General features: G+C 40.6%; 6 protein-coding genes and 1 pseudogene across 14 annotated transcripts in view; 2 read left to right on the top strand and 5 right to left on the bottom strand.

The window, feature by feature from the left end:
• The first annotated feature begins 11,878 nt into the window (after window positions 1–11,878).
• On the top strand, window positions 11,879–17,963 carry UBP27 (ubiquitin-specific protease 27). Of its 2 annotated transcripts, XM_021959720.2 has the most exons (11): window positions 11,879–12,001; window positions 12,134–12,454; window positions 12,988–13,114; window positions 13,298–13,398; window positions 13,474–13,704; window positions 14,096–14,164; window positions 14,317–14,445; window positions 15,170–15,307; window positions 16,519–16,581; window positions 16,839–17,177; window positions 17,313–17,963. In XM_021959720.2, exons 2-11 carry the CDS (start codon window positions 12,170–12,172, stop codon window positions 17,568–17,570), a joined length of 1,740 nt encoding a protein of 579 aa, XP_021815412.2. In that variant the 5' UTR covers window positions 11,879–12,001; window positions 12,134–12,169; the 3' UTR covers window positions 17,571–17,963. The 2 variants fall into 2 exon arrangements, with proteins under 2 accessions (XP_021815412.2, XP_021816826.2); XM_021961134.2 differs by lacking the exon at window positions 13,474–13,704.
• A 1,587-nt stretch (window positions 17,964–19,550) lies between these two features.
• Window positions 19,551–20,339, bottom strand: RGF9 (root meristem growth factor). Its single transcript, XM_088255439.1, has 2 exons — window positions 20,141–20,339; window positions 19,551–20,020 (listed from the first exon to the last, which is right to left on the bottom strand). The coding sequence occupies exons 1-2, from the start codon at window positions 20,214–20,216 to the stop codon at window positions 19,842–19,844; spliced, it is 255 nt and encodes an 84-aa protein (XP_088111565.1). The 5' UTR covers window positions 20,217–20,339; the 3' UTR covers window positions 19,551–19,841.
• A 6,184-nt stretch (window positions 20,340–26,523) lies between these two features.
• LOC110749828 (pentatricopeptide repeat-containing protein At2g36980, mitochondrial-like) lies at window positions 26,524–89,289 on the bottom strand (annotated as a pseudogene).
• Window positions 89,290–90,359: 1,070 nt separating this feature from the next.
• LOC110754506 (bifunctional 3-dehydroquinate dehydratase/shikimate dehydrogenase, chloroplastic) lies at window positions 90,360–95,003 on the bottom strand. 5 transcript variants are annotated; one of them, XM_021957261.2, is made up of 13 exons: window positions 94,905–95,003; window positions 94,355–94,602; window positions 94,130–94,235; window positions 93,816–94,034; window positions 93,693–93,743; window positions 93,217–93,563; window positions 93,071–93,134; window positions 92,849–92,957; window positions 92,615–92,767; window positions 91,386–91,534; window positions 91,008–91,170; window positions 90,859–90,903; window positions 90,360–90,745 (listed from the first exon to the last, which is right to left on the bottom strand). In XM_021957261.2, the coding sequence occupies exons 1-12, from the start codon at window positions 94,905–94,907 to the stop codon at window positions 90,860–90,862; spliced, it is 1,656 nt and encodes a 551-aa protein (XP_021812953.1). In that variant the 5' UTR covers window positions 94,908–95,003; the 3' UTR covers window positions 90,360–90,745; window position 90,859. The 5 variants fall into 5 exon arrangements, with proteins under 5 accessions (XP_021812953.1, XP_021811599.1, XP_021812258.1 ...); XM_021955907.2 differs by having other exon boundaries at window positions 90,360–90,736; XM_021956566.2 differs by having other exon boundaries at window positions 90,360–90,701.
• A 10,519-nt stretch (window positions 95,004–105,522) lies between these two features.
• LOC110761430 (uncharacterized) lies at window positions 105,523–108,024 on the bottom strand. 3 transcript variants are annotated; one of them, XR_015836828.1, is made up of 8 exons: window positions 107,817–108,021; window positions 107,519–107,598; window positions 107,154–107,251; window positions 106,951–107,019; window positions 106,647–106,745; window positions 106,428–106,557; window positions 106,202–106,319; window positions 105,523–105,726 (listed from the first exon to the last, which is right to left on the bottom strand). XR_015836828.1 is itself a non-coding variant. In XM_088255792.1 (8 exons), the coding sequence occupies exons 1-7, from the start codon at window positions 107,847–107,849 to the stop codon at window positions 106,249–106,251; spliced, it is 540 nt and encodes a 179-aa protein (XP_088111918.1). In that variant the 5' UTR covers window positions 107,850–108,022; the 3' UTR covers window positions 105,523–105,726; window positions 106,202–106,248. The 3 variants fall into 3 exon arrangements, 2 of the variants coding, with proteins under 2 accessions (XP_088111918.1, XP_088111919.1); XM_088255792.1 differs by having other exon boundaries at window positions 106,202–106,279; window positions 107,817–108,022; XM_088255793.1 differs by lacking the exon at window positions 106,647–106,745 and having other exon boundaries at window positions 106,202–106,279; window positions 107,817–108,024.
• A 6,093-nt stretch (window positions 108,025–114,117) lies between these two features.
• LOC110748946 (ruBisCO large subunit-binding protein subunit beta, chloroplastic-like) lies at window positions 114,118–115,229 on the top strand. Its single transcript, XM_088254604.1, has 5 exons — window positions 114,118–114,227; window positions 114,431–114,674; window positions 114,782–114,859; window positions 114,950–115,021; window positions 115,140–115,229. Exons 1-5 carry the CDS (start codon window positions 114,118–114,120, stop codon window positions 115,227–115,229), a joined length of 594 nt encoding a protein of 197 aa, XP_088110730.1.
• Window positions 115,230–115,775: 546 nt separating this feature from the next.
• The window catches only part of LOC110751590 (bifunctional 3-dehydroquinate dehydratase/shikimate dehydrogenase, chloroplastic), a 10,544-nt gene continuing 4,671 nt past the window's right edge, over window positions 115,776–121,648 (bottom strand). The window contains exons 9-13 of one of the 2 annotated variants that reach the window (XM_088255791.1): window positions 121,577–121,648; window positions 120,099–120,247; window positions 116,496–116,658; window positions 116,335–116,379; window positions 115,776–116,213 (exon numbers count right to left, since the gene is read on the bottom strand). The exon at window positions 121,577–121,648 is cut by the window's right edge and continues 72 nt beyond it. In XM_088255791.1, coding sequence (XP_088111917.1) covers window positions 116,336–116,379; window positions 116,496–116,658; window positions 120,099–120,247; window positions 121,577–121,648 — 428 coding nt within the window. In that variant the 3' untranslated portion in view covers window positions 115,776–116,213; window position 116,335. The remainder of the gene's footprint in view (window positions 116,214–116,334; window positions 116,380–116,495; window positions 116,659–120,098; window positions 120,248–121,576) is intronic. The other variant, XM_021953120.2, reaches the window with a different exon arrangement.

Here is a 121,648-nt window from a genome sequence, read left to right as displayed (position 1 = left end):
TTTCCATCTCAAGACACCCATTCCATTGTTTGTTTCAAAGAGCTTGTTTCCTTTTCACTAGGCTCTTTTTTTTTTGAAGTCTTAACAATTATCTTTGGTTTGGGAGCATTTGAAGTTAGGACTTCTTCACCTTTTGAGGACGACGCACCACGAGGTGTTAGCTTCACTTGAATTATTCTTGAAGGTCTGGGTGCTTCTGCCTTATGTGATTTTCTTGCTTCGGGAGTCGCTCTTTTATTCTCCTTATCAACCTTTGATGGCTGCGTAAATGAGAGACCAGGTGAGCCGTAAAACTTCGCATCAAAGTAATTCACCTCTTCACCTCTAAATGGGTCTGTGTCAACTGAAACACTCTTGACTTCCCCATCCACCAAGTATTTGAAGCACTGGTGAAGTGTAGTAGGGACTACACCATATGTATCGAGCTATGGGCGTCCTAGCATGACGTTATATGTGTCAACATCGATCATATAGAATAGGGCATCTGAATATAAGTCCCCTATGACTTTTTGCCCAAGTTGGTTGAACCCTTGAATAGTCAGCATGAAGGGAGACAACTGTCAGGCACTCATCCCTATAGCATGGAGCGTCTTTAATGGGATAAGATTCATGGCTGAACCACAATCCAACGAGATTCGATTAATGGTCGTGCCTCCAACTTCACCAGTGATGTAGAAAGGTCGGTTATGGAATTTGGACCCAAGTAAATAGTCATCTTCACCAAAAGTAATTGTTGCCAGACACGATGCACAAACCTTCGAGGTTTCAGTTGTGCGGACATCCGCTGATTTGAAACATGACTTGTATAAATCCTGGCTCATTAAAGCCATTACAAGTGCTTCCTTAAGCTCTCTCGACATTTGTAAAGCATCATAGACACAGGAGCGGGGATGCGCTTAAGATGAGCCAAAATATCATACTTAACTGCATGTGATTGTGATGACTCCTTGGTTTTATCGGTATCAGGTTTAGAGTCCTTTGCTTTTGAGGAGGACGGTGGAACTTCCCCTACAACAGTCTTTTTCAACAAGGAGACTTTTAATCTCTTTTGCCTTTGACTTCTTCTCGGTTTTAGAGGAATCAACTTCCTCATTTTGTTATGCTTTATCAGCAAATAGGATGCTTCAACCAGAGCAGAGGGTAATCTCATAAACCTCTAAGTCAGCCTCATATTGCTCCACAGAAACCATGTTGCATTGAATAACTTCTTCCTCAACTTAGCAGGTTTGTGAGTTACACAGGTATTTTAGCGGGTTGGCAGGTTACATTGGTATTTTAGCAGTTGGTGGGTTGACCGTCATGACCCGTTTTGTTAAATGGGTTACATAGGTATTTTAGCAGGTTGGCGGGTTGACATGAAACTCACCCGTTTATTAAACAGGTCATGGTGAGTTGACTTGAAATGACCTGAATTTTAATCGTGCCTATTTCGAGTCGTATAATAGGTCGTGCCCAAAATTGCCCCCCCTATCTTTCACCCCTTAGCAGATTCATCGGCCGAAGAATCTTCCCATATCTCTAAACTAGGTGTAGTCATGAGCTCATGAAGAGTGAGAATTTGAAGATCACTAAACCGTGGTGCATTTGGTATTCAACCAATCATTATTGAGTGCTTGGAAAGTCTTTAATTGCCTCGGATCCTTGATGACTTTGAAGAATTTAGCCTTTGTGGCATTTGTTGTAGCAGCTCCAAAGTGTTCAATTTGGACAAATTCACATCTAACAACCTTCTTTCTTGCATTTTGGGGTTGCCTTCCTAGATGGAGTTCTTGTGACTTGGGCATTAATAACCTTTGCGGTCGCCTTGCTAGCCATAACTCTGAAGTAGCTCTTGGAGGTAGCATTACTTGCGGTGCCCTTGTTTTGGTTTTAATAACCTGAGGCAAACACAAAGTAAATATGATTAGTCTATTTATGAATGGAGATGAAAAGGAAAATGGATCCCACTGGGCATGCTAAAAATTATGTTGAAGAAAAATGTGAACCTCCCAACATAATTTCACCACCACTATTTAAATAATGGGGTTTTATTATTTTAGATTTGACCCATTCCAGATGCAATGTCTCTTAATTACAATCTCTTGCTTCAAGGGAACACCTTTGATTTCATCATAAAGAAACAAAACATGTGTGTTTGGTTTTGCGGCTGCTCCCAAGTCCAACCTCAAGGTACCTACGTATCCCTCGCTGGAATCAAGCCACTCGTAGTTCAAAGAATTGCAATGAATAAATGACTCATTGCAAGGAAAATTTGATTGAAATTATATTGAGAAGTGTTTGAGAGAATTTAGCTGAATAAACCAGGGCTTCGATATGGAATTTTGTTTGGAGCGAATTTGGTTAAGAATAAACCAGAGATTCTGTTTGGATTTAAGATTTGGGCAGTTGCATCTAGATTGAGTCTCTAGATTGCCTACGTGCCTTTTCGAAGGGATCAAACCAACGTAGTTCAGAATTGTTTTATGTGGGAATTTGGTTAATGTAACTAGTAATTCAAATTTAGTTGCGGTTACGTCTATTGGGATGCCAGACTACGTACATACCCTTGATGGGATCAAACCGACGTAATTCGAAATTGAGAACTAATGGGTAGGTATAGCCCACTAATTTACAATTTTTGTTTGAGAGATTTGAATTTGATCTCATTATAATTTGTATGGTAGATGACCCATGAGAAAATTAGGAATGGTTTTGTACCTTTTTTTTTTAATTGTCAATATCAAAGAAAACTAATGGACAATTTTGATGAACCCACTAATTTAATTTGATCATTGACACATGCATTTGTATCCATGCATGATTTGGAGGATTTGAGATTAATGGGTTCTTGTGATTGGCAAAACCCGTTAATCCATCTTGATGATCCTTTAGTATTTTGGGAATGAGCTTGATGCTTGGAGCGTGACTTATCACTTATTTGGATTGGAGTCACAATTGTGGGAACCGAATTAAATCAAAACCCTAGGTCAAATAATTCCTTCCATTTGGGGATTATTTGACATAATTGGGAGTTACTCAATTTAATTAGGAGTTGCCTAATTAAATTGAGATTGATTTGATTCCTACCACAATTAGGGACTTGATTTAAATAAGATAAATCAAATCCCTAATTAATCAAATCTCGCCAAATCGGGGAGGAATAATTCCTTTCCATCTACGGAATTATCCCTCTGAAACCCTAGCCTCTGAGACCCCTATAAATAGATGGCTACACACAAGGGTTGAGGTGTCTAAATTCCTACTGAAACTCTACAAAGATTATCCTTCACAAACCCTAGCCGCCATATGTTGTTAATATTATGTTAACTCACAATTGTACAGGGCAATTAGTAGTATAGCAAGACAAGTACAAGGTCGTACCCACGAAGACTGAGAAGTTAAAGCTAGTTATGTACTTAGATTACCAAATTCAAGAAAGTAGGAGGTTATGTCTAAAACAGAATTTAAAACAAGAGTGGTTGTGATTGTTGAACAAAAGAAGCAAAATGAAATTGCAAACAAAAGCAACGTAAGTAAGTGTAACAAAGAGTGGTTTTAAGAGCTGGAAAACAGATTTGGAGACTAGGGCATTCGAATCATCATAACAATTCAATTCTGGGTTACAAGGAGTCAAGTAACAAGTCTAATTCATATTCAAAGATTGATTCTAGCTAAAGTATGATTAGGCCATGGTGTCTGGTTCTAACCTTGTGTTCCTAATTCCCTAATTTGATCATCAGTTGTCTAACCTAAAATTAAGCATTAGGAACCCATTAAACATAGAAGAACAATTTAAACAACCAAGCATGTATCTAATCCCTGTTGTCGAATGTCCATACATACTCTTCCTATTCATAATTCAATTCGAATTCAAGCATGGTGTCTACTCTTAATTCAAACCATACAAGTTCTAATGGTGATCAATCATTCAAACAAGCATATTAACTGATAAGCATAACGAATAAGAACATGAATCAAGAATCCAACTTGAAACTCCAAACTTCAAACTTATAAACCCAGAATATTCATGTTAGGTTACATCGAAGCCCTAGTTATGAAATTAGCTGCTCATAATGGAAAAGAAACTTAGATAGAAATGAGAAAACATAAGGAATGCAATAAGAGTAGAAAAACCCCTTTTTTGAAGTTCTTGTGGTGTCCAAGACTTCTTCAAGTGCTTCTCCACGTCTAATGCTTCTCCAAGAGCTTCCCCATGTCTAGAATGATGTATGACAGCTAGTAGGTGATTTGGGATGAGTTTGGGTGAGTGGTGATGGCTAAAAAAGAGGAAATTCGTAGGGAAATGGAAGGGAGGCTTTCTGGAGCTGTTTTGGTGATTTGGGGCAGTTTAGAGTATTGGGTTGTACCTAGAGTGTATGGGGTTGATGGGAGCTGTTTTGAAGCTTGAAGACTTCTCTATTTATAGGGCTAAGAGGGAGGAACATCATGATGAATTCCAACACCATCATTCCTCTTTTAATACACTCTATAACTCTCACTTTATCTTGTCTATGTTAGTGTGGTTGGAATCAATTCCATCCCATACTTCTTTTGCTGCTGCACCTCAAGCTTTCTTCACATGGGTTTTCAAAGGTGTTCAATTGTGGCTGCCCTTTTGCTGCCAACACATGTGGTTTTCTTTTGGTTGCTGGGGTGAGGCACATGGCTTAAAGGAGGTGACAAGGCTTAACAGCTGGCAGCTGCAATCCTGAGCATGGTGTGCATTTTGATGGGTCCACGGATTGGGCTTGGCTTCATCAATTGATACGTTTGAGCAGTCCATCTTGCAGTTCAGAATCTCCTCTTTCCAACCACATATTAATTGGGCCAATACAAGTTGGGGGGAGGAAGTTAAGGCCGAAACAAATTGCTAACTCAGTCTGCTCGTTTTTGCACCATTTTGCATCTTTTCCTATCCAAAGCCACCATTGCTACCTAAGGCCCAATGAACTGAATGATAAACAGAAAAGGGATTAAAAGCACAAGTTTAACTCAATAACATAACCAAATCATAAGCTAGAGGGGTACAAAATGATATACAATTATGAACTGATCACCATACTCTCTCTCCCTTTTACACAAGGCTCCGGCCGCCACTCACGACTCCAGCCACCCGGTTTACACCTTACATATATATCTCCGTACCCTAGTTGGCTATTGTTTTCCCTAAATCAATTGATCTAACTTAGGCATCGGATGGTCTTTGGCCAACACCCCCCGGGTGTGGTCCTCTTATTCTATTTGTTTTGCAGGGAGAAAGAGGCGGCAAAGAAGAAAGGGGGATCTTTCAATCGAATATTTTTGTGGGAAGAAATTGCTCCCACAACAATCACAGCATGGTTGAGTCATTCGGCACTTTTTTCTGAATAGGTTCCTAGCCACTTCCCATATTTCCTACTGGGACTTTTGTTCTGCCTTGGGCTTTTATGCTTTTGGTGTCACCGACTGACTTCTTGTTTATTAGTTATGGAATTTAGCTTTCATGCTATTGGAGCCTTTATGGCTTAGTAACAAGTTCCGATCTTTGGATTTCCATTAAATAGTAAAACAACACAAAGAGAAAGTTGTCTTGTGAGCTTGTTTGTGATGCAAGCCTAAGACTCTCCTTGATCTGTTGTGTGATGAATGGTAAAAGCCAAAGCACAGAGACCTTCCTCTTCTTGGCTGTAATTTTATCTTGACGTCATCTAGTTTGTAGGCCATTTTTCACTCCATGTGGTCTTGACCGCAAAATGATCCAGGATTACCCTCTTACTTTGTTGCTAAGATAGTTTCTTTTATTTGCTTGTAGCAATGGTGTTTCAAAGGAGTGTCAGGAGCTGGGCACTCTTGCTTTGAGAAAGGGCTCGTAGACTCATCAATTTGGGACTATGCCACGAGTTGTCCTTCCTGGTTTTGTTCTCCAATTTGGGTTGGCTCTCAAAGCTGTTTGCATATAATGAAGAAGACTCAATTGCTCATTGTTTTGTTTCTTTTGCTAAACCTCCATTTTTCCTCCTGGTCTCATATGTATGACTTAATGGAGCAAATATGAATTTAGCAATACCAAAACTTGTTAGCAAAGTGGCGGACTTCCCTTTTTTTATTGTTTGCAGGAGCAATGATTAGTACTTGATATCTTGAGCTTTGTTTTAGAAAACTGGACCTTGTACAAAACACTCTCACCTTCTCCTTATTTGCATGGAGCATTTGTTATCTGATCAATTTTTATTTTAATGAATCAGCAAATAGAATTGGTAAGGCCTCGCCTCAATAGATTTTCTCTTGATTGCTGGCAGCAAGAACATAAAAATGCACAAGAGCATCATCCATAATATTTGGTAGTAACGAATGTCATCAATTGACTGTTGTTGGCCATGGGTAAATACCCAAGCTTCATTCTCATGGGTTAAATACCAAATATTTGATTCATAGGTTTTTCTCCCAATATTTTGTTTGTGGGTTTTGTACCCAAGACAGATTTATCATCAAATGGAAATTTATGGAGTTTCTCCCAAAATTGATTTATCATCCAAGTTTGCTCAGCAGAGCGTTGAGCGTTAAGGTTTGCTCGGCAGAGCGTTGAGCGTTGAGGTTTGCTTGGCAGAGCATTGAGGTTTGCTCAGTAGAGTGCTGAGGTTTGCTCGACAGAGCGTTGAGATTTGGTCGGCATAGCGTTAATGATTTATGGGTTGCAACCCAACATGGATTGCCATCCATTTGTTTGATTTGTGGGTTCTATACCCAAGCATGGAGGACTTCAAGAGATGAGCTTTGTTGCAGATGCAAAATGAATCTTTGATTGCTTTGAGCATAGCTGTGCTCCACTCTTCCCCAAGTCGTGTGACTTCTCCTTTTATTTTATTTTTTCGTATCTCACCAGCCTACCGGCCGATCCCCCCCCCACTTATTTTCTTGGGAGCTTCACTAATATACCCAAAATAGGGGCTGATATTATTTTTTAAAAACACCCCACATGTAATGCATTTTAGAAACACACTCAAAACCCATTTACTACATAAGAAATTGGTGTTGAAGTTCTTATAAATTATGTGACTGCCACTAATCAATTTAAAAGAAGCCCAACACCAAAAAAACTCAAAAAGCACCCAAAACAAGCCAAGCCCAATTTTAAGCCCAAACAATTCATTATAAACAAAATGTCTCGAAAATTGTAGTTGTCAATCTTCATTAACATGTCTTCTCTGCAAACCGCCTCTTCATTAACCCATCTTCATCAATGCGTCTTCTATGCAAATCAAAATCTCCATAACCACGAAGCTTCATCTTTTTTTCAAAAAAAAACCACAACACTTACCGCTAACCTCCACCTACAAAACCATGAAAAATACAGATAGAAATTAAGAATCATTCAACACAAAAAGGAGAAAAATTTCAAGCAGGAAAGGCTTCAAAGGTAAGACCTTTAAAAACCACACATTTACTGTCATGTTGATTAATGACTGTAATGTTCCAGTCTAGGGTAATAACACTACTAGCTTACTGTCATGTTGATTAATGGCTGTAGTGTTCCAGTCTAGGGGAATAACACTGCTAGTTTACTGTCGTGTTGATTAATGGCTGTAGTGTTTCAGTCTAGGGGAATAACACTGCTAGTTTTCTATGACATGCTATTTCTAATGCATGTCTACCCCAGTAATGTTCCAATCTAGGGTAATAACATTGCTAGTTTTCTATGACATGCTATTTCTAATGCATGTCTACTCCTGTAATGTTCCTTTAAATTACATGATTGCCATTGATTAACTTAAAAGAAGCCCAACACAAAAAACTAAAAAAAATTCAAAACAAGCCCAGTCTAGATGTTTTTTAAAAACCCAAACAATTTATTAACAAAACAATTTCGCGAAAACCAAGCAGGGGCTCTTCATTACCCGTCTGTCCCCATGACCCTTCCATTTTTGACACTCCACAAGACCTCTGCAAATCGAAAAGTACATTGTTAATACTATGTGATAGAAATACATTGTTAATACTATGTCATAAAAATACATTGTTAATACTCTATGATAAAACTATCTTGCTAATACTCTGTCATAGAACTATCTTGTGATTACTAACTCTACTTAACAAACACATAAATAGTACTCCAGATCAAGAGGATGATTAAGAAACAATAAGTAAATCTGTGCATGATGAAGGTGGCGAACAAGAAGTAGCCAAAAAACAACATGAAAGGGGAAAAAACAAAACATGAAGGAGATATGCAAAATCAAAAAAATAATGAAAAGAATAAAGATGTGCAGCAACGAAGAACAACAAGATGAAGACATCAATTCAACATTAAAATAGAATGGTAAGATTACCTAAACAATATATATATATATATACAAGGGCGGAGCCAAAAAATTCATCAAGGAGGGTCAACCTCAAATAATAAAATCATCGCAAAACAAGATAAATTTATCTAATAATACAAAGTCTTTAGTAATAACTCAAATATGTGATTTCAATATATTCACAATCGTTCATCTCTTGAAATATTTTCATAATCACTTCATTATCCATAATATCAAATTTCAGAATTCAAATAATAAAGAAATCATATAAACATAATGTTCTTCGTTTGAGATAATAAAGAAACCATAAATAAAAAAGTGGTTTTGGGTTAGTAATTCTTAAGTTATTAAAAAAGTAAAGAGAAAAAAAAAAAGGAGAATTATAACAGCTTGTTGTGCTTTAGTCAGAAGGGTCAGATTTTAAGAAAAAATTATAAACAAAGGGTAAATATAAACAAATGCAAGGTTATTTAGGGAACTTCAGAAGGGTCAGCTGACCCTTGTGGGCCTTCATTGGCTCCGCCTTTGTATATATATATATATATATATATATATATATATATATATATCTTTGATACCTCAATTACTACTATAATAAGCATAAAAAAAACCCTACTATAATAAAGTAAAATATTAAAGAATTTTAAGAAGAAAAAACACAAAAATGAAAGCAGGGACTGTAAAATGGAGTTTATTTTGGGTGTGTTTATAGTTTTTAAATAGTATAGTGTTTCTTTATAAGACTATGTCTAAGATTGGATATATAACTAAATTCCTATATTTTCTTCTATAGCTGTGCTTTTGTAGGCTATAAGTGAGAGATCTCTTTTGTGAAGGACTCTTCATTCAATAATCAGCTCCACCAAAACAGGAACCGCCAACCTCTCTTGAGAGTTTTAATTGGTTGGTCAAACTCCCCTATCTCAAGCCTTGTCATGCTAATTATCAGCTAGCTTTGAGGATAAAATAAACTCCAATTTGAAAAGCCCAACAGCCTTCTTCCCACAATTTATGATCCCTTCCTTTTCTTTAGGAACAAGATCAAAGCCAATTTGACTTCTTTGTTGTTTCAATGCATGTGGGTATCAAACCCACTCAAAGTTGTGGGACTTATCCAATTCCACGTGAATTTTTTTTTTTATTGAATTTTTTTAGTTCAACACAATGCTAATTAATATTAATATTAATATTAATATTAAATTATCATTATCTTCTTTCAAATCTTTTAATTAAGGATTAATTACTGTAGACGTCCTTGAACTATGGCCCCAGTTGCAATTGGGTCCGTGAACTAATTTTTGTGGCAATTACATCCTTTAATTAGATAATAAGGTGCAATTGGGTCATGCCGTAACAGAATTCGTCGAGTTTGACCATGTGAACGGGACGTGCTCTTGTTGTGAGGGGTATATTGGAGTTTTCACGATTGTCATCTCTGTGTCTTGTTGTAAACCTCACGATGGCCAGCTTCATTTGCAGATCGGATGGTGCGCAACCTCATAATAAACATTCATTTGCAGATTGGGGTTCTTTAACCTCCTTTTCTGATTAAAAAGAAAAAAAAAATCCAAAATTTGATTTTGACTAATGGATTTTGTTTTTTCTCACCAAAAAACCCAACAAAATCAGCTTGTTGTTCATCACATCCAGCAGCCTGTGGCAGCCCTCCGGGATGAATGCCTCCCTTCAATGGTTGTGTGACCCTATGATTGGCTGAAGGAGAAGGCTCTGTCTAAGGAAGAAGAAGCTGCCCAGTGCTTCTGTCTTTTTTTAAAAAAAAAACATGTTGGCCAAAACGGCGTCGTTTTGGCCCATCCTTTTTTTTTTTTTTTAAACACGCCGGCCAAAATGGCGTCGTTTTGGCGCAGCCCCAACATTTTTTTTTTTGTAAAAGACCTGGCCAAAACGATGTCGTTTTGGTCCAGGTTTTTTTAAAAAAAAATAGAACAGATTTCATTTAACCCTTCAAACCCAAATCCCCTCCCGACTTCAACCTTTCAAAAACCCCTATTCCTAAACCCTCAAACCTAAATCCCCAATCTCCACCCCCCCAAACCTTTAACCATCTTCCCCACTAAATCTTTAAGCCTCAGCTCCTCCATTGCCGCCACTTCCAGCAACGCCGCCGCCCCCAATCCCACATCCGCCACAAACAACCTCGGCTGGCATGCCAACACCATGCACAGCCCTAACGCCACCGCCTTGATCCGACCTGACACCGAGTCACACTTGGCTTGCAAAACTAGAAGCTTTGTGGTTGGGGACCTAAAACCCTCACATCACCACCGAAATCTCACCAACCCAAAACAATTTCACAGTCACTTACCTCATAAACTCATGTGGGTTGTAGCCATGCTGGGTGTATTTGATGTGGTTGAAAGTATAAAGTTTCAGCTATTTGGGGCTGAGATTTGATGTGGGTATTGAAATTTCAAGTTTGATGTTTGTTGGGTAATTGATTTTCTGGACGTTATAGATGAAGATTGGGATGGGTTTAGGAGGTGGGGGTTGGGTTGCGAGAGAGAGGGAGAGACAGAGCGAAAGAAAGAGGGATTCTTATTTTTATTTTTTATTTTTAAGTTTATTTTTTAATTTATTTATTTTTTCACTTTTTTCACTTTTTCTCTTCAGACTCGAAAGGATGCTTTTACCCCTCATTTTGAAGAACAAATTGACAGAGTTTGACGGCAGGACCCAATTGCAACTTATTATCTAATTAAAGGATGTAATTGCCACAAAAATTAGTTCACGGACCCAATTGCAACTGGGGCCATAGTTTAAGGACGTCTACAGTAATTACCCCTTTAATTAAATACAAACATAATTATGAGTGCTGCTATTTTGTACCACATTTACTAACCACCTTGCTGACCAAGTCTCTGATACTGGTAGGCTCACCTCTGTTAGATGAGAAATTATAGAATAATATGGTAGTATGGCCATATGATATATCTTGTACACATGTTATAACAAAGGTGGACAACATGGTTTATTTTCCTCTATTTTAGGTAATAGTACCCATAAATATTCATTTATATTATAACACATGCATAAGATGTATCACGTGACTGTATTACCGTACTATTCTATAATCACTTATATTAGAGAGGTGGTGAGTAAAATTGGTACAAATAGCATGATTGTTATTAGTTTAGTTTATAAAGATATTATTTGCTAACTCAAATATCGGGGCGGATGGGGGGCTTACAAATTGTAGTCTAGACCCTATCCTTTTTACAACAAGCCAGCCCATAATCCAAAAAATAGGGCCGAGTTTGGGCTAGCCCATCAGGCTGGGCCAAATAATAATATATGAACTTTTAATAAATATTATTGTAGGGAGCTGATTTTCCTACTTCTCTTTTGTTCCATGGGTAATGCTAGGCTTACCACATTTTTCATACCACATTCATACCATCTTTCTAATAGAGGTAGAGAGGTGGTATGAAAAATGTGGTAAGCCTAGCATTTTTCTTTGTCCACTTATACTCCATTTGTTAGAAATTGTATATTTTCACTTCTTTTTTGTCCACATACATTCCATTTGTTAGAAATTGTATATTCCCACTCCTTTTTGGGTCCACTTACACTCCCTTATTGTATGGTGAAGCATCCAATCACTTCCAAACAGGCCCCCCCTAGAGAACGTTCAGACACCAGTTGTTATAGAAACGCAAAGCATTTTGATATTGAAGGCAAACAAAGAGGTTTCTGGCAACCTCAAATTGTTATAGGGTTTCACGGTAAACCATTCTGTTTATCTACACATAGAAACTGATAAATGTTTCTGCAGAGAAATCTCTGTTTTCTTTTCCAGTTTTGCAATACTCTTGTTCCTCTCTTTAGTTCACTGTCTCTGCACTCTCTGTGTGTAGGTCCTCTAAATTCGGAGTACCAAAGATTGAGATAGAATGAGGTTTGAAAAAGAGGTAACTTTGAAGTCCTTGATTCGCCAATTCGAACATGGGTTTAAGGCTCTTTCTCGTTCGAACTTAATTTCATCTTCTGGGTTTCACATATCTGTGGCTGGTCTTCTGGGTATTGCTGGTATTGTTTTAGCTCTCAAAGACTCGAAATTGAGCAGGCTAAGCAGCTTAGACTGGCTGCCCAAGACTGACAATGGTTCTCCGAAGCTGCGCTTGGTACCTGGCTTGCAAAACCTTGGAAATAATTGTTTTCTTAATGTGATTTTACAGGTAACACTTGAGTATGTGGTTTCCCTTGGTTTTCTTGTAGCATGATTATCTTCCAAGAATACAGGGGGAAAGCAGAAAAACAAATACTTCAGTTTGATTGCGTTTGCTGTCTTATAAACTGCTTGGAAATGGAAATCGGTTAAATACACATACACACTCTACGTTAACACCACTGATCAGGTTAAATAATATGACATTGATCACACGCACGCAAACACAGCCCCACTATCAGGTTAAATTATGTCTGGAAACATAAAAGAGAACATTATGTGCATTCTTGCGCGTGTGCAGAAGTGTTTGTTGACTGATACGTGTTTGAGTCGATGGAAATCAATCACACACACAGAGACTATGTTGTCAGACTCTTGATTAATACCTTTGATTAGGTTAAATAATGTCTAAAAACGTAAAAGAGAAGATTATGTGCGTCTGTGTGTGTTTCTCATAGCAAATGCAAAATGAATGCAGTTCTGTAGATTATAATGATTGTGTGATTTATTGTTGGCTTTTTTTTTCCCTTGAAAATTTCTCAGGCTCTGGCTAGCTGTTCATACTTTCAACCCTTTCTTCAAAAGGTTTTAGAGGAATATGAGCTCTCAGAAGTTGAGGATGAGGTTTCTGGCTTTCCTCTTGCTATAGCATTGGCTGCTTTATTAGAAGGTTAGCTTCAAACCTATTAGAATCACTTGAATTTTGTTTAAGTGGAAATGTAAATGCCTTTTGGTATACTACTTTGTTTAGTAAGACATAAAATGACGTCATATATCATCATGTCTTAAAAATATAATAACTTTCTGGCTTTTCTATGAGGTGTACCGTATTAATTTTATAGTATTTCTGTAGATCTACGTGTAGTTGGTGGAGGAAGAGTTGTATTAAGTCCACGGAGAGTCATGCTTGCAATGGCACATTACATTCAGAATTTCGATCTAACAAGCCAGCAGGTGCTATTTTGCCTTCTATGCACAACTTGAGCAAATTAAAATTGAATGTCTAATACATAATACTTTTGCACGTAGGATGCAGCAGAAGCATTTCTTCATCTTCTGTCCTCTTTAAGAGAAGAATTTTCAGATTGTTATCTTCCAAATCAATGTTCTTTAGTAGAAGTATTTGCTTCTAATTGTAGGATTATTACTCCAAAGAGAATGGAGAACCAGAGTGAACAGGCAAGATGGCAACAACACTACCTTGGACCATTTGATGGAATTCTGGGTAGCATCCTAACATGTCGAAGTTGTTCATCGCAGGTTCACATGACTTTTAAAGGAACTTCATATTATGAAACACTTATTTGAGTTATACTTAATCTCATGTTTGTACATTTGCACAGTTTATTATTTGTAACTCTGGCATTGGTAGGTGTGCTACTGTTTCTGTTTCCAAAATCAAGTCCTTTGAACTTGAGCGAATTTCACATGCCTACTTTTCCTTAAATTGTTTCGAATTTTGCATCTTTCAGTCTTGGTCATCCTAGTAGGCTGTCTTCTTGTATTTTAGGTGTGAAATGTTAACAAATGAAGTTATATGATCACAATACTTTCACTTTCTACTGTTCAATTCTTCAGCCATGATTTATCTTTTTATTTAAGGCATCATTAAATTTTGTATCCTTCAGATCTCGCCTCTTTTATTTTGCAGATATCATTGAATTTGGAATCTTTTCACAGTTTGCCTCTTTCGCCAGTTCTTGATGGTGGTGACACAATTGTATGTGAACTGAAGTTTTCACTCTTTGATATTGTGTATGTTTGAGCCTATCACTTGACTTCTGTTCTTATGATTGTTCTCTTCTAAAACTAAATGTCACCTTTTTACAATTCTTTTTCTTCTTAATATAATTTATTTCTATATAATATTAGATGGTTGGATGTAACTTGGAGGATTGCCTGAAGCAGTTCACTGTTGCTGAAAGAGTTGAGAATTACCATTGTAACCATTGTTGGCATATTGCTGCGGTCAAGTATTTATTTGCTAGAGGAGTAAATGAGGTAATTTTATAGTCTTTATCCCCAATAAGAATATGTATGCAACTCAATGGCCTTATTTACCATATGATGAATGCAGCAGTATTATGGTTTTCGTTACTCCTTTATCTTTGTTTTCCTTTCCTTCTCCTTTTGTTTTCGTCTTTGTTGTAAAAAAGAAAGAAAGTCTTCTTACACATTATGTAAAGAAATGTTGATACTCAAACACCGTCAGATCCTAGATTTCTAAAGGTTTAATAGAGGGAAGCCTGATAGAATAGTTAGAAACTTGTGGCACCTCAAATTATTTTGAACCAGGTTGGTTGCTGCATGCAGACATAGTGGTCTGTGTCTTATATAATACACTATAGTTGACTCTTACTCGTTCCTAAACATGCTTCTAGAATTTCCAGAATACACTAGTAACAGCCTCTTTTGATATTTTTTAAGTAACATTTTAGTATTCCAACACCCTACTTCTTACATTATAAAAAACTAAAAACATTCCTTCACAATTTATTACATTCCATAAATGCTTTGCATCCCTGGGACACTTAAGTAACATCTTTCATGCTTAGATGTGTGACCAGACTGCTCTTTTAGGGACAATGCTAGTTTTGTTTTTTTAATTTATCCTATTTTGCCTTACACTAGCCTTAGTCTGGCTCTTGAGGTTCTTATCCCTTTCTTTCAGAGCTATTGACTGCTATAAATACTTAATTGTTGCTCGTGTGTGCTTGTTTTGCAGGCAGATATTGAAAAGATTAAGAGATGCACTGAGCAAGATTCTTGTGACTGTCGAAGACTTTTTCATCTAGATAAGCTACCGTGGTCAAATAAATTTTCATGTACTCTCAAGCAAATAAGTATTGCTCGTTGCCCAAAGGTTTGTTTTTTTGTTGTTTTATTATTTTCATAAGCTCTGAGGTACTTTCCAGGTGTCAACACTGAACAGTTCTTGTTCGCAAGAAAGATAAATGGGAATTGGGAACTGTTTGGCATGACATGGTAGTCATCTTGAAGACTTGGTTTTATTTGATCTATTATGTGGAATCCTTGCTGTGCACAAAACAAAAAATGTATAACACCCATAATGAGAATAACTTAGCTGCTTCATCCAATATTTCTTTTTTGCTTGAGGCATCATCTAAGATTGAATAAGGAAATTTGGCATGACATGGGTATCTAGAAGCTGTTGGAATCAGCTTATTATGGTTAAAAGAAAAAGGAAGGAAAATTCTGTAGGAAGAGATGTAGATATTTCCATAAGACAAAAGAAGCCCAATCTAACTAACAAATTATGGTCAATGTGTTTATTATCGTTCATTTTGGGGAAGCTACTGTAAATGTAACTATCAAATATGCGTGAACCCAAAGTGGATTGACTTGGCATGTTTGGTTCTTGAGGTTTAGTAACAGGATCTGACATTCCGTTATATTTTTTCTTTTCCTTATTGTCTTCATTTGGCTTGTAGAAAAAAGGTAAAAGAAGGTAAAAGAAAAACAAGGAATTTTCATTTCACTTTGTGACCGCACATCAAAGAGAGACTGGAATGTTTATTGATAGTTATGAAATTTTCTGATATCACGTGTCATCAGGTTTAAACATAAAATATTTAATATCACGGGTCATCATGTTTAAACATCTGATGAAAGTAGATTATTATTATTATTTTTTTTTATGAAAAGTAGATTATTTTTATATCAACAGAAGCTTCAAAATTATACAAAAGATACAATGCGTAGGATGGTTTAATTATGTTGGTAAAGCGCCTGAATTGGGAATTGAACCACATGGTTATGTGAAACTATGAATGAGAAGATTAGAGGAAAGCTAAAAACTTGACCAGAACAACCCAAACTAGTTTATATGATCTTGTTACCTATGACTTACATCAGTAACATAACCCTGTTTGCAAAAAGATACAGGTTTCTTGGAATTTCTTTCATAATTCGGGTACTTCGCTCTAGTTGTTTTCTCACTTTCTGTATTCTGTATTTTATTGAGGTATCCCGACATCTTCCTTTTCCTCTAAAGACCGTAGTTATGTACTTCAATCACTAAGAATATCCATTGGTCTGATTGTGTCCTTGCAGATTCTATGCATTCATCTTAAACGTGTTTCAATCAATGTATTTGGAGAACTTGTAAAACTACAGGTATTTTAAACTTTCTTGCTGTACTTTATTTGATCCATGAGAACATATGTACGCCAATGCATATAGCATTTGAAATAATTGGACACATGTCACCAATTTCTGTTCTCAGATTAAAATATATGTACTCCAATGTGTCATTGCCTTCCCTTTTTTTTCCTCTACTTTCTTGCCTATATTACCTGATAGCAAATATTCCTTGCTTGGGAATATGGTTTGAAAGATGTCATAGTAGTGGGCTGCTGTACTGGTGATTGTAGGGCCGTATTTCTTTTCCATTGGTTTTGGACCTTTCACAGTTCACAACAAGTGGGTCAGAAATAAACAGTTGGGAAGAAAACATGAGAAGAGGGCAAGCTCAGGGACAAAGTAGAAACCCAAGCACTCGTTCCAATCAGTTCACTATGCAATATGATCAGAGACAGCATAATAATGTCTATGGATTAACGAGAGGAGGAATATCAGAAGAATTAGCTTCAGATATATCTCGATTCGCTGCAAATGCACAAGATTTACCTGGAGAATCCAGCTTTCCCCAAACTGCAGGGTTTTCAAAAACCATGCCTACAGACATGTACATGCACTCAGGAGGAGATCAGGTAGTTTAAGTATGCTGTTTGCATCTAAACCCTGTATTTGCTTTTCACTTACAAAAATGTATTATATATTTTTTGTTGTGTTTGATGAATAACAAACTTTTAGGTTGAATATTAACATTTGTGTACTTAGTGCAGTGGTCTAAGAGTTGCGAAGATCCTTGTTTGTACCATCTTGTTGCTGTTGTTGAGCATTTTGGAAGAGCTGGAAGTGGGCATTACACTGTTTACAGAAGCGTGAGAGCTGATTTATGCGAGGAAGAACCTGATGATCAGTTTGAGGCTGCTGCTCCGTGCTGGTTTTCTATTTCAGATTCAGAAGTGTGTCGTGTTTCAAAGGAAGCTGTTCTTGCTGCAGAAGCTAGCTTGCTCTTCTATGAAAAAAATGAAGGCTGAAGAATGCACCTGCTGAAAATCGGTTATAATGTGTTCCGAGGATTCCAGTTTACTCCAGAAAGCTCAAATGCTGATACTTGAAATGCAGCTCAAGAAAAAAAGGCGGTTTAAGATAGCCAGGGTAATGTCCATAGGCTTCTGCAACTTGAGAGACCTAGAAATGTCTGAGTAGCAAGGCTAGTTTGACTACACAACCAATTTGAAATTTTCACAAAAGGAAAACTTGGAATGTGTACACTACCTCGGACGCTAATTCAACCTCAACAGTAGAATTCTTAGGTAGATACCGAAAATTTAAAAAAAGAAAAACAATAATGGAGTTGAGAAAAATCACATTTACATGTGACATCTTGTATTTTAGTCGAGTTATAATATTTGTGAATTTTAATGATATCTCATTGGTGTATCGTCTGCTGGTAGCATCCTCACAAATCTGTTGCAGTTTCTTGTGTATCCAAAAATGCTATTGCGAGTGCCAGCAGTAATTTTTCGATTGCCCTTTCTCTAAGTTGTGCTTCCCGCTTACTCGGGGTTATGCAAGTGGTGAGGGAGGGTAGAGAAACATGTTAGGATTATTATAATAGGCGAGTGCAGGCGCTTGCCCTCACTCCCTTTGAGGTCCACTCAATAAATTGCCTGCAAGATGTTCGACTAAATGCCCCAAAGAGGAGGCTGAGATAGGGGCAAATCCAACAGATTACACCTTGCATATTCAAGTATTTGGCTTATTGCTGCCCGCATGTTTGTCCATTAACGTGTTGCGCTCTTGCCAGCAAGAGATTATGGCTCAATTGCTTAGGTGTTAATGAGTTTGTTTGACATATTGGTGTGCTTAATATTATGCAATGCGGTTGTATAAAAGCTTTTATCGAAAACTAATATCATTATGAATGATATACTACATTTAGTTCTAGCTTTAAAAAAACAACATTGTAATTATTTGTACTAATGGATTAAGCTAGTGCTTTTAGTTTCAGTATCAACAGCTTGTGTAAAAAAACTAGTCGAAAACTTAATCAATATTTGATATCACCTCTGGAAAGAAAAAATCATGGATCCGCATTGACAGTGATACCATATTAGAATGTTAGTATCTAACCCAGAACTAATTGGCAATGAGTAGAAAAGCGCACGATCTTTTGAGGACAATTGCACAGCTTCCATCTTCCAATACGAGACACTCTCAACATACATATTTGTCTTCAAATTCTTTATAATCTAAGATGGAGTTCATAATTACAAGACCCGAATCCAATATGCAGTCATTAATTCTTAGCAAGGGTTATCCACACACATCGTCATTGGACTATGGCCTTTTCTCTTATCCAGAAGAAATTCGATGACATTATTCCCGTCACAGTGATCCAGTTCAAATATATAACATATTTAAATTTATTGCTTAATATTAATTTTTAAATATACCTGTCACTGTATGCTATCACACCACAAAAACACTTTCACACGACATAAACAACAACACGTAAGTTCTTTTTTTTCCGCCTTTCTTTATCCCCTCGAAACATTTGAATAGTTGACATGAACAACCAGTGAAGTATGAAGCCTAACATTATTAATGCACTCTTTTTTTTTTAGTACAACCAAGATGTGAAATATATGTAATGATCATTGATCAACAACCAGCAATGAAATATGCACTTGAACACACCTCTATGCAGCAGCTGATAAGACATATATATAACTTGATTAAACAATTAATCTCGAAAGAGTGGCTTAGTGCTGCTAATGATAGGCTTGATTTAAATATTGGTTAGGTTTGGAAAACTTGCCTTTTCCAAGTTGTCGTCTTTGAATTTAATATTGTTTTGGATTTGAAAAAGTTCCGTTCAGTTAGTGGTGGTCATGAATGCATATATAAAAATGCTTTGACGGGAGGGATAAAAGGACATTTTTCACCAATGAACTACTGGTGCATCATATTCCCCATGGATGGGGAGAAAGCAAGAACAGAAGACCTGTATAGAGCACCAACCGATAAGATAATAAATATTGTTGTTATAGCTTTACAATATTTTCTGGTAGCATGTATTTTTCAGCAGTTTTTCTCATATTTTGTGTAGAGGATTGAGGATATATATCTAGATTGAGACTAAGCTAACACTCTTTTGAGTTTTGGGCTAGCTAGGAAAGCAAAACTTAACTTGCTAGTACTGCTTGAACAAAACTGCTATATACCAAGGTTTTGAAAAGCGTTTTTGAGGCTCGCGAGAGTCTTGGGGAGGTGTTGTCGAATCGCCTCAAGGCGCAGCTTGTTTAGTTATGGATTGGAGGCTTTTTACTTGCTGGAGTGTAATCCATAGCCAGTAAATCATTGCTCTCATCTGGCAGCAACCCTTCATGATCCTCTTCTTTCTGTTTAGTGGGGTCATGAAGATCATGGCTCTTCTGATGACCATCATCAGCGCTCTTACTAACCACTCCCAAGCTTCGTCCTGCGACGAAACACAAACACAAGACATAAACCAAGTTTAATTAGTGCTAAGTAATTGGACTGTATTTGTGCAATTTGTATTATGTGTCAAAATAAGAAGAAATATAAATAAATAATTTACCTTCAGCTGTGATAGAGATGAAACAAAGCAAGATGAAGGCCACAAGGAGAAGGTGCTTGAACGGTATGGCGGCCATATCTTAATAATTAGACTTGGTTTTAGCTTGAGCTAGTCTAAGTAGTAGTGCAACATATAATATTGATCAAATCTCAAGTCTTCTCTATCTGCATATATAGAGAGTGCCTTGATGGTCAGGGTCTTTATAGATAGATGGATGAACAGTCTTCTGCTACCTAGATACTTAGACATGTGCTGCAATTGGACTGCGACCTAAATTTGTAGTAACTCTCTACGTGAGCAAGAAGGTCTTACAGAGTCAACATCAATGTCTCCTGCTGGTCTAGTGTGGAAAAGATGCTTGGACAAAACCCTCTTATTAATGACCAAAAATTCATTAATGCAGTTTTGTCATCTGCTTCAATTTGGCAACCAGCTACTTTAAAAGGGGTCTCGCTTTTGTTCGAACCAAGGTGCGGCTAACCTAGGCTATAGCCTATAGCCGAGGTGAATTTTATTATTTTAGAGGGATAAAAAAAAATATGAATAAAATTGATTCATGAACACAACCGTTTTTGTTTTATTTTAAAGGGATACTAGCCTCTTTGCACGCACTGCCACACTTGCAAGAGGCATTTTTTGATCATTCGCGCTACGCGTGTCTTAAAAAGACTTTTTATTTATTTATTTTTCCAATGTATTTTTCTAGATCGTCTTCTTAAAAGTTTTCCTTTTATCACCCGTATTTTTCTATATATTCGTCTCAATATAGTTTCTTTTTCCTTTTATTGTGCATAAACTCTTGAGACAGACATGTAGAAATACTGCATAATTGGATTTTGTGATAACCCTAGATCCCACATCTGTAATATATGCGTCGGGAGATCTTAGTTTTCATTTAGATGGAGGCATTTGAAAGAAAAATTCAATTACATTACATTCAATGTATTTGAAATAACTAGATGTAATAATACATTTACAAAATTTGGAATTACTATACACGGAGTCATTTGAAATCCATTTGTTTTCTTCATTTCGTTCTTATTCAAATCTTCGCATGCATTCAAATCCTTAGATTTGGAATCCTTGTATCCAGATGAACCCTAGGTTATTTAAGGAAGGCATAGGACCAAAGTTAACTTTAACTAGCACTTTTTGACGAGGCCTTGATCAGTAGCCTTGGATTAATTTGTGGTGAATAAAACTTCATTGACTTCCTCTTTCTCTTAGTTCCAATTATAAACCCAAATAGATCGACACAAACAGTAGTTATACGTGTGAATAGTTGAGTGTTATTGAGACCTCTTGGTAGTTATCTTTAATTTTGCAGCTTGCTCTGCTTCATTTTCTGGTTATGTTTAGACATTGCTTGTTCTGAGAAATAGAGACCAGGGAACACCTTATAACAAGCAAGATCTGTAGGCCATATATTGAACCGCGGTGGACGAAGTGGAAGCGAGAATGTCGGCACAGCTATTTCCCAGCCTAATAACCAGACCATGACAAGTTCTGTTAGGTAAACTTTCAAAATGAAAGGAAATGTTTATCGAGAGCGATTTCCCTTGAGCAAGAGGAATAATCCAACCTGTTTTATCACTAGTACCCAATTATTTTGATCAATTATAATCCTATCCTTTTTTATTTGTGGCTCAGTTTTTTATTGTTTGGGGTTTTGAAAACTACGTACAGTGAAACAATCTTTAAGCTGGACTTGAATATATGTTGAAGACAAATTTAATAGTGCCTGTGCTGGGCCTGGGAACAAACATAATGACGTGTCTTTCAAGCATTCTTGACCTCCTTCTCATATTTCATATCCCTAACTTAATTCCTTCCAAATATCAAGCGGAATTTTTTTTTTAATGCATAATATATAGTACAATAGTATGGTCATGTGTTATAACTTTTTTACATGTAATAATTGAAGTGAATATTTATTGATATTATTCCGTATTTTACTACCATTCTATAATATTTCCCTTTTGTGTTTTTAACGAATTATTTTTGCGTATGTGTCAAACTATGATTTATAAAAACGAACACAAGCCACTCTTTGACATTATTTAAAACTTGGTATAGATTCATGTAAACGGATATAAGAAAAAAAGAAAGAAGTGGAATTAGAGATACTTATATACATCAATACATGTATAATGTAGGTAGTTGATATTAATCATGGAAGAAACCATGCATTAATTAATGAAGGGAGAAAACCCAGCAATGGTGGGACTAGGATCGTTTTCAGATAAGGAGATGAACAATGTCATGTACGAAAATCACGTGGGATGCAGTGGTGTTATGTCTACTTGGTGGGCCTTTCTTGTCCTCAACAGCAACGTACACTAGACATGATCTGTTAGGTTATGCCAATCAAGGCTTCATTAAGATTGATTGAGAGATATTACTGCTCAGAATAACACAAGCAAATTTACAAATGGTACTCTCCAAATGTTAACATTTTTTGATTGGATAGAATATAAAGCTATTTTTGAAAAGCCTAAATATGTGTAAACATTTTATCCCTTTTAAACTTTTAATGTTAGATATATTAGTTACTTTAGCCTAGAACCTTCTGCTTGTCAAATCGGCTTCCCTTTGGATCCTTTGTTACATTTCTATTTCCTCTGTCTAGGATGTATATGGAGTGCGATCATTCCACGTAGAGCTGTAAAACTCTAATTCAGATAATGCGCATAGCTAGGAAAAGCTAGTGTTGTCAAATGTTGATGTTAGAAAATGGATTCAACTTAGAAGTGAGCTTGCCTTTGGTTGAGTGCGTCCTGCAGCAGGTGTAGAAGGGATCTGCAAGACGAGCAAAGGTGAAGACTTTAGGCACCATTGTGGTACTGGCCGAAGGCTCTCGAATGCGTAAGTTATCTTAAGGTCCAAGTGTGTAACATAATTGGACATAATAAGGGTACTAATACCGAATTACTATTACTTGGTGCTTTGGGGCGAGAGCCCTATTTATAGAGGAAAGAAGTGGAGCACTTTGGGTCATTACTTCGATGTGGGACTGTTGGCGTCACAAAAGGGGCTGCTACATGTCCCTAAATGGAAGTGGTACGGCAGGTACCTTCGTTCGACCGGATCAACATGTGAGATTTCCAAAGGCTAATCCTTATCGATGGTCTTTATGAGGCCTGGTGGTTGGGCTAGGACATATAGGCCTTTAATTTGGATCATATGTCCTATGTGTCCTAGTTGAGAGGGTCTGGTCAGATATGGCATAAACATGAAAATATACAACAACGTGAAACAGATTAATTCCAAACCAATTTTACTAACTCACAAGGTACAAATCTATTGCAATTCAGAAAGTAAGAACGAGGTCATACCCATACAGGTTGATTTTCAAATAACTTAGGGCCCATTTGGTATTCTACTTGGATCCAATTTTATAAACTCAAAAACAAATTTTAAGTCCAAAACTCAAAAAATCCCCCATTTTTAAAAACTAAAAAACACCCCCACTATTGAAAACAAAAAAGTGAGGTTTACAATTTTTTCTCTCTCTCGTCTGTCTCTCTCGCCTTTCTCTCCTCCCTTTCCCGTCTCTTTCTCTCACCTCCCTATCCCCCCCCCCCCTCTCTCTCTCTCTCTCTCTCTCTCTCCTTTTCTTTTGTTAATTTCAATTTTGAAATTAGGGTTTCTAATTTTAATTTCAATTTGGAAATTAGGGTTTCTTATTTTAATTTCAGTTTTTTTAGATCTTAAAAATAATTTGGAATTCAATACCAAATAAGTTTTTAGATTCTAAAATCAGTCTTTAAAAACCATATTTTAAAAAAACATGATTTTTGAGTTCATTTTTTTAGTAAAATACCAAATGGACCCTTAATTCTAACTAACTTAGATTGAAGAATGATTTTGAGATCTAATAACCTAAAAGTCACAAAAATAGGTAAACAAGAAAACAAGCCAGTTGGAACGGTTCTATCGCAGTGAATGGTTGTGAAATGTGTAGCAAAACAATTTTTTTGCATACCAAGAAGGCAATTTCATAAATTAAAGATTTAACAACATATGATTAAACACTCCTGTTTGTTAACCATTTCAAATTTTAATTTTCAATTTTTAGTTTTCATTTAAAAAAAACAGAAAATAGGAAACTTGTTTGGTAACCAAATTTGAGTTTTCAAAAAAATCAAAAACTGTTTAAAAATTGTTTTGGTAACTAATTTCGGTTCGTGGAACTTGCAAATGAAATTTTTTTGGGGATCAAATTATGACTTTAAGGTCATAGAATAAAAGTGCATGTTAGTAGTATTTTTTGGTGAATTTTTTGGAGTTAGGATTAATTTTTGGTGAATTGAAAAGCAGGAGATTCCGAGTCTCAAACTAGGTGAGCGCCCAAATGCAAGAGTCGAGCTGCCTGGTCCAAGTCGGGAGGTCCCAAATAACAAGTTTTGACAACTGGAGTGCATTGTATGTGTGGTGATGTAAAATTGGTGAATGATAAAGGAGGACAAATAAATGAAAACGAAAATTGAAAATTAAAAACACTTTCAAGTTGTTTTCAAAACTAAGGATCCTTATGAATGTGAAGTAAGTAAATATTTATGTTTATCATAGAGCTTCTATTTATAGATAAATTATACTTTTATCAGGTAATTTTGATAATTATTTTAAAAAAAACATATATATTTGATATAACAACGCGCATTGCTTGTTGTCAAAACATAAACAACAACGAGCACAGACATGTTGTCATAATATTATAAGACGACACGCTCGGCACGTTGTTGTCAATCGCTCCTACAACGTGTGCGTGTTGTGGTTAATGTTGTTCACAACGAGCGCCAAAATAAACGACGACGTTCAACGCGTGTTGTCGAAAGCCCTACACCTTTTAACGACATCGGCTTCAACAACGTGCGCCGCATGTTGTCAATATGTTTTCACAACGCACATTGCGCGTTGTGAAAGGACTTTTTTCTTGTAGTGGGATGATTTTGAAAACTAGTTTTTTTAAAAAGTGAAAATGAAATGGTTATCAAACGGACCCTTAAACGCATCTGAATCCACCACTAATACTATTACTCTTGACCAAATAAAAAACAAAAAATACTCTTACTCAAATTCTCAATAGCAAGTTAACAAATTTACAGATAATTGTTGACGGTTTTCACACACATGACCTTGGTCGAGTACATATGCCACAAGTTCTTCTAAGTATGAAATCTACCCTTTGTTCCGATAGGTTCAAATATTTCTACATACAAACCACAATATATTTGGGTATGCATCATGAATTCACAACTCTTACATCCAAAGAAGCATTCTAAATATGCAATATGATCAATCACATAATTGCGCATCAAATAGACTATAGATTTAAAACACTAATGGTGATCAAGCAAGAGAATTTCAAAACAATCACCAATTAAAACAATGATATTAAGACTTCAACAATAAAATTAGGAATGCATATAACTTAAACAATTAAAAATATAGAGTAATCATAATTAGGGCTTCATCCTACCCCCCCACAGCCACCCTAAAATTCACCAAAATATCAGTAAATTAAGGGACCAAAGTGAAACTGGATACACATTTAGGGACCATTAGCCTAATAAATCATTTTTTTTTTGTTTAAGATGAGAACTGAAGTTACTAATGACTCTTGAAATCAACAAAATTTTTGACAGAACGGTAAGAAAGAAAGTGAAACATGAGTAAAAATATTAGGGCTATAGAATTTAATAACAGAAAGAATATACCAAAGTGAAACACATGTACAAATTGAGGGATCATTACCGTAATTAACCCAAACTCTAAATCATTTATTTGCGAATTACCCTCTAGTTCGTGCTGTTTGGAGTTGTGTGCAGTCTACTCCTCCTCCATCTAGTGACCTAGTGCATTGGTTACAAAACTCTGTCCTAAATATTCAAATTGGTGGTGACAGTGAGCTTCTTCTAATCAAGTTGCTTCTCATTTGCTGGCAAGTTTGGGAGTTTAGGAATCAGAAGATTTTCAACCAAGAAAACCCTCATCGTGTTGGAGTGATACACAAGGTTGCTTCTATAGGAGCTAGTTTCTGGGAAGCTAGCGTCATTTTCACAAACCAGTTGCCCCCACCTCCAACCATCAAATGGAATCCTGCTGCTCCTAGCTATCTGAAGATCAACTTTTATGGCTCGGTTCGTTTCGATGGAAACTGTTCGGCGGGTTATGTTATGAGGGATTCAAATGGTTCCCCGCTATATGCTAGCACTCGTTCTTGTGGTATATATGTGCTTATTGCTGAAGGTCATGCTCTTTTGGACGGGATAATAATTGTGACATTGCTCTGTGCCTTGGAGACTTACAACCATAGTGGACAATAGCAAAGCACGGATTCCTCATTTCAAAATCAATGTGAACAAAGCATTTGAATTCTTTCAATTATCAATGTTAACAAAGCATGGATTTCTCATTTCAAAATCAATGAAATGTAATATTACATTGCTCATTCATATATGGATTAGAATGCTTCCCAGCTACAAAAGCTATTAGCTTGTTTCTCACTTCTATCCAACTCCAACCAGGCATTTTCTTCATCCCTTGATCAACCATCATCTTTGTGGGAGCGATTTTCGTCCCACAAGAATATTCGCCTAAGGATTCCTTTTTCCTCTTCACTTCTCTTTCTCCCTGCAAAACAAATCGGAGTAAAAAGACTACACCCGGGGAGTGTTGCCAAAGGTCCTCTGATGCTAAAGTTAGTTCGATTGATTAGTAAAGAAACAATAGTTAAAAAGGGTACGAAGCTCTCGTGGAGAGAACCAGGTGGCCGGAGCCGTATGTGGTGGCCGGAGCCTTGTGTGAGAGAGAGAAAGAGTTATGGTGGCTAGGGTTTGTGAGACAGAATTTCTGCAGAGTTTTAGATAGAAGTTTAGATGTACCTCAACCCTTGGTGTAGCCATGTATTTATAAGAGCCTCAGAGGCTAGGGTTTCAGAAAAATAATTCCACAAATGGAAAGGAATTATTCTTCCCCAATTTGGAGAGATTGATGTAGTTAGGAATTTGATTTAAATCAAATCCTAATTAAGGCAAGAAGCAAATAATTCTCAATTAGATCAAATAACTCTCAATTAGGTCAAATAATTCCCAAATTGATTGGCTTAATTATTTGACCTAGGATCTGAGATATTTGCTTCCACATCAGCTTCTGCATGGCACGTGGTGGCTAGGAGGAGGTGTGAATTAACTATTGGGCTGTCCAGCTGTAACTGGACTTCCTTCTGTGACTTGGGCTCCTGAGTGGAGGAGATCTTTGACTTGCTAATCTTTTGATAGTATGAGTCAAGGCGATCATGTGTGGCACACGAACGTGCTGGAAGTTATCGGCAGATGGGAAGGGGAGGTCGGTGACGGTTCGCTTGTTCCTCTCACCTGTTGTGATGGTAAGTTATACTCCTTTGATCTGCCATAGTCTTTCTGAAATTTTTGTGTGTATCTGACTGACTTCCGTCATCTGCTTGCAGAGAATGACATCTGCAAGAAGCTCGATCTCGGCTCGGACATGACCAAGGCTCAGCATGCTCTGAACATCCCTATCAGGTTCCGTGAATGGCGTTGGTTGTTGAACGAACATCGGAAGGAGGTTGGTGCTCTGCCCTCTGCCGAAGATGTTGGAAGATAGAAGCTGTATGGCTGGAACCTAGATGGTCTGCTAGTTGAGCTGGAGGAGTCCTCGACCGAACTTCCTCCTTCTCCCACAAGCAAGTCTTCATCAAGGGGGGTCTCGTGTGCTGAGAAGATCCCCATGGGAGTTGCTCCTTCTTCATCTGCCGGGATCAAGCACCTCATCAGCGTGAACAACAAAAAGGTCAATGGCATGCAGGAGGTTTGGGATATTCTACTCAAGTCTCCACCCGAACTGCCCAAAACCCATGATCTGCCTTGTAAAGAGGTCGCTGAGAAGCAAGGTTTGGGTCATTTGGGCCGATTCGGGGATTAAATTGAGAAGACTGTACCTCTAGCTAGCAACCATGACTCGTCTGCGAGGCCACAAGCAGTCAAGCACGGGGCTGACTCAATGTTGCAAGTTGTGGCCAAGAGTGCTAAAGAGTCGTCTGCTCGAGCAAAGAGTCCTTTAGTTGCACGAACTGTTGGTCCAGGAGTTGGTGATAGCACTGCTGGGGGTGAGCCTGTGTCTGATCTTCTCAAAATGGGATTTTTGTCAAGTCCATCTGCTTGTGCTAAGCTGGCTGACCACGTGTATCAAGCTGGCGACCTTGGCACTTTCTTGAGCCTTTCCTTCGATAAGCAAGAAGAAACTTCCATGTATCATATTCAAAAGGGGATGATTTTTGCTGTTGGGGCCATGCGGAACTCGCATGCTGTTGCTCCCTCTTCTTCCATGCTTGAAGAGCTGGTGAAGAAGAATGATGATCTGACTGACAAGCTCTCGAATGAGCGGATTCACCATGAGGCGAGGATTTCCGAGATGAAGGAGAGTATGTCTGCACTCAAGAGTTTTGTTGGCCAAAAAGATGGTGAGCTCAAGTCTCTCATGGCTACTCTGCTCAAACGCAAGGAAGCCTACTTTCACCTCGAACGTAAGCATGCTGCTCTGGCCCAGTATCGTGACAAGCTGCTAGTCAAGTTTGACACCCATTTGGAAGCCACGGAGGCGTCCAAGCATGAGATTGCTGCTAACATGTACATGATGGGATACTTGGATTGCTGGAATGGTGCTTCTCCTTGTTGTCCTCTCGAAGATGATGATGATGAGCAGCTCTGTCTTGACCTGCCCCTGCTCACAGTGAGCAAATCAATGTTGTGGACATAGAAGCAGTTGAAGAGCAGGTAGCAGATGAAGCTGCAACGGAGGAAGACAATGCCCAAGGTGGCGCAGCTGATGAGGTTAGGGTAGATGTGGAGGAGGAGGCAGTTGGGGCTACTGAGCAGATGGTGCCGGTTGAGTAGAATAAGGCTGTTGTTAGCGTAGTTGATCAGGAGGCAGCTGAGGATGTGATCAGTTAAGGGTCATCTGCCGAAGTCCCCTAGTAGATGTAGTTCATTTTTATTATTTTTGAAATTTTTTATTTTTTATTTCAATAAAAGGTCTTTAGTCGACCACCTTATTTCTTGTTAAACTTGGCTGTTTGGCCGCTTTACTATGGATTTTTAGTTGTCTTTCAAACTTCAATTTACATGATATCTTGTGAGTGGATGTCTGGAGATATAGCGCTCGAAAAAGGCTCCATTGAGTTTGTACTCGAGAAGTAGCTTGCCTACAATGGAGGTAAGGCTTGTCGCCTGCTGGCGTATGTCGGGGACATAATGCTCGAAAAAGACTCCATGAAATTTGTACTCAGAAAGTAGCTTGTCTTCAGTGGAGGTAAGGCTTGTCGCTTGCGGGCGTATGTCGGAGAAATAGCGCTCGAAAAAGGCTTTATTGAGTTTGTACTCGAGGAGTAGCTTTCTTGTAATTGAGGTAAGGCTTGTCCCCTACGAGCGTATGTCGGGGACATAGGACTCGAAAAAGACTCTGTGAAGTTTGTACTCGGGAAGTAGCTTGCCTTCAATGGAGATAAGGCTGGTCGCCTGCATGTGTATGTTTGTGGGACATAATGCTTGAAAAAAATACTTCATTGAAAAGCTTGCTCTTGTATTGATATTGGTGTGACTACGTCGCTTTATTGAATAAAATAAATGAACAACATAGATAACATCAAATGCAGTTTGTCTTCAATGGGAGTAAGGGAGGCTCATCGCCTGCTAAGAGCCCAACTGGTAAGCGAAGAGCTTCATGGATAGTACCTCCAAAGGAGGTGGGCATTCCATTGTCTCAGAATTTCTTTCCCTTCTAGAGTGTCGAGGGTGTAACTTCCTCTGCCCCCAGGTCGGCTGATCACGTAGGGGCCTTCCCAGTTGGGCTTCATTTTCTTCGACCCTTGCCTTGGTGCTATGATGAAAGTTTTTCTGAGCACAAGGTCCCCAGGTTGAAATTATCTTATCTTGGCCTTCTTATTGTAGTAGGACATCAGCTGCTGCTGGTAGGCTTCAACTTGAACAATGGTATTTTCTTGTTCTTCTTCGAGCAAATCAAGGTTGACTTTCATCTGCTTGCAATTTTGATTAAGACTGCCCACCTCAATGCTCATGGAAGGGACTGTGATGTGTGGGGGGATGATTGCTTTTGTTCCATAAGCCAGAGAAAATGGTGTCTCGCCGGTTGATCTCCTTTTGGTTGTGCGATAAGCCCATAGGACTTCTGCGCCTTCTAGTATTTTCTTCAGGCAATCCAGCATGATGTTGTTGGATGCCTCTGCTTGGCCATTGCCTTGCGGGTATATGGGAGTTGACATGTGTTGTTTGATGCCATACTTCGCAAGGAATGCGGTGATCTGCCTACCCACAAACTATGTACCATTGTCAATGACTATCGACTGTGGGCAATTGAATCGGCAGATGATGTTCTTCCAGAAAAACCGTTTGACGTCAGCTTCCTTGGCAGAGGATAAAGCCTCGGGCTCGATCCATTTGGTGAAGTAATCAGTGGCGACGATCATCATCTCCTTCTTGGCAGGTGCCGTTAGCATAGGTCCCACTAAGTCAACGACCCACTTCATGAATGGCCATGGACTATTCTACAGATAGTATTCCTCAGCTGGCAGGCTAGGGTTTGACTTATAGCGTTGGCAGCAATCACATCTTCGAGGAGCATGGTAGGCCAGAAATAGCCTATGTTGAGAGCCTTCTTGGCAAGCGATCTGCCCCAAGCATAATTTCCACATTCGCCGTCGTGTATTTTTTAGAGAACCTCGAGCGTTTGCGAGTACTTGATGCAAGTAAGGTGAGGGCCAGAGTATGATTTGCGAACAAGCATGTCACCTTCCATGTTTAATTTTCCTAGCCTCGGACTTGTCCTCGGGTAAATTTTCGTTAATGAGATAGTCAATGATGGGGTCTTGCCAACTAGGGTCCTCGTCGATCTGCATCAAGTCTGGCTGCTCTGCCTCTTCTATGCTTGGCTAGTCAAGGTGTTCGACCGAGATGGAGCATCCGAGCTGGGTATCCAGCGTTGATCCTAAGCTTGCCAATGCATCTGCATGCGCGTTCTCTGCTCGGGGCACTTGTTGAATGGTGAAGGTAGGAAAAGCCTTCAATAGCTCATGGACTTTGTCATGGTACAAGATCATCATATGGTGCTTCGCCATGTTTTCTCCTGAGGCTTGATTTGTGATCAGTCGGGAATCTGAGTAGATGACCAACTTCTTGATTGATAGCTCCTTTGCCAAGCGCAAGCCAACGAGCAATGCCTCGTATTCTGCCTCGTTGTTTGAGGTCGGGAAGCCAAGCGTGATAGCTTGCTCCAACAGGATTCCATCCGAGGTGATGATGACGATGCCTGCTCTAACTCCTTGTTGGTTCGACGCTCCATCTTCATCAGGAACTGGCTTTGAGAGTAGGGGAGGTGAAGTGAGGTAAGTCTTTAGATTCTGGAAAGCTACTTCGCACTCCTCATCCCATTTATCTTTTTGTCCCTTCTTCAAAGCTTCGAAGAATGGTCTGCACTTGTCGGTAGATCTCGAGAGGAATCGGTTGAGGGCCGCTGCTCTGCCCGTCAGACTTTGTATTTCCTTCGCTGTTGAAAATGACTTCATCTCGAGAAAGGCTTTGATTTAGCGAGGGTGTGCCTCGATACCTCGTTGGGTGACTAAGTGTCCTAGGAATTGGCTGGACGATACACCGAATGTGCATTTACTTGGATTCAGCTTCATGTGATACTGGCTGAGCAGGCTGAACACCTCAGTGAGGTTCTTGATGTGGTCTGCACGCTCAAGGGCTTTGACCAGCATGTCGTCCACATAAACTTCCATGGTTTTGCCGATCTGCTTCTTGAAAATTTTATTCACGAGCCTTTGGTAGGTTGCTCCGACGTTCTTCAACCCAAAGGGCATGACCTTGTAGCAGTACGTCCCCCTCTCGATGATGAAAGAAGTCTTCGTCTTGTCATCCTCGTGCATTAGGATTCAATTATAGTTGAAGTAGGCGTCCATGAAGCTGAGCAATCGATTGCCGGAAGTTGAATCCATGAGCTGATCGATTCTCGGCAATGGGAAGTTGTCTTTAGGGCATGCTTTGTTGAGGTCGGTGTAATCGACGCAAACTCTCCATTTGCTATTTTCTTGTTTCGCCACCAGAACAGTGTTGGCTAGCCACTCCAAGTAGGAGACCTCTTCGATGAAGCCGGCAGCTAGGAGCTTGTCGATCTTGGCTTCAATGATCGCGACTCGCTCGGGAGCAAAGTTGCGTCTCTTCTACGCCATTGGCTTGTTGGTGGGGTTGACATGGAGCTGGTGGCAGATGATGTTCGAGTCGATGCCAGGCATGTTAGATGACGACCATGCGAACAAGTCTTTGTTGTTCTGGAGAAAGGTGGTCAGCTCCGCCTTCTTGTCTAGGCTTAGGCGCGAGCTGATCTGCGCTTTTTTGTCTGGCTGGTCAAGATCGAGGGGTGTTGATCTCCGCAAATCTCATGGCCTGGTGTCCCGAGCCGAGGAGATCTGAGTCAACACGGGTAGTCCTTCTTTGGTTAGGTGCGTTTGTGCGCAAGTGTGCCAGCACGGTCTACCATGCATTCGAGGATGGTGAGGGTGGATGGGTAGATGAGTTGCGCGCTTGTTTGAGTTTAACTTCTAATTAGAGGGATTGTGGCTGAGAGAGGAACTGATCTCGGCTGTCGGGTTCACGGCCTAAGCTACAAGGCCGTTAATGGTGGTTGTTAGTGGTGGATTTTTAGGTGGTGCTCCGGCGCGTCGCTGTTTGTGCCTAATAAATCACGGCCATGAGCTGGCCGAAGGAACCCCTTTTCTCGGCCTTGGCACTTGCTCGTAAAACTGAAACGCAGCGTTTCAACAGGGTGCTTTGCCTTCCTGAAGACAAAAGAAAAATGCTAAGGCATGATCATCACGGCCTCGAGTGCAGGCCAAGGCCGAGGCCGAGCAAAATCACGGCCAAAGGCATTGAAGGCGAATCATCACGTGACAACAGGGTCCCAGGTTTCATTTAATGAAGTAGTGCCTCTGTTTATTGCAGCAAACCCACTGACCATAAATAAGCATTTAATGCACGAGCGAAGGTGGGAAGTGATTGAGGTCAGGATTTGGTGATGAGGATCAGAGTGATTAGACGTAGACATTCTCACAAGAATTCTGACAGCTTGAGATATTAGGTCACCAGCTATCAAGGCCATAAATGCGTCTCCACGCAGAGTCCATGATCGGGGCGGCGGCCGAGATTCGCCAGGATTTATGGGGTCACACCCCCATACTTCACGATCCCAAATGTCGATTGGACTACCCACTTGCTCTAATCAGGCTCCACCATGCAGATTTTCAGCCTCGATTACTCCTCCAGGAACTCTTCCTATAAATACAAGGCTCAAGCTACATTCAAATGGTTCAAACACCAAACCAAAGCCTCCCACAGAGCAACTTATTTTTTCCTGTAATGCACTTTCAATATCTTTACTTGCTTTCCTAGGAGTAGCGTTAGACTGTAAGGAAAATTCATTTATCAATATATCATACGACCCTTGATTTTCAAGGCGCCGGAGCACCATCCCTGTTGTTCGTTCACTCACCCCATATATCATACGACCATCGCTCATTGAGCGACGCGCCGGAGCACCGCCCAAAACCCACCACCAACACCATCACTCAACGGCCTTGTAGTTCAGGCCGTGAACCTAACAGCCGAGACTAGTTCCTCTCTCGGCTACAATCGTTTGATTAGAAGACGAGTTCAAACAGGCGCACCACTTATCCATCCTACACTCACCAACATCTCGACGCACGGTAGACCATGCTGGCACGCCCGCGCACAACCGCACCGCACCCAAAAGCAGGAAGCCGCGCGTCAACGCATATCCCCTCGGCCCGGAACTCCAGGCCGTGAGATTTGCGCGGCAGACACTTTTGGCACGCCCAGTGGGACACTTGTCAAAAACTTGTGGTGGAAACTAGGGCACAGGCAAAGCTAAAAAACAAAGCAGTCGAAATGACTTCTGAGACTCTTGAGTCCACCTCACCAATCACAATTACCGAGACCGAACATACGGTCGGGATCTCGGCTAGCATTCCAGTAACGACGGATCGTACGGCCGAGTCCATGTAGGAACAGGCAGTAGTGGAGGAGCTGATGTCCAAGCATGCCTATAGGATAGAAACATCCTTCATGGCCGCGATGGACAGGTTCTCCTCAGAACTGCGAATGCTTTTTCAGGAGAGGATGCCGGTAGCCTCGTTCGCGACACCTCCCAGAGCCGGACCGAGGAGCCAAGAATGCGAGAGAATTGAGCCTTACAGCGAAAGCAGCAGCCTCGGCGCACACCCAAGCATCAGGCTACGACCAGAATTCTTTGCCACCGATAAATAGCTAGGGGCAGTCCCAGCCCACGTGGGCAAATTCTGGACCAATCTATCCAGCAAAAACAGCATGCGACCCACTCCACGTTTTAGCCAAAGCATTAGGACGGAGTAGCCCTGCGGTGTCTACGGTTGAGAAATTTGGCCCAACCCATACCTCGACCGATCAGGCGCAGTACGACTAGAAGGACGTGACTGGGGAGTCACCACAACCATGCGATCAGAATGGCTGAACCGCTGCACTACTATTACAAATACACGATCCGGCCATTCCAACGACAACGCAAACGCACCGAGGTTCCCATTATGATGCAGATCAACGGAACCAGGTGACCATACCTCGATGGCCAGCGGACCGAGCTCATCTCGGCCAAACCCACGACGTTCCTCTGAAACTACCCGGCTCGGTCGAAATGACCGGGCCCCGTGCTCAAAAGACCCAGCAGGAAAGGCCGCGAAACGATGCGTGATAGGGCGAGCCTTTTCAAGGGTTTCAGATCGAAGACATCCGATCTGTCTTGAAAGACGTTTCAATACAGGGGGAGTCGGGGGCACCATGGTGCACAAAGCCGTGCCTATTAAGCAAGCCCATGGTTTGGCGCAATTTATTTCCTAAAGTTTTTTGGGCACGCCGCGTTTCAAAAAACTCGGCCGTGGGCACATCTACTTATGTCTCGGCCATTGGCCGAGACACTAATAAGCTATTAAGGTTGACGGTTCGATTTCTTCGAGATGTCAAGCAACACGGCATAAAGAAGGAGGACTACTCGCGAATGATGCCCAGGAGTTCAGAGAGTTCAAAACAGTTGAAACTCGACGCCTACAAGTCGGCGCAAGTTCAAAAGGAAATGGCGCCGAGGACCTACGACAAAAAGGTCAAGAAAAAAAAAAGGGGAAAGTAGGCAAACGGGCTAAAACGAAAAGGCGCGGCCAACGTATAGAGAAAGAAGGTATACATTTAGTCTTTTAGAAGAGAAGGCCCTTGCCTTACATTTAGATAAAAAGGTCTTTTCTTACAAAATAAAAGAAAGAACGGCCAGTCGCGGCCAAAGTAACATATACATATATCTGTATGTGGTCATGAACAAAAGAGAAAATATATATGTAGATAAAATAAAATGTATGTATATGGTTAATTATTACATCCCAAAAAGAGAAACAAGGAAAAAAAATAGTTAAAACAGCCGCTCATCGCCCGCCAAGACCCCTTCGCTGAACATCCCCCAGATCATGCAGGTGATCTTTCTCCAAGCAATGTCCCCGCCGTCGATGTCTGCCTGCCACCTCGCTCGGATCAGCTTCCGCTTGGCCAGGACCTTCTTCGTCTCGGTCGCTGCCTTGAGGATTTGCTTGGCCGAGGACTTCAGCTCATTCCCGGTCGCGACCGCGCCGTCTCGGCGTTGGAGTATAAGATCTCGGCGAGCCTGGAGCTCGGCAATTTGGGCCTCAACCTGCGCAAGCCCTTCATTCTCTCGTTGGACGATGAGATCATTCTCCTTCAATCGGGCCATTGCAGGTTGGACTTGTTCTTTGATCACCTCCAGATCCCGCTCGAGCGAGCTCCCTTCGGCCATCCTTGCGACGACTTCAGCATACCGGCCGATCATTTCCTCGCCTTCGGCCAGGCAGGCTTGCAATTCATCCAGCTGAGCCGAGTTTAACAGACCAATCACCATAGCCGTGTCCAAGCAGGACCTAAACTCCATAAGCGCCCCGGCGGCGGTCATTTGCTGAACTCCAAGGAGGAGGAACTCACGGAGCCGTTCAATGACGGTCTTGGAATCCTCGTCCAAGGGAGCTGAGGCCGAGCTCCCCCCTTCCTCATGGAGCCTGGCATATAGCTCCTCAAGATCATCAGAGGAGGTGGCCTCCTGAACATGAGAGGGAGTAGGGGTGAGAGATAACCAGCTAGGACACAAGGAGATAACAAAAAGAAGGGAATTGAATACTCACGGCGAGCGAGAGATCGGTCATGACCGCCGAAGTAGTCCGCAGGAGACTCGGCACACTCACGACCGTGGCTCCAGTTACCGCCGGCTCAGACACGACCGTTGAGTCTTGGGACGACGGCGCGAGGGGCATGGTCGCAACAACCGTGGACAGCGGCATCAACGGCTGGGGAGGCTGGAAGCAAAAATTTGGTCAAGAACATAGTGCGAAATTCTGAAAAGAAAAACAGTTAAGTCAGGCATAAGTAAAGCAGGCTCTTACCGAACGGAAGACAATGCCGCTTGGACGATGAGGGATGGACGGCGACGGCTCAACAGGCACGTTCGCAGTGGCCTCTTCGGTAACCTCCTCGGAGGCCTCTTCGGTAGCTTCCTCAGCGGCCTCTTCGATGTCCTCCTCGGCGCCCGCGTCGGCAGCCTCTTCGGTCGCCTCGGCGGTAGCCTCTTCAGTGGCCTCGTTGGCAATCCCTTCAACAGGTGGAACTTCTACAGACACAGTCTCAGCGTCCAGCATTTCAACCACCTTATCAGCGGCCTCCTCCTCAATCGCCATCTCGCCCGCGGCCTCCTCTTCGACTACCATCTCGGTAGCAGCTATTTATTCGACCGGCATCTCGGCCGTTGCTTCCTCCTCGACCACCACTTCATCCTAAGGAAAGAACCAAATTACCAAAGTGAATAAAGAAGGGTGGGGGTGACCTGGAGAATAGAGAAGAGAGGAAGAATCAAGAAATCCTTACGGTCACGGCGTGCTTGAGGCCTTAAATGCGCCGACTGGCCTGCGCATTTAATGCCCCAGTTGTCAATCACTTTAGAAAGAATGCAAAGGGTCCATCCCTTGGAATCCATTCGGCCCCTACCCATGCCGAGGCCGAAGAATCCAGGGATGTGGGGGCAATGTTTGTACCTAATAAATCACGGCCATGAGCTGGCCGAAGGAGCCCCTTTTCTCGGCCCTGGCACTTGCTCGTAAAACTGAAACGCAGCGTTTCAACAGGGTGCTTTGCCTTCCTGAAGACAAAAGAAAAATGCTAAGGCATGATCATCTCGGCCTCGAGTGCAGGCCGAGGCTGAGGTCGAGCAAAATCACGGCCAAAGGCATTAAAGGCAAATCATCACGTGACAACAAGGTCCCAGGCTTCATTTAATGAAGTAGTGCCTCTGTTTATTGCAGCAAACCCACTGACCACGAATAAGCATTTAATGCACGGGGGAAGGTGGGAAGTGATTGAGGTCAGGATTTGGTGATGAGGATCAGAGTGATTAGACATAGACATTCTCACAAGAATTCTGACAGCTTGAGATATTAGGTCACCAGCTATCAAGGCCATAAATGCGTCTCCACGGCCAGAAGCGCAGAGTCCATGATCGGGGCGGCGGCCGAGATTCGCCAGGATTTATGGGGTCACACCACCATACTTCACGATCCCAAATGTCGATTGGACTACCCACTTGCTCTAATCAGGCTCCACCATGCAGATTTTCAGCCTCGATTACTCCTCCAGGAACTCTTCCTATAAATACAAGGCTCAAGCTACATTCAAATGGTTCAAACACCAAACCAAAGCCTCCCACGGAGCAACTTATTTTTTCCTGTAATGCACTTTCAATATCTTTACTTGCTTTCCTAGGAGTAGTGTTAGACTGTAAGGAAAATTCATTCATCAATATATCATACGACCCTTGATTTTCAAGGCGCCGGAGCACCATCCCTGTTGTTCGTTCACTCACCCCATATATCATATGACCGTCGCTCCTTGAGCGACGCGCCGGAGCATCGCCCAAAACCCACCACCAACACCATCACTCAACGGCCTTGTAGTTCAGGCCGTGAACCTAACAGCCGAGACTAGTTCCTCTCTCGGCTACAATCGTTTGATTAGAAGACGAGTTCAAACAGGCGCACCACTTATCCATCCTACACTCATCAACATCTCGACGCACGGTAGACCGTGCTGGCACGCCCGCGCACAACCGCACCGCACCCAAAAGCAGGAAGCCGTGTGTCAACGCATATCTCCTCGGCCCGGAACTCCAGGCCGTGAGATTTGCGCAGCAGACAGTCGCTGGATTGCAACGGTCGTATGATATGTGGGATGAATGGAAAAATAATAAGGATGGTGCTCCGGTGCCTTGAAAACCAAGGGTCGATAATATATTGATGAATGGATTTTCCTACAAGTTGTCCCTACTCCTAAGAAATCAAGTAGTCGGGGGCGTTACTTCATTAAATGAAGCATGGGACCTTGATGCCACATGGCGACGTCACTTGATTTTTCCTATTTTGGCCGTGTATTTGTGGGGGTGTCATTTCCCTCGTTCAAGCTTGCCGAGGCCGTGATGGTTTCACCTTCACAGTTCACCTTTGTCTTTCGAGAAAAACCAACGGTCAACCCGCTGCGTTTCGACTTTTGGACAGGCACCATGGCCGAGGAGAAGCTCCTTCGGTCGGCTTTATTGGCCGAGATTTATTAGGCACAAACAAGGGGTACTAACTCAACGTTTTTCTCAAGCTTCCAACCTTCTTCAAGGGAGCCTTTCGGGTAGATTCCCTTGTCTCTATCCTTCTCGTTTGGATTCTAGCGCGAGCTGATCTGCTCTTCTTTGTCTGGCGGGCCAGGATCAAGGGATACTAACTCAACGTCATCCTTAGGCTTCCAACCTTTTTCAGGGGAGTCTTCCGAGCAGATTCCCTCACCTTGATCCTATCTCCTTAATTGCTATTGTGAGGCAGCAACTCCCTTCTGGTTCGGGCTTACTTGTCTGTTGGGAAGGCTTCCTGCCATGTCAACAACCTGCAATACTGGTGTGAACTGTAGCTGCTTGCTCTTCTTGAGCCCTTGGCATGTGCACCTCCTCGCCATGGCTTGGTCACTGTTGATCTATTAGATCCCCCCCCCCCCAGGGATGGCGTAGCGGATCTTCTGGTGTAGAGCATATGTCACAGCTTTGATCTTATTAATCCATGGTCGGCCCAAGATTCCGTTGTAGGGGGAGACCTTGTTCATTACCATGAAGGTCTGCGAGCAGACCACCGGGGGTGAGTGGATGTCAAGGTCAATCGTTCCCACAATGATTGTCGTGGCCCCATTAAAGCCGGTGAGCAATCTGGCAAGTTTGTTTATCTTGGGCTCTAATCCCATCTGTTGGATAACAGATAGTTGCAGGATGTTGGCTGCACTGCCCTTGTCCACGTGAATGCACTCGATCACAGCTTGTTGAATTTGGATGCTGATGACTAGGGTATCATTATGCGGCAGATCAAGCCAGATCAAGTCCTTCCTCTGAAAGTCGATGACAGGTGTGTCTTCAATGACTGGTTCGCTAGTTGTGGTTTTACTCTTCGTAAGTCTTGTATCAACCATGGTTGATTGGAAAAAGCTGTGGAAAATGGATTTGGAGCACGCTTTGAGTATTATTTCAAGCTCTCAATGAAAGCACCAATTTGTGGGAGCGATTTTCATCCCACAAGAATATTCGCCTAAGGATTCCTTCTTCCTCTTCGCTTCCCTTTCTCCCTGCAAAACAAATCGGAGTAAAAGGACCACACCCGAGAGGTGTTGACCAAAAGCCCTTCAATGCCTAAGTTAGTTCGATTGATTCATAGAGAAACAATAGCTAAAAAGGGTACAGAGCTCTCCTGGGGAGAATCGGGTGGTCGGAGCCTTGTGTGAGAGAGAGAAAGAGTTATGGTGGCTAGGGTTTGTGAGAGGGAATTTCTGCAGAGTTTCAGATAGAAGTTTAGACGTACCTCAACCCTTGGTGTAGCCATGTATTTATAGGAGCCTCAGAGGTTGGGGTTTCAGAAGAATAATTCCACATATTGAAAGGAATTATTCTTCCCCAATTTGGAGAGATTGATGTAATTAGGGATTTTATTTAAATCAAATCCTAATTAAGGCAAGAATCAATTAATTCCCAATTAGATCAAATAACTCCCAATTAGGTCAAATAATTCCCAAATTGATTGGCTTAATTATTTGACCTAAGATCTGAGATATTTTTCTTCCACAATCTTCCTAACCATTTCTGCTTCCTTCCATTGCCCACTTGCACAATACAAATTAGGAGGGTGTATTCAATTAAGGAGGGTGTATTCAATTAAGATTTTAATGGATTATTTTGAAGCTTAAAAGTACAGCAGTATTCAATTAGGATTTTTAAGTAAACAATAAAAGTCTGGTGGTATTCAATTAGGATTTTTAAATAATCAATACAAGTCCGGTGGTATTCAATTAGGACTTTTAATAGATAAGAAAATGTACTGTGGTATTCAAAAACTTACTGATTTTAATGTATTTCATTAAATGGTGTATTGTGTGAGACTTTTGAGTGTGTGATATATATACCAAATCACATAACAAATCACACCCTCCTATGCATGATTCTCATATGTGCTCTCATAATTTTTCTTCCCCATTATTTTTTCATGCCTTTTACTGTATATAAAAAAAAAATTCATAAGAGAGATGATAAAGGGTCCACATCACAGCACAGTCCCCCTTTTTCCTCCTTTCCCTCTTCCTTTTTTTTTTCCTTCTAATTTTTTCTTTCTTTCCTCCTCCCTCCCCTGACCCCTCTTTCTCCTTCGCACTCTCCTCTCTCCCTCAGTGTTTAGTAAACAACCACCAATTTTAGATGATGAAAGTTGCAAACCAATTTTGTAAAAGCTCTTCCGTTGGTTATTCAAATGGGAAGATCCAAGTAAAACGAAGGTCTTTATCTATTGAACAAAGCGCTACTACGTTCAAATTATGTGTAATGGCATGGACCGTTAAATATCATATTAGGTATGGAATAAAAAACTGATATATTTTGGTTCTAGTTTCTTTCAGCCGTTAGCCTTACAACATCATCTTATATCTGCAACACATAGCTCGTGTCTTTATGTGGTTCTACTATCTGTTGGTTCTCTTCTCCTGTCAAGTATTCTTTTCGCCCAATGTCGTAGTGGGCGTGCTCGAAAGAATACAGGAGCTGTTAGACCTACACCAATGCCCCGATTGTTTCCTTTTTGGCCCACGCAGATGCTATTTCAATATTCAACAAAATTGAAAGTTGAATCAGGTTGACAAGAAATCCAGCCCAGCCCTGTCTTGGGCCTAACTCCTGAAATTCTTCTGATTCATGGGTTCTGCTTTATAGGCGTGCCACTGTTGGGTATATGACCAGTCCAACAGACCTGGTATGATCGAGCGTGGTTGATATTTTGTGGAGTCTGCGCCTTCTTCCTGAACTTCTATTCAAGCCATTGTGCACCAAGTGGGGTACTGGCCTGGTTTGGTTCTTTTCTATGCCCCAGTTAAGAGGACTTCACAATTCTTTCTCTCGTGTGTATGTCGGCTATGGCTGGTGCGAGCAACACCTATCCAAGCAAGGGAAAAAGACAAAGTTCTTGGTCAGCAAACACCTCGCGCGGGTTTACGAACCTATGTCTGAATTAAAATTTTTATATATAATTTAACCACAATTTCGGGCCCAACTATATGACTTTCGGGCCCAATCGGTTTGTATCCCTCAAGCCTATGCGGCCCGATTCGGGCTAAAACCTTTCGTGATGTTATAGTTTAACTAAAAGAAAGCCGGAAATGGCTTAAATATCACATATATGAAAATGGAAGCAAACATAAGCAGAACAGAGTTCTTTATTGGGCTTGGGCCCTTGCCACATTCTTTTTTTTTTTTCTCTGGGGAAGTAACCAGTTTTGGTCCATTGACCAAAATTGGGTACAAACATTGCCCCCCGGTTTTAATGGGCTTGGGTCAAGTCTATTAAAACTGACCCCCAGCTTCCTACGATGTCCAATCGTACGAAAAGAGAATTTTTGAAAGTAACGCGCCAAGTTCGTGATAGCAACTGTCCTATCACGTCTGGCAATTAATTCGGCCTATCAAAAGAAAACTTCTCAGTTTCTTGCTTTTGAAACTGTTTACCCAATACTCACATTTCTTCCCAACTTGCTTTCGCGCTCACCATCCTTTCCTTTTCCTTCGAAGAAACCTAAACCAGAAAAAGAATTTTTCGCCATGGCTCCAAAGAAGTCAAAGGCTGCGAAAGTATCTACCGGGGTTCCTGAGTGGCTTTCCGAGCAAGCGGCAATGGAACATGCTGACGAGTTCCTCTCGACCCTGGCTCAAGAGCAGATGGATGTTCTGTCGCCGGTTTATTCTCCTTTCCCGATAACCTTGAGAGGCCCATTTCAGACGCCATTTCTGGGTCCTTATTATCTTCGAGCCAAACCCGAAGGTCTTCTTTCACTAGATACTGGATTTGTTCGTGCTCCATTCGCGTATGGCTTGGAGGACATCGATTGGAGCACCTGGGAAGCCAATCTGGAGCGGTTGGGCTCCAACCCTGACGTTTGGAAGCGGAATAGGATATTCTACGCCATTCTGCTGTCGAAACACCGGATTGATCTGAATCCCTCGCTGTTGGGGGCCGCTCTCTGTTTCTGGGACAGTACTTCGAACACATTCGCCTTCGGGCCTGGTCCTATGACCCCCACGATTTTGGACATGGCAGCCCTTTTTGGCTTCAGGCCCTAGGGCGGAAATATTGATGCACTAGGTGATTATGAGTTGGAGAATTGGCGGGTCAAGGTTCCGATGAAAGCGAGCAAAGCCGAGATTCTTCGCCTGAAAACCTATTCTGGTTTTATGATGTCTTTCCAGGGCATGGTTGACCGTGAACAGGAGCATATGATGTTCCTACTGTTCTGGCTTAATCGATTTGTCTTCCCTAATGTGGATGGCAGTGTTAGCCCAGAGTACATGCACCTGGCTGAAGCTCTTCACAATGAATCGGGTCTGGCTACGGCCCTTTTCATGCTGGCCTCACTTTACCACTGCCTCTATCAGATTACGGTCAATCCTCTCGACCTTACTGTGTGTGGACCTATCTGGATGGTCCAAATTTGGCTGGAATGGTATTTTCCTGAGCTTGGGACCGAAGATTTGGTGTATCTTGAAGACGACGTCCCTGCCATTGCTCTAGCCATCGCTCCGAAGAGATTGATCAGCACCGGGGAGTGTTTTGTCTTTTTCCGGGAGTGCAGAAGGCACCCCAGCGAAATTTGGTTTCGCTCCCTTGGCTGCGACCTTCCTTGGTTCACAGACGGCGGCCTTCATCAAGCTCCGAGTCAGTGGAGGGAACTGACCAATTTCCGGTCTCAGCTTCATGCTGACATGAGCCTCTCTTGCTTGGTTAGCAGGGACCTTTCCTTTGGAGGGGTCATGAATGATAAAAGGTGCGGCTATGGAGTTGAAGCTTACAACCCTCAGTTCGTCAGCCGGCAATTTGGGTTTGTCCAGCCTATCCCCGAATTGAGATACAGCTCTGCGAACAAGGGTAGCTCCTGGCGCAATTTGGCTCTGAGATCTGAAGCGATAAAATTAATACGGTCTTGGAAGAGCCGAACTGTTAGAGTCAGAGTGCCCCCGTATACTCCTTCCTCACTTTGCACCTCAAACTTCCACGAATTTTGGGAAGGGAGACTGTTCTCTTGGCTCCCTGAACCTGCCAAGCTCTTCCATACTTCTGCTTTTCAAGGTTGCCCTTTTGCCCGAGAGATGACGGATGACGAAGAAAAGTCCATGAGGAGGAGGTTGCTGCATCTCCAGGGTATAGCAGTAATAGGTGGGCGCCTGAGACTTTGGCTTTCTCTTTTAGTCTTGATTTGTTAATTTCTAACAATCTGGATTGTTTTTGGTGATTGACAGAGACGATTCAAGGCGAACCTCTTGTTCCAGAAACCACTGGTAAGACCCTGATTAGTCTTACTCTTTTGATTCTTCTTTCTTTATATGGGTTACTTTTTCTTACAGCAGCTCGGGTTGACGTTGCCTCTTCTGATAATGTTGCCTCAGAAGGAAGAGTGGAAGAGTTTTCTGTCCCTCCTCCTTCTTCTTACCCCTCTGGCCCTGGGCCATCAAGTGTAGATAAGGGAAAGGCCCCTCTGGTAGAGGAAGCAGGAAAAGAAGAAGAAGAAGAAGGAGAAGAAGAAGGGGATGAAGAAGGGGATCTGCCCCTTCAGAGAAAACGAAGGGCCCCATCCTCGCCGGGCTTTGAGAACGTCAATCCTGAAGGAGGTTCGAATTTCTCCTTTTTTTAAGTTCTTGCCCTTGATAAGCGGGTTTTCAAACAGAATTATTTATTTATGGTCCCAGGTGTTAGTGAAAAGAGGACGAGAATGGATTCCTCTTCTAGCGAAGGAGATGAACCAGAACTGGGTTCCATGCCAGTTCCTCAGGTTCGACTTTCGACCTTGCTCGAATTTTCCTCGATTTTCTTCAATACCTGTCTGAGATTGTTGTTTGCGATTGCAGCACCCAGGCAAAGAGAAGGTTACGGGCCCCTTTACAGACGATGGGCGCCCCCAAAAAATTACTCTGAAAGTGAGGACTATCAAGCTCGAGGAAGGAGTTGACCTCCCTCCTTATGATCCTCTACCCGCGCCAGATCCAGCCATGACCCATATGAGCCGCCCTATTTTCTCAAACCTTGGAGCATCTGGGGCTTTCGGACCTCAGTCCAGACGTGCTGACAATCTTACAAGTGCTAAGGGCGGGAAAGTCCTTCTGACCCTAAGCAAGCCGAATGTGGTGCTTGCTAATGCAGTGGAAGGGCTTAAGGCTCTGTGGAACTCGATTAGGGCTCCAACTTTTGACCCGGTGGCGGATCATGATACCCTTTCGAAGATTCAGCCTCTTCTCTGTCAGATTGCTGAAGTGAAGCCACATATTGCCCCTGCATGCAATCACCTGGACCGATGGCTAAGCAAAACACTGAAGCACATTTGCATAATCAAAAGTATCCTCCCTTATGCGGTAGATCCTGAAGAGATTCTGGAAGATCATTGTGATCGCAGAGAAGGATTTGTTGGCGCTGTTGAAGCGGCGGAGGAGGTTCTAGACAGGCTTGAGGCGTTGGAACAAGAGGAAGTCGCTCTGAAGGGTGAAATTTCTGCCGATCTCAAATTGAAAGCTGAACTGGAAGCCTAGATGGCGGATATTCGGGCCCGAATTGCGGCCAGTGAACCTGCTGTTCAAGATTTGACTTCCCGCACCTTTCGGGCCAGATTGGCTAGCAAGAAATTAGCCTCCACACTGCGGGCCCTCGATTTGGACATGGATAATCTGTCGGACTTAATTTCCACCATTTCAGAATTTATCGCTTAAATTCTAGTTATTTTGGCCTGTAGACATTATTATGGTTTAAACCATGCCATGGTATTTTCTCTCCTTTAATTTGTCTTTGACAGTTATTTTCGTTCAACCATTAACTGGCTCAATAACTGCGATTTTAGACAAATCGAATTTCAGGAGGGTGGCCATTTAATCCCAATGAGTACAAACCTTGTACCAATATTCGTTTTTACGGAATGAAAGTAACCAAGTCTGAGAAGCCCTTCCAAAGCTGTTTTTTTTTTTTTTTGGCCTATTCTCATAAAGTGGGCTTTTTGTCCGTTACGCGTCGTGTCCTCAAGGGCCGCTTCGTTGAGTGTCGCGCCTCGAAGTTCATCATGCCCTCTTTTCGAGCACGTGTCGTGCTGATGGAAACTTGTCAGGCGGCTGAATTGAAAGGTCGTGTCGAGTTTTAAATATCTGACATGAGCCTTCCCTCTTCTTCCGCCTTTCCATTTCCTATCTTTTCAAAATCGTGTCAAAAGGGTCCGTACTTTCCCCAGAGCGAAAATTTTCAACTTCCTTCTTCCTTTCAAACTTCTGACTATTCGTTCCCAGTGTTTTTTAGAAAAATGGCGCCTAAGAAATCCTCGACTTTCGCTCCTAATACCTCTTCTTCCGGTACCGCCTCTTCTGGACCATCATTTCTTTCCGGGACGGGAGTGAACAATTTCGCCGCCGTTTTCGATGCCTGGGTTGAAAGGTTTGCTGCTGGTCGTGCCCAGTTCTTTTTATGCAAAGATGCCATCAGCTTTGCGAATAACCACTGCATATTAGGCCCTCGGTATTTTGACCAGAAATCTGATCAGCTTTGGAACTACGAGGTGCATCTTGTTCGTGCTCCGACGCCGGCCTGTCGCAAAGGGGGTGTTGACTGGTCGAATTGGAGCAAAATGTGTCGAGTGTTGAACTTCGTTGGGCAGACTGGGTGAAAAGGATGGAGCCTCGATACAGGGATCGCTGGCTTGATAACGGTATTTATCAGGCCATTACTTGCTTAGTCGTTCAACCACAGGCCGATTCTCCTCTTCTAGGTTCGGCCCTAGTCTTTTGGAACAGCGCCTCCAACACTTTCGCCTTTGGGGTCGGGCCTATGTCGATTTCCATTCTTGATCTTGCAGTGATCTTTGGACTTCGACCTCATGGGCGGAGTGCTGACTGGTTGGGGGACTTTGAGGATGGCCCTTCTCAGGAGAAGGAGAGAAAGAAGAACCTTGAGGTTCTTATCAGTTTGATAGGTTCTAATCGGGCCTATGGGGCTTTCATGGGGACCTTCATGGATCAGGAGGTTGATTATCCAGACGGGGAGCATGTCGTGTTCTTGTTATACTGGTTGAATAGGTTCATCTTCCCCAGTGCTTCTAATTGTATCACCATGGAGTGGCTCCACTTGGCCGAAGGTTTGTCTTCCTACAGGGACATCGCCACTGGTCCCTTGATTCTGGCTTCCATTTACAAAGCTTTGAGGGAGGCGACAGTGGAACCTATCAATCTTAATGTAAAAGGACCCTTATGGATGGTTCAGGTCTGGCTTCAGTGGACTTTTCCTGAATTGCGGGCCCGAAAGCTGCGGGTTGCTTCCAACACCGTGCCTTTGAGGGAATTACTGCTGAGTACTGCTTCTGGTAAGACCACTGAAGAGTGTTTTACCTTCTTTCTATGTCGGAGGACTAGGCATGTTTTCCAGTGGTTGATGAATCTGAAAAGGGGGTCACCTTGGTTTGAAAATCAATCGATTTGTCAGGGTCCTCGAGGTGGAAAAGCCCCCTTGGCCTCTGAGAATATGGACATTTTCTCATGCATGCAGACGCGAGACTTGCCTTGTGGTGGGAGGATGGACTCCAGAAACTACCAGTATGGGGTAGAGGCCTACAGTCCTCAATTTTTCAGCAGACAATTCGGATGCCCCCAAGTGATTCCTGAATTGGACTATTCCTTGATTAATAAGGGTTTGTCCTACAGATTCCCCAAACTAAGTAAGGATGATCTCTTGGGCGTTCGGGCCAAGATTAGAGAATCGGCCCGAATTCTGGAGTTGAGGCCCTATGATCCTGACTGCTACTGTACTCAATCCTTCCAAGTCTAGTGGGATCATTGTTTAAGTAGGTATGGTCCCCTGCACGAGGCATATCCGAGGGCTTTCAAGAACTGTGTCCTTTCGGAGGGATCTCAAGGGTGAAGACAAGCGGATTTTGCTTGAACAGATTGCGGAAGACAACCAGCTATCCCTGACTAGTAAGAGACTTACTTCTGTCTTTTTTCCTTGGCGTGCCTATAATTATCTTTGTCTTCCAATGCAGTTTCGGTCAACTATCAGTCCTTCTGCACGCCCAGCCAATTGACGATTTTGGGGCGGGGGACTGCTGGTGGACTGAGGACCCCTATTTTCGTTCAGCGCAAATAGAAGGAAAGAGCTCCCATTCCCCCTTCTTCTCCCCAAGGTAAAAAAAAATTCGCCTTCTCTTGGATAGGCCACTTTACTCCTGCTTCTAACTTCTGGTCCGATTATTGGTTAGAACAGGTGTTCGCGTGACTGCCAAGAAGAGGTCTCAGCCAGAAGAAGCTGGGAGTGGGGTGAGGGAAGAGGCTCAGCCCAAGGTGGCCTCAAACAAGCGGGCCAGAGCTTCTTCTGTTGAGGCTCCTGAGGCTGCTCCGGTGGGCCTCTAAATTTTCTTGACTTGTCTCTGTTTTTCCTTGGGTTTGCTTACTCTTCTGATTCGTTTCGCAGGTTTCTGCTTCTTCTTCTCCCCTGATGGTACCGCCGCCAAGCACTGTTTTGCCTAGCGATGGGTCCGAGGGAAGAGTTGCTGAAGTTGGCTCTGCTGCTGAGGTAAGCGATGACCGTTTTTTATTTTTTATTTTTTATTTTTTTTATTTTTTATTTTTTTAGATATGAATGACTATATATATGATAAAACTGATACATGGTTCCTTAGGTTGCTGGGCTGGTCCCCCAAAGTATGGTCCGATTAAACGCCTCTGCATAATGATCCAGGGGAAGTATCTTCTAACATGTGGATTTGTTGCAGGTAATTCCAACTTCTTCCATTCCATCTAAGATTATTGGTCCTGAACAAGAGGTGCCTGAGGGAGCTGTTCCTGTGGCAAAGAGCCCTACAGCAGAAATTCCGGCCGAGAAGAATGACCAAGGAGGGAATGCCCCACATGATGATGCCCCCCGGGCCCGAGAAGATGCGTCCGAGATACCGGTTGGCACCCCTACTGCCGAACCTTCTTCTGGTTCTGCGAGTGCGAGGGCACCTGGAGATTCAGGGCCTGGGAGTTCTGACAACACCTTCATCTCAAATGCAAGAGTGAAGATTTTGTTAGGGAAGTGGCTGGCGCTGCCTTTGGAAGATAAGGTGGCGGACGAGCAAGGTGCCAAAATTCTTAATGCTCTAGACTCCCTCTGCCGTGCCTATCCTGATTTTGCAACATTCTGCTAGACTGCTAAGACCGATTTGGAAACCCTTGTCGGTAAATTCAAGCGCGATGATCCACTGTTGCAAACATCCGATGTTCTTCCTGGCTTGGAGGCAGAGTTGGCGCAAGCCAAGAAAGTGATGGAAGCGCAGCAGCAGGAGTTGAATGAACATGATGCACTGCTGAAGCAAGTATGTTGGCGTCTGAAGACTTCAGAAGCCCGATTGGCGAGAGTGCTAGTGCAAAAAAGAGAGCTTCAGGATGCAGCGGACCAAATGCTCACAACTCTGTCCTTGGCTAAAGAAAATTTGGATAAGGCGAACATGGATGTCGGGCTAGAGCTGTGGAATGAAAGGCTGAAGAAGATTCGTATTGATCAGCTGCGTGTAGACATGCTGCATTTCTCGGATAAGATCAAGACCCTGCTGGATTTGCTGGTGTAATTTAAACTTGTTTCGGACGCCTTTGTTGATTTTCTAGTCTTTTATTTGCCCTTTAAATGCTTTTGATGATGGATGATGAACTAAGTATGATGATATTGCAAATGGGCTATATAAAATTCCAACAAACCTTTTGTCCATACATGTTCACCCTTGCTGCGGGTAATTAGTTACAACCCTTTAGCAAACAAGATTTTGCACCACGCGTTATCCCCCTTTAGTCATTACTAAGATCGATGCCTGTTGTTTCCCATAAAGAAGGAATAAACTTTTTTAACCACTGTCCGTTTACAGGGTGTTGGTGGAGGGTTCCGTCCCTGTCTTGCTGTTGATAAGCCCCTTTTCCCAGGATTCGATGTACCATAAATGGACCTTCCCAAGTCGGACTCCACTTCCCAAATCCTGACACGTGGGCTCCTAGGGGTAGAATAGCACGCCAGACAAGCTCTCCTTCTTCGAATGTCTTTCCCCGGACCCTTTTGTTGTAAGCTCGAGCCACTGCCTGTTTTCCAACCATTAGGTGGTTTAAGGCCTTGGCCCGAATCGGGCTTAACTCTTCCAATTCCTTCATCATGGATTCAATATAATCTGCGTCATCCATGTCAGGTTGTTTCTCTAGGCGTAGAGATTGCACGTTGATTTCAACTAGCAGAACTGCGTCGTAACCATATGTTAATGCAAAAGGGGTAGTACCGATAGATGTCTTTTTCGAGGTCCGATCCGCCCAAAGCGCCTTGGATAACCTTTCGTGCCAGTCCCTAGGGTTGTTCTCAGCCATCTTTTTGATGATGTTGATCAAGACTTTGTTAGTGGATTCTACCTGACCGTTTGCCAGTGGGAAATAGGGACTAGATTGTACAAACTTAATGCCGTAGGCGTCCGAAAAGTCTTGGATTTCCTTAGAAATGAAGGATGTGCCTCTGTCAGTCGTGATTGTTTCTGGGATTCCGAACCTGTGGATGATGTGTTTTTTAATGAAAGTGATCACTATTGAAGAAGAGATGGATTTGACTGCACTCGCCTCTACCTATTTTGTGAAATAATCGGTAGCCACGATAATGAACGTGTGTTCATTACTTGAGCTAGGCACGATTTTGCCTACAAAATCCATAGCCCATCCTTTGAAAGGTCGGGGTTTGATGATCGAATTTAAAGGGACAGCTGGTAGGTGCTGTATCGGACTGTTCCTTTGACAATCTTCGCAACCCTTGGCGTAGTTAAAACAGTCTTTTTCCATAGTTGGCCAAAAATAGCCATACCTCTTGCTCAGCCATCGCATCTTTTTCCCGGATTGATGAGCTCCACAGGATCCTTCGTGAATCTCCCCCATGACCCTCATAGACTCTTTTGGTCCTAAACACCTTAAGAGGACTCCCTCGTTGGTTCTTCGAAACAAATCTCCATTCATGATTAAGGAATTTGGTGGCATGGTATTTGACCTTCCTACTCACCCTTGGAGATGGGTTGGTAAGATAATCAATCAGAGGTTTTCTCCAATCTCTGGCTTGCACCTCATTTGTATTTATCTCGAGATCCATTCCTCTGCTGAGGATCGAAGGTAGGGACCTTTTCTGGACTTTAATGGTCCTTTCTAACTGATGCTCCTGCAACTGGATGCCAGATGCCATTTGTGCCATCTCGTTGGCAGCCAGATTGTCATTTCTCGGGATATATTTGACTGATATATCCTTGAACATAGAGCTCAAATTGCAGGCTGCGACGTAGTATGCTGCCATGGTCGGATCCCTGCATTTATATTCGTTGGTCAATTGCTTGATTATTAACTGGGAATCTCCGAAGACCTCTAGGTGGGTAACTCCCAGCTCTAGTACCATTTCTAGGCCGATAATTAGAGCTTCATATTCGGCCCTATTGTTGGTGCTGTCAAAATCGAGCTGAAACGAATATGCATACTTGGCTCCGAATGGATCTTCGATGACAATGCCTGCACCAGCTGTTGATTCTGATATGGAACCATCGAAAAATAATTTCCATGGTTTGACCTAGACAGTTTTTACAGGGATTAAAATCTGTCCTTGCTGACCGGGTAGCTTTCCAAAAACATTCTTGATCTTTAGTTTTGGAGTTCTTTGATCGAGTGGGAAGCCTAGGTTGGCAATTTCCATAGTGCTTAAATCCTCAATTTCGACACAAGGGTGGGCGGCTAGAAAGTCTGCAATAGCCTGCCCTTTAATTGCCTTCTGAGGAACATATCTGAAACTGAATTCCGAGAGAGCCAGAATCCATTTTCCCAATCGGCCCCTTAGTACAGGTCTATTGAGCATGTATTTAATTAGATCAGTTTTGGCTATTATATGAACAGTAAAAGGAAGCATGTAGTGTCGTAACATTATTGCTGTGAAATACAACGCCAGGCATAGTTTTTCAATAGCAGAATAACGAGTCTCAACCTCCTGTAATATTCTACTGAGATAAAATACTGCTTGTTCTTTACCCTCTACATTGTCTTGGGCTAATAAACTGCCGATAGAGTTATCTGAAGCAGAAATATACAATTTTAGAGGGTGTTTGTGCCTAATAAATCACGGCCATGAGCTGGCCGAAGGAGCCCCCTTTCTCGGCCCTGGCACTTGCTCGTAAAACTGAAACGCAGCGTTTCAACAAGGTGCTTTGCCTTCCTGAAGACAAAATAAAATGCCAAGGCATGATCATCTCGGCCTCGAGTGCAGGCCGAGGTCGAGGCCAAGCAAAATCGCGGTCAGAAATATTAAAGTCAGATCATCACGTGATAGCAGGGACCCATGCTTCATTTAATGAAGTAGCGCCTGTTTAATGCAGCAAACCCACTGGCCACAAATAAGCATTTAATGCATGAGGGAAGGTGGGAAGTGACTGAAGTCAGGTTGTGGCGACAGAAGACAGAGTGATTAGACGTAGACATTCTCACAAGAATTCTTGCAGCTTGAGAGATTAGGTCACCAGCTATCAAAGCAATAAATGCGTCTCCACGGCCAGCTGCGCAGAAATCACGATTAGGGCGGCGACCGAGATTCACCAGGATTTATGGGGTCACACCACCATGCTTCACGATCCCAAATGTCGATTGGACACCCACTTGCGCTAATCAGACTCCACTATGCGTAAATTCAGCCTCGATTACTCATCCAGGAACTCTTCCTATAAATACAAGGCTCGAGCTACATTCAACGGGTTCAAACACCAAACAAAAGCCTCCCACGGAGCAACTTATTTTTTCCTGTAATGCACTTTCAATATCTTTACTTGCTTTCCTAGGAGTAGTGTTAGACTGTAAGGAAAATTCATTCATCAATATATCATACGACCCTTGGTTTTCAAGGCGCCGGAGCACCATCTCTGTTGTTCGTTCCTTCACCCCATATATCATACGACCGTCGCTCCCTGAGCGACGCGCCGGAGCACCGCCCAAAACCCACCACCAACACCATCACTCAACGGCCTTGTAGTTCAGGCCGTGAACCTAACAGCCGAGACTAGTTCCTCTCTCGGCTACAATCGTTTGATTAGAAGACGAGTTCAAACAGGCGCACCACTGATCCAGCCTACACTCATCAACATCTTGACGCACGGTAGACCGTGCTGGCACGCCCGCGCACTAACGCACCATACCCAAAAGCAGGAAACCGCGTGTCAACGCACATCCCCTCGGCCCGGAACTCCAGGCCGTGAGATTTGCGCGGCAGACAGAGGGACGCCCCTTCTTGGAGGCGTGAGAACTGGTGGGTTACTCAGGTATTGCTTTATCTGATCGAATGCTTCCAGTTGGATCGGCCCCCATGGGAATGGATCCTTGTCCTTTGTTCTTAGCAGAGAAGAGAACGGTTGGACCTTTCCAGCCGAATTGGTGATGAATCACCTGAGAAAATTGATCTTTCCGAGCAGACTCTGCAATTCTTTCTTGCTGCGAGGAACAAGGGCATCAATGATTGCCTTAGTTTTATTCTTGTCCACTTCGATGCCTCTTTGATGAACCAAAAAACCCAGGAAGTTTCCCGCCTGGATGCCGAAGGCGCATTTTTTTGGATTCATCTTTAGTTGATGCCTCCTCATTCTGATGAAAGCTTTCCTGAGGTCTTCCATATGGTCTTCCTGCTCCTTTGATTTGATGACCACGTCGTCTATGTATACTTCCAGGGTGTGTCCGATCATATCATGGAAAATGGCGTTCATCGCCCTTTGATACATGGCCCCTGCATTTTTCAGCCCGAAAGGCATGACTAGATATTCATATGCCCCCACGTGCCCTGGGCATCTGAATGCTGTCTTATGAATGTCTTCTTCAGCAACCATGATCTGGTTATACCCTGCGTTGCCATCCATGAATGACAGAATCTTGTTACGCGCTGCTCCATCAATCAACATATCAGCCATCGGCATAGGGTATTCGTCCTTTGGGGTAGCTTCGTTCAAGTTTCTGTAGTCAACACATACTCTGACGGCCTTGGTGACCTTTTTCAGAACAGGCACGATATTTGCTAACCACTCGACATATCGGGCTGGTCTGATGAATCCTGCCCTTAATAATCTCTCGATTTCTTCTTTTACCTTCAACTCAATTTCGACCGACATCCTCCGCTTTAACTGCTTCACTGGTTTATAGCCCTCTTTTATGGGCAAAAGGTGCTCTACCAAACTTCTGTCCAGTCGTGGCATTTCGTGGTAATGCCATGCGAAACAGTCTCTGAATTCTTGTAGGAGGGAAATCAGTTCCTTTTTGATGTCAGGGTCCAAGAGGCCACTGATGAATGTCGGCCTTGGATCTTCATCAGTTCCCAAATTAATTTCCTCGAGAGGGTCCTGTATTTCTGGAGGTGTTGTGCTGAGTTTGGTGGGTGTTGTGTAGATACAGCTGCACCAAAATGGATTCAGTTGTATCCTCAACTTGTGATACTCGCAAGTGCACGAGCTGTTTGGTAGTATAGCATATGTAAGTGCGAGGTCGATCCCACGAGGATTGGTGATTGAATGATCCAATTCATTTTCCCTACACAAAACAGAAATGAAAAAGAAAGGAAATAAATAAAACAAGGAAGAAAGAAATAACTAACTCAAGCAGATAAGTTCCCAAGTTCAATTAGATTAACGGATTGATTCTAGCTAATGTATGATTAAGCCATGGTGTGTGGTCATAACCTTGTGTTCCTAATTCCCTAATTTGATCATTTGTTGTCTAACCTAAAATTAAGCATTAGGAACCCATTAAGCATAGAAGAACAATTTAAACAACCAAGCATGTATCTAATCCCTGTTGTCGAATGTCCATACATACTCTTCCTATTCATAGTTCAATTCGAATTAAAGCATGGTGTATACTCTTAATTCAAACCAAGATAGCTAACATGCAAGCCTTAATGGTGATCAATCATTCAAACTAGCATATTAACTTATAAGCATAATGAATAAGAACATGAACCATAATTGAAACTTGGAAACTAATCAAACTTGAGACTAAAGAAAAGAATTTACATAATGAAAAGTAAAGTGGAACTAAGAAAAACTTAAGGAAAATTTCAACACAAAAGATTTCATTACAACAATTGAAAACTAGAAAGAGAAACTAAGAGAATTTGAGGGAGAGAAGGGAAGGGAGCTCTAGAGAAGTGTTTGAGAGCTCCCCCCCTTGGGGTGTGTTTACAAGCTTAGAGAACATCCCTATTTATAGGCCTAGGGGAAGTGAAAATCTGAATTCAATATGGCTAATGCATACAACACTTGTATTATAAAATCTGAATTGGTTGATGCACTTGAATTAGAAAATCTGAATTGGTTGATGCACTTCACCAATAAATCCCACCAGCAGCCCTAGCTCATCTTCATGTCACCATGACCAAGCTTCCAACCAGCTCAATAGCTCATGCCTAGCTCACCATGACCAAGCTTCCAACCAGCTCATCCTGAGGTCAGCATGACCAGCAACTTCAAGGGGTTACGAATTGGGCTAGGCTGAATCAAATGAAGACTTTAAGATGTCCATTGTGAAGTTCAGAATGTGTATGATCCAACCACACAAGTATTGGCCCAATCCAAGCTCGGAGGAGGAAGTTACGGCCGAAACAAATTGCTAACTCGTTTTGCTCGCTGACAAAAATCCATCCTGAGCATGGTTCAGTGTTTGCTAGGTAACAGACTCCATATTTATCCAATGGGGCTGAATTTTGGATATGTTATAGTATACACCCACTGGAACAACTTTCATGAAGAATGTTGCCTCATCCGAGCTATGTAGGTTGCTGAAACAAAGCTTGCAATATGACCTACGGAACTGGACTGGCAGGGGGCTGTAGCCAAAATGAGTTTGTCTTTAAGCTCTTCTTCCCTTCATCCAAATTAGGCCTTAACATGCTTGAATTGCATGAATTATGCTCTCTTGCTCTTTTGGCCTACAAAACACACAAAGGGAGGCAAATAACTCAAAATTATAAGAAACTAAGCAAAAGAAGTAAGTAAATTTGGGCATGTATATGTATGAAATTATGAGCTTAACACACCCCCAAACTTAGATTTTGCTAGTCCTCGAGCAAAATAAAAGAAAAACAAAGATAAAAACAAAACAAGAAGTTAACTAAACCACTTTCGTAGGTAACTCGATTGCATTGAGCGTATGCAACAAGCCTTTAAACCTCCAGGCATCCCTAGTAGGAGGAGTTGTGTCTCCTGAGGGTTTAACAGATACGATACCCACAAACGTTTTTCTAACTCTATAAAACAAAATGGTTAGAAAACTTAATAGATTTGTTAGTCCTTAAGAAAAACAAAACAAAAAACAAAAAACAAAAAACAAAAAAAAACGTTAACCTTCCAACCAGACAGAAATTTTAAACTTCGTAGACATGGCTCAATAAGGAACAAAACAAACACTAAGGAAGTTCTAAACATTATTCAAGTGCTACCACAATCTCACTCAAATCATGCTCAAGGTGTGTGTGTGAAATAGCCATGAAGATACAACTCATGCTTCTCAAACAAAGATATGAATTCCTGCAAGAATGAACACAAGTTTGCCAAGCTAAACCAAGATCAATAGGACTTTACTCATGGCTGTAATGCGGTTATGGTAATGGTTAGACAAAGAATGGATATGAAAACACAAAGTCTAAGGAGCAAAGTAGAGCATGACATGTAAACAAGATCATGGACGTTTGAAATGTAAGGCACATAAATTGAAAAGCTCACAACACCAGATTTTGCAATTGAATTACTTCACAATTTGATTTTGACATTTACACTCTTTGTATAATATTTGGCCCAATTTTGCGGCTCTTTACCCTAGATCACCTTGATTTCTCCTTATATCACCCTAGGGTCGTGACTACATTGGCCACACTTCTTTTCTCTTTTTCTTTGAATTTTTTTTTAATAGCTCATTTATTGCCTTGAATACATTACAATCTGAAATACAATCATACTCTACATGTCCCCTAGATGGTAGGATGTTTAATGGATGATAAGGTGATAGAAAGAAATGGCTAAGTGTTTGGGCACAAAAGGGTTTACAATGGAATATGTATTGTATGGGTTGATGGAGGAAAAAGAAAGAGGCTTAACAAAGATGGCCTAAATCATATCTTAGTTATAAACTTGACATTCCAGTGAATCACACAAGCAAAAATGCATACAATTGGGTAAGACATGCAAGAGTTGTATAATCATGGCTAAAGTGCATAGAAAGCTCAAGCATAATTATGTGAGACTTAGCTAGCAAAAGAATAAGATTAAGACCTAACACAATGCTTATCAAATTCCTAAGAGCCATATTAGAAGTTAGACTCATGATTTATCATTGGTGTGGGAAGGAAAACTGAAAATGACTCAAAGAAAAGAAACAGAAAAGAAAAACGTGAGGTTTCAAATTGCTGTTTTGCTTAATTTCAACATATAATCTGTTTTGACATGTAACTTTCAAACCACTTGGTCAAATTTAACGTTCTTGTTTGTACCATACCTGACCCTCCACTCGTACAACGACACGTGGATCTCATAAACTCGCCCAAGCACCCAAGGCCTCGGACAATCGGCATAGGCTACTGATGATATTGTCTCAAAGCAGCAAAAGATCATTACAAGCCCAACACAGCCTACAATCGATATCCCCTACCGATTCTGCAGAATCTACCTCGAAGCACCCGCCTGAAATATCTAAGGACTCGTGTCAACCTCATAGGGCCCTCCCACGAGTCCCACATCGAAAATGAGCACTAAGAGCATACTAAATGCCCCCTAAAATCAGCTTGACTTTTATACTTCTATATGGTCAACAGCAAGAGCTCTTAAAACAACAAACTTACTTTGGCATCGGAGGGTCTTAGGCTGGTTCCACACCGGTTCCATAGACCTTACGAGTCTCGACTTCTTTCTATTCAGGATCGGCATCCAAGGACAGGAAGAATCGGCATCCAACATCCAATCGATCTCTCGATCGTCCATCTCGCTTGTAAGTTGCACTCATCTCCATCTGTTCAGTTTTTAGTGCCAACAGATTGGCGCCGTCTGTGGGAATCGCTTATCGATCAACCCATATCTCAAAACAAAGAACTCTGAGACCAAAAAATGAATCCATCTTCGGCCCACCCTACCGATGGCCCCATCCTCGGCCTCGGTGGCGAGCCAAGTCCAACTCCCTTGCTTCAGACACCTGCTCGACCGACCACCCTGGAGGCTCGCATGGAGACCCTACAGCAGGATATGGCAAGAATGCAGGAGCACAACAATGTTCTCGCCTCTAAACTGGATAACACCCAGAGGCAGCTGCATCAACAACAAACACTCTCCGCCCAGTTGCAGAACGATCGGGAACCAACGACACAGCTTCGGCAGGAGAAATTGTTTAAAAGCGTACGAAAGCCCACCTTCCAGGATAGAGGGAAGCAGCAGGCCGCGAACGGACCGACTGTCTCCCGAAGACTGTTCGTGCCCACTCCAAAGGAGCGCCATCCCGAATATCGCGTTTACTCTGATTGCCACGAGAGGATCAACGATCGGCGCAGGGAACGGCAGTCCTCGCCCATCCAGGTCCGGGCGAAGCTAGACGATCCACGCCTGGAGGTACTTGGACCAAAATCCCCCTTACGCCAGAGGTACGGCGCAATCGGCCTGGAAGAGACAGACGAATCAGATTATGTTCCAACATCTCCAGGAACCACAATCTCATCAGCGGGGCCCCCTGCACAGCGCCACAGCCACCGATCAAACCAGGACGATGCTCGGCGAAAAGGAAATTACGAGATAAGTCCCAGCCGAACGGCAGACCAAGGAAGGCGAGGTCACAATGCTGACCAACGCACAGGGAACCGAGCGGTCGAACCCTTTGGTGACGATCTTCCATCTACCGATCCGACCATTCGTCTCCTCCTACAGAAGATGAATCGCATCGAGAAGGAGCAAAACCAGGCTCGGACACCAACATGGGGAACGGTACAGCCAGGGCCGTTCACCAATCGAATCCGGACATTCAGACACGAGAAGGAGGTCCAAGCACTCCGCATATCGTTTTATTCGGGGGTGGAAGATCCCGTTACCCATATTCATACCTTCCAATCAGCTCTGGGTTGCAAGGGACTGACGGACGAAGGCCAATGTTTGCTATTCCCCTCCACCCTGACCGGAGCCGCTCTGAATTGGTTCTATCGGATGGAGCCGGATACGGTTGACAATTTTAATCAGTTGAAGCAAACCTTCCTCAACCATTTTATGATTCAAACCGATCGCCTATATTCCGCCGATGATCTATATACCGTTCGGCAACAAGACGATGAGCCGTTGAGGGAATATGCGGCTAGGTTCAGCCATGAGTACTCCAGATGTCCGGAAACTGACGACAGGGCGGCCTTCGGTGCCTTCAAAAGCGGCCTTCGGCCGTCTCAGTTTCGTTATTTGGTCCACAGCAGCAACTGGACCACCTACTCCGAATTAATGAAACAGGCGGCTATCCACGCCAAGGCTGAGCACTTCAACTCCAAGGGATCGGCTTCGACCCTAATAAACAAAACGGCGTCGACCGATCAGCCTCCAACGCAAAACTACGACCGATTCCCGGTCAACCGATCGGCAAACCAGGCCCCCTACCGAACAGCACCCCCTGTCCCTGCTTTTTCCACTCAGCGAAATAAGCGGAAGGACAACTTCCGGGATCGGCAGGACAACAACAAGAAGGGCAACCACAAGGGGAATCGGCCAGACGAAATCTTCACTTTGCTCAACACCACCTATGAGCATGTTCTCCTGACTGAAGGGGATATGATACCGAAGCCGAACAATCGGAAACTCCCTCGCCAGAGCGAAAAAGACACCGGTGTCTTCTGTCGGTACCACCAATACAACGGCCACGATACGGAATCATGCATCGCGCTGCGCAAAATTGTTGAACGCCTCATCAATGACGGAAAGCTGGATCAGTATTTAGGCACCAAACCAGCAACGGATAAATCATTGAATCGGCAGATCAATATGATCAGTGGAGGAGCGCCCATTGCCGAAGCCAGCAACCGATCCGTAAAAAACTACGTTCGTGCCGTGCGGCATCCACAGATCCTCAGCGTGGCGGGAGGACGCAATGACAAAATTCAACGAAACGGTTGGGAACCTATCACCTTTTCTGAAGAAGAAGAGCGAGGCATCATTGATCGGTTCATAATTGTATATCATTTTGTACCCTTCTAGCTTATGATTTGGTTATGTTTTTGAGTTAAACTTGTGCTTTTAATCCTTTTTGTGTTTATCTTTCAGCTTTAGGTAACAGTGATGGCTTTGGATATGAAATGATGTAATCCATGTGTGTTAAAGCCTGATTTGGATAAAGGGATGAAGAGCTTAAAAGACAAACTCATTTTGGCTACAGCCCCCTGCCAGTCCAGTTCCGTAGGTCATATTGCAAGCTTTGTTTCAGCCACCTACACAGCTCGGATGAGGCAGCATTCTTCATGAAAGTTGTTCCAATGGGTGTGTACTATTACATATCCAACATTCAGCCACATTGGATAAATATGGAGTCTGTTACCTAGCAAACACAGAGCCATGCTCAGGATGAATTTTATCAGCGCGCAAAATGAGTTAGCAATTTGTTTTGGCCTTAACTTCCTCCTCCGACCTTGGATTGGCCCAAATGATATATGGCTGGAAAGAAGACATTCTGAACTTCAATTGTGAGTGCTTAAAGTCTTAATTTGCTTAAGGGAAGCCCAATTCGTAAGCCCTTGAAGTTGCTGGTCATGCTGACCTCAGGATGAGCTATTGTTTCTGGTTGGAAGCTTGGTCATGGTGAGCTAGGCATGAGCTATTGAGCTGGTTGGAAGCTTGGTCATGGTGACATGAAGATGAGCTAGGGCTGCTGGTGGGATTTATTGGTGAAGTGCATCAACCAATTCAGATTTTATAATGCAAGTGTTGTATGCATTAGTGAAGTGCATCAACCAATTCATCTTTTATAATGCAAGTGTTGTATGCATTAGCCATATTGAATTCAGATTTATCACTCCCCTCTCCCTATGAATACCACATCCATTCCACATTCAAGACACAACAAATCCTGAGATTCACAACCCCCACATTTCACTCCAACCATCCTCAAACACTCTCACAATCCCAAACACTCCAACAATCACCAAAACAACTCTAGCAAACTTCTCTTCCATTTCCCTACGAATTTCATCTTCCTTAGCCATCACCACTCACTCAAACTCATCCCAAATCACCTCCATATCCTTCATACATCTTTCTAGAAGTGGGGAAGCTCTTGGAGAAGCATTAGAAGTGGAGAAGCACTTGGAGAAGCCTTGGACACCACAAGAACTTCAGAAAAAGGGTTTTTCTACTCTTATTGCATTCATTATGTTTTCTCATTTCTGTTCAAGTCTCTTTTCCATTATGAGTAGCTAAATCCATAACTAGGGCTTCGATGTAACCTAACATGAATATTCTGGGTTTATAAGTTTGGAGTTTCAAGTTTGATTCATGATTCATGTTCTTATTCATTATGCTTATAAGTTAACATGCTTGTTTGAATGATTGATCACCATTAGAACTTGTTTGTTAACTATCTTGGTTTGAATTAAGAGTATACACCATGCTTTAATTCGAATTGAACTATGAATAGGAAGAGTATGTATGGACATTCGACAACAGGGATTAGATACATACTTGGTTGTTTAAAATGTTCTTCTATGCTTAATGGGTTCCTAATGCTTAATTTTAGGTTAGACAACAAATGATCAAATTAGGGAATTAGGAACACAAGGTTAGGACCAAACACCATGGCCTAATCATACTTTAGCTAGAATCAATCCTTGAATCTGAATTAGACTTGTTACTTGACTCCTTATAACCCAGAGTTGAATTGTTATGGTGATTCGAATGCCCTAGTCTCCAAATCCGTTTTCCAGCCCTTCAAAATCACACTTTGTTACATTTGTTTAATTGCCTTCCTTTGCAATTTCAGTTTGTTTAGTTCTTCTCACAAGCACAAGCTCTTTCACTTCAATTTCCAATTTCATTTTGCTTCTGTTTAAAACTAATCTCACTTTAAATTCTGTTTTAGATTTAACTTCCTAACTTCTTGAATTCGGTAATCTAAAGTACATAACTAATTTGAACTTCTCAGTCTTCGTGGGTACGACCTCGTACTTGTCTTGCTATACTACTAATTGCCCCGTACAATTGCGAGTTAACATATTATTAACAACAATCATCTTCCCCCACTCCGATCCCATGATCATACGGGCCGATATCTCGGATTTCGACGTAGGCTGAATCCTCATCGACACCGGCAGTTCAGTCAATGTGCTATTCGCCGACGCTTTCAGCGCCCTCGGCGTGGACCCTCGGCATCTGAACAAGGATATCACCCCTCTCCTGAGCTTCTCTGGCGACGTGGTTGAACCGATCGGCAGTGTCCAGCTCCCATTCGCCGTCGGAACCATCCCCAGACGAACGGTCCTCTACACTCATTTTTTGGTGGTCGACTGCCCAACGGCATACAACGCTATCATCGGCAGGACGGCGCTCACAAAAATGAAGGCCATGCTGTCACCACACATGCTCCTCCTCAAGTTCCCCACACACGCTGGCGTCGGCCAAGTGCGAGGGGACCAATTGAGTGCACGGACATGTTACGTTTCGGCAACCAAGGAATCGGCAAGGGCTGCGCTTCGCGAAACATACTCGGTCGCCACCGGCTTGGGCGTACCGAACGGCAGGGGAACGGACAAACCAGATGACCCCCGAGATGAGGCTGTAAACCCACAAGCGCAACCCGCCGAAGATTTAGAATCAGTCACCCTTTCCGAAGCACAACCGGACAGACAAGTTCGAATCGGTACAACCTTGAGTCCGGCACTGAGGGCCGATTTTATCACCTTCCTGCGCACCAATACAGAAGTCTTCGCATGGTCATACGACGATATGCCCGGTATCGCCCCGAGCGTCATCAGTCACAAGCTCAGCATCTGCCCCACTTTCAAACCCATCCGGCAGAAACGGCGGGCCTACGATGCCGAACGGTATGAAGCAATGAGGCTCGAAGTGGACAAACTAAGGACCATTGGCTTCATCCAGGAAGTAACCTACCCAATTTGGCTGGCAAATTCGGTTTTAGTCAAAAAAATCAAACGGCGCCTGGAGAATGTGTCAGGACTATACCGATTTAAACAAGGCTTGCCCAAAGGACAGCTTTCCTCTGCCACGGATCGATCAGATGGTGGATGCCACGGCAGGCCATGAACTTCTCAGCTTCATGGATGCATACTCAGGCTACAACCAGATATTCATGAGCCCTACCGATCGCGAACACACGGCATTCATCACCGACAAGGGACTTTACTGCTACAAAGTCATGCCGTTCGGCCTGAAGAACGCTGGGGCGACATACCAGCGATTGGTCAACAAAATTTTTTCTGACCTCATTGGCACCTCGATGGAAGTCTATGTGGACGATATGGTGGTCAAAAGCAGAACGGCCAATTCTCATCTCCACAACCTTTCGCTCATGTTCGGCGTCTTAAAAAAGTACAACATACGCCTCAACCCGAGCAAGTGTGCCTTCGGCGTTTCCTCGGGCAAATTTCTCGGCTTCATGATCAGCCAACGAGGAATCGAGGCCAACCCTGAAAAAATCAAGGCATTACTCGACATGCAGGTCCCAAAGACACAGAAGGATATTCAGAGTCTGACTGGGCGTGTCGCCGCTCTGGCCCGGTTCATCTCCAAGGCTACCGATCGGTGCGCTCCATTCTTCAAAGCCCTCAAAGGAAGCAAACGGCAGATTGTCTGGACTGCAGAATGCGATCGCGCTTTCCAAGATCTTAAGGCCTACATGAGCAAAGCACCCCTATTATCCACTCCTCTCCCTGGCGAAGAACTCATCCTCTACCTCTCGGTTTCGGCAACAGCACTTAGCTCTGTGCTCATTCGCAAGCCGAACGGCATCGAACTCCCCATTTTCTACATTAGCCATGCCTTGCAGGACGCTGAAATTCGGTACCCCGAGCTCGAAAAACTCGCCTACGCTCTCGTCCTTTCAGCACGCAAGCTTCGGCTATACTTTCAGGCTCACAGTGTTACCGTCCTCACCAATCAGCCTCTGCGCCAGATACTCCAGAGGCCGGAAACATCCAGTCGGCTAGTCAAATGGGCCATCGAGCTCGGCGAATTCGACATCCGCTACCACCCTCGTCCTGCCGAGAAGGGACAGGCTGTAGCCGATTTCATCTCTGAGTTAACCGCGTCCGAGGGGCCAGTTCCGAAGGACGCCGCCTCCGATTCCTCTTCAACGGTACCAGTCGCCCACCCGACCGAAGGAATCTTTAATCCGTCGATTCCACTTTGGACTCTCTACGTGGACGGTTCGTCCAATCGACAGGGCAGCGGAGCCGGCTTGGTACTCAAGGCCCCTGACCAGACAACCATCGAATATGCCATCCGATTCCAATTCCGTACTTCCAACAACGAAGCCGAATATGAAGCTCTGTTGGCAGGCCTTCGGCTCGCTAAAGAAATGGGTGCTCAGCAACTCAGGATCTGTAGCGACTCACAACTTGTCGTCAACCAGATACTGACTGAATTTGAAGCCAAGGACACTTCGATGGTTGCCTACTTAACACACGCTCGCCGATTGCTACACCACTTCACTGCGTACCAAGTTCAGCAGATCCCCAGATCCGAGAACAGCCACGCCGATGCTCTATCACGCCTTGCATCGGCGATCGACGACAACATAGGGCGCCATGTGCCGATCGAGGTCCTCACTCGGCGCAGTACCACCGACCTCGAAGTACATGCCGTTCGGCAGGATCCAAGTTGGATGGATCCTATCCACGCCTACCTCGCCAACGGCACGTTGCCTGACACCAAATCTGAAGCAACGACTATCCGCCGCCGATCGGCACGATACCTCCTTCTGAATCAGATTCTCTATCGGCGTGGTCACTCCTTACCATTGCTTCGGTGCATGACCCCGCAGCAGGGGAACTACGTCCTACGAGAGATTCACGAGGGGGCCTGTGGGAACCATTCTGGGGCCAGATCATTGGCTTTCAGAACCATTCGGCAAGGGTACTACTGGCCGACTCTCCATGCCGATGCCACCACCCTGGTCCAGAAGTGCGATCAATGCCAGCGTTTCGGCTCCGTTCCAAAGCTGCCTGCCGAACCACTCTCTCCGATTGTTAGCCCATGGCCCTTTGCCCAATGGGGTTTAGATCTCATCGGCCCTATGCCCCAGGGAAAGGGACAGGTCAAATTCGCCATCGTCGCCGTCGACTATTTTACCAAATGGACCGAAGCCGAAGCTTTGGCAACAATCACTGCAGCCAGGGTTGAACATTTCGTATGGAAGAATATCATTTGTCGATTCGGCCTCCCGAACGCAATAATCACCGACAACGGAAAACAATTCGACTCTTCTCAGTTCCGGCACCTATGGCACCGATTTGGCATCAACCTGTTCTTCGCCTCCCCAGCACATCCACAGTCGAACGGCCAAGTCGAAGCCATCAACAAAATCATCAAGAAGACGCTGAAGAAAAAGCTTGGGACAGCTAAAGGAGCACGGCCCGATCTCCTTCCGGAAGCGCTATGGGCCATCAATACCTCCTACCGACGGTCGACTGGCGAAACGCCATTCTCCCTTGCCTTCGGTTCCGAAGCCGTTGTTCCAGTCGAGATCAACGCACCCTCGTGCCGAACGGCATCTTACGAGCCAGAGCAAAACGAAGCCCAGCTCACTCTCAACCTGGACCTCATCGAGGAACACCGTTCCCAGGCTCAGCTTCGGAATGCCGCCTACAAACAACGGACTTCCCGCTACTACGACTCGCGCGTCAGACGCCGATCGTTTAAAGTGGGGGACTGGGTATTACGTAAAATCTCCCTCGCCACCAAGGACTCCAACGACGGCACCCTTGGTCCATCTTGGGAAGGCCCTTACGAAGTTGTCACCATCTGCCGCCCAGGAACTTACCGTTTGCGCGGTACCGATGGTCAAACCCTCGGCCACCCTTGGAATGTAGAACATCTCAAATATTACTACAAGTGAACGCCCCTTCGGTCACCACCTTTGTACACCAAGGTCGTACCTTCGATCGTCACCTTCGGTCATCCACTTTTGTAATCAGTTTATTTTAGAACTCCCTATTCTATACATACGGCATTACCATCCTGCAATATTATATCGAAAATATTCTACATACGGCATGCACACATACAGAATTAAAGGACATAGCACATTAACTCGAAACGAACTTAACATTGATAAATAAGAGGCCACAGAAGGGCCATTTGTCTTTACACGCCGCCTTTCGGCATGTTCAAAATAATTACAAGCAACTGAGAAGTCTAAGGGGCTTGGGGTTCGGCATCAGCGGCTGCACCTTCACATCCAGGACCGGCATTCGCATCCTCGGCATTGGTCGAGGCTTCGGCATTCGGCGCACTACTCGTGTTGGGCACAGGGAGGTTCCCTTCCTCCTCACTACTGGATTCGGTGTCGTCGGTTTCCTCGGCATCGGCATCCTCGCCCTTGTAGGCCTCCACCATCTCTTCGGTCACCCCTTCCGGCAGCGGTGGTGGATCCCGGAGGAAGTTCAGGTTCAGCTTCTTGTCAGCATTGTACCGTTTGACTCGATAGAGAAAGTCGTCACATTGCTCCATGACCTCTCTATCCACCAAACGCGTAAACTCCTCCGACGATCGGTAGTCAGCAACGGCCTTCGCCTTCTCCTCTACCAGCTCCCTGGCATGCGACCGCTCGGCCGCATCCATCGCCACCTCTACCGCTACCTTCGCCTCATGGGCAGCCACCACGTCCAGCTCGGTCGACACCAACTTCGACGTCAGCTCAGCAATTTTGGCCGCATTCTCCTCGGCACGCTGGTCCGCCTCCTGCAGCATCTTTCCGGCATCAGCGATCTTCGACCGGCCCTCTTCAAATCTCTTTTGGTACCGTTCGGCAGCATTCACAGCTCGCTTCGCGCAGAGCCACATGTCCATATTAGCCTGCCACACCAACGGACACATTAATACATGCCGAATCGAAGTATCCTTGAGAAGCTACAAATCCTACACTTACCGCTGCCTGGAGACGGAAGGCCCGACCGGTTTGTTCACGCAACGTCTTCGTCGACAGTTGCTCCAGCTCAGCCAGCTCCATCTGGGCACCGTCAATCATACAGTTGATGAACGGCACAGCCTTCCGAGGACACGCGATGTTAACCGGTCCCTCCTCCCCCTCCACCTCATCATCAGGGATCAGCACCGATGTCCCCTCGTTTGGACCCCTTGGCCGTTTCGGCAACGGCGTCACATCGATGGGACCCTCGATCTGCCGTTTGCCCGTCATTTGGAGGTGGGCCTCCCGAACGACCTCTGCCTCCGCCGCCCTCTTCTCCCTGCGGCGGTCAGCCACCGTCTGCTCATCAGCCGACGTTCCTCCCGCTGGCCTTGCCGTCCTTCTCTTCTTCGGCCCGGGGGACTGAACCTTCTTCGTCTTCGGCGCCCCTTGCCCCTCTAGACGCCTCCTCGTCGCCTCGCTCATAGGCCTCCCTCCTGCCACTACAAAACAAAACAAAAACGAAGTCAGAAAGGAAACGGCAGCATAGGAAAATCGAAAAAACCGACCCTGCCGAACGGCATCTCTTACTTTGCCTTTTTTCTTCTTCCTCTTCCTCCTTCACCCTCCGATCGTGTTCGGCCCTACCGATCAGGCCTGCCTTGAACAGATTCCGGAAGTAGAGCAGCTCCTTACAAAACCGATCTTCTTCGGCAATCTTCGCTCTCACCCTCTCGATTGCTTCAATCTCTCTGATCGGTGCGGCCGGCCGTTTCAAGGACACTGAAACCAACATACAAACGGTCAGTCCCAAAAAAAAAAAAAAAAAAAAAAAAAAAAAAAAACCAACTATTAACCCTGCCGAACGGCAGGTTCTACCCTACCGACTGTCTGGAAGGACGTAGGAATCCTCCTCTCAACGATAACTCCGGGTGCCGATTCCCAATCACCGGAGACAATCACTCGACGCTTACGCCACGTCTTTTGAGAGCTCGGCATCCCCACCACAAAGTGCCCACGCTGCCCTGCCGAGAGACAGTTGGACTGAACCCACCCTCCATGATCGGCACTCTTCGCCCTCGTCACACTGTACAGCTGGGCGAACTGTTCGTAGCTTGGCTCCCCCTCACCGGCCAAGCTGAACGCCGTGATCGTCCCGAGCAGCGTAATCCAAAAATTTGGGTTATACTGCCCTGGCGCATAACCGATCGCCGCCAGGATCTTCTGCACCGAATGCTTTAACGGCAGCCGAAGGCCATGCTTAAACACGTCCGTGAAGAAGACCACCCCCTTGTCATTGTCACTAAGCGACTCTAAGGGCTCCGGAATTCGCATCCCTACCGATTCCGGAATATTGTACTCCGACCGAATCTTAGCCAACTCGGATTCGGTCAGTGTGTTCGGCTCTAAGTCATCTACTCCAAACACAGGTTCCGTGGGCTTCGCCATCGGGATCCGCTGCCTACCCCTGACGACCCTCAGCACCCCTTCCCCTGGAACGGCAACAGAGACGCCACCCCCATCGGCCTCACGACCCGAGGTCGAAGGCTCACCACCCCCAGGCACTCTCGTTGAAGTGCCCCCAGCCTCGGCACGCTCTCCTGCCCCCTCCACTATCTCACAGCTCGAAGAGCTCGCAGATTCAGAACTCCCACTCTCTTCGGTAGAACTCCCCAAGGACGACTCATCCTCGAATGCCCTCGGACTACGCGTACGCTCGGATTCGGTATCTGACATCTACAAACAACACACGAACGTACACTAAGGGCTATGCTAGAATCCAAATCCTATTCTACCTCCTAAAAACACTATGTTCATGCGTGTTCATGCGCGTTCATGCTCGTTCATACATTGTTCAAACAAAAATTATTGAAATTCAACACTTTGATCTAAGGGAATGTGAAAACACGCCAACATACCTTGTTTACACGGTGGTCAAGCTAGCCGGAAATCGCCTCCGCCTTGTTCAACCTCACCGGAAATCGCCTGCTCAGCCTTCGCACGGTTGCCGGAAGTCGCCTCTCACAAGCTCTCTTTGCTCTCAAAATTTTCAAGTATTTGAACTCTCGTCTCCTCCTCACATTTATAAAGCCGATTTAGCATCAGGATACGAAGCGACGCTGCTCTTCACAGCCATGCCGACACGTGTCACGCATGCATGGGGGAGACCAACCGTCAGTTGCAACGCTTCCAATCCTCAGAGACGCTTCAACTTCCCGAACGTGGCAGATCTAGCCACCTTCGAGCATAACTCCACTAACGAACGGTAGGCGCACATCGATGAGTTCTCACTCACCTCTCGTGCCGAACGGTAGGCGCACATCGATGAGTTCTCACTCACCTCTCGTGCCGAACGGTAGGCGCACATTGATGAGTGCTCACTCACCTCTCGTGCCGAACGGTAGGCGCACATTGATGAGTGCTCACTCACCTCTCGTGCCGAACGGTAGGCGCACTTCGATGAGTTCTCACTCACCTCTCGTGCCGAACGGTAGGCGCACATTGATGAGTTCTCACTCACCTCTCGTGCCGAACGGTAGGCGCACATCGATGAGTTTTCACTCACATCTCGCGCCGAACGGTAGCCGCATATTCATGCGTCTTCACTCACCCCTTGCAACAATCGGCACATCCTGCCGTCTCTTATCCAAGCTCACTCCCTTGGGCACTTGGGGGACTACATACCACCATCGGCACTATGGAACCATTGTGTCCGGGTCAGAATGCCGAATACACATTCAAGTCCCCAACCGAGAAGCTTCTCAATCGGCAACTTGGGGGACTACTGTTTCTACCATACCTGACCCTCCACTCGTACAACGACACGTGGATCTCATAAACTCGCCCAAGCACCCAAGGCCTCGGACAATCGGCATAGGCTACTGATGATATTGTCTCAAAGCAGCAAAAGATCATTACAAGCCCAACACAGCCTACAATCGATATCCCCTACCGATTCTGCAGAATCTACCTCGAAGCACCCGCCTGAAATATCTAAGGACTCGTGTCAACCTCATAGGGCCCTCCCACGAGTCCCACATCGAAAATGAGCACTAAGAGCATACTAAATGCCCCCTATAAATATGCCCCTTCCACTACAATACAGGGGTAAGACTTTTCAGCTTGACTTTTATACTTCTATATGGTCAACAGCAAGAGCTCTTAAAACAACAAACTTACTTTGGCATCGGAGGGTCTTAGGCTGGTTCCACACCGGTTCCATAGACCTTACGAGTCTCGACTTCTTTCTATTCAGGATCGGCATCCAAGGACAGGAAGAATCGGCATCCAACATCCAATCGATCTCTCGATCGTCCATCTCGCTTGTAAGTTGCACTCATCTCCATCTGTTCAGTTTTTAGTGCCAACAGTTCTTTATGTCGTTGGATTCATCATGAAAAAAATGAAGAACACAACGCGGACCAAACATTCAAAACAGTAGCAGAAAAAAAAAATTGTAGCAATGAAGAAGCCTACGTTTTCAGACACAAACACAAAAACTAAAAAAACACTTTCCTCACCCCCAAACTTAAATGATGCATTGTCCTCAATGTTTGAATCCATGTAAAGCATACAATGCACATGAAATCAAGGGTAAAGGAATGAAATGAAAGAAATAAAAGAAAGAGAGTTTAGAGCTTCCCCTTGAAGACAATGAGAGGGTAATGCACATAGTATGGCAGCACATGTTCTTCTTTGAGTATTTGGGTCAGCTGCTCATCATGTCTCCCACATCAAGGAAAAGAAAACCCTAACAAAAACAAAACAGAAAATGAGACACAACTAAGTATGAGTAGCAGTTATTATACAAATGAAAGAGATATGATCAGAATACTCCCTTTGAAGTGATTAGCTGGAGAGTGGTTGGCCATAGCAGCTGGAGGTCGACTTCTCCGCTACTCCATACTCCATGTCTCTATGGATTGGGTTGTCTCCTCTCTCTCCCTCTTTCTTATTGAGCTACTTCAGAAATGCTTAAAGAAAGACAAGGAAACTTGAAACAGATTTTTAGATTTATTGGATTAGGAAACCATAACTTAAATGAAAAGGATAAACTAAACTAAAACATCAAGATTAGGGATCTTGACCACAAACATCTAATTCCATGCTTCAAAGTAACAAGCACCAATGGGTTGTGTAAGCTGGGATTTAAACCCAGTTCTCTTGCTTGTTGGGCAATTGTCCTTTTCTGTTGGACTACAAACACAACTTGTCCATTAATGGCATTAACTTTAAAACAAGAAATTGTCTAGAAAAACATGAAACTGAAAAATAAAAATAAAACAAGGGAAAAGAAATAGAACCAAACTATGTTGCCAATCCCCGGCAACGGCGCCAAAAACTTGTTGTGTAGATACAGCTGCACCAAAATGGATTCAGTTGCATCCTCAACTTGTGATACTCGCAAGTGCACGAGCTATTTGGTAGTATAGCATATGTAAGTGCGAGGTCGATCCCACGAGGATTGGTGATTGAATGATCCAATTCATTTTCCCTACACAAAACAGAAATGAAAAAGAAAGGAAATAAATAAAACAAGGAAGAAAGAAATAACTAACTCAAGCAGATAAGTTCCCAAGTTCAATTAGATTAACGGATTGATTCTAGCTAATGTATGATTAAGCCATGGTGTGTGGTCATAACCTTGTGTTCCTAATTCCCTAATTTGATCATTTGTTGTCTAACCTAAAATTAAGCATTAGGAACCCATTAAGCATAGAAGAACAATTTAAACAACCAAGCATGTATCTAATCCCTGTTGTCGAATGTCCATACATACTCTTCCTATTCATAGTTCAATTCGAATTAAAGCATGGTGTATACTCTTAATTCAAACCAAGATAGCTAACATGCAAGCCTTAATGGTGATCAATCATTCAAACTAGCATATTAACTTATAAGCATAATGAATAAGAACATGAACCATAATTGAAACTTGGAAACTAATCAAACTTGAGACTAAAGAAAAGAATTTACATAATGAAAAGTAAAGTGGAACTAAGAAAAACTTAAGGAAAATTTCAACACAAAAGATTTCATTACAACAATTGAAAACTAGAAAGAGAAACTAAGAGAATTTGAGGGAGAGAAGGGAAGGGAGCTCTAGAGAAGTGTTTGAGAGCTCCCCCCCCCTTGGGGTGTGTTTACAAGCTTAGAGAACATCCCTATTTATAGGCCTAGGGGAAGTGAAAATCTGAATTCAATATGGCTAATGCATACAACACTTGTATTATAAAATCTGAATTGGTTGATGCACTTGAATTAGAAAATCTGAATTGGTTGATGCACTTCACCAATAAATCCCACCAGCAGCCCTAGCTCATCTTCATGTCACCATGACCAAGCTTCCAACCAGCTCATCCTGAGGTCAGCATGACCAGCAACTTCAAGGGCTTACGAATTGGGCTAGGCTGAATCAAATGAAGGCTTTAAGATGTCCATTGTGAAGTTCAGAATGTGTATGATCCAACCACACAAGTATTGGCCCAATCCAAGCTCGGAGGAGGAAGTTAAGGCCGAAACAAATTGCTAACTCGTTTTGCTCGCTGACAAAAATCCATCCTGAGCATGGTTCAGTGTTTGCTAGGTAACAGACTCCATATTTATCCAATGGGGCTGAATTTTGGATATGTTATGGTATACACCCATTGGAACAACTTTCATGAAGAATGTTGCCTCATCCGAGCTATGTAGGTTGCTGAAACAAAGCTTGCAATATGACCTACGGAACTGGACTGGCAGGGGGCTGAAGCCAAAATGAGTTTGTCTTTAAGCTCTTCTTCCCTTCATCCAAATTAGGCCTTAACATGCTTGAATTGCATGAATTATGCTCTCTTGCTCTTTTGGCCTACAAAACACACAAAGGGAGGCAAATAACTCAAAATTATAAGAAACTAAGCAAAAGAAGTAAGTAAATTTGGGCATGTATATGTATGAAATTATGAGCTTAACAGTGGGCCCTAATTGAATCTCTTCATTTAGCCCTGCTGATTCGGCCCAGTTGTCTTCAGAAACAAACTCAGCCATATAGTTGGCTAGATCCATTCCTAATTCTTCTTGCATTACCTCTCTCGTTTGCAGCCGTTCCACTAGAGATGTCTCTGCCAGAGGCGGCTCTTGCTCCTGCAGGTCTTGTTTATCCATGGGAATTGGTGAAGGACACCTGGGGCCTTTCCCATTCTTCTGCTAAGAAAACGAGGCCCTGCTGGATGAATTTCTGGGCCATCACTGCTGGAGAGTGGCCGTTCTTGACTAGTTCTGGAATGGTGAGAGGAGCTATGTCCTCGTTGTAAAACCGTGCGTCAATGCTATTGGCAAATGGCAGGAATGGCTGTGGATCTGCCTTTATCATTTCGTAATCCTCTAACTCTTCGTCCCACATCAGCAATTCTTGTTGGAGGGAAGATGGTATAGACATGCTCTGATGTATCCAGTCCCTTCCCATCAAAGCATGGTAGGATGACGTGCTATCTACCACCAAATACAATACCATCAGATTCTTAGATCTGACTTCAAATTCAGCTACCAGAATGCCATGGGTGGCAGTAATGGTCCCTGCGAAGTTAGATACAGTCAAATCTGTGGGGATGAGGTCTGCCTTGTTCTTTCCCAATTGTTCTAACCTTTTGAATGGTAAGATATTAACAGCAGCCCCTCCATCGATTAGTACTTTCTTAAAGGGCACGCCGTTGATTCTTGCGGAAATGAACAAGGGTCTCAGATGTTTTGTCATTGCTCGGGTTGGTCTGGTGAAGAATACCCGAGGAATGTCTCCCTTCGAATCTTCCATTTTTCCAATCGTGCTTGATTTGCTCGTTTTCAAAATTTCAGGCCTTTCGTCGTGATCATCAGTTATGTGTATCAACGCGGTCGGATGATCCCCGATCAGACTATCGCCCTCCATAATCCCAGCTGATCCTCTTGTGATCAATAGAAAGCTGAGAGGATGTACACCATATTTACGGGCATAGTTTTCTGAATCGTGGGTACTGGTTCAACTTCCATAGACTGATTTCCTTGATATTCTTTCTTTGTGGCGATTTTTGAGGTTGTTGGGTTTGCAGCCTGTCCTGTCGTGACAGCGGTCCTGGGGTCTTCTTCCAAGGTTCCGAACATCAAGGCTGGGGTGTGATTAGGCTGCTCACCTTCATCTTTGCCTCTGATCTTTAATCCTAAGGAGGCTTTAAATTCCTCATGATCTAGTTCATAGTTCAACTAGTCGTTATCCTCTTCTTCGGACATGTTATCATCTTCTGCTTCTTCCTCCATGGATAACTTGGCCCGAATCATCTTTTGCGGTATTACGACCTTTAAACCGGACCTTGATGGTCCGCCTTCGTGTTTTGCTGCCATTATTTCTTTAGTATTCTGGTCGTGCGAAGCGACCTCACTTTCGGCTCTCGCAGGGCGCTTGAGGATAGTCTTGCCTATTGAGAGCCTTGGTAATTTTGAGTGAAGTGGTGACTGAGCAGCTGAAACATGGTGTTGTAGCTTCGATTCTCTTGGTTCCTGCTCTTCCTGGATCTTTGGAAAGGATGGCGATGCTTTTGGTTTAAGGACTCCAGTGGTTGGTCGTTTTCTACTTTGTACTTCATGGTCCATGTCCTCGGTGTTGGCAATGGAATCAAGGTTGACCGCCTGGTTTTCCAGATGTCTTCTGGCCTTCCCGTATTGCCTTCTGACTCTTCGGGCCTGGGTATTGGTCAGTTCCCTTTCGGGCTTGCCTTCTTTTCCCACTAGGTACCATTTGCCGTTTCGGACCGTTGCAATTCTACCAGGCTCGATTGGCTTCACATTGGTCGAGTTGGATGTGGTAGATGGTCTACTATTTTCTTCATTCAGAACGCGCCTCTTCCCAGGTTGTGCAGATGATGCTCCGGGTTCAGGTCGGACCAATCTCGTGCGCCATTCGTCTCTATCTTCTAATCTCATGCGTTCGGCCTTCTTTGGCATGAATGGCTCTTGGACGGCCTTTCTACTTACTTCTTGAAACTTCTCATAATCACCTTTCGGGCCCTGATGTGGGCTAAAAGGGCTATAGTTTCGGGCTTCGGACCTGTGGTAACTTTGGTCAGCTTCAACCATGTTTTGCAGTAATCGCTCATCTATGTTTCCTCTTGCAGCAGGTACTTCGAGCTCGCACTCGCATTTGCATCGGCTGCACATTACGATACCGGCCGTGATGGTTGCTTTTGGTCTTTCTGTCAATGACGAGGTAGCCTTCCTTGCTTTCTCGATATCCACCACAATCCTCCTCTTATTCTGCCTTTCGGGCCAATTGACCCCAACCATGTGAGTGGGAAATGGCTCGTTGTCGACTCTCATAGTGGCTGGTTTGTCCAGGAGGATCTTACCCTCGTTGATGAGATCCTGAATAGCATCCCTAAACTGAACACAATTGTTAATAGCATGAGAAAAGGAATTATGCCACTTACAAAACATTTTGCCCTTCACTTCTTCTTGTTTTGGGAAAACGTGTTTCTCGTCCAATTTGATCACCTTCCCTCTGAGCAGCTCATCAAAGATGTTTTCCACCTTGGAGAGATCGAAGGAATATGATTTATGTTTTTGCTTGTAGGGCACGAAACCTCCGGTCGGTGGAGGGTTACTCCGCTGTTCCTTTCCAGGTCTCATCACTGCCTTGTAGGTGATTGGATTTTTTATCTGAACAATCTCTGCGAGCGATACTTCCGGAGCAATGTTCTCCTCGCTGGTTTCAGCAAACTCGTTGATGACTTCCAGATGATGGACTGGGTTTTTGAAATAGACGGGTTTAGAACTGTTCCTTCTTTGCGCTTCTTCCTGGAGCAACAGTTCATATTTCCCAGCTCGTTGAGCCACGTCTTGCAAGTCCAGGAACTCCTGATTGTCGAATTTCTTTCGAAGGGGTAGCCTGAGAGCATTCTGGGCCATCTTGATGACGTGTTTTTCGTCCATGGGGATTTTGCATTTCATTTTGAGCTTCTTAAAACGGGCGATGAAATCTTGTACCGTTTCGTGTTCTCCCTGTTTCATATCAGTCAGGTCATTGATGGTGACCTCGGGTTCGGGCCGATAATATTGCTCCATGAAGGCTCCTTCCATTTCCGCCCACCCTGTGATAGAATTCGGGCTTAGATTTGAGTACCATGTGAATGCTTGGCCTGAGAGGGAGCTTCCGAACAATCTCAGTTTCAGAAGAGGCTGGGTTTCAATAGCCACGCATTGGGCCGAGAAGCACCCAATGTGTTCCAATGCCGATGCGTACAAATCTTCTCTGTTGAACAAGCTGAAATTTGGCACCTTGAATCCCCTTGGGAAGGGTAAATCATCGATGTATGCAGGATATGGCTTCTGGTACGTGGGTCGGGCTGGTCTCCTGATCCCAGCTTGACCATTCTAAACAAGCTGCCTTAGTCCCTCTATCTCGTTTCGTATGGCCTCGTCCGGATGGAGTGCCAGAGGTGGTTCGATAGGGGCCTGAGGGTTCTGACCTGCCTCGTCCTCGTTGTCAGAATCTTGAGATTGCTCGGCTGTCCTTGCATAATCCCGCCTAGCTCGTCCATTACCCCCGTTATTACCGTTGTTGTGGGCAATGTGGACGTTGAAACCTGCAGGTTCTCTCCATTTCTCGGCGTACAAATTCTTTCGAACGGGTCCTGGGGGTAAGGCGGCTTCGCCGGTCCTTGGTGCTTGATATTTGGAAGAGGTTCCAGAAGGTGTGAACCGCTGACTTCCCAGTTCCTTAGATGGACTGCTCACCTACGTAGCGATTGGACCGGCGAGCGCCATGTCTGAAGTGCCTGCATTAGCAACTTGGAAAGGTGTTCCACAAGAGCTTCCTATTACCATTTTGGGAGACGTTGAATTGGCATGGCCGCTTGCCTGGCCCAGAGAATATTTTGGAACTCCTGAGGAGATATTCTCATTTTCGAGGAGCCCTTTTTCTTTCCTGGGCGCGTCCTCTTCCTGGGCCATCCGTATGATCCGCTCGAAGATTTGGCTCAGTTGAGCCCTAGTCTCGTTTCCTTGTAGCGTTGTGTTCGCATGTCCTTTTTCAACAGTCTGGATGATGCTCTGGGACATATAATTCATGGAATTGGTCATAGAAGTGGTCATCATCTGAAAACCTTCTCTCATGGCTTTTTCCAGTCGTTCAAAGGGATATTCCGTGGAAGATTCTATTGACTCCGTTTCCACGATCCCTTTGTTTCTTTCGTCAGTGGCTTGCATGGACTCTGCCATATAGACTTTCCTTCTGGTCCTTCTCACCATACATGAGTGAAAGTCCCACTGGGCGTGCCAAAAATATGTTGGTTCTCTTCTCCTGTCAAGTATTCTTTTCGCCCAATGTCGTTAGACCTACACCAATGCCCCGATTGTTTCCTTTTTGGTCCACGCAGATGCTATTTCAATATTCAACAAAATTGAAAGTTGAATCAGGTTGACAAGAAATCCAGCCCAACCCTGTCTTGGGCCTAACTCCTGAAATTCTTCTGATTCATGGGTTCTGCTTTATAGGCGTGCCACTGTTGGGTATATGACCAGTCCAACAGACCTGGTATGAGCGAGCGTGGTTGATATTTTGTGGAGTCTACGCCTTCTTCCTGAACTTCTATTCAAGCCATTGTGCACCAGGTGGGGTACTGGCCTGGTTTGGTTCTTTTCTATGCCCCAGTTAAGAGGACTTCACAATTCTTTCTCTCGTGTGTATGTCGGCTATGGCTGGTGCGAGCAACACCTATCCAAGCAAGGGAAAAAGACAAAGTTCTTGGTCAGCAAACACCTCGCGCGGGTTTACGAACCTAAGTCTAAATTAAAAATTTTATATATAATTTAACCACAATTTCGGGCCCAACTATATGACTTTCGGGCCCAACCGGTTTGTATCCCTCAAGCCTATGCGGCCCGATTCGGGCTAAAACCTTTCGTGATGTTATAGTTTAACTAAAAGAAAGCGGGAAATGGCTTAAATATCACAGATATGAAAATGGAAGCAAACATAAGCAGAACAGAGTTCTTTAGATATGGGTTCCATTATTCTCATTTACTTAGTTCTTAAATTAATGACAGAAACAACAGAGATCCATGCTTATTAATTCCAAACTAAGAAGTACATTATCATGGTGATTTAGGGTTCATAGCCGGCTAAATTATACAAATTCAAACTGAACATTTTCAGAAGTTAATCATACCATAGAAATGGCAGAGAAATAAAAAGATGGACACAGGGATCGTCTGGCTATCTGAAGTCCGAACGAGATGACTGGAATGCCTTGATTACTTTTTTAAGACGTTGCGTCTGGTTTTTGGAGAGAGAGTCCTCTTCTTCTGTGCTGGAAGCTCTTTATTTATAGGAGCAGAAGAGGCCTTAAGTGATGATGACTGAGCAAGGATATTTGCCTGTTGTCCAAAGTGAGCTTGCTGATTTGACGTCCTGAACTGGTCCATAGAGGGGGAGATCGACCTTTCCGATGAGAACTGCCGGTTCTTCGAATTGGCTTCTTGGTCTGAAGCGTCTTCGTCCTTGGCGATTTGATGTGCAAGTTGGCTTCTGGCTTGGTGGCTTCCTTCGGCGGCTGGCTTTTCTTATTGGAAGAGAGAAAAGTCAAATCGTCATTTAATGTTGATGTTCCTTCTCTAATCTCGCGTGGGTTTGGAACAGTTTCCGATTTTTTCACTTGTCAGTGGTCCAATCCTTTTGGGCCTTCTGCTCTTGGGCCTCAGTTTTGGTTATTTCGGTGTTTGTTACAAATCAGAAAAAGTTCTTTGAAGAAAACACCTCATAAACAATTATTGGGCTTGGGCCCTTGCCACATTCTTTTTTCTTTTTTTTGTGGGGAAGTAACCAGTTTTGGTCCATTGACCAAAATTGGGTACAAACACTATCTTCAGACTTTCGCCCAGATCTCTTCCAACTCCTACGTCCCCCTGTGCGAAACAAGCTCCAAACAGAGCTTCGCATGAGCTCATCTGAGCACTACCTACTCCTGAGTACTTATCAATCAACTCTTTCGCTTCTGCTAAGTAACCGCCTCTGCCAAGCATATCCACCATGCATGCCACATGATCCATTTCAGGAGAAATCCCATAAACTGACCCCATGGTTTCAATAACCACGCGACTTTCCTCTATAAGCCCATTATGACTGCAAGTCATCAACAGACCAATGAAGGTCACACTATCTGGTTTTACTCCATTTTCTACCATCTCTTTAAAAACCCGTAGAGCTTGGGTAGCTTGCCCATGCAATCCAAATGCAAACAACATAGCATTCCAAGGTACCAGATCCTTCTGGAAAATATCATTGAACGCATGGACTGACCCTTGTAAATCCCCACATATAGCAGACGTGTTAACTAAGCTATTCCCAATAAAGACATAAGCATGAGAGCCATAGTGAAGTATGCAACCATGAACCATTTTACCATGTCCAAGTACTGCCAAGCTTGAGCATGCATGAAGGACAGCTTCGAATGTGATATCATCTGGTTGGACACCACTTCTCACCATATCCACAAAGAAGGTAGTAGCTTCTTCCCCATATCCATTTCCTGCATACCCTGAGATCATAGATGTCCATGATGTTATTATTTGAAAGGATTTTAAATTTTAACGTTTTATTTTCTGATTTAATTTTTTGGCTGTTTTCTTTTATTTATTATAGGAGTTACAAATTGTTTAATTTTCAGTTTTTATTTTCTATTCATTGCCTTAATTTTTCTGATTAAATGTGTCTGGAGGTTACGAGTGTTGGATGTTTATAAAAGGTCACTCCTCCTTCACATTTCAACACACCACAATCAGATTTCTCTATTCTCATACTTTCATATATTCCCTACTTTTCGTATTATTTTTGGGCAACGGTTATGTGGCTTGGAAATGTCTATCCGACTGTGAACGTGCTCATAGTGGACCTTAAGCCTGCATATTGGGGTCGTATCTTGGAGTCTTGTAGACCGTCATTACCTGCACGTAGGGGGGCTACAAAGACTTTAAGACAGCGTCTTTGATGTGCTTTCACTATACCAGGCTTGCTTTCTTAATCTTAACTTATTTTATTTATTTATTTGTTTGTCTCTTTATTTTACTTTACTGTTTAAGCTTTATTTTATACATTATTTATATCTAAGTATTTGAATAAGAATTTTATAGAAAAAGGAAAACACAATTTTTAATAACAATCTAAAGCCTTTGTAAGTTAAAATTATTCTTACTCAGGGATTCGATCCCTGCTCTCGTATGGCGTCACCACTTTGGTCAGCACTTTACCCCTTACGGGCCGACCCGGTGTGAGCGGGAATTAGTCTGGGTTGTGGTTAAGGCTTAAAGGTGCCACCCATAGTTGGGGCCCATCCAGGAGCACCTCGTGGTTCAGACCAAAAAATAAATAAATTATTCTTACCATATTTGTTGTTGCCATAAGTTTCAATTTAATTTTCTTCTTATAAAGCTAAAATAAAATTAATTTAAATAAATAAAGAAATAAAAAAGGGCACAGCCACACGTTTTCAAATCAAGACTTCAATCCAACTTTAAAGGAAAATTTTAAAACGAAAATTAAACTTTTGGTCTGTACGTTTTAAAAGATATTCAAAACCTTCAAATATCTTGAAAGTTTTCAAACCAATATTAAACCTTTAGTCTCTACGTTTTTAGATATTCAAAACCTTAAATATCTTTATATATATATAAAATAAAAATAAAACTAAATTTAAGTACACCTTCGAAAACTTAATAACGTATTGGTTTTAAAATTACTATTCAAAACCAAATTAAGTATACTGTTGGTTTTTTTATTTTAAAAAAAAATCACAATTTTAAAAAATTTACAAAAAAAACAAATAGGTCTGAACGTTTGTCTATACCATTTTTAATAACAATTTTGAATCTTTAATAACAATCATTATACTATCTTGGTCTAAACATTTGGCTCTTAAAACAAAATTCAAAATCCTATTAAAGTTAGTATTTAAAAGTAAACAGTAACCGAAATTAATGATCATTGGTATGTTTATAAAACAATAATAATAATAATAATAATAATAAAGTTAGATATCTTGTCATAAACTTGGCACATTTTTTTTCTTTAAGTTATTTTTTGTTTACCAATTGTTTTATTATTAAATCTCAATTTTATTACATTTATATACCAAATTTGTTGCTTCATTATTGTTTATTGGAATTGAGATGGATAGTGTAGAAACCAATAGCGTTAAACCTGGAAAATTTAATGGGACAAATTTTAAGAGGTGGCAAAGACAACTTAAATATTGGTTAACTGTTTTAGGGTTAGTTTCTGCCTTAGAAGATCAAACCACACCCAATAAAACTACTGAAACCACTTCTAAAACTAAGGAGAAGATGACAAAAGAAGAATTAGAATATCATTGCCATAACAGAATCCTTAATGCTCTCTCCGATTTATCAAGATACAAATAATGCAAAAACTTTGTGGGATGAATTAGAAGCTGAATATGGAATAGAAGATGCGGGAATAGATCATTTTACAATCTCAAACTTTAATAACTATATGATGGTTGAGAATAAAACTGTAAGTGAACAAATTCATGAGAACCAAGATTTTTTAAGGAAAATAGAACTTAAGGGTACAAAGTTTAGTGAAGAATTTAAAGTTTCTTGTCTCATTGATAAATTACCCCCAAGTTGGTCAAACTTTGCAAAAACACTTAGGCACAAACAAGGAGATTTAACCTTAACCCAAGTATTAAACTCCCTTAGGATTGAAGAGAAACATAGATCAAACAACAAGCCTAAGGAGGAAAAGACAAACGTGAACCTAGTGGAAAGTTCAAACAATAGGAATCATTTCCAATCTAGAAGGAAATTTTTCAAGAGGACAAACAAAAATAGCCAACCCAACCATAATCAATTCAACCAAAACCAAAACCGCCAGCACAATAGACCCCATAACAATTCCAATGGTAATATGAATCAACCATGCTTCTTTTGTGGGAGAACAAATCATTGGGCCAAAGACTGTCATTACAAGAAGACCGAGCCCTACAAGCCAAAGCCTAAGTAGAACAAAGGACAAAAGGGTCCCAAAGCCCAAGTGAATGTGTTGGTGGATCAAGATGATCAAGGGTTTAAGCCTCTAGTTAATGTCGCATATTTAAGTAATAGTGATTGGTGGTTAGATTCTGGGGCAAACGTACATGTGTGCTTTGACAAATGATTTTTCAAAAATTACCATAACTCAAGTGGAATAAGTGTAACCCTAGGAAATGACAATGTCGCACAAGTACGTGGAATAGGAGAAGTGGAATTGAAAAGATGATATATGGGAAGGCTCTAATTCTCAAGGATGTGCGACATGTTCCTGACGTGAGGAGAAACCTTATCAGTGGATCGTCCTTAGTAAAACAAGGATACAAAATTCTAATGGAGTTGAATAGGATCGTTATTACTAGAAGCAATGTCTTTATTGGAAAAGGATATGTTTGTGATGGATTGTTCAAAATAAATGTAGTTTTTGAAGATAATAAAATTTCTCCTCAAGTTTTCAATGTTGAATCTTGTAATGTATGTCATGGAAGGTTAGGACGTGTAAATTTAAGCAAAATCAAAACATTAATGGATCTTGAGCTAATCCCTAAGTGTAACATAGACCTTAAGCACAACTTTGAAGTGTGTGTTCAAGCCAAACAAACTAGGAATTCCTTCAAACCTGTAGAGAGAAACACCCAAATCTTAGAGCTCATACATAGTGACGTGTGTAATTCAAATAGGTCTCCTACTAGAGGTGGAAACAAGTACTTTGTGACCTTTATTGATGACTTCTCTAGGTATTGCCATATTTATCTTATTAAGACAAAAGATGAGGTGTTTAATAAACTCAAGATTTACAAAAATGAGGTAGAGAATCAATTGGAGAAAAAGATTAAAAGATTTAGATCTGACAAAGGTGGGGAGTATACCTCAAATGAGATTGGAGTGTTTTGTGAAGAACATGGAATTATACATGAAGTTACTCCACCATATTCACCTCAATCTAATGGAGTGGCTAAAAGGAAAAATAGAACCCTGATGGATATGGTAAATTCTATGCTTCTTAGTAGTTGACTACCTGAGAACTTGTGGGGGGAAGCAATGCTAACTGCTTGTTTCATACTCAATAGGATAACATTGAAGGATAATGAGAAAACTCCTTATGAGTTATGGAAAGGAAGATCACCTAACCTTAGAATCCTAAAAGTGTGGGGGTGTTTAGCTAAGGTACTCATACCCAATCCTAAGAGAAAGAAAATAGGTCCTAAGACTATAGACGCAGTTTTTCTCGGTTATGCAAAAAATAGCAGTGCCAATAGGTTCTTGGTGTTTAATTCTGAAGTAAAAGAGGTTGCAAACAACACAATTATGGAAGCTAGAGATGCTACATTCTTTGAAGATATTTTCCTGTATAAAACAAGAATTTCTAAGGAAATACAAATAAGTGAGAAACCTTCTAGCTCAACTACGATCGAAAATTTAGAATCTCAAGAACTTAGAAGAAGCAAAAGAGCAAGAGTTGAGAAGAACTTTGGAGATGATTTTTATACCTTTCTAGTGGAAGGAGATCCCACTACTTATAAGGAAGCCATTATGTTTGTGGATGCACCATTCCGGAAAGAGGCTATAAATGATGAGTTTCAATCGATAATCCAAAATAATACATGGATGTTAACGGATTTGCCTGCTGGAAATAAAGCGATAGGGTGCAAGTGGGTTTTTAGGAAAAAATTGAATATTGATAAGTACAAAGCAAGATTGGTAGCTAAGAGTTTTACACAAAAGAAAGGGATAGATTATTTTGATACTTACTCACCTGTTTCTAGGATTACCACCATAAGGACTTTGATAGCTTTAGCATCTGTGCATAATTTAGTGATTCATCAAATGGATGTAAAGACGGCATTTCTAAATGGAGACTTAGATGAAGAGATCTATATGGAGCAACCAGAAGGATTCATAGTTAAGGGCCAAGAACACAAGGTATGCAAGCTCCTAAGGAATGACATGAGAAATTTGACAAGATGATTCTAGATTATGATTTTAAGTTTAATGGTCATGATAAATGCGTTTATTATAAAGAGAATAATGGAGAACATGTAATCTTGTGCCTTTATGTTGATGACATTTTGATCTTTGGGACGAATTTAGAGATTGTGAATGATGTGAAGTCATATTTATCTAGGAATTTTGACATGGAAGATATGGGAGAAGCACATATAATCTTAGGAATGAAAATTGAGAAGACAACACTTGGAATTTCTCTAAGTCAATCTAGTACTATTGAGAAGATGTTGAAGAAGTTCAATTACTTTGAGTGTAAGCCCACACCAACACCTTATGATCCCAATGTTCATTTAAAGAAAAATCAAGGTGAACCATTTTCTCAGCTGAAGTACTCCCAGATGATAGGTTCTTTGTTGTACATTGCAAATAAGACTAGGCCAGACATTGCTTATGTTGTTGGAAGATTAAGTAGGTATACACATAACCCAAGCAAGGAACATTGGAATGCTTTGAAAAGAGTTTTCAAGTACCTAAGAGGAATAATGGATTATTCACTGTGCTATAAAGGTTTTCCAAATGTGGTAGTATTCACTGTGCTATAAAGGTTTTCCAAATGTGGTAGAGGGATATAGTGATGCAAATTGGATAATAGACAATGAAGAAGTGAAGTCTACTAGTGGTTACATTTTCCTACTGGGTGGAGCTGCAATTTCATAGGGTTCTAAGAAGCAAACAATTATTTCTAGAAGTACTATGGAGTCTGAACTCATAGCTTTGGATATTACTTGCACTAAGGCTGAATGGATTAAGAGTTTATTGATGGATATGCCTCTGGTGGAGAAACCATTGCCTGCTTTATCTATTCATTGGGACTACAAGGCTACAATAGACTTGGTGAAACAATCTCATACAAATAGGAAAATGAACAGGCACATACATGTGAGACATAAATCTGTGAAGAGCCTATTAAGTAAGAACATTGTGTCTTTGGAGTATGTGAAGTCGGAGAATAATATTGCTGACCAATTGACTAAAGGTCTTTCTAGGAGCAGAGTCCTAGAAATGTCGAGGGGAATGGGTTTAAGCCCATAAGGGAGTCACCTAGGGAGGTAACCCAACTTTTGTGATTGGCGTTCCCATGAAGGAAGTTCAATGGGTAGAAACCATCCATACTGCGTGACTCATTGAGCACTGTTTATATAATGTGGAGGCATCCTAGAGATGTCCTCATGCTTATCCCTACGACATCAGTGCTATATAATGTGACATTAGGAAGGGAGTTATCCCTGAATGAGTTTCGAGGCGGGCAATCTCCCATAGGGTGCAGGTCACATTTACTCTTGGAGAACTCACCTAAGTGAGAGACGTCGTGAGGCTGCGATTGTGAGAATTGGGCTATTCTCTAGCAACTCTCATGAGAATCAAGATTAGCGCATGACCATAAATAGCGTTACCCCGCTTCCAAACCTCAACCAATACTATGTGTGGGATATGTTGAAGTTTGGTCAAAGGTGCTGAGTTCAATACTGTGTACACTCAGGTTCCTCAAATGAAAACTATCATCACTAAGTGAAGGTTCAAGCCCGGAAGGCACCTACACCTATTGCATAGTATTATGTTGCCCATATGTATATTTTCTTTGTCTTTTACTATTTTAAAATTTTAAAATCCTTTGTGGGGGATTGTTATTATTTGAAAGGATTTTAAATTTTAACGTTTTATTTTCTGTTTTAATTTTTTGGCTGTTTTCTTTTATTTATTATGGGAGTTACAAATTGTTTAATTTTCAGTTTTTATTTTCTATTTATTGCCTTAATTTTTCTAATTAAATGTGTCTGGATGTTACAAGTGTTGGATGCCTATAAAAAGGCCACTCCTCCTTCGCATTTCAACACACCACAATTAAATTTCTCTATTCTCATACTCTCATATATTCCCTACTTTCCATATTATTTTTGGGCAACAGTTATGTGATCGGTTCATAATTGTATATCATTTCGCACCCTTCTAGCTTATGATTTGGTTATGTTTTTGAGTTAAACTTGTGCTTTTAATCCTTTTTGTGTTTATCTTTCAGTTCATTGAGCTTTAGGTAACAATGATGGCTTTGGATAGGAAATGATGCAATCCATGCATGTTAAGGCCTGATTTGGGTGAATGGAAGAAGAGCTTAAAGACAAACTAATTTTGGCTACAAACCCTTGCCAGCCCAGTTTCGTAGGTCAACTTCTTGGCCTTGGATCAGCATGTTCTGGGGCTCGGATGTGGTGAAAATCTTCATAAAAGTTGTTCCAATGGGTGTTTACTATAACATATCCAAATTTCAGCCCAATTGAACATATCTGGAGTCCTTAGCCCGTCCAACACTGAACCCTGCTCAGGAGGATTTGCAGCTGCCAGCTTTTAGCCATATGCCTCCTTTTAGCCATAACTGACTTTGTACCCAACATAATGAGTGAAGTAGGGAGGCATTCCAGCTATGAAAGTCTAAAGGAGCAAGTTGGTACATGCTGGAGCTATTAAAGAGAAGCATGTGCATGCATGTGAAGCAAAAAGAAAGAAATGAAATGAAATGAAGTCAATTCCAGTCTCTGTTCGGCAGCCAACTTGCAAGGCCCAAAACGCACACTTCTACTGCTCCGATGGGAATACTTTCTTCATAGACGTTGTTCCAATGGGTGTCTAGTATAACATATCCAAATTTGAGCCCCAGTGGACACGTTTTGAAACCTCTGGCCTTCCTACACCAAGTCTGGTTCAGAAGAATCATTTCTTTTCAGCAATCAAAAGAAAACCACATGGGTTGGAAGCAAAAGGCAGCCACAATTGAACACCTTTGAAAACCCATGTGAAGAAAGCTTCAAGAGCAGCAAAAGAAGTATGGGATGGAATTGATTCCAACCACACTAACATAGACAAGATGAAGTGAGAGTTATGGGTTGTATTAAATGAGGAATGGTGGTGTTGGAATTCATCATGATGTTCCTCCCTCTTAGCCCTATAAATAGAGAAGTCTTCAAGCTTCAAAACACACCCCAATGGGGGGAGCTCTCAAACACTTCTCTAGAGCTCCCTTCCCTTCTCTCCCTCAAATTCTCTTAATTTCCTTTCAAGTTGTCAATTGTTGTAACAAAATGATTTTACTACATTTTCCTTCAAGTTTTCTTAGTTCCACTTTACTTTTATTTGTAATGTACATTCTTTCTTAAGTATTCAAGTTTAATTAGTTTCCAAGTTTCAATTATGGTTTTTGTTCTTATTCATTATGCTTATAAGTTAATATGCTAGTTTGAATGATTGATCACCATTTAGGCTTGCATGTTAGCTATCTTGGTTTGAATTAAGAGTAGACACCATGCTTTAATTCGAATTGAACTATGAATAGGAAGAGTATGTATGGACATTCGACAACAGGGATTAGATACATGCTTGGTTATTTAAATTGTTCTTCTATGCTTAATGGGTTCCTAATGCTTAATTTTAGGTTAGACAACAAATGATCAAATTAGGGAATTAGGAACACAAGGTTATGACCAAACACCATGGCTTAATCATACTTTAGCTAGAATCAATCCGTTAATCTAATTGAACTTGGGAACTTATTTGCTTGAGTTATTTCATTTTTTCTTGTTTTATTTATTTTCTTTTTCATTTCTGTTTTGTGTAGGGGAAATGAATTGGATCATTCAATCACCAATCCTCGTGGGATCGACCTCGCACTTACATATGCTATACTACCAAACGGCTCGTGCACTTGCGAGTATCACAAGTTGAGGATGCAGTTGAATCCATTTTGGTGCAGCTGAACCGACGCAACATTATGTGGCTCGGAAATTTATATCCAACTGTGAACGTGCTCATAGCGAACCTTAAGCCTACGTATTTGGGTCATATCTTGGAGTCTTGTAGACCGTCATTACCTGCACATAGGGAGGCTACAAAGGCTTTAGGACAGCATCTTTGACGTTCTTTCACTATACCAGGCTTGCTTTCTTAATCAACTTATTTTATTTATTTATTTGTTGGTCTCTTTATTTTACTTCACTGTTTAAGCTTTATTTTATACATTATTTATATCTAAGTATTTGAATAAGAATTTTATAGAAAAAGGAAAACACAAATTTTAATAACACATGAGACAATATTCTTTTCAGGGGCTTGCTGAAATACTCTTCGTGGGTATTCCCCAGTTTCATGTAGGCATCAATCATGGCATTCCAGGACACCTGTGTCAGGATTCCAGTGGACTCAAAAACCTTTACTGCATTGCCATGGAAGCCTAGTTCAACATAAAAACTTAAAACTGAGTTCTTTACCTCCGCGGCAGAGCTCCAACCACTTTTAATGATAAGAGCATGCACCATGCAACCGTGCCAAAATTCTAATGCTTCAGCGCAAGCATTCATCAGAGCACTGAAAGTCCACTGATCCGGCTGACGCAAACTCTCTATCATCTCATTCAACAAATCCAAGCAAGACTTCACTTCCCCATATCGTGCATAACCCACAATTATAATATTCCAAGCTATCTCCACCCTTCTCGGCATCACAGAAAACAAGTCCCGCGCAACGTGAAGCTGACCAGAGTTTGTTTGGGCAAATAAAAACGAACACCAAGTTATTTCATTCCTAAGTTTCATCTCTTCAAACACTCTCCTAGCACTAGAGGGATTCAAACACTTCCCATACATATCAATAAGCGAATTATTAACCGGCAAGTAGGACTGGTAGCCCAAAACAGTTACTAAAGCATGAACTTTGGTTCCACACCGCAGATTGCATGAGCCAGCCCACGCGCTTAAAGTTGCGGTGAGGGTGAAGTGATCAGGCCCAATGTCAGAGATTCTCATGTGGTGGAAAAGAGAAATGGTTTCTTGGTGAAAACCCAGTTGGGTATAGCTAGTAAGCATTGCATTCCAAGCGATCGAGTCTCTATGAGACATTTCGTCAAATAGCTTGCGGGCACATGTTATCTGACCGGACCTTGCAAGGGCAAGGGCTGCTATCTTTGAAGTAGTTTGGAACAAAGTTCGAGTGCATATCATTCTATTTTGAGCTCTGGAACAAACCCATTAATCTACATAAGCCGTTTTGGGTGGGAAAAATGCTGCAGGTAACGAAAAAATAATTGGGCCCTTAATGAGAAATGAGATAGATGAATAGAAATGATTGAATAGAGAATGAAATATTCGGTGTGGAACCCAATTTTATTATGGTCAAATTATAGATGAATAGCCCAAAACTCTTGTTATATTTTACCACATCATGGCGGGACAATGACAAAACAAGAGTGCAAATATTTGAGCATCTAGCCGTAAAACTTAAGCTAATAAATTCTCCTGTCCCAATATCCTCCACAATAAGCAACTTTTGGGCTTTCGGCTAAAAGCAAATCCCCTAATTACTTGGTTTAGAGAGAGCTCTCTCTGTATATTCATAATATGAAACTTTTTCAAAGGGAAAAATTTTCCCTCCCACCCTCTTTTTTTTTTTTTTTTTTTTTTTTTTCTTTTCTGGGTTTTTGTTTAAAAGTTTTAAAACTGTATATACATGTCCTTATTTCATGGTTGGTCTTTTCAGAGCTGTATATAATTGGACCAAAGCAGGGAAAGAAAAAAGGCAAACAAGCTAAGGGTTGGCGACCAGAATGGACATCATGGAGGCACATTATAAACACATTTTGGATATAATTTACCTAATAATTTCCTATTATGCAATAATATAACTTGTAATTTACTTACTATGGGTATATTAGAGGGATATTAAAGCCAACACATTTGTAGGTACATTATATTCTATGTATTGATAATAATTTACCTATTATATTGTATTGGATATATACATATGGTAGGTATATTAAAGCCATCACATCAATAAGAGTATTTTTGCTCACCACTTTAACCCAAGAGTACACCTTGGTGAAGGATAGAGAGTTTATTTTTAATATTATTTCATTATTATTTTACTTTATTTTTTTAATTTTAAATACTTAAAAAAATTTAAAATCAAAGAGTTAACTATGGTTACAAGTACGGACAGGTGTCAAGTTATAAGAATTGTGGTGAGAGTACACATTGAGTTTTGCTGTTAAGCAAATATGCTTCCAAGAAAAAAAAAAAAAAAAAAGGGGAGTCATTGATATGCTATAAATGAGGAGGTATTAATCAGAAATGAGAGACTTAATGATATGCTTCTAAACCGTCAAGTTGACTTAAGTCTGGTGGCAAACAAATGTAAATATGTAGGAGTACTAGACATTTTATATCTTACGGGCATTTTAGTTTGAATTTGGCTTTTATATATAGATTTCAAAATTAATTAGTTGGTCTCGAAAATAGAAACTGTAGGGGCTATATAGACTAGCCCTACTTTCTTCTTTAATTTCACTGCATATTCTCGTACAAATCTACCCACTGCTAATCAACAGAAGAAGCACGGGTGTTTGGTAATTGGTACACACAATTTACTTACTATTTTAGACTATAATAACGCTCCATGAAAGACCTAATACGGTGCCGTTTCTGGGATCTTTGATAGAGATGAATGGTATAAGAAAGCAACGGTGCTTGTTGCATTAAACCTTATTAACAGCACTCATATCATGGAGGTGAGGGGATGAAATTATTTTTCTTCTCTGCTGCTTGACTTGAAACACAAGGCATCAACCCTAAGTACGCAAAGATGCTGAATTTCAAGAACGATCTACAAAAACTTGCTCAAGAAAATCAATTACGCGTTTCTTATGCAATATGAATTTTATATATATATATATATATATATATATATATATATATATAGATATATAAAGAATTAGTCAAACTAACCTCAAGAATGATTTTCCATAACTTTTCTAAAGAGTTCCTTTGGAGCTGCAATTTACAGTTCCAAAAAATAAAACAATAAGAGAAACAAAATAGAGACAATATTTTTGGTACAATTTGAATTCTTTACGCAATATCTAGATTATTTTTACCTGGCAATCCAGTGAACTTTTCAAATTGTTCATATGCCTGTCCAATGAACATCTCCAACCCACTAACAACTGTGACACCACACTCTGCTGCTTCCCTCAAGAGTCTGGTCACTCTGGGGGTGTAAATGGCATCAAAAACCAATGAATATGATCTCAGAGCATGCTGCAAAAATGGAAATTAACCCATTAATTCTCTTTAATTTATTTAATTAATTAGTTATTTATTTTCAATTACGAGCAATTATATGCATGTTAGAAATACAAGTTAATTGCAATTGTAGCTTAAGTTGTTAAAAGCAGTCACCCCTGTATCGAATCCCATTGTCCTTATCGTTTGTATAAAAAAAATAAAAGAAATACATGCTAGTTAGTTCAAACCTTGGAAATGGGCGTGTCATCAACTTTAGGCTGCATTCCAATAGATGTTGTGTTTGCAAGAATCATACCATCCTCTGGGGGGATGTTAGGTAGATCATCAAGAGACAAAGCATCTCCACCCACTGTGTCTGCAAGTTCTCTGGCTCGATCTTGAATAAGACAAATAAATAAATTGTAAGTCATCACCAAGAAGAAAATAAATAGTCTCACTGTTTTTTTCTTTCTTAAATATATAACAAAAGTTAGAAAACTAAATTATAATTTAGCCAAATATTATTGCATCATGTAAGGTTTTGCAAGTAATTCACTTTACAATTTACCTTAAACTCCTAGAAACATTTTGATATTGATGTTTTTTTTTTCTTCTCAAGAGGATTTACAAGTATATAATCTGTTATGATTGGTGAAGTCGCATATTTCAGGAAAATCTATAATTTTCTAGGCAATATTTGTTTTCGAATAATTTGCGATGCAGATGTAACTACTCTTAAATATTTGAGCTATATGCCTCTTGTAACTTATTTAACACTAAATAAAGAGCAGCAGCACAACCCAATAAAACGCCGAAGGCCACCAAACATAAAATAAAACCCAATATCCACAATTAAAAAAGGGCACCAAGCCCAACAAGAATCACGTAACAAAGTTTAAAGCATAAAGGCCCAAAACACAAAAAAGTAACTAATGCTCAAGAGCAAACCCCTACAGACGAAAGTTTGATGTTCATTTGACCTGAAAATAGCATGCATTTATTTCTATGATTTTTGTGGTCCAAGTAAAAACAAAGATTTCCGCCGACAGGGTCTGGCACAGTGAAAAAGGGCCCTGACTTACAGACAATAGGTCTCAGGTTCAAACCCCCATTACATCTTAGTTGTGTGCGTGTGTGTGAGAAACCCTCTCCCCTGTCATTTAGACTATCGCTTGTACCCAAAAAAAAAAAAACAATGATTTCCAGTTTCAATAATTTGTTCTTTTTCAAAATAGATTTTAGTCTAAATTGTAGTTAGATTTATATTTACATCCTTGAATTCCAATAATAACTTCAATTGCCATCAAATTATGTCCCGCGTTGCACTAGTGGTGTTTTCCGTCAAATTATTCTGTAGTAATAGTATAATTTCTCGAAATAATATAAGGATATTTCAAACAAAAACAATCATCCAAGTGAAAATGGTGTGAGAAAACAGAAATAGTTGATGAGCAATAAAAAAGAAAGAGAAGTGAACCATAGGTGCGATTGGCGATTACAACCCTTGCTCCCCTCTGCTTTGCACCATAAGCAAGTGCCTTGCTAGCACCACCTGCCCCAATCACAACAAACAGCCTACCAGCTAAAGCTGAACCACTTGTTGTGTTCTTGCCATTATTATTATGTGAACCTGTAAAAACCACAGTGCGCAAAACTCTAAGCTTCATATTACAAGAACAAATAATCAAGCAAAAGCATTGCTAGAGGAAACCTTTCAGTCCTTCCTCAATGGCAGAAATAGCACCAACATAGTCGGTATTGAATCCGAATAACTTCCCGTCAGCCGGTCTCCTTATAATGCAATTTATAGCCCCTATTGACTGAATATTTTGATCAAGATTTTAATCAAGCAAGTATGATTTAAAGGGCCAGCCAAAACTTGTCCAACAGAAACTGCCAGCATCTTAATAATATGAAGGGTTTTGTTCACTACCTTGGCAACTGGATCAACCTCATCACAGCACTTAAGTGCAGCTTCCTTGTGAGGGATGCCTACGCTGCGTAAGAAACGAAGAATGCGAGCTGTGAACTTGAAGTAAAAAGAGCAAGAACAGAGTAATATTCGATAGAAAATTAAACCTGAATCCAGCAAAATCCATGGATGAGTATGTCTGGAAAAATTTCTGAATGTCATCTACCAACAAATGTGCATAAACTCCATCGAAACCTACTGACTTGAACACTTCATTGTACAATTTTGGTGATTTGCTGTGGCTGACAGGCTTGCTAATTACGCCAAACACTTTTGTGTCCGGCCCAATCTGTCTGAAGTTGTATAGATGTATTAGATCCTTGATTGTAGGTTGACTAGGAGCTGAAACTGTCCCTGGCTCAAGCATTCCATAAGTAAGATAACCGCCAAATTTTGCAGAAAGTATGCGTGAAATTAAACCCCTTTCACCCAGTCCAAGTCCTATCAATGGAACCTGAAATTCCAGAGAAAGTTTGTTACAAATCCATTCAGCTACAATTCAAATAGATTGGCATCATTAAAATGGTATCTGAAGGAAGTTTGGCAATCTGGTGGAGTAGCCCAACTCCTTATAAGCGCTCACAAAGTTTCTTAACTTTCCGACATGGGCCAATTCTTCACATCCTGACGGTACCTAAACAAAAGGAAATGATGGGCAAATCTTAAAAAGCACAATGCAAAAAAACATGCTACCTACTCAACTTACTTGAGAATGAACCGCGATTTGAAAAGTGCGTGCCACATCAGTTATATCCAAGCAAGTGGTTGCAATCTTAACTATGTCAGCTCCAGTGGCTTGCATTGCTGCTACAAGATTGCCAATAGCCTCCACAGATGGGGTCTCTTCAAAGTTGTAAGAAGATACAATAACTTTTAACTTTTCAGGCTTCTTTCCTTCTATAGAGCTAATAAATTCACGAGCAACCTTCAAAGACAAGTAATAAAAGAGCCAAATTTCTCTTATGCCATTAAAAACAAACAAAAATTATTTCAAGTTATATACATTTGTTAGAGAGCAACCTGAAGCTCAACATCAACGTAATCAGCTCCGAGATCCATTGCTAATCGAAGTGCATCGAGTCGATTTTTTTCATCACTATCGTACTGACCACCTGCCCATTTTGGCCTAGAAAAGTACACATAATGTCAGGTAGGAGCTGGCTGGAAAATTCTTTGTTGCATCTCAACAATTCTATGGTTACCATAAAACAAGCTCAATTATATAAGGAACTCTTGGGAAAGTACCTATAACTGAAAAGTGTGGGCAAAGGGCACTCTTTAACTAGACACTTGAGATCTTCATTGTGATTGAATGTTTTCAAATAATCTAATCTTATCTCCACAAGGTCAGCACCAAGGCCTTTTGCCTTGCCCATATCAGTCACCATCTCACCCACTGATTCGGCGATTATCGGAACACAAACTAGAGTCGAATTCCTCCTCATCATCCCCTCACCTTCAACTTTGAGGGCATCAGAGCAAGAAGAACTAAGCTAAAACTCAACCAAAAAGAAAACAGGTGAGAAAATTCTATTCACATAATTGTCGGTGCAAAACACTCTATGGTTTTCTTGTTTTCCCTTTTATCAGACAAGTATATATATGATATCTGTTTGGTTGCTGAGAAAATTTCAGGAAAATATGTAGCATTTGACTGTTTATAAGCTTCACTGTTTCCTACTTATTTTCTTGGCAACGAATCAGATAGACAAATATCTGATAATGTACTTCAAATTATTCATGAACCCAAAGACGAAAGGAGGAAAGGAAGATCAAAAGGCACAGAGGCAGTTACCATAATGTCACAAGAGATTGAGCGGAAGAGAAGAGAGCTCAGCTGAGAGATACGAGAAAGAGTGGGAAAGAATGTCAAAGCAGAGAGTGCTGCGTTGCGCATCTGTAATTAAAGAGGGAGATTTGAACCGTTTTCTCCTGTACTATAATGCCTACGTGGCATTACCTGATTGGGATGTCAAATTCTGATATTATCCGTCTTTTGGGCAAGGGGTCCGAATTATTGACGGTTCCCCTGCATTAGCCATGACCCCACATCACAACGGGTTGGTAGCAAGTCCATCATGTTGGTAAAGTAAATTCATGTGAGTTTTTTTTTTCTTGATTGAAATGATATTTGCGTATATCAATCGATATAAAAGCTTGTAGTTTAAGTGATTAAGAGTATTTATTTATAATACTGCCAAATGAACCCTAAAATTAACTGAGTGCATACTACTACAAAATTATTTATTGAATTATTAATTTATTCTAATATAAAATGACCAAAAATGATATATTGAATTGTGAAACAAATATAATTTAAATAAGTACACCCTACTCACCATATTCACCCCTAATCAAATGTAGAGAAGTTTTCATATTGCTTGATGCCCACTTCAACATTCACTCACTAGGTGAAGCAAAGCTAAAGTTAACGCCAGAGAGAATCGATATGTTTGAATCAGAACCAGTTGGGGTGACTAGTGGTTTATTTACGCATCATTCTGTCTTCAATAATAATCCATGTAAGGAGTTTTAGGAGTGGAAATTCATGTCCCATGGACAGTGGAGCTCGAAGGGTTCATCCCCATGGTGGAAACAACAATTCCAGAAGGACTATCCAAACATCACTAGTGCTGAATTGGATTATTTTGGACTGTGGGCTTATGATGTTGTTTTTGCCTTAGCCATGGAAATTGAAAAAATTAGGTACACAAGCTCTGAACTACAAAAGAGGAATGCTACTTGTTCCTTCGAGTCGACAGATCTTCATATCTTCACGATTTCTCTCTCACCAGATTCAAAGGTATTGCAGGAGATTTCAACCTTATTGGATAGTTAATATAAACAGTGGAGGAGCAAGAACAATTAGAATGGATTTGGTGTTGTGTGATAATGTGTATTAAGATGTACCATGAGTATTTTGGTAGTTAAATAGGGTGTATTGAGTTAATTTTACATTTTGATTAAAATATTATGATGTTTAGATCATAATGTGTACTCAATTAATTTTAAGATTTGTTTAACATCACTCTTTTTTTATCCATATGTTCAAGCTTGGAGCATCTTTAGAAGAGTCTAAATTTTATATTTTCAATTTCTCTTTTTCAAATATCACGTGTATCATAACTTCGACATTATGATTGAGCCGTCTCAGCCGCTGGTCAAAAAAATTTAGAAACTAGACCAACCAAACTTAATTGGATTGCGCCCATTCCTACTTGAGAGGAGACTAGTTGGTGTTAAAAATGGAAATTAGTGTTAAAACATGTGAGTGAAATGATTTTATTAATAATACGAAGTTGAAATGGCTTTTGAAAACTGTACACTTTAACCAGAGCACTCACGTGGTGCTGACGCCAACATCACGGCTATTTTGATGTGCCAAATTAAAATAATATTAAAACAAAATTTTGAACTGAAATTCTTCGAAAGAGGTCTGCTGATATTTTGTTGATCAGTGTGCCAGTTTTGAACCATTCTGATGACTCAATAATAAAGAACACAGGTTGTAACCCTACGTGTCTATTTCACAGTAGGTCTCTAACTTGTCTTTTTCAAACTGAGGCATCTTAATAATGCCTATAAATATAGAAGACAAGTCCCATAAATTCATTTAGGATTCTATAGGATTTTGAAAGACCTTTTTTCCTTTCTTTTTTTTTTTCTTTTTTTTTAAATTTTAAAAATTTTACATTTAGGGGGTTTTAATCCTTGCCTATCTTATGTTTCATGTACATTTATTAAATATTTTTCCCTTCATATTGACTCATCATGTGCTGAGAGATAGAAAAAAAAGTGTGAAAATAAACATGTTACATGGGTCATCAGTTTCGTGTGCAGTTTTACTCCTTAACTTGTGAATATCCTACTGTTACAACGTGAGAATATCCTACTGTTGCATCGATTCAGCTGCACCAAAATGGATTCAGCGGCATCCTCAACTTGTGATACTCGCAAGTGCACGAGCCGTTTGGTAGTATAGCATATGTAAGTGCGAGGTCGATCCCACGAGGATTGGTGATTGAATGATCCAATTTGTTTCCCCTACACAAAATAGAAATGAAAAAGAAAATAAATAAAACAAGAAAAAAAAGAAATAACTCAAGCAAATAAGTTCCCAAGTTCAATTAGATTAACGGCTTGATTCTAGCTAAAGTATGATTAAGCCATGGTGTTTGGTCCTAACCTTGTATTCCTAATTCCCTAATTTGATCATTTGTTGTCTAACCTAAAATTAAGCATTAGGAACCCATTAAGCATAGAAGAACATTTTAAACAACCAAGTATGTATATAATCCCTGTTGTCGAATGTCCATACATACTCTTCCTATCCATAGTTCAATTCGAATTAAAGCATGGTGTCTACTCTTAATTCGAACCAAGATAGCTAACATGCAAGCCTAAATGGTGATAAATCATTCAAACTAGCATATTAACTTATAAGCATAATGAATAAGAACAAAAACCATAATTGAAACTTGGAAACTAATCAAACTTGAAACTAAAGAAAAGAATTTACATAACAATGAAAAGTAAAGTGGAACTAAGAAAAACTTAAGGAGAATTTCAGCACAGAGATTTCATTACAACAATTGAAAACTAAAAGAGAAACTAAGAGAATTTGAGGGAGAGAATGGAGGGGAGCTCTAGAGAAGTGTTTGAGAGCTCCTCCCCCTTGGGGTGTGTTTTGAAGCTTGAAGACTTCTCTATTTATAGGGCTAAGAGGGAGGAACATCATGATGAATTCCAACACCACCATTCCTCTTTTAATACAACCCATAACTCTCACTTCATCTTGTCTATGTTAGTGTGGTTGGAATCAATTCCATCTCATACTTCTTTTGCTGCTCTTGAAGCTTTCTTCACATGGGTTTTCAAATTAAAATAATATTAAAACAAAATTTTGAACTGAAATTCTTCGAAAAGAGGTCGGCTGATATTTTGTTGATCAGTGTGCCAGTTTTGAACCATTCTGATGACTCAATAATAAAGAACAGAGGTTGTAACCCTACGTGTCTATTTCACAGTGGGTCTCTAACTTGTCTTTTTCAAACTGAGGCATCTTAATGCCTATAAATATAGAAGACAAGTCCCATAAATTCATTTAGGATTCTATAGGATTTTGAAAGACCTTTTTTTCTTTCTTCTTTTTTTTCTTTTTTTTTAAATTTTAAAATTTTTACATTTAGGGGGTTTTAATCCTTGCCTATCTTATGTTTCATGTACATTTATTAAATATTTTTCCCTTCATATTGACTCATCATGTGCTGTGAGATAGAAAAAAAAAGTGTGAAAATAAACATGTTACATGGGTCATCAGTTTCGTGTGCAGTTTTACTCCTTATGGAGAGTTGCTATTTTCCAATCATGTCTATTATAATGGGTAACTAGTTTTAAGTTGTGTCCTTTTCAAACTGAGGAATAAACACCTATAAATAAACAGAGAAAGGCAAGTCCCATCAAGTCATTTAAGCTGTGTCTTTTGTTTTTTGGATGAACAAAAAGTTTAGGGAAGGGAGAGGCTACCCCCACACCCAGGCTAAGAGCAAACCTCAGCTCTTTTCAGATTTACAGATTACCAACCAACACGGAACTGTTGGCAACGGAACTCGAACACTGGTGGGGCGACATACAGTATAAGGACTTGAAAGACCTTTTAGAATTCTATAGGATTTTGGAAGACCTTTTTTAGAATTCTATAGGATTTTGAAAGACCTTTTTTTTAATACATTTAGGAGGTTGTAATCCTTGCATAGTGAAAAAACTTGCCTATCTTATGTTTCATGTACATTTTTTAAAATATTTTTTCCTTTATATTGACACATCATGTGCTGAGAGACAAAGAGAAAAATGTATGAAAATAAACATGTTACCTGTCATCATTAGTTTTAAGTTGTGTCCTTTTCTCTTTTTTTTGGGTGAAAGCTGTGTCCTTTTCAAACTAAGGCATCTAACACATATAAATAAATAGAGAAGGGCAAGTCCCCATCAATTCATTTAAGTTGTGTCTTTGATTTTTTTAGATGAACAAAAAGTTTAGGGGAGGGAGAGGCTGACAGGACCCGACCCAAATTCCATTTTGGAATCTGAGCCGAACCCTGTGCATATCCGACACTTTGCGGGTTCTAGGCACACTTGACCAAATTGTCCTTATAACAACATCCAAGGTTAACTTCAAGTTTGACCTCTGTTGAAAATTCGGTAGAGTCTCCCCTATAAATACTTGTTTCCCAAAAATTTACACCTATACAAAAAGCAATTTATAACCAGAACCGTTCAACACGCATCAAGTTAGAATTCAAGCAATCCAACAACAGAACTTTATGGCCTCAAGCCTTACAGAAATCCTAGGGCAATTTCATAGCAATACTAATCTATTAATTACAAAAGAAGCACGGAAACGTGAGAATATCCTACATAGTGGAAAAATGATGAAAAGTGATGATAATTGTGATCGGTGCATATTTATATATCATTTTGTACCCTTCTAACTTATGATTTAATTATGTTTTTGAGTTAAACTTGTGCTTTAAATAAATTTTGTGTTTGTTTCAGTGTAATAAGCTTGAGACTCATTAAATGGATTTTGGAGACAAGTTAGCTCATTTGTGTCTGCAAATCTGTCAACTTCACGGATTGGGCTGTACTTGCTCAGGATGAACCAGATGATGAACCCTATATCATTGGAAAGATGCAGAAGTCTAGTTTCTGGAGCATTTTATGGTTCATGATTCCGAGTCTCCTAGAGGAAGTTATGCAAGTTTTGGCAGCTTAAGGTCAAATTCGGCAGCATCTGCGTTACTGGGCCAAAAATGACATTTGAAGGTCTTTCCGATTTTTTCTTGAGTTGGGCTGCATATGCTTGGAAAGATAATTCAAAGGGTTTGAAGATCCAAATTTTTCCAGATTTTTTAGGAGGGAAGATCAAGCCCAAAACAAGCCCACAAGCTGACTGCAATGCATTGTCATGCTTGACATAGGCATTCCAGCTATGAAAGTCTAAAGGAGCAAAAACAAGGCATTGTGAGAAACATGTTTGGATAAATCAAGAAGCACTTTCCAGGCTACTAGTGGGATTAGTTGGTACATGCTGGAGCTATTAAAGAGAAAGAATGTGCATGCATGTGAAGCAAAAAGAAAGGAAAGAAAAGAAATGAAGTCAATTCCAGTCTATTTTCGGCAGTCAACTTGCAAGACCCAAAACGTACACTTGTACTGCTCAGATGGGAATACATTCTTCATAAACGTTGTTCCAATGGGTATCTATTATGACATATCCAAATGTGAGCCCCATTGGATACATATTGAAACCTCAGGCCATCCTACACCAAGTCTGGTTCAGAAGAATCATTTTTTTTCAACAACCAAAAGAAAACCACATGGGTTGGCAGCAAAACGCAGCCACAATTGAACACCTTTGAAAACCCATGTGAAAAAAGCTTGAGGTGCAGCAGCAAAAGAAGTATGAGATGGAATTGATTCCAACCACACTAACATAGACAAGATGAAGTGGGAGTTATGGATTGTATTAAAAGAGGAATGGTGGTGTTGGAATTCATCATGATGTTCCTCCCTCTTAGCCCTATAAATAGAGAAGTCTTCAAGCTTCAAAACATACCCCCAAAGGGGGGAGCTCTCAAACACTTCTCTAGAGCTCCCCTCCCTTCTCTCCCTCAAATTCTCTTAGTTTCTCTTTCTAGTTTTCAATTGTTGTAATGAAATCTTTGTGCTGAAATTCTCTTTCTAGTTTCTCTTAGTTTCTCTTACTTTTCATTGTTATGTAAATTCTTTTCTTTAGTTTCAAGTTTGATTAGTTTCCAAGTTTCAATTATGGTTTTTGTTCTTATTCATTATGCTTATAAGTTAATATGCTAGTTTGAATGATTTATCACCATTTAGGCTTGCATGTTAGCTATCTTGGTTTGAATTAAGAGTAGAAACCATGCTTTAATTCGAATTGAACTATAAATAGGAAGAGTATGTATGGACATTCGACAACAGGGATTAAATACATACTTGGTTGTTTAAAATGTTCTTCTACGCTTAATGGATTCCTAATGCTTAGTTTAGGTTAGACAACAGATGATCAAATTAGGGAATTAGGAATACAAGGTTAGGACCAAACACCATGGCTTAATCATACTTTAGCTAGAATCAATCCGTTAATCTAATTGAACTTGGGAACTTATCTGCTTGAGTTATTTTCTTTTCTTTCTTTCTTGTTTTATTTATTTTCTTTCTTGTTTTTCTATGAAATCGACCTCGCACTTACATATGCTATACTACCGAACGGCTCGTGCACTTGCGAGTATCACAAGTTGAGGATGCAGCTGAATCCATTTTGGTGCAGCTGAATCGACGCAACAAATCGCTGGTGGTGGTGCTCTGGTACACGTCTACTGCCTGGGGACGCAAAACATTAAAAATGTGAGTGGACAAAATAAAGTTTTGGAAAATAGAATACTAACATACTAATCCCATTGTCAAAACTTTCAGAAAATTCGATTTCTTTCATTTCCTATATTTGTACAAGAATTTAAGAAATGCATATTTATATATAACTAATCACGCATTCAAACAAATTATCAAAACCTTTTGAAAGTGTTTTAAAGAAATAATTCTTTTCCACCTAGGTGTACCCATCATATATCCGTCAATTCCATGATCTTTATATCCATTTCCCACATTATACCGTCAATTCCTTGTGTCACATAATGTGGCACATCCTCGCAGGCCTCGGTGACACAAATCAACCCGAGCCTCATTCCTCGCATTCCTCGCAAGACTCAGGGGACTCTTGATCAACCTGAGCCGCATCCTCGCTCCTCACTGTCCAGATATCCCTAAGACTCGTGGGGCAAATGTCAAACGCGAGCTGACTCAACCGAAGGCAACTAGAATATCTGTGGACATCACTTCCTTTTCTACTTTCCAAGACATTCACATTTAAATATAAACAAAATGTAATAAAAACATTTGAATTCAAATACTTATGCTTGGAAAGTAAAAGTCATAAATAATTCATTCACGATCAACTAATAAAACTTTAATTGCATAAAATTCATTTATAAAACAAAAGTCCACTCATTGAGCGTCCGAGCTAGCCTGACCCTTCAAGGGTCCTTCCTGCGGGTTCAACGAAGCATGAGTACCTATTTAAGCAATTAAGACATTTAATTAATAAAATAGCTCAACCATAGATATTTAATCAAAACCCTGACCTCTGGCCTCAAAAGTGCGTGTACAAAATTTAGGAAAGTTCCTAGGCCCATTTCCAACATTTTTGACAGGTGGAATGGTCTAAAAATACCCGAGGTTCAATAAGCGATTAATTTCCCATAATGGTAAATCTGGTACCCTGTGGGGCCCGCGACTTCCAATTACCAAACCGAGAGTTCCTATAGGTTCAACACCATTTACTAAACATGCCTTGCAAGTTTGGTCCGAATCGAACGGTCGGATTGCTCACGATCGCACGATTGAACGTTCTCGTTTATCCTAAACTTTGAATTATTGAATCGGAGTATCTGGGACTCCGATTCTTGATCCTCAAATTCCTACACAATCCTAGAGGTGTCCAGATTAACATATTTGAAAATGAAATCGATCCAACGGTCCGAACATATCGAACCCGGATAACGCCTAATATGCGATATCCGATCAACGATCAAGCAGTAACCAAATTGAAATCCGAGCATGCCGTCGTGCTCAAGATGACATGATGATCATTTTAAGACCAAGAGGGACACCAAAACAGTGCCCACGTGCCGCCACACAAGTCGGCAGAATGTGAGTGTCCTAAGCGATTTTCGGCGATCGGAAGAACTCCAAACCGCCGGTCAAGACCTATACGTACATGAAGAGCACATAGAGTGGAGCAACTTTTGTTCTTGGACCTACCCCAAAAAGTCGACGGAAGTGGCCGGAATCAGAGGCCGAAAACTGGCCAAACTATTATCGCTTATTTTACCGGCAAAATGCAGAAATTTCTCCTAAATACCACAACCAGCAACTAGAACACATTGAAAGGATAGAAAAGCATACCAAATTTGAAGAAAATGGTGGCCAGAGGCATCCGAACGAACTCCCGAAAATTTTATGTAAAATTGGCCAAAATCTTGCTTTTTCCCGCGACCGTTGCTGCGGATCGTGGCTGGGATGGGGTGGGGTGGAAGAGGGAGGAGAGGCGGTTCTAACGGGACCAGTGCCACCTCAAACGGTGGCGTGTGGCGGAGGTGGTGGTTGAAAAGCGTCGGTGCTGTTTCACGGGGGGTAAGGGGTAGCACGAGAAGAGAGAGAGAGAGAGAGAAGAAATTTCAGGTTTTAAAAAAAAAAAATCCATTTTTGAAATAATTACGATTTTGCCACTAAACTATTTTTTATCGTAACTTCTTCATTATAATTTCGATTTGAGCCCATTACGTGTCTACGGACTCATCTAGACATGCTCTGCACAACGATACAACTGAAACCCCCAAATTCCTTCCCAAACAAAAAGTCAATTTTTAAACTTAAAATATTTCCGGAGTAAAATTGTCTATTACTAGAATAAATTCATAATTAAATATTAATTTAGGATCGGGTTATTACAGAGGCTACCCCCACGCCCACAACCAGAGCAAACCCCAGATCTTTTTGAGATGTTTTAAACTAAAATTGATGGTTTTATCTTGGTACTTATTGGTGAAAGTTTTAATACATGTTTTCAGATTTATGAGATAAGGATTTACAGTTTTCTAAGTTTTAAGGATTTTATATAATTCACAACTATTTTCTTAAGTGATGAGTTTGTTTTTACATGTGAAAGATTGAAGTATGTTTTCTTCAAACTGTTAGTATTGATGTTAAGGTTTCACGTGGCCAATGTTATTTTAATAATTTTCTCGTTTTCCTACTTATCTGTATGTATTTGTATATGCACATATGTGATGGGTGAAAGATTGTTTTGAAATCAATATCTTTTGCTTAACTTTCAGCGGATTGATTAGAGTTTGAAGCTTTTGGTTTTAGGAAACTGTGAAGGAATATTTAATTCATGTGCTTACATATGGGTTGAACTTTGTTTTCTTGTATAAAGAACTACGTGTGGCTTGATCCCTCAGCAAAAGTACGTAGGCAACCTAGGCTAATCTAGGTGCAGCTGCAAGTTTATGTTTGGTTTGTTATGTTCAGTTTTGTAAAGTTGACTTTGCTGAACGCTTGGGAATATTTAAGTTTGTTGTGCATGTAGATTTCTAGGTTTGAGTCTTTTTTAGGATACCCTGCCGGTTTTCCGGTAGAAGTCAAACCCTAAAGCAGTTTTTGGTTTAAGGCAAGAAAGGTCTTTTGGTCATTCGTGCCCAACACTTGCCAGGTATTGGACACGCACGAGGTTCGACACGGATTTCAAAGTGGAATTTGAGTTGGATCCTGTCATACAAGGCTTGCTTTCATAATCTTAATTTATTTTACTTTTATTTACCTATTATTTGTTTATTTAGTTTTACTTTATCTTAAAAGACTTTCCAATTTGTTTATATATTATTTATATTATAAAGAGTTTTGCGTTTGACTTATACGGAAAAGGAAAATTATAATTTTTATAACAATTCTGTGTAATTTCGTTTTTATATAATTTAGTATTGTTTCAAAATATCGGTTGGTTGTTTTATTTCTTGCATATGAGTTTCCTTGGTATATGAGATAAACATTGTTGTACCTAGTAAGAATTATAGAACACTTAGAAACTCAACTATCTAGTTCTAGCATAGATGTAACTTTTAATTTTAAGGTGGGCTTGAGTTTATATTGCTTTCGGTCTAAGTGAAGAATAGGAGTTTGACAACGTTCTCTTGCTTTAAGATTCTTTTATTTAACCACTCTCCCTACATCACAAATTTTCAATTATTTACGTATTTATTTTGGGAGTTTTAGTAATATACCCAAAATAGGGGCTGAAATTATAAAAAAACCCTACATGAAATGCACTTTAGAAACATACCCAAAAATCATTTACTACAAACAAAATGAGTGTTGAATTTCTTATAAATTACATGACTGCCACAAACTAACTTAAAAGAAGCCCAATACAAAAATCACAAAAAGACCCAAAACAAGCCCACCTCAGACTTTTAAAAAAACCCAAACTTAAGTATTTTATAAAAAAACACGAAAACCAAGGGCATGTCCCCACGACCCTTCATTCTCCATCGAACCTCTGCAAACCATGTCATAAAAGTACATTGTTAATACCATATCATAGAAGTACATTGTTAATACCATTTTATAGAAACATATTGTTAATACCATTTCATAGAAACAAATTGTTAATACCATTTCATAACCAAAAAAAAATAAATTGTTAATACCATTTCATACAAAAAGACATTGTTAATACCATTTCATACAAACAGAACATTGTTAATACAATCTCATACAAAAAACTATTGTTAATACCATTTCATACAAAAAAAAACCATTGTTAATACCATTTCATACACACAACAAAATTAATAAAATTTTATATAAAAAAAAAAAACCAAAAAATCCCAACAAGACATCCGATATCCTTTGAAGAAACCATCTCCAATTGTCTACAGTTTCACCAGATACAATCGCAAAGACAAAAGGAAATACCTCTGCAAAAAAAAAAAGTACACTGTTAATACTATGTCATAGAACTATATTCCTAGTAAAAATCACATTCTGCATTTCATAAACTTCAAGTGCACAATCATATATATAGAGCAAAATATAGAGCATGCTTTGTTACTGAAAATCTGTTAATACTATGTCATAGAAGTACACTGTTAATACCATGTCATAGAAATCAACTCAGTTGCAAGGTATGAACTGTTGTTATACTGTTCATACCAGTCACTGGAAGTTAACAACTACATCATTTCATTTGCATAATCGATACGATAAAAGTGTACAACGTGATACCACTCAAAATCAATTAAATCATTTCATTTGCATAAATAATTGATCCTTCATCACTCCACATACCATAAACATTGAAGAATCTGAAATGTGACACTTAGAATCAGATAATACGCTATCTAACAGCAAATTCTTATATACATTTGTGTATGATAAGTCTGGTAAACTCACAACAGGCAGGATTAGGGGACCCGACGTGGCCAGATAAGTTGTCACCCTCATCCATCATGCTCATGGCACAAGAAGTCTCTGTCATACCATATCCTTCAATTACTTGACAGCCAAAGCACTTGCGATTTTCGTTACATATGCAGCAAAAATTTCATTGGTCTTAACACTTGAGAAAAAAAAAATGAATTTTTTTTTAAAATTGCATTCTATAAGATAGCCAACTTACACTCTAAGGAAGTCCATGACATCAGGGGACAAGGGTGAAGCACCGAATCCCATAAAACGAACTCGTCCTCCAAGCTTTTCCTTTATTTTGTTGAACACCAATCTGTCCCATATTGGTGATCCATTCGAACCTGAAATAATTGTTTAACATAGAGAAATTTAACAACAGCATAACTTAAGTAATAGCCTATGAGAAGGTGAAGTTATTAGTGTATATTACCACTCATTATGGATTGCTTCTTGGAACTGTAGGCAGTTTGAAATAGTCTCTCCCTTAGAGTCCTAGATGTTTTAACAGAATTTACAATTCTGTGATGGACTGAATTAGATATGACATGGAGACCACATGAACAATAATAAACAATACTTTTAAGCAGCAGCCAACACTTGTATGCATCATTTCTCATTTATTGCATCTTCTTCTATCAGATCTATAACCATATGAAAAGACCAGTGTGGCTATTAAAGAACAAACAGGTAAAACAAGGAATGACACCAATGAGATAGAAAGAAACATATTATACCACGACCACAACCAAAGTAGAAGTCGCACTCCCATCCAGATTCTGCGCGATAAGTGCTCCCAGTTGCAACTGATAAGCAAGCATTCAGTTCAGCTAACATTAGTACAAACTCTACAGCCACATGTACCTAAGATAAGATCTACAACAATGTATTTCTTCAATATGAAAACTAGCCAGCATGGTGCAAGAGAAGTTAGGGAAACCTTGATGATCTGGTGAATCCCGTAGGTCCCAAGAGTCATATGGTGAACTCCATAGATCCCAAGCCATGAATTTCAAAGGCATATATATATATAATATCCTGAAATGCAAATACGACGAAGTCATGATTCTATGACCAAGACATTAGAGCACAAAGATAGTTAAGTTCAAATGTTATAACTTGAAAGAGAGCTCAACCTTAGGCTCAGAATATCATGTCAACCAAGTCCAATTATCCAGCAACTTATTTTATGAAAATGGAACCCAAATCGTAATCAACAGTACACCACTAGAAGTTTAATGAATAATGTAGGCCTCAGTGTTACGACCGTCGAGGTTCTGGTCGTTCATGCCTTCGATTGCGTACCTCATGGCCTTCTCGTTGCTGAAGGTGACGAACCCGAAGCCGAAGCCCCTGGACCTCCCGATCTCACGGTCGTTGATGATCTGGAAACACAAAAAGAAACCAAATCAAATCAGATCCGTCCATCAAAACCAAAACGTCAGAGTATAATCAAACAAATACACAATAATAAATAAAAATGAAAAGGAATCGATCGATCTTCAATCTTTGGGAGAGAAAGATCAAGTAACATAGAGAAACAGAAGATCAAGTAGCAGAGAGAGAACATGCGTCAAACGGCCCTTCGATTCGATGATCTCACCGAACGGAGAAAAGGCCCTCTCCAGCGCATCATTGTCGGTGGCCCAGGCGAGCCCTCCGACGAAGCTTAGAATGATGAGGTTGAACAAAAACTGAGGTGGAAGAACAAAAATTGAAAATTGGGGTTGAAGATGAAGATGAGAGACTGGAGGTCGTGAAATGAGTTCTGATCGGGTGTTGATTAGAATTCCAATTTTATGTTAAAAAGGGTAATAAAGGAATTTCATCTTAATAATTAAATTAAAAAATATACAGCTGTTGATTTTTGGGTTTATTTTGGGTGTGTTTATATACATTAAATAGTATAGGGTATTTTTATAATTTTATGTCTAGGAATGGGTATTTAACTAAATTTCTAATTTATTTTCTAGTTAACACGGGGAAGTCAAATGCTAAAATTCAGTCACACATCAACACAGGAATAAGAAATCTAATTTATGGTAGTTTCAATCTTTGGTCAGTTTGGCATTGATGTGTTGTGAAAATAATCGTTGTTAGATTTGTTGTGAGAGAAAGCAGTTTGGCGTTTGGTAAACTTTTTGTTAAAAATGTTGTTGGTACTGATTCCCGCATAATCATTAAACCCAACGACTCTTTGAAATTGATTCCTGCATAATCATAAAATGAAAGTACCTCATAGGTGCTTTCCCTTATAGCTTTCTCTCACAACAATTTTTAACAACAAGTGATATTTTCATAGTTTACCAAACGGACTGTGCTGCCCAAATTTTTTTTAAAATAACTTATCACCCCAAATAAGCAATGTCAAACGGGCACTAAATATCAAAATATCAGTTAATTGAAAAGGAAAAAAAAAGGACCTAACCCTATCGATTATGGGACCAGACCATATTGCATTTGTGCGTGTCGATTTGAGCTTTACAAAGATGCTGCTACTATAATTCACTTGCATTTTGGTTAACAGACAATTAAAATTTCCTTTTTATGAAGACAAATTTGATTTGAATTCAATTGTTGCATTTTCGCAAATTTTTGTAGTATACTATTTATTTTGGTTACAAATTCTTGAAAGAAAAAAAAAACTTGCAAACAGTTCTTTTGTAGTTTAATTGTTTTGAATTCAAAATCTAATATTAGTTCAACTTTAGTTTTGGCCTATTTTGTATTCAATTGCTATATTATTTTTTTATTTATTATTTATAGCTATTAATTTTGCAAAACGGGCCGAGAGTTTATGTGATATTATTGCAAGTTTTATTGAGCCTAATTATTCTTTATTTTGCTGGCTGTTATTGCTTTGAATTTGGCAGAAAAAGGTACAGTTTTTGTAGTATACATGCAGTAGTTTAACACCTTGGTCTGACTCTGATTTGGGAGGCAATCCACTACTATAAAAGCCTTAACTAGTTGGCTGGAAAAGGGAGAGCAGCATATTCCGAGAAATGTTTTATTATTATTATAATAATAATAATTATTTTTATTTTTATTATTTTGTCCAGCCACATTTTTTTTTCATGGGAAAGGTTCAAGTGTTCACAGGATACGAGCAATGCAAATGTACGCTTACAAGGGCCACAAGTTGTTATATCTTGAAGAGTAAGGCTGCCATACAACCTCGCTACATCGAGACATTATCTCTTTGGGGCGAAATCCCAAAAGATTCTTTCATAGGGATGTCACAAGAATGATTGGCATTGCCAGATAAGTTTTTCCATTTGTTTTGTTTGAGAACTGGGTTTTCAAGGTAACATGTTTTATACAAAGTATTATCTTGTTGACTCATCTGGTGATAAATTCGCATATACATTACTGATTTATTGATTTGAGTTTTCCAATAGTACACCTAAGTGCCTGTTTGACATTGCTTATTTGGAGTGATAAGTGATGTTTTAAAAAATTTGGAAAGCCCAGCTCGTTTGGTAAATTATAAGAAAATCACTTATTGTTAAAAATTGAAGTGAAAAAAATCTATAAGGGAAAGTAGCTAATAAGGTGCTTTCATTTTCTAATTATGTGGGAATTAGTTTCGAAGAGGCACTAGGTTTAATGAAATTTACAAACGTCCGAAAATACCCCAATCTATTTCACGCAATCTTTTCTCTTCGTGTGTTTTCTCCTTCGCATCCCTTTGCTTCTTCATGCCATCTCTTTCACTGAGTTCTCCTTCTCTTGAATCTCTTCTATTCTTCTTATTAATTTTTTCTTGTTGAATCAATTGAAGTACACTCCTGAGAAGCCACAAGACTCAAGTAAGAGGCATATTATGTTTATTTCTTCTCAATTTCATTCTTCCCACTTTCTCTTTAATTTTTAGGGTTTTAACTATAAATTTCATTTTTCACTCTCTCTTTAATTTCTAGGGTTTTAACTTCAATAGTTGTTGCTGTTAGTTTTTATTTATTTATTTATTTTTCTATTCCTGTTTTTGTTTCTTTGTTTCTTTGACAGAATATTGATTTTTAATGGAATATATTGGATTTAAGTTGAAACATTAGTGTAGAGCATTTGGGTACAAATATTTAATTTTCAACATAATAATTTATTTATTTTATAATTAAAATAATTTTTAGGATGTGATGGAAACATATTTAATACCAATATATATAAGTGAAAGTGAAAGTGCTTTCCCTTTTATCAAACACTTTAATAGAAAAGTCATTTCAACATAATGCCTTTTTTAGTCATTATACACAGCTCACAGCACTTTCATAAAAAAAAAAAAAAAATTACCAAACACTAAGAAACTAATTATTGTACCAACAACACTTTTGACAAAAAGTTTACCAAACACCAAACTGTTTTCTCTCACAGCAAATCTGACAGCGATTATTTTCACAGTACAGCAATGCCAAATTGGCCCTAAGACTTTAGGGGCAGTTAAGTAACGTTTTCAAGGTCCAGTTTTCATTTTCTATCAAAAACGTGTTCGGTATGTCATTTTCATTTTCATTGGAATTCATTTTCTGAAAACAAATTCAAACTCATGTAAAAAAATGAAAACACCAAATTATCGTTTTCATTTTCTATCTAGTGTATTGGTTGATTGCATTTTTTTTTCTTTTTTTTTTGTTTGTCTGATTTTTCATTTGTCATTTAGTTTTTCAATTTTCAGTTTTTTCATTGCACTTCATTATTTTATGTTGTTACACGAGTGTATATTAATTTTATGATAAAACCATCATATATTATTCAATTTCATATTTATTTTAAATTAAAGATAATATAATTTTATTATCTAGGTTTTTCTAACATTAGAACTTTTATTTATTTTAATAATACATTATTATTCTCAAATTATACATTTTTCATTGTTTATAATAAGTTAAGCCTTTAAAAAAAATATAATAATTTTATAAAAAAATATTTTTTAGGATAGAAATTCGCAAAAAATATACTTGAAAAATGACTCACATATTATTATTATCAAATTTTCCTACCATACACGTTTTCACTATTTTTATTTTTTGAATTTGTTTTCCAATATATCTACTAGAAGCATTCTCGAATCCTGAAAATGAAAATTCATTTTCTCGTTTTCATTCTCAGAAAATATTCTCCGAAAACATTACCAAATGGGTCCTTAATGATTTGCTATTTTGGGATTGGGTGTACATTTTGCCGGTTTGGCATTGTTTCCGTTTTCTTTTACACTCTGCTTTGGGGTTCAATTAAGTAATAATCATGAAAAGTAAGTAATATAACACCTAATAACCTGACCAATATGAAAAGCATTTTTGGCCTTTAATTATTGTTGGTTGCTATTTTGACATGCATGTTTAAATCATGAATTCTTTGTTTATCATTTTTTTTCTTGGATTCCTTCATAATGCATACGAATGCTAATAATTTGTTTGTCCTATTTAATGTGCTGGTAATTTATGAATGTGGACAAATACAATAGTGTTGGGTATATTTTTTAATCATTTTTTTTGTTCTCAGAATGTGAATCCTTTGAGGCATTATTGGCAATCTTATGAAATATACACCCTTTCCTCAATTAGTGGGGTTGATGACCCTTAACTTGTGAGGTCATCGTCTTAAGATCCTTTTATTATTATTATTATTATTATTATTATTATTATTATTATTATTATTATTATTATTATTTTGTGGTCAACATTGGAAACATAATGGATTTTCTTTAAATATTTTAAAATGTGAGGTGCTTATGTGTGAAGTTTTCTTATATTATGAAATTGTATTATGAGACTAATTTGTCTTCATTTTTTGATATGAAAGTGTGTGCAACAAATGATGATCTAGGTATAGAATTTTGGTGGAGACTTCTTATTGTCTTAAAGGGTCATATTGCCAATCGAGAGGATACAGTGATAACTTGGATATGCGACCATAATTTCAACCACTTGGAGTACACAAAAGGAAGTAAGAGTATCTTGAAATACTCAGTATTTATAGTTAAATTTATTTAATGAATTAAGCGTTATATTGTTGTTTATAAGTGTCAGCAGGTGTACTCAAAGTTTCATGGACCCTTAGAAACTCATATTTAGATACTAAAGAATTGAGAGGTACTTTTGATCATAAGATTTGATGTATGATATATTTCCGATATACTTTAATTTATACCGATGCGTATGTGATTTCCAATTATATTGAAATAAAATCCACTAATCATTTGTGTGCAAGATTTTGTAGGAAATATTTCTAATAACATGCAGGTTTAGGATGCGCTAAAGTGGAGAACAGAGACATGACTCACATTATATATGCCTTATGAAGGCTAGTCATGAAATGCATGCCTCGTGGAGAAGGCTACTAATGCAAAATGTCAAGGGGGGTAAGCTCATAAGGGAGTCACCTGGGCAGGTAAACCAACTTCTTTGATTGGCAATCTTATGAAGGAAGTTCAATGCGATAGAAACAATCCATACTGCGTGACTCATATAGCACTCATAAAACTATGGAGATATCCTTGAGATATTCTTTTGCTCATCCCTAAGGCAAAAGTGTTATTTTATGTGGCGTTAGAAAGAGATTTATCCCTGAATGAGTTTCGAGGAGGCCAATCTCCCACTTGGTGCAAGTCACATGTACTCTTGGAGAATTCACCTAAGTGAGAGATGTCGTGAGGTCGTGACTGTGAGAATTGAGCTATTCTCTAGTAACTCTCATGAGAATCAAGAATAGCGCATGGCCATAAATAGCGCTACCCCACATCCAAGTCTCAACCAATACTATGTGTGGGATATGTTGAAGTTTGGTCAAAGGTGCCAAGTTCAAGACTTTGTACACTTAGGTTCCTCTGGATACCATCATCACTAAGTGAAGGTTCAAGCCTGGAAGACACCTACACCTATTGCATAGTATTATGTTGCCCATATATAAATATATATATTTTCACTATTTTTTGTCATGGTAAAATTTTGAAAATCTTGTGGGGGATTGTTGGAATTTTAAAAGGTTTTAAAAATTTTACTGTTTTGATTTATTTAATTATTTTGGTTGTTTTATTTTATTTATTGTGGAGTATATAAATATTTAATTTTAAGGTTATATTCTATATTGAATGCCTTAATTTTCTAGTTTAATGTGGTGAATGTTACATGTTCTTGGATGCCTATAAAAGGCCACTCTTCCTTCACATTTGACATACGACCACATAACACAAATACTAATACAACACCATACTACCACACTACCACATACCACATACCACATACCACAATCACCACCACAATTTGTTTCTCTCCTCTTCCACCTTTTATACTCTATATACCTATATTATTATTTTTGGGCAACGGTTCTGTGACTTGGAGACCTATATCCAACTGTGAACGTGCTCATAGCGGACCTTGAGCTTGTGTATTGGTGATCGTATATTGGAGTCTTGTAGACACCTGCACTTATGGAGGCTACAAAGGCTTTAGGACAATGTCTTTGACGTGCTTCACAATACCAGGCTTGCTTTCATAATCTTAATTTCTTTTACTTTTATTTACCTATTATTTATTTATTTAGTTCTATTTTACCTTAAAAGAATTTCCAATTTGTTTTATATATTACTTATATTATAAAGGGTTTGCGTTTGGCTTATACGGAAAGAGGAAAACTATAATTAGGATTTACATTAAGCCCTATAATTGATATGTATTGAGTTCATTTCTGTGCGGGACACATTGAGAAAATTTCACTTCTACTTAATTTTATTTAGTTTGCACTCGATTTATTGACATGGTTAGTTGTTTGTGGTGCAGAATCGCCATTTAGAACCCAGAGTTTAGGTTTTCAGTCTCGAATTAGTAAATCGCTTAGATTTTAGATTTTAAATATCAAATTTTGGGGTGGTAGTACGTTATCATCTAGGGCATTTAGTAAGAGCAATGACAAAACATGTGGTGGGTGCAGGGGCGGACCGACGTTGGGACAAGAGGGGTCATACGCCCCCTTGGAAGGCTGGAAATTTGGGAAGGGAATCCATGAAAGCCCCCTTGTATGCACACCAACTGCTTGATGGAAGTCCCAGGCGAAACCTCCTCTGCTGCTGCGCAGCTGGGCTGCGCGTCTTTTTTTTTTTCAAAATGAGCCTTGCCAAACGACGTCGTTTGGTCCAGGCTCAGTCAAATTTTTTTAATTGACCTGGCCTCAAAACGACGTCGTTTTGGGCCAGGTTTTTTATATAAAAAAAAGGAACAGCAGCTCTCTTACCCGATCCCTCTGCTGCACAGCACCTCTCCAAACCCTTCATTCCCCCAATTTCACAGCTCCAAGTCCAACCCTATCAAACCCTCACATTAGACAATGTTGGAATGTTGGAAAGGAGGTCCTTGGCCATGCTTCGAAAGTGGTGCTTACAAAGGATACCTCCACGATTGTTGGTGATGGAAGTACCCAGGAAGCTGTTAACAAGCGAGTTGCCCAAATTAAGAACCTTATTGAGGTGAAACCCTCTTTCTCACCTTCACATCCACAATTGCTTACAGAAGTTGTTTGTAATTCTTTGTTGTCATAGTCTTATAGCCTTAATAAGTTAAACTATATATGCAGGCGGCAGAGCAGGACTATGAAAGAGAAAAACTTAATGAAAGGATTGCAAAACTATCCGGTGGTGTTGCTGTAATTCAGGTTGGTTTCTAAATACTTGTAGATGATTTGGATTACAATGTAGTACCAATGGGAATTCATTTGTATGAACTTTTTCTTGAATGTTCGAAGGTTGGAGCACAAACTGAGACAGAGCTGAAAGAAAAGAAACTGAGAGTCGAAGATGCTCTGAATGCAACAAAGGTAAAACAATTCACAACACTCAATCTTTGTAAATTATATCCCTGTTAAGTTTTGTTTCATCTGGTCTTTTGCACATTAAAGAAACCAGCAGAAATTTAAAAAAATTGTAATTGTCCAGGCAGTTGTTGAGGAAGGTATTGTTGTTGGAGGTGGAAGGTATTGTTGTTGGAGGTGGATGCACCCTTCTGAGGTTGGCATCAAAGGTTGATGCAATCAAGGATACTCTTGATAATGATGAAGAAAAGGTAACTTATCTATTGCTTATTGAACTCCCTCAATCTTTTGAGTTTTGTCAACAGAAGATTCTGACAATGGCAGAAATTTTATTGATTATTGGATATGCAGGATAGAGTTTTTTTCCCACTAGGTTTTTCCTAGCAAGGTTTTAACGAGGCAACATGTGCGCACTTCACATTACTCTAATGTCCCAAGTAAGGTTGTACTCTTTTTCCTTCGCTTCGGTTTTTTCCCACTGGGTTTTTCCAGGCAAGGTTTTAATGAGGCAACTAATCTAGGGATATGTGGTCTCCAAGGGGGAGTGTTATAAATAGTGGAAGTGGAGCCCACAATCAATTATGAAGTTTGAAAATGAGGCAAAAATTTCACTGTACACTCACGGATGAAAGTGATGGTTTGAAATTGAGGCAGAAACTTTGCACTGTACACTCACGAGAAAACTTCAGAAGCGCCTATAAATAGGCCTGTTTGTTCATTTGTAATGTACACCATCAGAAGAGAAGAAAGAAAAGGAGAGTGAGATTTGAATACTATTGAGTGAGTTTCTATTTGAGAGGAAATTCAATCTGTGCAAACGCCACAAGAAAAGATATAATTCCACTATCATTTTTCAGTGGTAATTCCATACTCTAATTATTTTATTTTATAACACGCACAATAATTATATTACAACCTGAGCTTTTGAAGGTAAAATGCTCCATATTTTGTGTTTGTTTGACTAATTGCATTAGAATGTCCCCAACGCAGTCCAGATTATTTCACTGAAAGCGCAGTATGGCTCCTTTAGGACAACGAAACAAGCCCGTCTGTTGCTTATTACACAAGACATTACCAGCAGCAAGGGTGTTTTATGCCTGATAGAGGTGGTAGGGTATAACAAAGAGTTAGAAGACTCCGGTGACAAGGCATAAAGCAACGGAGAGTTGCATAAAAGTATAATTCCTGGGCGCGAACACTACAAAGAAGCGATAACAAGTATTTTGAATCACAAAGAGGTGCTAAAATGTCAAAAAAGATGCACGCAAACTTGCTCAAGGAAAATAATAATAGTAATAATAATAATTTTCCAAACAAACCTCAAGAGCTATTGTCCATTACTTTCCGAAAGAGTTCCTTTGGGGCTGCAAATTACAGTTCAAAGAAGAAAATAGCCAATAAGAATTAATGCCACGTTGATAGAATGTAAATTTTGTATTAAATTGAAACTATATTAACAAGTGATATAGGTTAATCTTACCAGGCAATCCAGTGAACCTCTCAAACTGTTCATATGCCTGTCCAATGAACATTTCCAACCCACTAACAACTATGGCCCCCGACGCTTCAGCATCCTTCAAGAGTCTGGTCATTTTGGGGGTGTAAACAGCATCAAAAACCAACGAGTAAGATCTCAGAGCGTGCTGCCAAAACAGAAAGCCAATGAAATCTACTGCCTTTGAAAGTGACAGCAAGTTGATGAATCACTAAATAGCATTTGATCAACTTTGTGAAACATGAAACAACAATAGAATATGGTGTAAGTTGGTTTCATAGCTAGAGGTCTGAGGTTCGATCTTCAAAGACTATTATTGATGCATGGGTTTTCCAGGTAATTTTGTCCAGGAAAAAAAAACACTTGAATCTGGTAAAAACCCAAGGACCTAACTAACCAGTTTCCTTAGTTTTAATCTATCGAGGTTGCCCCCTTAATTTCATCATATGGTAATGAATAATTAAAGGAATTAATGATTTTTTCCACATATAGTTTTGCTCTTGGGTGGCCTTTAATCATTTAACTCAAAACCTAAAGGGGCGGTATTGGTTTTTTTTTTTTCCAGGTCAATGGCTTAATGAGATCAGGTAAACAAGAACCTACCTCTTAAGCTTCTAGTGTGGAACAACGATGATATCCAGATAAGGGTCAAGTATGTTAACGAAGATATTAAGAAAGGGAGCCCAACAAACTTTTTTGTTAGGAAACAAAATCAATATATAAAAATACAAACTGAAAGGCGCAATCAAAGTAGACCAGTGGTCCAGAGAAGACAATCATTACTCAACATAAGATATAACAAACTTAACATAAAGATGCACAAAACACACCAACTGAAACAAAACAAAAAAATAGTAAAAATCTGGCCCCTACAAACAAATAGCATCGAGATTAAAGGTGACATCAAGAGAGAAATACCACAATTGAAACAGAGTTAAGACAGCTGAGTGCGGCTGCAAGAGTACTTCAAGGTCTAGATTAGGATTAGAAGACCGAACTAGGATAAGTTTCTTGACCAAGACATAGAGGTAGGTTAGGTCTACAGGGTCTGGGATAATCCACAATATTTTAGAACATGTCTAGGACCCTTGGAGAAAAATTAGAACTCAAGTAGACAGATAGAAGTAGGAAAATCAGAACACAGAAAACTGATTAGAATGACATTCTTATCATCCAGAAGGTATTTTGGTTGACTGGGCCATTGGCTGGTTGTCAGCATCAGCTAAGACAACCTACTGGTCGAACAGAGGTCTCCAATAAAAGACACAAAGAATCTCGATGTACCAACCAATCATTGTGGTTGACCAGTAACTTACCTCAGTCGATCAATCCTTGGGGTTTATCTGTACCCCTGTTGACCAATCCTTTAGAAAACTCAAAATTTGAAGTACTGAAAAAAAGCCGTTGCATGCTTTTTCAAATACACCTTGCATCTTACAAAAGAAGGGTGAAACCCAAAGCTTAACAAAGGCTCTGGATAGGTGAAGGGGTGATACTCCTCCTTTGTCAATGTGGCAATAGAGAGTTTTTTTCTCAGTATTAGTGCAGTGGATGTTTGTGAGTCTGCTCACCTCTTCATTGGTGAAAGAGATCACAGGTAAGCTTCACATCTCTAATCTTTGTTCTGTTTCTATTGCTTGTGGATCGTGATTAACTTGCCATTTTTGTGTATAAGGATAGTAGGCACTGATACTCGACTTACATAGCTCAATATAGTTCACACACTACACATTTGATCCTTATTAAATAATAAACATACACTTCTAGGTATGAGTGAATATGTTGACGAAGACTTATTTGTATGCGATTAAATGTGTGGGTTTCCTAACTTCGGTTTGTCATAAAATTGTTAACGGAGGAGATAGTAAAATTTAGAATTTTAGGTATGGCAAATTTCATTAATCGTAGAAATGCTAAAACTGTGATACTCCAGATTGGGCTAGCACGTGTTAAATCCCATTTTGGTTCTGTACTAGGTAGATCTGGCTATATAAACGATTGCAGGGAGCCTCATTGGTAACTAGTCCTTTTAGGGTATATCACTGAAGTGGTGTATGCTTTTCTAGGTCGATATGGGTTATGTACGCGATTGCAGGGAGTCTCATTAGTAACTAGTACTTTTGGGATAAAGAGGCGTGAACTTCCCTAGGTCATGACATGAACATAGGGGGTCATAAAATCCAAATGGAGGGTGAAGTACGTTAACAAATATATAAAGAAAATGGGGCAGAGACTCAAAAGCACCAAGACTAGAGACAATGAATCACAGCATTGAGTTACGCATCTTTGTTTATAAGCACACACTACGCTTGACACACATAGCTTAGGATTGGAATTTGGTTTCGAGGAACCTATAGATCTCAAAGTCATAACGTGCCTTAAATTGATAATGCTTAGAAGTTAGAGAAATTTGACAGTGGACCAATCTTGAAAGTTGTCCATTAGGATTGCCAGGGTTTTAGGTTAACCCAAACAAAAAAACCCCAATTTTTATTGGAGTTATTTGATTCCGGCTAAACAGTTCTGGCATTAATGCAGGTCGGCAGCCATTTCAGTATTTGGTTTTTTACTTGCAGATAGAAGGAAAATATATGGGAGAAAGAATAAAAGAGGGAGGAGAAGGGAGGAAGGAGAAAATCTAGTGGAACACAACAGAAAACGAAAACTAAAAACAAGTTCAAAAAGTTTTTTTTGTTTTTCAAGTTTTGTTTCATACGATCTTTCGTTTCTCCATCCTCCCTCCCTCCTCTCTTCTTTCTCCTTCCTTTCTCCCTCAATTCTCCCATATGTTGTTCTCTATCTTTAGCTAAAAAGTGAGAACTACATGGTTACCAAAGGAGACGTTAGTGTTCAAGTGTTCGTGAATTGTGGTTTATGCAGTTTGAAAGATATGTTGTATTCACCAAATTTTCACAAAATATCTTCAGGTTACATGGTGATAAGCTGAGCCATGTATGTGTCAAATCTGAATGCACTACTATTTCATATTTCAACTCCTTGGAGATGCATTTTTAGCCCCTTTTCTCCATATACGCTAGATATCCCCATACATTACGGTACCAGCATACCACCAACAATGCATAGTCAGAAATCCTCAATCACATTAATCCAAATTATTCTTAGGCATCTTCATGTTAGCTATACTTTCTACCACATTCTACCCTGGCATTGGTTGCAAACGATAAAATCATCTGAAGTAACTTTCTTTCATCTATTTAACAAATTGTGCTAACTCTATCCTTTCAAAGTTGTGTTGAGTTCTTATTTCTATTGGCCAGTTCACCAATAATCTCACTATGTTATTTACGAAGATACCTAAAAGTTTGTCAAGTTAAAAGAATGTTGAATTTAGAATGCTAGGTGTTGCACACAAGTGTGTTACAATGAAAAACTTCACAAAAAGATAACATTTTAAGAAAATTTCATTTAAGTTGGTAGAACTAAAAAGAATTAATGCATTCATATGGCTGTCCTCATTTTTCTGAATATAACAATTATAACGATCATATGCAAATTCAAATATATCAAATATTTTAATACAAGGCCAGCCGATGATTTATAATTCAGCACAATGGGAGGGCGCCAAACCTTAGAAATGGGCGTCTCATCAACTTTTGGTTGCATTCCAATAGATGTTGTGTTTGCAAGAATCATGCCCTCCTCTGGGTGGAAATTATCTAAATCAGCAAGAGACAAAGCATCTCCTCCAATTGTGTCTGCAAGTTCTCTGGCTCGATCTTGAACAAAATAAAAATCAACCATAAGAACACAAAATCACAGTGATTTCCTTTTTGAATGGGAAAATGGAAGTGGAGAATACTGAAAAAAAGATAAACAAGGTTTGTAGCTAACATGCTATACAAAGGTTGCACAAAATGTCAAGCAAAGATTTGAGGTGCAGCACACTCCATTTTTAGAACATCATAAAGGGCATAATAGAGCATAGTACAAACTACAATAAAGCACACTTCAAAGGTTGCACAAAGCTTTGAATCTCATAATTTTGATGTAAAAGTAGTTTATAGATTTCTCAGAACATAGGAAAGGATACAGGTTGAATCGGATCCATGGTATCAAATTTTTTTCAATATGTGCACTTAGTTCAAAGAGATTGGTCATATCAAACATCTGACACAATCTTCTCAACAGTTATCAATGCATAAAATTAAAGCAAAATGCTCCATATGATACCAGAGACCTGCATAAATAAAGACATTCATCCAGCAAATCAATCAAATCTTCTTACAATTCTAAATAGCCCTATAAAATGCCAACCTGACTCTGACATCAGCGCAATTCTCGCAAAAAAGAAACCTTTGTACCCAGAGGAACGCACTGTAGCATTCCCACCCTATATGAAAGAAATGTACACCACGGGCAATCACCTAAGCTCCAAAGGCCTTACCAACACTACCATTCCAAAAGCAAGCATTGAGTTCTGTCCTAAATAACCCTACTAGGAAAAACATATTGATGCACTCAACCAAAATCCCATAATAAGTCCAACTAGGTTATGACATTATGCCAACGAGAAAGGGCAAAGAATAATTACTAAGAGTGGTAAAGCCTAAGGGTTTAACATTATGAAAACGAACAATGAGGATATTTCAAACAACAAAATCATCAAAGTGAAATTAATCAAAGAGATTACTCAAATGCAGGTTGGAGACACATAAAACGATACTACTTAAGGAAAATGAGACAATTGAAATGGTGGCAAATCTCAATTAGAAAGGATCTCTATCTTCTGCAATAGAGTAATTCACCAAAATCCACCCTGAACTTGTATCATACTTTCAATTTATCCTTAATTGCATTTTCCAAATAAATGATTCTGCCCTTCAATCATATTTACTTATAATCTATTTTTTTAATTAATAAAAAAATAAAGAAACGGGTGCTGAGATGATGAATAAGTGGATATTTTACTATTCTGATCAGCCATTTGAAAGAACACCAAAAAAAAAAAAAGAAGCAATAATTGTTAATGAAATGGTGTGAAAGGATGGATGAAAACAAATAGTTTATGAACTAATAAAAGAAAGAAAGAAAAGCTCGAACTGAACCATAAGTGCGGTTAGCAATTGCAATCCTTGCTCCCTTCTGTTTTGCACCATAAGCAAGCGCCTTGCCAGCAC

Source organism: Prunus avium, chromosome 6 (assembly GCF_965620075.1).
Source record: "Prunus avium chromosome 6, drPruAviu1.hap1.1, whole genome shotgun sequence".
NCBI lineage: Eukaryota > Viridiplantae > Streptophyta > Magnoliopsida > Rosales > Rosaceae > Prunus > Prunus avium.
Note: the sequence above shows the minus strand (reverse complement) of the source record. Positions and strands in the feature narration are given on the sequence as shown.

Coding starts and splice junctions, on each gene's coding strand:
- UBP27 (XM_021959720.2), top strand. CDS start 12,170: ATGAGGTTTGAAAAAGAGGTAACTTTGAAGTCCTTGATTCGCCAATTC. Junction 13,705..14,095: donor GTCGAAGTTGTTCATCGCAG/GTTCACATGACT, acceptor TTTATTTTGCAG/ATATCATTGAATTTGGAATC. Junction 15,308..16,518: donor GTATTGCTCGTTGCCCAAAG/GTTTGTTTTTTT, acceptor GTGTCCTTGCAG/ATTCTATGCATTCATCTTAA.
- RGF9 (XM_088255439.1), bottom strand. CDS start 20,216: ATGGCCGCCATACCGTTCAAGCACCTTCTCCTTGTGGCCTTCATCTTG. Junction 20,021..20,140: donor CATCTCTATCACAGCTGAAG/GTAAATTATTTA, acceptor GTTTCGTCGCAG/GACGAAGCTTGGGAGTGGTT.
- LOC110754506 (XM_021957261.2), bottom strand. Junction 94,035..94,129: donor ACGTTGATGTTGAGCTTCAG/GTTGCTCTCTAA, acceptor TTGTCTTTGAAG/GTTGCTCGTGAATTTATTAG. Junction 92,768..92,848: donor CATTGAGGAAGGACTGAAAG/GTTTCCTCTAGC, acceptor TGGTTTTTACAG/GTTCACATAATAATAATGGC.
- LOC110761430 (XM_088255792.1), bottom strand. CDS start 107,849: ATGATGCGCTGGAGAGGGCCTTTTCTCCGTTCG. Junction 106,558..106,646: donor GAAGCAATCCATAATGAGTG/GTAATATACACT, acceptor CAATTATTTCAG/GTTCGAATGGATCACCAATA. Junction 106,280..106,427: donor GTCATGGACTTCCTTAGAGT/GTAAGTTGGCTA, acceptor ATGGTATGACAG/AGACTTCTTGTGCCATGAGC.
- LOC110748946 (XM_088254604.1), top strand. CDS start 114,118: ATGACAAAACATGTGGTGGGTGCAGGGGCGGACCGACGTTGGGACAAG. Junction 114,228..114,430: donor GAATCCATGAAAGCCCCCTT/GTATGCACACCA, acceptor AAAAAGGAACAG/CAGCTCTCTTACCCGATCCC. Junction 115,022..115,139: donor ATGCTCTGAATGCAACAAAG/GTAAAACAATTC, acceptor GTAATTGTCCAG/GCAGTTGTTGAGGAAGGTAT.